The sequence below is a fragment of the Triticum urartu genome, chromosome 3 (genome assembly GCF_003073215.2).
Source record: "Triticum urartu cultivar G1812 chromosome 3, Tu2.1, whole genome shotgun sequence".
NCBI classification, from domain to species: domain Eukaryota; kingdom Viridiplantae; phylum Streptophyta; class Magnoliopsida; order Poales; family Poaceae; genus Triticum; species Triticum urartu.
Window position 1 is genome coordinate 334,707,053 of NC_053024.1, and position 144,179 is coordinate 334,851,231.

A 144,179-nucleotide genomic window follows, 5' to 3' on the forward strand; every position below is an offset into this window, starting at 1 on the left:
ACATACACAAGAGGGCGATGAAGATGTATGACATTCTAGGGGGTCAAGTGTATTAGATGAAGTTTGGTGTGGGGGGACGAGATTTTTAATGAGATCTCTTCTTTCACACACCCTGAAAGTTTATCTAGCAACAAGGACTAACACTTTATGGCGTGCAAGTTGGTAGCTAGGTTTATCCGAAAACCCTAGAAGCTTCGTAATTAAAATTTCCCAAACCGACTAGAGGACGTCTAACTTGGTTTTGCAGGGTTTGTATATGATGTGGTATAGCCTTCGTCATGATAATGAGTTTATGTATGAGATGGTTATATGTTGTAATGTTAAGTGGCATGCATGTCACGACATGATGGCTGGAGCCGCAAGATTGCCACCTTAATGTAAATATCATAGATATAGGTTACAGGTGACGGTGGCAAGACGTACACGGAGGACCCCGACAAGGAGAAGGTGTACTAGGCACGGGATGAGGAGCTATAATTTCGTGTCGCGGCGGAATTTCAGATGTTGGTGCTACGACAATGTTTTCTGAGATTACCTCCATGGCAACATTTTTGAAATGGTTGCCATGGCAACGAAATATTGGCTGTCACGTCGCTTCAACAAGAGATTGAAGACGATCATGGAGAACTCCTGACGCCTAGGGCTATACCATGTCATGCTATTACGAATTGCCTGAGATGTTTACCCCTTTGTTATTTGCACTCTTTTGATTGGGCAGTAGTCAATTATTAGGGTGATCTCTCATAGTAAGTATCAAGTTAAAAGGTGCTCTTCCCAGTGTAGAAACCGTCTATAACATGCAGCGTTCTGGAGCGCATCATGTCCACATGAGTTCAAAACAGGAAGTGAGGTGTAAGTCGGGGATGGTCAGACCATGTATGCAGATAGCACTCGGTTGCCTTGAAATTCTAGTAGAATCATTAAGAGCTTGGAGCACGAAGAATAGAAAGATGAACAAGAGTCATATGGTGATATGATCGGCAATAGGTTGCCCACCGGTCAAAATTCTCGCCATCAGTGATGTCCACACGAATGGCTGAGAATTAAATTTGGATCTTGAATCACTTAAAATCAATTATGAGAGACATTGATTTGAGTGGGAGTATATTTGTATATTAATTTAGTTTAATCACTAGTGAAAATTAATTATTAACAATTTCTATGTGTAGTTTGCGTTATAATTGTAGAATTATGGCTCACAGTTCCACCTTTGTTATCGAAATTGATTGACTATTATTTATCTGGTTGAATCTTTGTGATTGAGAGGATCATCCTCTAAGAGTGCTAAGAAGGATTTTTGTCCTATTGCATGCTTGCAATGATCTCTTACTAATGCTATGGATGATGAAACTCACATCCTTCGATCCAAACGTTAGAATTGTGTTGCAGAATTTCTGCGGCCACCTATGGGACCGGGCAGCCCCTTGTTGGTTTGGCAGGGGGACGACGCGTTGCACAAATAGAAGACCAACGTACGACCGCATGGTAGAGAGCACACAATCAATTTACCCAGGTTCGGGCCGCCGCGAGGCGTAAGACCCTCTCCTGCTTTAGTGGATTGATGGAAGAATGGGCGTGGTGGTGCATAGTACACTTTCCCGGCAAGGTTTGCCTGAGGCGACTACGTGTATGTGGTGGCTTGGGCTTGTCAACTTTCCAAGCTTATAACCCCTCCTACGAGTGCCATGGGCCTCCTTTTATAGATTAAGGGGTCATCATAGTGGAAAAGCAGTCATTATCCACTGATATGATAGCAAACAGTGCTATCATACCTAACTCTGCGGGCTGACAGGGTGCATTAAATGCACCTCTTAGTTCACATCACTTGGCGCCCGGCAAGGCCTGCCGGGCTATCTTGCCAACTCCGCATCTGTTCTCTTGACACGTCATAGGACGGGTGTCATCTGTAGGCTTGTTTGTAGGAAATGACTGCCATGTGTCGAATGGCTACCACTTAATCATCTTGCGGCTTGACACCGCACTGATTGACGACGTGAGTCATGCTTGAGTGGTTGGTGAGGCGGTTCTGCCCCCGTGAGCCCCGACAGGCTCTGTCGGGGAGCCTTAGTGATGGCCTCGCCCCCTATCGGGCTCGCCTGCCCGGCAAGGGAGGCCCTTCTCTTGCCGATATCCCGCTTCCTAGGCTCAATATTGGTTCATCTGAGCTACATGTTGGTTCTTCAAATCTCTTGGTCTTCCAATCTCTGTCTTAAGCTGGTGCTCTAATCTTAATCTTGTGCCTGTGCACGGTTGGTCAACATACCTAGGGGTTTGTTGCACCGACAGAAGCCCCCGGGCTTGCCCCGAACACGCTGCTGAGCGTCGTTAGGGTAGGGCCTAATAAGTGCACATGCAAGGTTGCTGAAGGGGTTGGCCCCTTATGTTTTTGATACTACTTCTTCAACCTTGATTTCGGGCCAGTTTTCGGTTTTCTCGCGTGCGACATAAAGCTAATAGTGGTGGGGTTGCTCCAGTAATGTCCCGTGAATGACTTTAACGCACAGGGTAGAAACTGCCAATTTACTCTTCCCACAGCGTGCCCTTATCCTTAGCCACGTATGCAACATGCATCGTGCGGGGTAGGTAGTGGAGGCGCATATCACGGGAGAGTATCTTGGGAAGGACCCGCCTGCCTTGGATTGGCGGTGATCTTCCATGGATGAAGCCGCTGCCCTCCCTGTCCGGCCTATAAGAGGGAGGAGCGGAGGAGGGCGGAGTCATCCATCTCCGTGGTCCTCCTTCCCTCATCTTCCGTTTCTACTGGTCATGCTTAAGAAGGAAGCTTGGGGCCAGCCCCTGGGCTCTTGTCTAGGGTCTCCCTTGGGCCTGAAAGGAAGGTTCGGGCAGCACGGCGCCGACACCGGGAGTGGCAACCCCGGCGCGCTTTTTGCCGGGTCGCCCATGGCCTTGTCTTTAGTGGGAGGGGATGTGATCAACACCACGTCGCGGCTTGAGGTGGGCACGGCGCGTGGTAGTCGACCGCTCCCCATTCTTATTCCATTCGCAGCGTCAGGAAGGAGTCGTAAAAGAGATTTGCCGCCAATGGGGGTGAATCCGGCTCCTCCTGGATGTGGTTTTTTTCATCGGCCAAGAAGGCTCCTTGCTTCCTCCCACGTCTTCGAGATGTGCGGTGACTTCTAACGTCAGGTCTCCCGAGGACGACCATGCTCTCTGTGGGAGGGTTTAGAGAGCATGGTTCCTGGCATGGCGGTCGCGCCGAGGTCTCCGGGTGGTAGTGATGCGGACGGCACCGGCAACCAACAACATGCCAAGAACGGGGACGACCGTTCCAATGAGTCGTGTTTGCTGGTGACTCCGTGCCACCCATCTAGTTCTCCGGCAGCGTCACCATCCACGCCTACCCTCCAGTTCTTCCTCCCTACCGGGGAGCAGTGCCGCCCTGATCATGGGGAGGCGCCGAATCCAAGCTGTGCGTGCCTCTGGCCCCTTCGACCTATCCCTGCAGGAGATGGACAGGGGCAAAGGTGTAACAGGGCACTTATCTTTTTTCAATCTTAAATCTATAGGCAATCGCCAAAATTTAATTCAAAAATGTAATCTCTCGAGTCCATCTTTGTGTTCTATAGTGCTTGTACTTGTATTTGCATGTCAATGAAATAGATAAACGTTGCCAAAAACTCATGCATGTATATGCCCATGCAGAGGTGGAGTGCCTCTTTATTGTAGTTAAACGAGTTTTCCTGGCAGGATATCCTGCCGGCACCCTTTTTGTCTGCCAGAGAACCATGTCTGCCGGGGAACAGACCGAGGCACCAGCCCCCCGCTCACTCCCTTTTCATCAAGGGCCACTGCGACCATCTAGGCCGAAGCAATGTTCGAGCCAAGGATGGGAGCACCCTAGTTTCAAGAGGGCAGCGAGGTTTCTCTATGCACAAGCTATAGCTTACAGAACACTAATGGACAAGAGGTAAACCTATTTGTTTGGCTTGCCGGGGACCACGGTGCCGTGCAATCTTCTCGTCCCTTATCGGAGTCGAGTTCGCGGCAGGAACCTGCAACTCCATGTAGATGAGAATGAATGCAGGATGCAGTCCTATCTATATGCATATGCAAATGCTCAGTAAATGCATATGCAATGATTTGGATGTGCTTGTGCATGCATGCGACCTTAGTTGGGGCCCCCCTACAACGCTTCTTTATTTTATCTCGCACGGGGTCATCACCCCGGCTTGTACAAAGGGTTACATGCAACTTCAGCAAGGCCATGTACAATGGGTGGCTACCGGGCAGGGCCCGGTAGCCTCTACGCCTTACAGGTAGAACTTATGGAGATGCTCAATATTCCATGAGTTTTGCAACTGTGTGCCATCTCCGGTCTCCAGACGGACAACGCCAGGTCTGGTGACTCGTACCACCAGGTAAGGGCCTTCCCTCTTCGGTGATAACTTGTTTGTACCCTTGGCGGACTGAACGCGCCTAAGGACAAGGTCACCTTCCTCAAAACACCGGGCATGAACCCTGCGGCTATGATAGCTACGCAAGGCTTGCTGGTAGTGTGCAGCACGCGTAGCAGCCCAGAGACAGTTCTCCTCAAGTAGCACAGCGTCGTCACGCCGGTGCTGACCTTGCGCTACTTCATCGTAGGCAAGCACTCGAGGGGACCCGTAAATGAGTACCGTGGGGATAACTACTTCTGCCCCATAGACCAGGGAGAAGGGAGTCTACCCGGTAGCTCGGTTAGGTGTCGTTCTGAGGGACCAGAGAACTACCGGCAGGTCCTCGATCCACCGCGTGATGTGCTTTTGTAGCGTATCAAAAGTTCTTGTCTTGAGTCCATGAAGCACTTCAGTGTTCACCCTCTCATCTTGTCCATTGCTCCGGGGGTGTGCCACAGAAGCGAATGAGATTTTGCATTTGAGGGTGCGAACATATTGCATGAAGGCGTGGCTCGTGAACTGTGTGCCGTTGTGTGTGATGATCCTCGCCGGAACTCCAAAACGACACACCAATTCTTTCAAGAACTTTATAGCTGACTGAGCAGTCACCTTTCTCACGGCAGTCACTTCTAACCCCTTTGTAAACTTGTCGCAACAAACAAGAATTCAAAGCCCCCAGTTGCTCGGGGGAAGGGGCCGAGGATATCGAGCCCCCAGACCGAAAATGGCCATGATAGAGGGATTGTCTGAAGGGCTTGGGCAGGAAGGTGTGTTCTCTTGGAATGGAACTCACAGGCTTCACATTTTTTGACGAGCTCAACTACATCTTGGAGGGTTGTGGGCCAATAGAATCCTTGCCGGAATGCTTTCCCAACTAATGCCCTTGATCCAATGTGTGAGCCACACATTCCTCTATGAATCTCAGCCAACAGTTCCTTTCCATCCTCCCGGCAAACACACTTCAATTTTACACTGTTGGGCCTCCTTTTGTACAGAGTGTCATCAACAAACTGATACATACTAGCCGTCTGGGCTACTCTTTCAGCTTCATCATGATTGCCAGGGAGTTCTCCGGTTTGGAGGAAGCAGACAATGTGCCTTGCCCAAGTGGGAGCCCGAGGCTCATCAATGAGGACTAGCGGCACCTCCTTGGCTGCGGGAGCACCAGCCTCGTTCGCGGGGTCCATAGGCCCGGCTAGAGCGGGTGGCCCGGCAGGCTATGAGGAGTTGTTTCCGGTAGGGTCTCTGCCGGGAGAGGCTTATCATAGTCCATCTTTCTCCTTTTCCGGGCCATTGTGGCTGGTGATACGGAGGGTTGAGAGAGATGGAGAACAAAAGTTCTTGGTTCCACCGGAAGCTTCTGTGCAACAAACTTTGACAGGTGATCAACTATGTTGTTTTCCACACGGCGGACGTGCTCTATTTTCAACCCGTCAAAGTGCTCCTCCAATCTCCTTACTTCCTCAATGTATGCTTCCATCAATGGGCTTTGATAATCCTTATTGACTTGTCTCACCACAAGCTATGAATCTCCTCGAATGATTAGCTTCTTAATTCACAATTCTATTGCAATCCTGAGCCTGACAAGGAGCCCTTCATGCGTTGTTGTATTGTTGGTGGCTTCTTCCTAGGCAAAGTGCATCTGGATGATGTACTTCAACTGCCCCCCCTAGAGGGGGCAACAAGAAGCACGCTAGCCCCTGCTCCTTGTAGGAAAAAAGCACCATCAAAATACATAATCCATTCTTGGGGGGATTCCTTGCCGGGGAGAGCTATCTCTGTCCTTTCCTCATCAGGTGTTGGCGTCCATTCTGCGATAAACTCTGCCAATGCCCTGCTCTGAATGGTTGAATTGCTCTGATACGTCTCCAACGTATCTATAATTTTTGATTGTTCCATGTTGTTTTATTATCAATCCTGGATGTTTTATAATCATTTTGTAGTCATTTTATATCATTTTTTGGTACTAACCTATTGACACAGTGCCAAGTGCCACTTGCTGTTTTTTCCATGTTTTTTACATCGCAGAAAATCAATATCAAATGGAGTCCAAATGCCATGAAACTTTACGGAGATTTTTTATGGAACAGAAGGAAGATGTTGGGCCCTAGTTGCACCTGGGACGAGTCCCGAGGAGGGGACAACCCACCAGGGCGCGCCAGCAGGCCCAGGCGTGCCCTGGTGGGTTGTGCCCACCTCGGGTGCCCCCGGACCGCCTCTTTTCTCTATAAATACCGCAAAAATCCCAGAACCCTAGGGGAGTCGACGAAATATTTATCCAGCCACCGCAGAGTCCAGAACCACCAGATCCAATCTAGACACCATAACGGAGGGGTTCACCACTTCCATTGGTGCCTCACCGATGATGCGCGAGTAGTTCTTTGTAGACCTTCGGGTCCGTAGTTAGTAGCTAGATGGCTTCATCTCTCTATCTTGATTCTCAATACAATGGTCTCTTGGAGATCCATATGATGTAACTCTTTTGTGGTGTGTTTGTTGGGATCGATGAACTTTGAGTTTATGATTAGATCTATCTTTTTATATCCATGAAAGTATTTGAGTTTCTTTGATCTCTTTTATGCATGATCTCTTATAGCCTCGTATTTATCCGATATTTGGGTTTTGTTTGGCCAACTTGATCTATTTATCTTGCAATGGGAAGAGTAGTGGGTTCGATCTTATGGTGCTTGATCCCAGTGACAGAAAGGGAACCGACATGTATGTATCATTGCTACTAAGGATAAAAAGATGGGATCTATATCTACCACCATAGATAAATGGATCTCGTCTACATCATGTCATCGTTCTTATGGCATTACTCCGTTTTTCCATGAACTCAATACACTAAATGCATGCTAGATAACGGTCAATGTGTGGAGTAATAGTAGTAGATGCAGGTAGGAGTCGGTCTACTAATCTTGGACGGGATGCCTATGTAATGATCATTGCCTGGATATCGTCATAATTATTTGAGGTTCTATCAATTGCCCAACAGTAATTTGTTTACCCACCGTTTGCTATTTTTCCCGAGAGAAGCCACTAGTGAAACCTACGGCCCCCGGGTCTTCTTTCTCATATATTTGCCTTCGCGATCTATTTTTCTCTTGCTATTATTTTCATATCTATTAAACCAAAAATACAAAAATACCTTGCTGCACTTTATTGTACTTGTGATCTATTATTTCAATCTATCACAACTTTCTCCCGTCCAAGCACCGTTTGAGGCGCCGTTACCCGAAAGGGATTGACAACCCCTTTAACACGTCGGGTTGCGAGTGGTTGTTATTTGTGTGCAGGGGATGTTTACGTTGTGTTGCTTGGTTCTCCTACTAGGTCGATAACCTTGGTTTCATATCCGAGGGAAATACCTACCGCTGCTGTGCTGCATCATCCCTTCCTCTTTGGGGAAATACCGACGTAGCTTCAAGCGACATCAAAAGGAATTTCTGGCGCTGTTCCCAGGGAGGATCTTCAACATACACTAGGTTCCTAATCACAAATCTCATCTCCTCGCAATTTATATTATTTGCCATTTTCCTCTCCCCCACTTCATAAAAAATTGCCATTTTATTCGCCCCTCTTTTCCGTTCGCCTTTTTCTCGTCAGATCTCATGTTTGCTTGTGTTGCCATTTGTCTTCTATTTTCTTGCATCTTCTCTTGCTAAAAATCAATTGATATGGATCCTCATCTACTTGCTAATATTTTCAAAAGATCCAATTATGATGAAACAATTGCTAGTGGATTGATAACCCACAAGTATAGGGGATCACAACAGTTTTCGAGGGTAGAGTATTCAACCCAAATTTATTGATTCGACACAAGGGGAGCCAAAGAATATTCTCAAGTATTAACAATTGAGTTGTCAATTCAACCGCACCAGAAAGATTTAATATCTGCAACAAAGTATTTAGTAGCAAAGTAATATGGAAGTAACGGTAACAGTGGCAAAAGTAAAAGTATTGGTTTTGTAGTGGTTGTAACAGTGGCAACGGAAAAGTAAATAAGCAAAGATCAATATGTGAAAAGCTCGTAGGCAATGGATCAATGATGGATAATTATGTCGTATGCGATTCCTCATGCAACAGTTATAACATAGGGTGACACAGAACTAGCTCCAGTTCATCAATGTAATGTAGGCATGTATTCCGAATATAGTCATACGTGTTTATGGAAAAGAACTTGCATAACATATTTTGTCCTACCCTCCCATGGCAGCGGGGTCCTACTGGAAACTAAGGGATATTAAGGCCTCCTTTTAATAGAGTACCGGAACAAAGCATTAGCACTTAGTGAATACATGAACTCCTCAAACTATAGTCATCACCGGTAATTGTCCCGATTATTGTCACTTCGGGGTTAACGGATCATAACACATAGTAGGTGACTATTGACTTGCAAAATAGGATCAAGAACTCACATATATTCATGGAAACATAATAGGTCCAGATCTGAAATCATGGCACTCGGGCCCTAGTGACAAGCATTAAGCATAGCAAAGTCATAGCATCATCAATCTCAGAACATAATTGATACTAGGGATCAAACCCTAACAAAACTAACTCGATTACATGATAAATCTCATCCAACCCATCACCATCAAGCCAGCCTATGATTGGAGTACTCACGCACAGCAGTGAGCATCATGAAATTGGTGATGGAGGAAGGTTGATGATGACGATGGCGATGGATTCCCCTCTCCGGATCCCCGAACGGACTCCAGATCAGCCCTCCCGAGAGAGATTAGGGCTTGGCGGCGGCCCCGTATCGTAAAACGCGATGAATCCTTCTCCCTGATTTTTTTCTCCCCGAACATGAATATATAGAGTTGGAGTTGAGGTCGGTGGAGCCTCAGGGGGCCCACGAGACAGGGGCGCGCCCCAAGGGGGTGGGCGCGCCCCCCACCCTCATGGACATGGTGTGGGCCCCCTGATGTCGATTCTTTTGCCAGTATTTTTGATAAATTCCAAAAATATTCTCCGTGAAGTTTCAGGTCATTCCGAGAACTTTTATTTCTGCACAAAAATAACACCATGGCAATTCTGCTATAAACGGCGTCAGTCCGGGTTAGTTCCATTCAAATCATGCAAGTTAGAGTCCAAAACAGGGTCAAAAGTGTTTGGAAAAGTAGATACGGTGGAGACGTATCATGGATTGAGTGCACTAGATTATCTTTGTGAACTTTTGCTTGAGATTCGTGAATCTAAATACTGTGATGAAGAAATTTATGAAGTGATTCATGATAGCTGCTTGAATGAAAAGCATGATTGCAATGATTTTACTATAAATTCTATTAATATCAATTGTTCTAATAATATGCAAAACCCCAAGCTTGTGGATGCTAATTTTGCTATGTCCATTACTTATTGCAATGATCATGATTGGAGTGATTCTTATGATCTTGAAAATTTATTTCAGCCTCATGCTAAATATGATATTGATAGTAATGTTTGCAATAACATTGAAAGTGGGTTTGGAAGAGCGTCAACTTTAGGTAAAAATAATCCCACATATTTGGAGAGTGTTCAATCTTATGAATTTTTTCGTGAAAGTGGGCTTGGAGAGGTCATGACTTTATTTGATGATAATTCCACTATTTTGCAAGAGTGTCAACTTTTCATGCATGTGGATCAGAAATAGAAAATTTTATATGATAGTTATGTTATTGAATTTGATCATGATCCTACGTATAATTATTATGAGAGAGTAAAATATGGTTGTAGAAATTTTCATGTTATTAAATTTCCTCTCCTTGTGTTGAGATTGTCAATGTTTTATTCCTCTCCTTTTCATATGCTAGATGTTTCTTGTTTTGATAATTTGTTTTCCTATAAAATTCCTATGCATAGGAAGTATGTTAGACTTAAATGTGTTTGTCACATGTTTCATGATGCTCTCTTTGTGTTTCGATTATTATCTATTGAGTGAGCATCGTTGAAATATTATGCCTAGCTAAGGGCGTAAAACTATAGCGCTTGTTGGGAGGCAACCCAATGAATAAAATTTATTTTTGCTTTTGTGTTTTAGCACAATTATGCAACTGTTATGATTGTCTTTTTTATGTTTTAATTAGTGTTTGTGCCAGGTAAAGCCTTCAGGATCTTCCCGGGCAATAGTTGTTTGATCTTGCTGAAAAACAGAAACTGTTATGCTCACAAAATTAATTGACGTGTTTTAATAGAGAGCGATAAAATATCCATTCCACTTGCAGTATATCAATATAAAAATTTCTCAGGTCGCCCTAATTTTTCATAATTTTTGGAGTTACAGAAGTATTCGTAATAGTTAGATTGCTACAGACTGTTCTGTTTTGACAGATTCTGTTTTCTTTGTGTTGTGTGCTTATTTTGATGGCTCTATGATTTTATTTGATGAGTTTTTGCCATAGAAAAGTTGGAATATAGTAGATATAATACAAAAACAAAATATGAATTGGTTTGATACAGCACTTAGAGTATTGATTTATTATTCTTATACTAACGGATCTTACGAAGGCTTTGTTGAGTTTTGTGTGATTGAAGTTTTCAAGTTTTGGGTTATCTTATGATGGATGAAGGAAGGATGTAAGAGCCTAAGCTTGAGGATTCCCCTGTCGGTGTCCTGGGAATGGGGGTCCCCAGACTTGCCTGCCTGCGGCCCATGGCGTGGCTCCGCCAGCGGCTCCATACGACCCATCTTCACCAGCAAACACTCAAGACCGTCGCGAGGGGCCGAGCCTCTGGAGGCGGACGACGCAAGACCTCCTCGAGGGCGGCCTCACCAGGCTAGCTCGCGAGGGGCGGAGAGATCAAGGAAAGGGGCACCTCGCGGGGTTCCTGTTACACAAGCCATGACGACCAAGGCCAGGCGGGCACCAGGCGGGCGCCAGCGCGCGCAGTGTCCTCGTTTCCTCTTTGGTGCTAAAGGGACAGGCGCAGGCGAGGAGTCCCGAGGCATCATGCAAAGGTTTCCATATTAGTGCAACAAGACCAAGACCAGTAGGACGGCAGGATGGAGGTCACCGTGGAGCCTAGGATGGCGTCACCACCAGAGCCTTTGGCAGGCAAAGACCACCTTTAGTCAAGATAACTTGTACTAGTTGTCTTCCTTCAAATTTGGCCGTTGTGGCACCCCTTCCCGCCAGCATTTGGGAAGAGGACCAGGGCCTCTATAAATAGGGCTAGCCACCACAACAGGACGGGAGGGAACCGAGGCTATTCAGATCATCCCCATCCACACAAACTCACCAAGCACAAGAGCACCTCTCCTCAGGAGGCTATTCTTCCCTCGTAACTGTTCATCCTCAGCCCAAGAGGCAATCCACCACACCACACTGGAGTAGGGTATTACACCACATCGGTGGCCCGAACCAGTATAAATCTTGTGTCCCTTTGTTCTGCGAGTTCGACGTACTTATCTCCGATATTGTGGTGAGGGCGTGAGCTAGGGGGGAGAGATCTTCGTGCGCAACCTAGAGTTCGAACCTCAAGGGTTTTGCCGGAACCCGAAATCTAACATTTTACGTGCCAGGTAGGGGTGTGCTTAAGCTTTCCTTCCGTTGATCCATGTTCCACCGCTCCACCACATCCATGTCAGATGCGCGTAGAGCCCGCGCCGAGCGCCGGGCCGCCTGTGTCACTCAGACAGCCCCTGTCGGCGGGCCTCCTCGTCGTTCTAAATCTCCTGTTGCCAACGCCGCTACCGTCCCGGCAGCAAACGAGCAGCAAGCATCATCCCTGCACCCCTTCGTGCGACGGGACAGCCGCACCGCCACCCCGTTGCTGACTCCGGCTGGCTCATCGTCTCACGATCGCCGCGCAGCCACGGACACGTAGGCTGCGCTGCTCATGGCATGCGAACTCCTGCGCTACCGCTCGGTTGACGATCTCTACGAGGACTGGTTAGAACGCATCGCCTAGCTTGTCAGCGCAGCTGGGGGCTCTCCTGTACCATCCCTCTCGCTGCCTCGCCCACCTCCTGTCACATCCCTAGCTTCTGGAAATACACTAGGCTAGCTTAATGTGTGCATCATGTTTAAATTTTCTGAAATTGGAAATGCGGATGACATAAACCCCTAGCACCTTGAAAAATCAACTAGGGTTTACTAAAAAAATCTTTTTCAATGAACCTGAAATGCCCTTCTAAAATGTTCATCATCATTCCCTTGGTCTAGAACCTCTAACAAAAATGGTGCACACTTTTCTAGGACATCATAAGGTCACTGGATCAAATCATATGTTATTTGCATTTGGACATTTAAATGCTATAAAATATTTTAAATGTCCAAATAATCATAAACGAAAATGTTTACTGTTGGAAATATTCCAAACAGTGGGCATGAGCAGTTTCATGATTTTTGAGAATGGATAGGTATTTTTGATAAAGCCACAAAGTTATAGAAGAAAAAGAAAAAGAAAACTGAAACAAAAGGAAAGAGAGCTTACCTGTAATTTACCTGGCGCTCCTGTAGCCTGGCCCAGCTAGACGGCCCAGCCCACCTACTAGCGCGTCATCTTCCCCATGCCTAATGGCACTGTGCGTGGCGCGCGCACAGCCGAGCTGGGGCCACCTCCTGCTAGCCACGCGGCTGCTCCCCCTCAACCCGGTCCGCTGCCATGGACCGCCTCGGACCCTTTGCACATCTCCCCTCTCTCTGTGGACCCCTACCCCTCCTCTGCTCTCTCCCCGCAACACCATCGAGCGCACCCGTCGCCGCCGCTCGTCGTTGCCGCAGCCACCGCTCGTCATTGCCGCAGCCACCGCTCGTCGTTGCCGCAGCCACCGCCTCCCCCTCGCTTATCTGACCGGCCCACGAGCTCCACCTAGACCCCGAGCACCTCTCCGCCGACCCACGCAAGGCTGGAGGACCCCAAGACGACGCCGCAACCTTTCTTCCCTGTCCACGGCCGCTGGATGCCGCCGTCCGATTCGCCGTCTCCGCCGCCTCCCTGAGGCCACTGAGCTGCTCTACTACCTCACTGTGAGCTCCTACGCCGCCCCTCTCTCTCGCCGTGCTCAATTTCGCCGCGTAGCCGTCACTTCTGTCGAACCGAGAACCCGTCGCCGCCGGCCGTGTCGCCGCCATGGCTAGAGCTCACGCACCTCGCGTCTGAGCATACCACCATGCTCAGTGCAATGCCAGAAGCCCAAAAACCCCACCCACTGCTCCTGCCGATCGCTGTAGTCTCGTTTTTGCCGACGCCCGATCTCCGGATGCCGTCATAGCTCGTCTCCGGCGAGTTTCCGGCCACCCCGCACCCTCCAGCTTATTCAGTTGGATGCGGTCGAGCACGGGCTCCCTCCTAGTGCCCTCACCGCAACCAGCCGCTGCCCCTAGCGCCACCCCGGTGAGTTGCCGCCGCACTGGATGGTCGCCGGTGGCCCAATCCCGATCGTGCCGACATGGGCATGAGCATTTTAGTTTATGATTATTTGTACTGGTTTCATGCATGTTTAAACAAGTTAACTTGCTGTTTAGTGCAAAACATGATAAGGCACTATTTAAGATCACAAATGAGTTTGAACTTTGAACCTTTGGTTCAAAATGGCTCAAACCCATCTGGTTGTAGTTGCATTAGCCCAACACAGTCATTTTCCGTGTAATGATCATGCATCATTTTGTGCAATGCATTGATTGTGTTCCTTCTCTATTGCCGGTGGTTGTCCCCTCTCGATAGACATGTTCCGACGATGAGATTGATGACACAGATGAAGAACTATACTATCTTCAGAAGTGCCAGGCAAGCAAAACCCCCTTGTTCATTCCGATACAATCCCACTCTCTCACTCCTCCTCCCTTTTACTACATTAGGACAACAACAATTCCATTGTTACATGCTGCGGTAGTTTAACCCCTTTCCTCTGCATGGCCTATCATTGCCACAGTAAATAGATGAAGCCCACTAGCATGAGTAGGAGTTGTTTGAGCCCTGATGTGCCTACTCATTCATGCTTGTTGCCATGACTGCTACTACTTAGAGTTGAGTCAGGTTTGATTCATCAGGGATGAATTGGAATGTGGTGAACATGTCCTACTATTGAGAGCTAAGTGTGTGAACACGATTTGGTAAAGGTAGCGGTGAGAGGCCATGTAGGAGTACATGGTGGGTTGTCTCATTATAGCCGTCCTCAGGAACCGAGTTCTGTGTTTGTGATCCATGAACAGCTATTACCACGCATTGGAATGCTTAAGTGCCCCTCTCGACTTATTAATCACCTTGATCTCTGTCCAGGAGTTGCAACTAGTTTCTGGTGTTTGTAGGATATGTGTTGGGGGCCGTGCATAGTGCTGACCCTAGGGGTGGGCTATGATGCGGTAAAGACACGAGGCACAGTGTACCGGGACGCCCGTTTGGTGCCTCGGGAACCTTGCTCTCATTGTTTGGGGCCGTGAGCGACACCCCGGCCGGATCTCCTTGTGGATGGAATCCGAATAGGCGATAAACCTGGACTAGAGACTTGTGTGGTTAGTTAGGTCATGGCCGACTCCCTCGCCAGGCTTCCGCTTGAAGGTTGTCGAGATACATGACATGTACATGGTGGTAAGTGGCGAGAGCGTGTGTGAAGAAGTACACCCTTGCGGGATTAACATCATCTATTCGAATAGCCGCGTCCACGGTAAAGGACCTCTGGGTTGCCTATACAGTTCATAGACAAGTGAAAGTGGATACTCTAAAATATGCAAGATAAGCGTGAGTGCTATGGATGGCCTTCTCGTGGGGAGATGGGAACGGATCCATAGTGGAGTATTGATATGGTGAATATGTGGATTCGTACGCGCCACCTCAAAAGAGTTACTTGCAGTCGTAGTTTAGGATAGCCACCGAGTCAAAGCTGTCTTGCTGCAGTTTAACTCCACCACCCCTTTGTTGATACTGATGCATGTGTAGCTAGTTCTGATGTAAGTCTTGCTGGGTACATTTGTACTCACGTTTTCTTAATTTATGTTTTTGCAGAGAGACTTCAGTCTAACTAGTAGTTCCGCGTGGACTTCCGCGTTTAGCTTGATACCTCAGCTACGATCTTGTACCCTTGGGAGGGTCTTGTAGATAGTTAGGCTTCTCAGCCTTTTTCATCTGCAGTTGTCTGTACTCAAACATGTTTATGCTTCCGCTTGATGCTTGTATGCTCTGTATGTTGGGTCATGAGACTCATGTTTGTAATACTTGGCTCCTCGGAGCCTAGTGAATAAATACTCTGAGTCATAGAGTCTTGTTGTGATGCCATGTTGTATTTGCACATATCGAGCATATTGTGTGTATGATTGAAATTCTTGGTATGTGTGGGATCCGACAATCTAGTTGTTTATCCTTGGTAGCCTCTCTTATGGGGAAATGTAGTCTGGTGCTCCACTGAGCCTTGGTAGTCCGCTACAGCCCGGTTTACTGGAGTCCTATTAGCCCAGCACTACCGCTCCGGAACACTTAGACTGGCCGGCATGTGATTCACTTCGTTCCTGTGTCTGTCCCTTCGGGGAAATGTCACGCGGAGACATCCAGAGTCCTGCTAGCCTGCTACAGCCCGGGTTCCCGGAGTCCTGTTATCCCAGTTGCTACAGCCCGGATTCATACACTGTTGACCGACATGCTCGATGTTGATTCATGTATGCCTGTCCCCGTAAGTTTGTGCCACTCTGGGTTCATGACTAGTCATGTCGGCCCGGGTTCTCTGTCATATGGATGCTAGCGACACTATCATATACGTGAGCCAAAAGGCGCAAATGGTCCGGGGCCATGGTAAGCCGACACCCATGGGGATACCATGCGTGAGGCCGCAAAGTGATATGAGGTGTTACATGCTAGATCTGTGTGACTTAGAATCGGGGTCCTGACAGCTTTGGTATCAGAGCCTGACTGCCTGTAGGATTACCAAGCCAAACTGGTCGAAGTTGAGTCTAGAAATTCTTTACTTATGTAAGGTAATTGATTGTGGAAGGGAACGTAAGGCTCTTTTTACTCCTTTACCTTATGCCCTTCTGATCTGAGTCATCCTCTTCTTTCATACATGGGTTAAGGACTAGGATCTCATCTCTCTATCAGGTTCATGTGTTACTAATCCGTAGAATCTTAGGGTTGGTTCTAGGCCTCAGTTTAATTTCTACTACTTTTAGTATGTTGTTAGTTGAACCAGAACCTTGATATGATGTTGTTAAGTGACTATGCAAATCCTTGTGAATGTCTCACATCTTTTTCTGAGCATTTACAGCCGTTATGCTGTCCAACTCATCCCAGGTTTCTAAACTGTCTGATGCATTTGCAAATCCCTTCTTTCCATTTCCGATGTCCTTTTGGGCCAGATTAAGCGCACTAAACGGTCTGTTGAGGTACTCCATTGCCTTGACATATATGTTGGAGCTAGTATTATGACCCTAGGCATCCTAGAGAACCACCCAGTAATCTAGCGATGCTTTATATTCCTAGTGTGATGATTTTGGCCGTCATTCTTGAAAGCATCCCGGGATGCCATTTAGTTAATTGGCATTCTATTCATGGGTTCTTGAAGCCGAGATTCACCCTACTTACTTCACGTTGATAGTGTTGCTTGTTCCTTTAGGATATTAGTAACCTTGCGACAATCCTCGAGGTCCGTGGTATTTCCTTCTTCCAAATACCATGAACCATTAAGGCAGAAGTTCTTTGAACCAAAAGATCACAATCAGAGTACTCCTGAGGAGTTCTCCATTCATAATTGTGATTCTGCCGGTTCTACCTTTATGCATGGGTTATCTGGAAGAAACCTGTTGAACTTGGTACGACATATTAATCTATGCATCCACAAGTCAGAAAGATATATGTCCCCTTGAGTTGTCCCTCTTCATTTGTATTCCGACCATCGTCTATCAATTGATAGTCAGGAGTAATTGTGCATCCGTGTTATCAATGCTTATTATTCCTGTGGTCCGTCAAGCCGTTCTATTTCGGAATGACTAGGAGAAACAAACTCCAGTACCTCATCCATATCTAGGATTGGGTCAAAGCAATTGTATTCCACAGATCAAATGCAATCAAGCTTTTGGTCTGTTCTACCCTGAAGTATTACCCACCTCATGTCAGGAATGTCATGAGAATTGCACCTTCTCTTATAAATTCTTGACGTAGTGATACTTCTCGCCATCATTATTCACTCCTTGATTTCGTGTTGTCGCAACCGGAATACTGACAAGTGAATCATGATGTGTGAAATCAATACTCCTAGCAACCATGTTGCTTGGTAGTTAATGGACATTAATACCATTCTTAGCGTGTTGGTAATCGAATCACTATTCTAGGATTGATCGTGCTACCTTATCCTTATTTCTGGTGCACTCTTTGATCTTTGAGTTAGGATTGAATCCCTTGCTCTTCTGATCATGTCATCTTGCCTTGAAAAGCAAGATTGTTCTCGAGCTTAATAACATATCGGTGGCTCGTGATTTTCCGAATATCTTCTCGGAAGTATTACCAAGTTGTCACCTGACCGCTATGTTGAGTTCGTGATCAAGTTGGTTTCTTGTACACCACCCCTTCTCCAAGAATCTGTGTTGAATACCCCTGAGCTAGTCGGTCAAGCTAAACAACAACTTGGAGAGTTGGAAGATAAAAGCTTGTCTAACTTAGTTCATTTCCAAAGGGATATCTTATGTTGTGTGTTTGTTGTAGAAAGATGATTTCTTCATCGATTGGTCCTCGTGATCAGTTGTTGAACCTATCGTCTTGCCAAAACCTTGATTTGAGTGTGGGTCATCGTCAAATCAAGTTAGAACCAACGATATCCGTAATGTTGTCTTACTCGTGGTTGATTCCTCGAGCATACATCATTACATCTTTTGGTCTGACCAATACAATCACATTGTTCACATAATGGTGGGAGTCTAGTGATATGGAAATTCCGATGAGTTGCTGTTTAGCCCATCATCAACATTTTGTCTCCTCCATGATTCGTGTTGAACATCCAGCTAGTGTTGGAAACTTGTGTAAGAATATTCTTCATGTCCCATTCATGAAGGATATGTTGGATGAAAGAAGTGACTTCCTCTAATTCATGTGCATTTGATGCAAGTTTCCACCATGAATTCGAGAAAGTTTGTTTTTCTTCCTATGGAATCATCCCAAGTCAGTCATGCACGTGCAAAGTATTCTATGGTTTGATAGACTGGTCATCTTCGTTCCATATGTACTTCCTAACACACCAAGCTACTGATTGATTTGTTCAAGGAGAAGAATTTCCTTCCTAAGAGCTAACCCAGGCTTATACAAGGACTTCGATATCCCAAATGATGGTTCCCCACCTGAACTCAGTAGTCTTTCGTTGTAAGACTACTGTGTGGTCATGCTTGTCTGGGACAGCGTGTTCACATGTGTGTAGCAAAACCAACTCATGTTTTGGAGCTTGCTATTGCAGTTCATTTCTCGAGAATCTCGCAACATCGTCTTGTCGATTTGTGTTGCAAACTTTCTTTTCCAGACATGATGTCTGAAATATCCTGTTACCAACCAGATCTGAATCTCAGGCAGATATGATGGTTGGAACATTCCCAACAATTGCATTTTGTTCCTAGCTTACACTGCCATTGTGCCAATTTCCCATGGGCTGCCCTTCTCAGTAGTTGCTGTCCAGGATCATCTTCAAAAGTGGTCCTACCATGGGTCCCATCCATTTCCGATGATAAGCAAAAGTCATCCATTGTGTTGTCTTCAATAAGGTAGTCCACATCATCCATTCTATTCTGAGTATGCCATTTCTTCAAGCTCCTTTACACGATCGTTTGTGATTGCCTTAGGCTGGTATGAAGAGTTTCAATGATCTTTGTATCAAAAGTAATTCTTTTTGCCACTTAAGGGAATAATTCTACAAGTCACCTCTTCTAAGGTGCCCCGTTATGGAACCATGGCAATTACTTCCTCGCTACTTTGAAACCTATGCAGCATCTTACTTAGGCGTGGGATTCTTTCCTACCAAATTGAACCTCCGTCATATGTTCCTTTCCATCCCTCTAATGTGTGTTTTGTGTCTCAGCTCGAGAGGTGTTATTACGTCTAACTCCATGAGTTGATCTTGAGTTGCTCGATCCTCAAGAAGATCGATTCTTCTAGAGTTTCCCTTTCTTCTCGTAGTCATGTTGGATGGAGTTCTCAGAGCAAGTCGTCGAGACAAAGATGATGATCGAATCAACATTCTTATGAGGTGCAACCTAGATTGTGCAGATTGTGTTAGCTTTGTGTCCCCTCTGTCTTCTTACCTCACGTCTTGAATCTCGGGACGAGATTCTTGTTTAGTGGGGGTGAGTTGTGACATCCCTAGCTTCTGGAAATGCACTAGGCTAGCTTCATGTGTGCATCATGTTTAACTATTCTGAAATTGGAAATGGGGATGACATAAACCCCTAGCAGCTTGAAAATTCAACTAGGGTTTACTAAAAAAATCTTTTTCAATGAACCTGAAATGCCCTTCTAAAATGTTCATCATCTTTGCCTTGGTCTAGAACCTTTGACAAAAATGGTGCACACTTTTCTAGGACATCATAAGGTCACTTGATTAAATCATATGTTATTTGCATTTGGACATTTAAATGCTATAAAATATTTTAAATGTCCAAATAATCATAAACTAAAATGTTTACTGTTGGAAATATTCCAAACAGTGGGCATGAGCAGTTTCATGATTTTTTAGAATGGATAGGTATTTTTAATAAAGCCACAAAGTTACAGAAGAAAAAGAAACCTGAAACAAAAGGAAAGAGAGCTTACGTGTAACTTACCTGGCGCTCCTATAGCTCGGCCTAGCTGGACGGCCCAACCCACCTATCTAGCGCATCGTCCTCCCCGCGCCTACTCGCACTGTGCGTGGAGCGCGCACAGCCGAGCCGCGACCACCTCCTGCTGGCCATGCAGCTGCTCCCCCTCAACCCGCTCTACCGCCCTGTACCGCCCCGGACCCTCTGCACCTCTCCCCTCTCTCTTGACCCCTACCCCTCCTCTACTCTCTCCCCGCAGCACCACCGAGCGCGCCCGTCGCTGCCGCTCGTCGTTGCTGCAGCCACCACCCCCTCGCTTCTCTGACGGCCTATGAGCTCCACCTAGACCCTGAGCACCTCTCCGCCGACCCATGCAAGGCTGGAGGACCCCAAGAAGACGCCGTGACCTTTCTACCCCATCCACGGCCGCCGGATGCTGCCATCCGATTCGCCGTCTCCGCCGCCTCCCTAAGGCCACTAAGCTGCCCTACTACCTCACTGTGAGCTCCTATGCCGCCCCTCTCTCTCGCCGTGCTCGATTTCGCCGCGTAGTTGTCACTTCTATCAAACCGAGAACTCGTCGCTGCCGGCCGTGTCGCCGCCGTGGCTAGAGTTCACGCACGTCACGTCTGAGCATACCACCATGCTCAGCGCAATGCCAGAAGCCCAAAACCCCCACCCACTGCTCCTGCTGTTCGCTGTAGCATCGTTTTCGCCGACGCCCGATCCCGACCGCCGCTATAGCTCGTCTCCGGCGAGTTTTAGGCCACCCCGCGCCCTGATGCGTTCGAGCACAGGCTCCCTCCTGGTGCCCTCAGCGCTACCAGCCGCTGCCCCTAGCGCCACCCCAGCGAGTCGCCGCCACACTGAATGGTCGTCGGTGGCCCAACCCCGGCCGTGCCGCCGTGGCACCATCATTAGCGGCTAATGACGCCACTAACTAACCCGCTAGCTCACTGACAGACGGGCCTGGCCCCTTAATTAACCACAGGGTTATTCCCTGTTTAAATTAAGCTAATGCCCGTGGCCCCACCGGTCAGTTTGACCTTGCCTCCTCAGCGTTGACCTAGCCCCACTAGTCAGCCTCTGCTGCTGACGTTGTTACACTGACCGCGGGACCCACAGGTCATGTTTGACCTGGACCGTGCCTATTGACTTGCTCACGTCACACCGACGTCATGCTGACGTAATAAGTCATTTCTGGATTTAGTTTAAATTAGAATAACCAGGAAATTCCAGAAAATGATTTAAACTTCTAAAATTCATAGAAATTCAACCATAGGTCAGAATGAAGTTTCATTTCTGGATTTAGTTTAAATTAGAATAACCAGGAAATTCCAAAAAATGATTTACACTTCTAAAATTCATAGAAATTCAACCGTAGGTCAGAATGAAATAAGTTATATATGAAAAATGATCAGAAAAATCCAATCTCTCAATCTGTACTGGTTTCATGCATGTTTAACAAGTTAACTTGCTGTTTAGTGCAAAACATGATAAGGCACTATTTAATATCACAAATGAGTTTGAACTTTGAACCTTTGGTTCAAAATGGCTCAAACCCATCTGGTTGTAGTTGCATTAGCCCAACACACTCATTTTGCCATGTCATGATCATGCATCATTTGTGCATTGCATTGATTGTGTTCCTTCTCTGTTGCTGATGGTTGTCTCCTCTCGATAGACGTGTTCTGATGATGAGATCGATGACACCGATGAAGAATTATACTATCTTTAGAAGTGCCAGGCAAGCAAAACCCCCTTGTTCATTCTGATACAATCCCACTCTCTCACTCCTGCTCTCTTTTACTACGTTAGGACAACAACGATTCAACTGTTACATGCTACGGTAGTTGAACCCCTTTCCTCTGCATGACCTGTCATTGCCATAGTAAATAGATGAAACCCACTAGCATGAGTAGGAGTTGTTTGAGCCCTGATGTGCCTACTCATTCATGCTTGTTGTCATGCTTGCTACTGCTTAGAGTTGAGTTAGGTCCGATTCGTCGGGGATGAATTAGAATGTGTTGAACATGTCCTACTGTTGAGAGCTAAGTGTGTGAACACGATTTGGTAAAGGTAGCAGTGAGAGGCCATGTAGGAGTACATGGTGGGTTGTCTCATTGCAGCCGTCCTCAGGAACTGAGTTCTGTGTTTGTGATCCATGAACAACTACTACCACGCATTCGAATTCTTAAGTGCCCCTCTCGACTTATTAATCGCCTTGATCCCTGTCCAGGAGTTGCAACTAGTTTGTGGTGTTTGTAGGATATGTGTTTGGGGCCGTGCATAGCGTTGACCCTAGGGGTGGGCTATGATGCGGTAGAGACATGAGGCACGATGTACCGAGACGCTCGTTTGGTGCCTTGGGAACCCTGCTCTCATCATTTGGGGCCATGAGCGACACCCCGACTGGATCTCCTTGCGGATGGAACCCGAATAGGCGATAAACCTGGACTAGAGACTTGTGTGGTTAGTCAGGTCGTGGCCGACTCCCTCGCCAGGCTTCCACATGAAGATTGCCGAGATACACGACGTGAACATGGTGATAAGTGGCAAGAGCGTGTGTGAAGAAGTACACCCCTGCAGGGTTAACATCATCTCTTCGAATAGCCGCGTCCGCGGTAAAGGACCTATGGGTTGCCTATACAATTCATAGACAAGTGAAAGTGGATACTCTAAAATACGCAAGATAAGCGTGAGTGCTATGGATGGCCTTCTCGTGGGGAGACGGGAGCGGATCCATAGTGGAGTATTGATATGGTGAATATGTGGACTCGTGTGCGCCACCTCAAAAGAGTTACTTGCAGTCGTAGTTTAGGATAGCCACCGAGTCAAAGCTGGCTTGCTGCAGTTTAACTTCACCACCTCTTTGTTGATACCGATGCATGTGTAGCTAGTTCTGATGTAAGTCTTGCTGGGTACATTTGTACTCACGTTTGCTTAATTTATGTTTTTGTAGAGAGACTTCAGTCTCATTAGTAGTTCCGCGTGGACTTCCACATTTAGCTTGATACCTCAGCTACGATCTTGTACACTTGGGAGGGTCTTGTAGATAGTTAAGCTTCTCAGCCTTTTTCATTTGTAGTTGTGTGTACTCAGACATGTTTATGCTTCCGCTTGATGCTTGTATGCTCTGTATATTGGGTCATGAGACCCATGTTTGTAATACTTGGCTCCTCAGAGCCTAATGAATAAATACTCTGAGTCATAGAGTCTTGTTGTGATGCCATGATGTATTTGCACATATCGAGCATATTGTGTGTATGATTGAAATGCTTGGTATGTGTGGGATCCGACAATCTAGTTGTTTATCCTTGGTAGCCTCTCTTATGGGCAAATGTAGTCTGGTGCTTCCACCGAGCCTTGGTAGTCCGCTACAGCCCGGTTTACCGGAGTCCTGTTAGCCCAGCACTACTGCTCCGGAACACTTAGACTGGCCGGCATGTGATTCACTTTGTTCCTGTGTCTGTCCCTTCAGGGAAATGTCACGTGGAGCCATCCGGAGTCCTGCTAGCCTGCTACAGCCCGGGTTCCCAGAGTCCCGTTAGCCTAGTTGCTACAGCCCGGATTCATACGCTGTTGACTGACATGCTCGATGTTGATTCATGTATGCATGTCCCCGTAAGTTAGTGCCACTTTGGGTTAACGACTAGTCATGTCGGCCCGGGTTCTCTGTAATATGGATGCTAGCGACACTATCATATACATGAGCCAAAAGGCGCAAACGGTCCCGGGCCATGGTAAGGCAACACCCGTGGGGATACCGTGCGTGAGGCCGCAAAGTGATATGAGGTGTTATAGGCTAGATCAGTGTGACTTAGAATCGGGGTCCTAACACCATCGGCCGCGGGAGACGTTGCTCATGGAGCACCTCCACCACCTCTGCATCGAGACGGCGCCCTTGCGCCAAGACACGCAGCTCACAAAGCGCCACCGCCCCCTCCATGTCAAGACGGTTTCCTCGCCCCATGACGCATGGTCCCATGGCGTGATCCACCACGCCTTGTGCCCGTGCACGAAGAAGGAAGCTGCCAAGAGGTTCCCCAGCCGCAAGAAAACGCTCCAGCGCTCCCGACACCACCACAACAAGACCGCGTGCCGCCTGCAGTGGCGGTGCGCGGACATCAAGGGCAGGCTCAACCCCTGCAGAGGGCCCCGATGGCCATTGCAGGCTGCCGCGCCTTCGGTGCCGAGCTGCACATCGTCGTTTGGCCAGGCAAGTTCAAGCCGGATCTGCCTCCGAGCTACGACGGCACCCCGGACCCCACAGAGTTCCTGGAGCTCTACGAGCTGAGCATCGAGTTGGCCTACGGCGATGAAAAGGTCATGGCGGAATTGTTTCCCATGGTTCTCAAGGATGGCACCCGCTCATGGCTCCTGAACCTGCCCGCGGGATCAATCTCCTCCTGGGGCGAGATGCACAACCGCATCATCGCCAACTTCCAGGGCACTCGCGACTGCCCTCCGGCCGCAGGTGACCTGCGCCACATCAAGAAACAGCCGGGAGAGACCCTGCAGAAGTACATCCATCGCTTCAAAAGCGTTGGTCTCAAGATCCCCAAGGTGACGGACGATGCCATCATCTCAGCGTTTTCCGATGGCGTCCGCGACATCAAGATGAAGGAGGAGCTTGCCATCCATGAGGAGCTATGCACGACTCTAGAGTTTTTCAACATAGCAACCAAGTGTGCAAGAGCTGAGGAGGGGCGTCTCTCTCTCCTCGAGCTCCCTGCTGCCGACCTAGAGGAGAAGAAAGCCAAGGCCAACAACGTGAAGTGCAAGGGAGTGGCCTTGCTTGCAGCGGAGCCGGACACGAAGCGCGGCCGTGACCACCCCGAGTCATCCAAGAGCGGCCGTCCATTCCGCACCTTCCACAATGTACACAGCCGCATCACCAATGACTGTCAAGAGCTCAGGGCCATTCAACATGGACGCTTTGGTCAATGCCCCGAGCGCAATGACCGGGGCTACGGCCGAGGAGGGGGACGAGGTGGAGGACGCTGGAACGACCGCGGCCCCCGCCCGGGGTGGCACGACCGGCCCCGTGAGGACCACTGATAGGAGCACCCTCGTGAGGGCGCCTGGCGCGACCAGCCTCGCGAGGACCATCCTCAGGACAATCCTGTCCTCCCTCCGCTGCCGCCACCACCAAGAAGGAACGACGACCACCATCAGGATGAGGGGGCTGGGGGCTTCTAGGAACCGCGTGCTATCGCCTGCATCTTGGGCGGAGCTCAAGGCCATGCGCCCGCTCAGGTGGTCCAAGTACACCATCACCTTTAGCTCAGCGGACCAGCTCAAGTGCGCAGCGACCGCCAGCGTCCTCCCGATGCTCTGTTCACCCATCATCAGCAATGTCCAAGTCACCAAGACCCTCATCGACGGCGGCGCAGGGCTTAACGTCCTGTCCGTCGAGACATTCGACAACCTCCAAGTGCCATATCATCAGCTTCAGCCTACCAAGCCCTTCTCAGGAGTGACTGACGGCTCCACCACCCCGATAGGGCAAGTTCGTCTCCCTATCACCTTCGTACAGCGCAACAACTACCGCACCAAGGTCATCGACTTCGACGTCGCCCACATCCGTCTGCCGTACAATGCCATCCTCGGGTACCCAGCATTAGCCAAATTCATGGCAGTGACCCACCATGGCTACAATGTCCTCAAGATGCCAGGAAGCGGTGGAATCATCACAATCCCCTGCGAAGAAAGAGATGCGGTGTGCTCCCTCGAGCGCGCCTTCCAAGCTGCAGCAATCGAAGACCCAGACAGTGAGGGCACGCAATACCCTCCTGAAGCCATCCCCAAGAAGAAGAAGCAGCTACTTCGCACAGGGCCTCAGGGGGGCGGCGCCTCTAGCGGTGCCACATCAGGATCGGCGCCCGCACCTAGGGCGCCTCCCTCCCTCGCATATGAAGGCGCGCCTGGCGCCCTCCTCCGGTGAGGTTTGGGGGCTCTCTTCTGGAGGGCCTCAGACCTGGCCAACATCATGAGGGAGGTGCTCAGGCACCACGTGGAGGCGTGCTTCGCGGCACGTTTCCCTTAGGAGGGCACCGGTCGAGGAGCGCCTGGCGCTCAGGAGTTCATCGTCAAGGCCACCCAGGGGCTTCAGGAAGCAAGGGCAATACGCAGCGATCGCCGCCCACCTGGTGCAGCTCCCCATCCAGGCGAGGGTGGCGAGCTGCGCGTCTGCGTCGACATCCCAGGGCTCAACAGGGCCGCATCTCAGGAGCGTTTCTGGCCTTCACGCGCTAGCCGGTGCGAGGGTCCACCTAACAGCTACGTTCGCATGTCGTTTGGCCTGCCGAGCATGGCAGCCGCCTTCCAGCGCGACCTACGAAGCATCCTGGCAACCCAGGAGGCCAGGCATCACGCAGTTCTGGCGGAGATGGAGATGGTCCTCATGGAGCCACCTGAGCCCCCAGAGCCTCCCGAGGCTCAGGGTCTTGGCGGCTCATGAGGAGCGACTTCTTCAGCGTGCGCCTTCAGCTACCCCAACGCTCCTTCGACAACAAAACCAGGTGACATTTTCCAAGTTCATTCAGCTGGAAGTGCCCCTTGGGTTGCATTATTCCCAGGTCACATGGGCCTGTCCCTGCGGCGTGTATCCTCTTGCATCTTTAGCGTACCTCACTAGGGGCGCCCCTCGGGCTGCATCATCCCCAGGCCGCTCGGGTCCGTCCCAGTGGCATGTATCATTCTTGCATCTATCTAAGCTAGCTGGTTCCCATGCATGATTTATTTATAGTCATCCCTGTCTTGATTATCACTCGCCGAGGCTGCCCGCGTCGCCGATCGGCCCCCCGCTAATCCCGTAACGGGGACTGCCCATGCTGGCACGATGCTTGTGCTCGGGTCCGTCCCTGCAACGCTGGAAAATCTGAGCGATCGAGCTCTGGCTCGCGGCACGCCCGCTCACGTCACCTCACCAGACCCTCAGTGCCTTCATCTTCTTGCGGAGCGGCCAGGGGCAGACCGGCAATCGTAGTGGCAATTTGTGTCCCTCCTCGCGCTAACCTGCAGGAACCTCCTGAGGGGAACAACAAGCGGTACCGCGAGCTCCCTCTTCTCCCATGAAATTCGCTTGCGCGTTAAAAGGGGGGCTCCTGAGCATCGCGACTCAGGAGCTCTTACTGGCTCTCCAGCCCTCACCGCTAGCCTTGACCATGGCACGGCGACCTGGCATACCATCGGCGGCTGAGCTCGCTCAAGGGCCTGGACCTGAGGACGTAGAGAACATAGAAGAGCGTGGAGAAGAGGGGGAGGCTCGCACGAGCCTGACCTAGCTACACTACGGCCGTTGACACACGAGTCTGGCGCAGCACAAGGAACCGACTCTGGACTGCCAAGATAAGTTTCGCGCCCGGGTCAACCAAGCGCTACAGCATAGGATTCTCACTTGTTGTAGCCTTGTCACATCAATGTCGCCTCCCTTTCCTACCTCTCGGTGTCTGCTTGCGTGCTAAAGGGGACCTATTGAGCATCGCGCCTCAGGAGCTCTTACTGGACCTCGGGCCGGTCACCTCCTGGCCTTGACCACAACATCGCGACCTGGCATACCAGCGACAGCTGCAGCCTACCTGGGGACCGGGACCTGTCGGCGTAGAGTACCAAGCTGCCGCGGGATTGGAAAGGGGAGACCGAGCCGAAACAGGACATGCGTTCACAAATTTTCATAATGAGGATAATATCAACAAAAGACATTACATACCCTTTACATGCCCCCGCGGGGTCCATCTCGATTCCTCATAGGGAACAAAAGAAGGGAGTTTCTAGGGGCCCTATCTACATGCGCCAGCACGGCCGACGCCATCATCAACAGTGGGCCACGGGAGACCGGCGCCAACCCCATCCAGATCAGCGACGGCGGCGGCCGGACGCTGCGGCCATGCTCCGGGCATGGCGAGAGCTCAGGGGCACGTAGCTGTCATCGCTCGTCTCCGGGGTCTAGTAGGGATCAGGAGAGTCACTGGACTTCCAAGCGCCGCCGCTACTGCTAGAGGAGCTGCTGGCGAAGCTAGCTGCAGGCTCGGTGTTGGCCACTGCACCGTCCTGACGACCCCCTTCAGGACAGCACTCCAAGCGGCAGCCTTCCTCGTCAAAGACCTTGAAGAACATCATGGAGGCGTCGTCGTACTCAAAGTGGATGGCTAGGGCGCCTTCCGCACGGTAGACTCCAGCAACCTCGCCCCATCCACAGGTCATGAAGATCTTGCCTGGGGAGACACCTTCAACCTCCGCTCCAGTCGCCGGGGCATCGCAGTCGGCGTGCTACAGCCAAAGCTCGAGGGGGCCCCTCGGCAGCATCTCAGCGGAGAAGAACTGCGGAAAGCGAATCCAAGTGCACGGAGGCATCGCCGCCAACATCCCGAGTTCGCGCGAGGAGTCCGCGGCGTGGGCTCCTAGGGCGATGGCGTGCGTCACCATGGCGCGGCGACCACAGCCACGACGTGGGTGGTGCCGCTCGCCGCCTCTCCCTCCGCAGCCCTCGGCTTGGGCGTACAGAGGCAGCAGATACCCGGGAGGTCGCCGCTCGCACCAAGGCCTCGACACCTCCAGCCTCACAACTACGTCACGGCGGTGGGCCAGCCTCTTCTTCGGCGGAAGTGGCCCAGGCTCATCGTGGGGGGTTTCCCCCTTCTCTGCAGCCGAGAACCTCCGTATCAGCGCCATGAGTATCGCTGCTAGCAATGAATCAAGGGAGAAGAAGTGAGCAGAGCAGGAAGGGATGAGCGACGGGGGCTCCGCCCCCCTCCTCATTTATAGCGGGAGAAGCCAACTGGCGATCCCCACGATCATAGGTAATGATGATTTTACTCTGCATGCAGCAGGGACTCGTCAAGTCGGGTAGTTGCCAAGGCAGCATGGGGAAGCGGAGATGCCCATGTACCATCAATCTCCACGCGCCAACCAAGGACGCAGGCTGCTGGGGCCCGCGGCGCTCCGCACTTGCCCCTTGGCTTCGCCTCGAAGCCAAGTCCGAGCGTGCCTTGGGCCTGGGGGCTACTGTCGGCATACTGGGAACGGGGGTCCCTAGACTTGCCTGCTTGCGGCCCACGGTGTGGCTCCGCCAGCGGCCCCGTATGGCCCATCTTCACCAGGAAACACTCAAGACCCTCGCGAGGGGCTGAGCCTCGCAATGGAGACGACGCAAGACCTCCTCGGGGGCGGCCTCACCAGGATGGCTAGCGAGGGGTGGAGAGATCAAGGAAACGGGCACCTCACGAGGTTCCTGTGACGCAAGCCATGACGACAAAGGCCAGGCGGGCGCGAGCGCGCGCATTTTCCTCGTTTCCTCTTCGGTGCTAAAGGGACAGGCACATGCGAGGAGTCCCGAGACATCAGGCAAAGGTTTCCATATCAGTGCAATGAGACCAAGACCAGCAGGACTGTAGGATGGAGGTCACCATGGAGCCCAGGACGGCGTCACCACCAGAGCCTTTGGCAGGCGAAGACCACCTTTAGTCAGGATAACTTGTACTAGTTGTCTCCCTTCAAATTTGGCCGTTGTGGCACCCCTTCCCGCTAGCATTTGGGAAGAGGACCAGGGCCTCTATAAATAGGGCTAGCCACCACAACGGGACGGGAGGGATCTGAGGCCATTCAGATCATCCCGGTCTACACAAACTCACCTAGCACAAGAGCACCTCTCCTCAGGAGGCTGTTCTTCCCTTGTAACTGATAATCCTCAGCCCAAGAGGCAATCCACCATAGCACACTGGAGTAGGGTATTACACCACATCGGTGGCCTGAACCAGTATAAATCTCGTGTCCCTTTGTTCTGCGAGTTCGACGTACTTAGCTCTGAGATTGTGGTGAGGGCATGAGCTAGGGGGGGAGAGATCTTCTTGCGCACCCCAGAGTGCAAACCCCAAGGGTTTTGCTGGAACCCGAAATCCGACAGCCCCGACATCCCAAGCTATTATCCAAGAATGAGCAACCAATTAAGCTTGGGGATGCCCCCGAGTGGCATCCCCACTTTCTTCCAACAACTATCGGTATTTTACTCGAGACTATATTTTTATTCGTCACATGATATGTGTTTTAAGTCATCAATCCTTGCTGGACACACCTATTTGAGAGAGCAAAATTATATCTTGACTTGTTAGAATTTCTCTCTATGCTTCACTTAATTTTTTTATGAGCAATGGACTTGCTCTAGTGCTTCACTTATATCTTTTTGAGCACGGCGTGCTTTGTTATTTTTTAAGAAATTATCTCTTGCTTCACTTAGATTTATTTGAGAGTTAGTAAAATTTTGAAGAAATTCTCTCTTGCTTTACTTAAATTATTTTGAGAGAAAGAAAATTTGTTATGCTCATGATCTTCACTTATATTTGTTTGAGTTTATGAAAAGCAATACATGAAAATTAGTCCCAAAGTGATAGATATCCAAGAAGGATAAAGAAAAGAAAAATTTCATGAAGATCATTGGATAAAATAAACTTGATTCTTAGTAATAGTTTTGAGATATGATGATGTGATATGTGAGTCATCTTGATGAGTAATTATGCTTTAGTAAGAATATTGGTGTTAAGGTTTGTGATTCCCTATGCATGCACGGAAGTCAATAATCATGCAATGAAACTATATCCTACTTGCGGTGCATTATTCAGTGTTAATTATGCTTAATGCTTGCTTATGAGATTATTCGTTTCTTGGTTGGTTGCTTCTCAAACTTTTTGCTAGCCTTCATTTTGCAATAAGTATGGCCTCTACTTGTGCATCCAAAATCCTTTAAACTAGTTTTGCCACATGAGTCCACTATATCTACCTATATGCGGTATTCTTTTGCCATTCTAAGAAAATTTGCATGTGCCATCTCTAATTTGCAAAATAAACTTCTCTTTTGTGTGTTTGTTTCGCTCGCGGAGGGGTGGCTAATATTTTCCATGCTAGATGTGTTATTCTCAAGATGAGTGTTTATTCACTTGTCATTGCATGAGAGTAAGGCAAAGGTATTAGGGATGCCCAGTCCCGAAATGCAAAAACAAATGAATTTACTTTATGTTGTCAAATAATAAATTCCATGGAAAGTGTTGGTATGGAGGGCAATTGTGGATACGGCTAGCCATGGAAAGTGAAAGTTATGGTGGAAAAAGGAATAAACTTTATTTTCTGTTCGGGAACCGCCTATGATATATCTATGCATGGAAAGTATTGGGAAGTCTAAGTCGTTTTCGTTGGCTGGATGGATACACCTCCCAAAATGTTTTCATCTCAAATTTTTCGCTTTGAGCTCTGTCACCTCTGCAAATCCCTACTCCCCTCTGTGAAGGGCCTATCTTTTACTTTACGCAATTTTTATTTTGAGTCTCCACCTTCTCTTATAAAAGCACCAACTAGGAGGCAATATGATCGTGCTTAAGTATTGGGTGTAGTTAATATTCGAGTGTGTTTCATGAATGGATCAATGTTTGAGCATGATGGGCTAGGGATAACTTATTTTAGCATTGATATTTTGAAAGACATGGTTGCTTGTTGATATGCTTGAGTATCTAAATTATTATGTCAAAACTGGACTATTTCTTTGAATCACATAAAAGTCCAAATGTCCATGCAATAAAGAAAAGAATTTGATATGACATGATGAACGTCAAAAATTCTGTTTTTATCACTTACCTACTCGAGGACAAGTAGGAGTTAAGCTTGGGGATGCTGATACGTCTCCGACGTGTCTATGATTTTTGATTGTTCCATGTTGTTTTATTATCAATCTTGGATGTTTCATAATAATTTTATATCATTTTTTGGTACTAACCTATTGACATAGTGCCAAGTGCCAGTTGCTATTTTTTTCCATGTTCTTTACATCGCAGAAAATAAATATCAAACGGAGTCCAAATGCCACGAAACTTTACGGAGATTTTTTATGGACCAAAAGGAAGATGTTGGGCCCTGGTTGCACCTGGGGGAGTCCCGAGGAGGGGACAACCCACCAGGGTGCGCCAGGAGGCCCAGTCACGCCCTGGTGGGTTGTGCCCACCTCGGGTGCCCCCTGGACCGCCTCTTTACTCTATAAATACCCCAAAAATCCCAGAACCCCAGGGGAGTCGACGAAATATTCATCCAGCGGCCACAGAGTCTAGAACCACCATATCCAATCTAGACACCATCATGGAGGGGTTCACCACTTCCATTGGTGCCTCTCCGATGATGCTTAAGTAGTTCTTTGTAGACCCTCGGGTCCGTAGTTAGTAGCTAGATAGCTTCATCTCTCTTTGTCTCTGTCTTGATTCTGAATACAATGGTCTCTTGGAGATCCATATGATGTAACTGTTTTGCGGTGTGTTTGTTGGGATCGATGAACTTTGAGTTTATGATTAGATCTATCTTTTTATATCCATGAAAGTATTTGAGTCTCTTTGGTCTCTTTTATGCATGATCTCTTATAGCCTCGTATTTTTCTCCGATATTTGGGTTTTGTTTGGCCAACTTGATCTATTTATATTGCAATGGGAAGAGGTGCCCGGTAGTAGGTTCAATCTTATGGTGCTTGATCCTAGTGACAGAAAGGGAACCGACACGTATGTATCATTGCCACTATGGATAAAAAGATGGGATCTATATCTACCACCATAGATAAACGGATCTCGTCTACATCATGTCATCGTTCTTATTGCATTACTCCGTTTTTCCATGGACTTAATACACTAGATGCATTCTGGATAGTGGTTGATGTGTGGAGTAATAGTAGTAGATGCAGGCAGGAGTCGATCTACTAATCTTGGACGTGATGCCTATGTAATGATCATTGCTTGGATATCATCATAATTATTCGAGGTTCTATCAATTACCCAACAGTAATTTGTTTACCCACCATTTGCTATTTTTCTGAAGAGAAGCCACTAGTGAAACCTACGGCCCCCAGGTCTTCTTTCTCATATATTTGCCTTTGCAATCTATTTTTCTCTTTGATTTTGTTTTTAGATCTATGAAACAAAAAATACAAAAAATACCTTGCTGCACTTTATTTTATTTGCGATCTATTATTTCAATCTATCACAACTTTCTCCCGTCCACGCACCGTTTGAGGCGCCGTTACCCGAAAGGGATTGACAACCCCTTTAACACGTCGGGTTGCGAGTGGTTGTTATTTGTGTGCATGGGCTGTTTACGTTGTGTTGCTTGGTTCTCCTACTGATTCAATAACCTTGGTTTCATATCTGAGGGAAATATCTACTACCGCTGTGCTAAACCATCCGTTCCTCTTTCGGGAAATACCGACATAGCTTCAAGCAACATCATGCTCTCAAACTTCAAACCAAAGCTAGATAACTCCAAAGCCCATTCCACTATTCTGCCAGTTGCCTCAGGGTTTCAGAGTATCCTTTGCAACGGGAAATGAGTGACAACCATGATCTCATGGGCTAGGAAGTAGTGGCGCAGTTTCCTTGAGGCCATAATGAGACCAAAGATCAACCTTTGCATGCCAGAGTACCTTGATCTAGCCCCCTATAACAAGGAGCTGATGAAGTACACTGCGCGCTGCACCACTTTCTTCCTTGCCGCGTCCTTGGGGTTGCTCTCACTGCCATGCTCACTGCTGTCCTCATCCTTTTCTGACTCTGCCGCAATCTGGCCACTTTCTGCTTCATCCACCTCTCGCTGCGCTACCAAAGCTGCACTGACCACTTGATTGGTCGCCGCCAAGTATAGCAACAAAGGTTCTTGGGGTTTGGGCGCAACCAAGGTAGGCATAGTCGATAAGTAGGCTTTCAACTCTTGTAGAGATGCATCTGCTTCCGGTGTCCACTTCATGGGTCCTGCCTTCTTCAAAACCTTGAAGAACGACAGGGCACGCTTGGCAGACTTGGAGATGAACCTGCTCAGTACAGCAACGCGCCCGTCAAGCGCCTCACATCCTTAACTGTCCTTGTCACCTGGATCTGCTCAATGGCCTTGATCTTGTCGGGGTTGGCTTCGATCCCCCGATGGGACACGAAGAACCCAAGTAGCTTGCCGGAGGTAACACCAAACACACATTTCTCCGGGTTAAGCTTCAGATTGATCTTGCGGAAATTGGCAAATGTCTCTTCCAAATCCTGGATAAGGGTGGCCTTATCCTTGGTTTTGACCAAAATATCATCCATATAGGCTTCTATATTTCTGTGTAATTGTGGCTCAAAACCAATCTGGACTGCCCTTCCAAAAGTGGACCCGACATTCTTTAATCCGAACGGCATGCAGACAAAGCAGTACGAACCCATGAATGATGTCTTCTTCTCATCTTCCTTGGACATGCAGATCCGATGATATCCTGAGTATGCATCCAGAAAGGAGAGGAAATCACATCCCGAAGTAGAATCCACGATCTGGTTGATGCGCGACAAGGGAAATGGGTCCTTCGGACAAGCCTTGTTGAGGTCTGTGAAGTCAACGCAGAGCCTCCACTTCCCATTAGCTTTCCGGACCACTACTGGATTTGCCAACCATGTAGGATGCAGTACTCCTCTGACCAAACCAGCTGCTTCCAACTTATTGATTTGTTCGGCAATAAACTGCTGCCTTTCCAAGGCCTGCTTCTGTACGTTCAGCTTGACGGGTCGGGCATGTGGGCACACAGCAAGTTGGTGCTCAATTACCTCCTTGGGAACACCGAGGATATCAGATGGTTGCCAAGCAAACACATTGATATTCGCCTGCAGGAAGGCAATGAGTGTGCTTTCCTATTTGTCATCGAGGGTGGCGCTGATAGTGAAACTACCATCACGCCAGCTAGCCCTGTCGGGACCTTCTTCACTTGGGGTGCAGCAACCTTGGATTTCTTGATGTTGGAACACTCCGACACATCGTCAACGGGTGCCGTGCACTCGGAGGGGGCATGCTTCCCGGACTCCTTGTCGGAGGTCCTACAATCCTTCTTCTTTCCTTTGTTTTCCATGGCGGGAACTGTTGCCGTCGCAGCCTCTGCCGCGATTGCATGCCCATACATCTTGTCCACATAGATAATTGCATCCTTCTCATCTGATGGGATAGTGAGGACTCCCAATGGCCTAGGCATTTTCAGGGTGTTGTAAGCATAGTGGGATGCTGTGATGAGGACATCAATACCATTGTTACACCCACAGCCCCTACTGTTACATATACTGGACCAATTACTAGAGCTCGCGCACGCCAATTAAATTACCAGGTACTTTCGTTTCTTGGTAATGATTCTAATGTTCATGAGATTATGATGCTGCCTAAATTGGATACATTTGTTTTGCTTACAAATGAAGGGCCTAGCTTGGAGAAGGATGAACATTGGAGCAAGAACATTCATGGAGTTGATGGCATGCGCAAGGGGATCAAGAACGGAGTTACAAGTGATGATTTCAGGACTTTGAAGCCGCCATAAGGAGTGCATGAAGCCTTGGACGAAATATACAAGATGCCACTTCATAATATTCGTCCATAGGCTATTCTAGGTGCTGCGTCACCTTATTAATGGGCCAGGCCCATGTAATTTCGAAATACTTAAGTATAGGCTATTTTTAGAGTCCGTATGTGTGGGGAAACAAGAGTTAGGGTTGGTTTCGGACCCCACCCTCAAGGGCCACGAAATTCCCCCCTCTTCCTCCATATATACAGCCCTTAGGGCGTCGTTTAGACTTTGGGTTTTGTTTAGATTAAAAGTTCGCCATAGCTGCAACTTCGCGTACTTCGTTTGTGTCCAATGACCAGACCAAGACGTCACAGAACCCCACCTTGATCAATAAAGCTTTCATCTTATATTCGCAATATCCAGATTGCAATCTCAGTTTCTTGCTTGTTCTTCGTTTGCTCGCAGGAAATAGACCCTCGTGGTCAGGTTGATCGTGCTCCGGCATGGTCAATAACCCTCGGAAGTTGGTTTAGCGATTGCTAAGGCGCGACGTCTCGCACGTTCGTAGTCAGATCGTCAAGGTCAACTCCCACAGAAAACGATAGCCACCATCTCATCGAAACATCGGGACACCTTAGCCTCTATCAAGTGGTATCAGATTTCTAGGTTGCTCGGTGAGATTTTACAGTTTTTCGTAGATTAGATCGAGTCTGTTCTTCATACCTACAGTCCACGAAAAAGCCACAAAAAAAATTAGGGTTAGTTCATCATATCCGAACCAATCTGAGCCTTTGCATAATCTTTTTAGGGTTTTTGCTTTGTTGAATTTGCGGTTGCATCGTCGTGTCAAGTTGCTGGTCTTAGAGTCTAGTCTTTTAGAGTTTCGAGTTCTGGTCATAAGTTGTCACGCCGCCGCCGCACCATCATCATCGCCCATCTACCACTTTTGCTTATCCGCCACCGCTCTGAATCCATATCCATATACCACTACCAATCCGTATCCATATACCACCATCAATCTCTATCCATATACCACCACCGCTACCATATACCACCACCGCTGCCATATACCACAACCATATATCCACCACCAATCCGAGTTCTTCTCATATTAGGTTTGTTCTTGAGATCAATCTAAATTCCGATTCGTGTTTCCTTGCCTGCGTAGGTCTCGAAAAAAAAAAGAGTCTGGAGACCCCCGGGCAGTTTTTAGGCCAAAATTTTCACGGGCAAATTTTTTTCCCTATCCTATTTTTAGACTTTTCTGAGTCTTTTGAGCCACGTGCCATCATAGTGATTTTTTGTCGCACTTTTTCATCGTCGCTCCCCTGATTTCCGAAAAAAGAAGTGAACAAAAAATTTTGTGCCCATCCTATCAGTTTGACGAGGGAAGAGTTTTGAGACACTCGCCATTATAGTGATTTTTCGCAAAAAAAAGAGGAGCCCAAAAAAAAAGAGGAGCGCAGAAAAAAAGGAGCGCAAAAAAAAGAGAGCGAAAAAAAAGAGAGAGTTCCAGAGTGTGCTTTTCCCTTATTTACGTGCAGCGCCGTGATTTTGTTAGTGTTCTAGGCTCGCGTCTCTAGCACGGTCTAGCCTAGGACCAGCACAGTACCGTCGTTGAGCGTTTATTCAACTTTGCATCTCTGAATTGATTATTGCTGGCCCTTTTTGCTACCATACTATAAGCCTTCCCAGCTCCACATACATCTACGTCGTGCGTTTGACTCTCCCTGGCAATCGCTCTATCCAAGCTTTTGAGAGTTTTTGACTACAACGGTTGCCGATCACCGCCTGCTGCTGGGTAAGAACTGGTAAGAATTTGAGATTTGCTTGACGGATTTGTGACACCCGCCACCACCACCACTTGTTAGTAGTCTGTAGGATCATATTCTTGTGTGTTTCTATTGCTGCTAACCATGCCAGGATCACAAGCCGACGAGACTGACTGGGAGAACTTGACGAACAAGGAGCTTCATGATACGTTTCAGCAAATGATGAATGGACAGGTCTTGATAGAGGCTAAGGTGTCCCGATGTTTCGATGAGATGGTGGCTATCGTTTTCTGTGGGAGTTGACCTTGACGATCCGACTACGAACGTGCGAGACGTCGCGCCTTAGCAATCGCTAAACCAACTTCCGAGGGTTATTGACCACGCCGGAGCACGATCAACCTGACCACGAGGGTCTGTTTCCTGCGAGCAAACGAAGAACAAGCAAGAAACTGAGATTGCAATCTGGATATTGCGAATATAAGATGAAAGCTTTATTGATCAAGGTGGGGTTCTGTGACGTCTTGGTCTGGTCATTGGACACAAACGAAGTACGCGAAGTTGCAGCTATGGCGAACTTTTAATCTAAACAAAACCCAAAGTCTAAACGACGCCCTAAGGGCTGTATATATGGAGGAAGAGGGGGGAATTTCGTGGCCCTTGAGGGTGGGGTCCGAAACCAACCCTAACTCTTGTTTCCCCACACATACGGACTCTAAAAATAGCCTATACTTAAGTATTTCGAAATTACATGGGCCTGGCCCATTAATAAGGTGACGCAGCACCTAGAATAGCCTATGGACGAATATTATGAAGTGGCATCTTGTATATTTCGTCCAAGGCTTCATGCACTCCTTATGGCGGCTTCAAAGTCCTGAAATCATCACTTGTAACTCCGTTCTTGATCCCCTTGCGCATGCCATCAACTCCATGCGTGTTCTTGCTCCAATGTTCATCCTTCTCCAAGCTAGGCCCTTCATTTGTAAGCAAAACAAATGTATCCAATTTAGGCAGCATCATAATCTCATGAACATTAGAATCATTACCAAGAAACGAAAGTACCTGGTAATTTAATTGGCGTGCGCGAGCTCTAGTAATTGGTCCAGTATATGTAACAGTAGGGGCTGTGGGTGTAACAATGGTATTGATGTCCTCATCATGCTGCCATGAACTTGGCCAGGGTTGGTCGTCCAAGAATCCCATTGTACGGCAGAGGGAGATCAACCACATCAAACACAATCTTCTTAGTCCGAAAGTTCAGCTCGCCCACAACGTCACCGGCAATGGGATCTTCCCCTTAGGATGACTCCTGCCGAGGTTAACTCCTTGAAACGTGCCGGTGGTCTCTAGCTCCTCTTCTCCTATCTGAAGCTTGCTGATAACTGCTGGGGAAATCAGATTCAACCCGGCCCCACCATCCACTAATATCTTTGTGACCTTGAGGTTGAGAATTGTTGGGGAGAGCAACAATGGCAAGCACCCCACCTCCGCGATGCGCCATGGGTGATCCTCCTCATCAAAGATGATGGGCGTGCAGGACCACTTGAGCGGCTTCTGGGCCTCTGGCACTGGTTCCATTGCATTGCCCTCCCATGCCCATCGCTTGAGCTGGCGATGAGAGGTGTGCAAAGATGCACCTCCATCAATGCATAGGGCATCAGTGGCCTTCTGAAATTCCTGCTCACTAGTTTCCTCTTCATCCCCTCCATCACTGACATCGTCACATGTTTCCTTCTCTTGGCCTCTAGCGGGCTTTCCTTGGTTCTGAAAGGGCTTGCCGGGGCGATTTGCTTCACCGCCTCGGCCCTTACCGGCAGCAGCATTCTGACCTTTCTCCTTGTCATGCTTATCATATTATGCCCTCTGTCTCTTGACGAGCTGCTCAACCTGATAACACTCCTAAAGGTCGTGGCCTTTGGTCCGATGGATCTTGCAGTATGGCCCATCACCTTTCCCAACTTTTTCCACGGCAGCGGCCTCCCGGCAGGCAGTGCATGCGACAACTTCCTTACGGGGGCCTCAGCCTTGGCCTTGTCAGTACTATGTGTGTCCAAACCTTCCACAGTCATCACTGCCTTGTCTCTTGGCTTCTTACTATGCTTCTTGCCCTTCCTCTGACTGGTTGATTCATCCTCATCCTCTGAATCAACATTAATGCAATCTTCCTGTCCGGGCAGCTTCATTCCTTCTTCCATCCCGGCACATTTATCCACTAATGTATATAGTTCTTTCACAGTCTTGGGAAACCAAACGTTCATTTTGGAATGAATGCGACGGTTGCGCACATTAGACTGGAAAGCTACTATAACAGCTGCCGGATGGATATTTGGAATATTTCTATGAACCTTACTGAATCTCTGTAAATACTTATGGAGGGTTTCTCCTTCCTTCTTCTGGAGAAGCTGCAGGTCGCTGGGCCTGTTGGGGCTCTTGGTGGCCACCGGTGAAGGCACCGATGAACTCGTGGCACAGGTCTTCCCATGATGAAATGTAGTTCTCCGGCAGGTGCATCAGTCAAGACCTCACATTGGACTTGAGGGCCAAAGGGAAGTAGTTGGCGAACACCTTCTCATCTCTTTCCCCGGCAGCCTGAACAGCGATGGTGTAGATGCTCAGGAACTCTGCCGGGTTCAACCTCCCGTCGTACTTCTCAGGTATCTTTGGCTTGAACGTGCGAACAGACGGCGAACGGACTTGCCACAGCTCCCGTGTAAAGGTAGGGCAACCAACCTCGAAGGGTAGGCACCCGCCAACACTGAGTGCAGGCTCGTCGACGTTGAGGCCGTCGCACCTGTCGGCCTGGCGGGGATCGTTATGGTGCTGCTCGGTGACGGCGCGCGCGTCTCCCCGTTGCCTGTCTTCTGGGGTTTGACGTTGGCCTGGACGTGCTCGAGGGTCAGAAGAGGCCATCGAGACGTCGTCGGGGTCCTGATCCTGCTGTGCCCTCGCCGGCTGCCGTGGCGGGGACTGAACCGGTGGGACGGCCCCCTTTGTACGGCTAGCACTGCGGGCGGTGGCTGTTGCTTGTGGAGGTTGCCGTAGGTAAACTTGTCGTGAGCCCCCAGCTTCGGCGAAACCGAGCAGGCTCTGGATAGTGGCACGCCGCTCATCCATCTGCTCGGCCGCTGGGGGGACCTCAGTAACAATTGAGCTTGCGTCATGGCCTCCGTGGCCGTGCTTGGCATGGATGTCGATGACGTCGACCGCACCATCGCCTGGCTCCGGACGGTGCCATCGGTGAAGGCGACGGCGTCGTGCCCATGCTGCGATGGGGCGACCACTGGGGCTGCGGGGTCACGCGGCCATGGTGCTCAAAGATTAGCGGCTCCGTTGAGTGCAGCGGCCTGGTTGGCTCGTCCGGGAGGAAGCGCGTGCGCCGCGGCCTCTCCCGCGATGGGGGCGACCAGAGGGCGATGGCTCGCCCCGAACTAAACACCGTTGCTGCGGCTAGGCTCGTCGTCGAGAGGAGGGGGTGCAGACGGAGTGACCCCCTTGCCCGCACCTTGCAGAGCTTGACCATCGAGACTGTCGGCGTTCTGGGAACGGGGGTCCCTAGACTTGCCTGCCTGCGGCCCACGGCATGGCTTTGCAAGCGGGCCTGTACGACCCATCTTCACCAACAAGCATTCAAGAACCTTGCGAGGCGGACGACACAAGACCTCCTCGGGAGCGGCCTCACCAGGATGGCTCGCGGGCTCGCGAGGGGCGGGGGGATCAAGGCAAGGAAAACCTCGCGAGGTTCCAATGACGTGAGCCATGACGATCGAGGCAGGCGGCGCAGCGCGCACTAGTGTCCTTGTTTCCTCTTTGGTGCTAAGGAGGCAAGCGCAGACGAAGAGTACCGAGGCGTCAAGCAAAGGTTTCCATATCGGTGAAACGAGACCAAGACCAGCAGGACGGAGACGGAGGTCACCATGGAGCCCAAGGCGGCGTCACCACCAGAGCCTTTGGCAGGCGAAGACTGCTTTTGTCAGGATAACTTGTACTAGCTGTCCCCTTTCAAATTGGCCGTTGTTGGCTCCCTTCCTCTCAATATTTGGGGAGAGGACCAGGGCCTCTATAAATAGGATTAGCCACCAGTAGGCAGTAGGAGGGCACAGACAAGCATGCAGAGCCTCAACCATCTCAACTTGGACTAGATCCAACCCATCCACACACCTACCAAGCACAAGAACACCTCACCTCGGGAGGCTGTTCTTCCCTTGTACTGTTCATCCTCAGCCCGAGAGGCAATTCACCACACCACACTGGAGTAGGGTATTACACCACAACGGTGGCCCGAACCAGTATAAATCTTGTGTCCCTTGTGTTGTGAGTTCGTCGAGCTTGACTTTGAGATCGTAGCGAGGTTGAGGGCGTGAGTTGGCAGGGGGAGATCTTTGTGCACACCCCAGTGTTCGAACCTTGAGGGTTTTGCTGGAACCCGAGATTCGACATTTGGCATGCTAGGTAGGCGTGCACCGAAGCTTTCTTTCCGTCCCTCCACGTCTTGTCGCTTCGTCACCTCCATGTCGGACGCTCGCCGAGCTCGTGCTAAGCACCGGGCCGCCCGTGTCGTTCAGACGGCTCCCGTCGGCGGGCCACCCCGTCGTTCTCCGTCGTCTCCCGCCAACGCCATCACCGGCCTGGCGGGGAACGAGCAAAAAGCCTCCTTGCTGCTCCCTTCGATGCGGCGGGACGGCCGCACCGCCACTCCATCGCTGACCCCGGCCGGCTCGTCGTCTCACGCCCGTCACGCTCCCAATGACGCACAGGTCGTGCTGTGCATGGCGCCCGAACTCCTGCGCTACCGCCCCATCGATGACCTCTACGAGGACTGGCTCGACCGCATCGCTGAGCTTGTCAGCGCCGCAGGGGGCTCCCCTATGCCGTCCCTCTCGCTACCTCGACCTCTTCCAGCTGCAAACGACGTTGCTCATGGAGCGCCTCCACCACCTCAGTCCCAAGACGGCGCCCTCGCGCCAAGGCATGCGCCCCCCCCCCCGGCGTGACCCATTGTGTCGGGCGCCCGTACGCGAAGAAGGAAGCTGCCAATCGTCCGCAAGAAAACGCTCCTGTGCTCCCGGCGCCGCTACGACAAGCCCGTGCGCCGCCTGTGATGGTGGTGCGAGTGCGTCAAGGCCAGGCTCCACATCAGCAAAGGGTCCCGGTGGCCACCGCGGGCTGCCGCGCTTTCACCCCCGAGCTGCGTAGTGTCGCATGGCCAAGCAAGTTCAAGCCAGACCTGCCTTTGCGCTACAACGACACCCCCGACCCCGCGGAGTTCCTGCAGCTCTACGAGCCGAGCATCGAGGTGGCCAATGGCGACAAGAAAGTCATGGCGAACTAGTTCCCCATGGCTCTCAAGGATGGCGCACGCTCGTGGCTCCTGAACCTGCCTCCAGGCTCCATCTCTTCTTGGAACGAGATGCGCGACCGTTTCTTCGCCAACTTCCAGGGCACTCACGACTGCCCTCCGGCCGCGGGTGACCTGCGCCACGTCAAGTAACAACCAGGGGAAACCCTCCAGAAGTACATCCGGCGCTTCAACAACGTTTGTCTCAAGATCCCCAAGGTGACGGATGAGGCCATCATCTCTGCGTTCTCCAATGGCGTCTGCGATGTCAAGATGAAGGAGGAGCTCGCCATCCACGAGGAGCTGTCACATCCCTGGAGCTGTTCAACCTGGCGACTAAGTGCGCGAGGGCTGAGGAAGGGTGCCTTTCCCATCTCGAGCTCCCGTCTGCTGACCTGGAAGAGAAGAAAACCAAGGCCAAGGGCGTGAAGCGCAAGGGAGCGGCCGTACTCACGGCAGAGGCAGACACGAAGCGCGACAGGGACTAGCCTGAGTCATCCAAGAGCAGCCGACCATTCTGCGCCTTCCACAACATGCACAGCCACAACACCAACGATTGTCAAGTGCTCAGGGCCATTCGCGACGGACGCTTCGGTCGACGCCCTGAGCGCAAAGACCGAGGCTACGGCCAAGGAGGAGGATGTGCCGGAGGACACTGGGACGACCGGGGCCTACGCCAGGAGTGACGCGACTAGCCTTGTGAGGACCGCTGACAGGATCAGCCTCGCGAGGGTGCCTGGAGGGATCAGCCTCGCGAGGACCATCCTCAAGGCAATGCTGCGCTTCCTCCACTACCGCCACCACCAAGAAGGAACGACGACCACCACCAAGACGAGGGGGCTAGGAGCTTCCAGGAGCCGCATGCTATCGCCTGCATCTTGGGCGGAGCTCAAGCCCCAGCCTCACATCGTATCTTCAAGTTGTTTGCTCGTGAGGTGAATGCAGCCCTTCCCAAGCTCGAGGCTACATGCCCACTCAGGTGGTCCAAGTGCGCTATTACCTCCAGCTCAGCAGACCATCTCAAGTGCACGGCCACCGCTGGCGCTCTCCCGATGCTCTGCTCACCCGTCATCAGCAACGTGCAAGTCACCAAGACTCTCATCGATAGCGGCGCAGGGCTTAATGTCCTGTCCATCGATATGTTCGACAACCTTCAAGTGCCCTACGATCAACTTCAGCCTACCAAGCCTTTCTCAGGAGTACCGACGGCTCCACCGCCCCGATAGGTCAAGTCCGCCTCCCAGTCACCATTGGACAGCGCAACAACTACCGCACCGAGCTCATCGACTTCGACGTCGCCCACATCTGTCTGCCGTACAATGCCATCCTTGGGTATCTAGCCCTGGCTAAGTTCATGGCGGTGACCCACCACGGCTACAACGTCCTCAAGATGCCAAGAAGCGGCGGAATCATTACAGTCCCCTGCGAAGAAGGAGACGTGGTGTGCTCCCTCGAGCGTGCCTTCCAAGTGGTAGCAATCGACGACCCCGACAGCAAGGGAGAGTACCCTCCTGAGGCCATTCCCAAGAAGAACAAGCAGTTACTCCATGCTGGGTCTCAGGAGAACGGCACCGCAAGTGGCGCCACGTCAGGATCAGTGCCCACACCTGGGGCGCCTCCCTCTGTCGCATAGGAAGGCGCGTCCGGCGCCCTCCTCGGGCGGGGCTCGGGGGCTCTCTTCTGGAGGGCCTCAGACCTTGCCAACATCATGAGGGAGGTGCTCGGGAACCATTTGGAGGCGTGCTATGTGGCACGTTTCCCTTAGGAGGACACAGGGCAAGCAGCGCCCAGCGCTTAGGAGTTTATTACCAAGACCACTCAGGAGCTTCAGGAAGCAAGAGCGATTCGCGGCGATCGCCGCCCACCTGGCATCGCTCCCCACCCAGGGGAGGGTAGTGAGCTGCGCATCTGCGTCGACATCCCAGGGCTCAACAGGGCCGTGTCTCAGGAGCTCTTCTAGCCTTCGTGCATGGGACGCTGCGAGGGCCCACCGCACAACTACGTTCGCATGCCATTCGGCCTGCCGAGCGTGGCTGCTGCCTTCCAGCGCAACCTGCGGAGTGTCATGACGGGTCAGGAGGACAGGCATCACGCAGTCCTAGCGGAGATGGCGACTGTCGGTGTCAAAACCGGCGGATCTCGGGTAGGGGGTCCCGAACTGTGCGTCTAGGCCGGATGGTAACAGGAGGCAGGGAACACGATGTTTTACCCAGGTTCGGGCCCTCTTGATGGAGGTAAAACCCTACGTCCTGCTTGATTAATATTGATGATATGGGTAGTACAAGAGTAGATCTACCACGAGATCAAGGAGGCTAAACCCTAGAAGCTAGCATATGGTATGATTGTTGTATATGGAGTTGATTGCCTATGGACTACAACCCTCCGGTTTATATAGATACCGGATAGGGTTAGGGTTACATAGAGTCGGTTACAATGGTAGGAGATCTTGAATATCCGCATCGCCAAGCTTGCCTTCCACGCCAAGGAAAGTCCCATCCGGACACGGGACGAAGTCTTCAATCTTGTATCTTCGCAGTCCTGGAGTCCGGTTGAAGGTATAGTCCGGCTATCCGAACATCCCCTAATCCAGGACTCCCTCAGCGACGGTCCTCAAGGAACCGCCTGGACCCCCAGAGCGTCCCGACGCCCAGGGCCTCGGTGGCTCATGAGGAGCAACCCCTTCGCCGCATACCTTCAGCTGCCTCAACACCCCTTCATCAACAGAATCAGGTGACATTTTCCAAGTTTATTTAGCTGGGAGCGCCCTCAGGGATGCATCATTCCTAGGCCACGTGGGTCCGTCCCTCTGGCATGTATGCCTTTTTGTTTATGTCTTTAGCTTACCTTGCTGGGGGTGCCCCTCGGGCTACATCATCCCCAAGACGCTCGGGCCTGACCCATTGGCATGTTTGCTTTCCATGCTTAATCAATCTATGACTATCACCCGCTTGATTGTCACATACCACGGGAGCCGCGCACCGACCGTCTTTCTTCAGGACCCTTCGCGTGAGAAGGTTAGGCACGACGTATGTGCTCGGGCCCGTCCCTGCAGCGTCGATAAATCCAAAGGCTGAGCTCTGTCTGGCGGGCCGGTCCCGTTCACGTCACCTCCTGCGGCCGTTGGTGCTTGGCCTTCTCACGCGATAACCTCAAGAGATTCGTCCGACCCAGGTTGTCTAACCACCTTGCAGTACCACCCCAGGGAATAAGAATCAAGACCAGGCGCAACCCGCCTTGAGGTAGGGCCTCGTGAGTCTCGCGCTGGCTCACGAGTGCCCAGACACACCTCGTCTAGCCCTGCCGTGCAAGCCACGTGTCAGGGCAGGGCTGTACATGCCCCGGGGGCTCTCCGCAGCAGGGAGTCCCCTCCCACGTACCAGAGGCGGGCCAGCAATCACCATGGCGATTTGTGCCCTTCCTCCCGCTAACTTGCAGGAACTTCCTGAGGACTACAGCGGGCGATACCGCGGACTCTATCTCTTCTCCCATGTGATTCTCTTGCGCATTAAAAGGGGGGCTCCTGAGCATCACGACTCAGGAGCTCTTACTGGCTCTCCAGCCCTCACACCCTGGCCTTCACCACGACATCACGACCTGGCATACCAGTGGTGGCTGAGCTCGCTCGAGGGCCGGGACCTGAGGACGCAGAGCACTCAGGAGAGTATGGAGAAGAGGGGGAGGCTCGCTCGGGCCTAACCTAGCTACCGAGCAGCGGCCGACGCCCAAGTCTGGCGCAACACGAGGATCCATCTCCGGAATGCCAAGATAAGTCTTGTACCTGGACCGACCCAGCGCCACGACATAAGATCCTCGCCTTTTCGTTGCCCTTCTGCGACAACGTCGCCTACCTTTCCCATCCTTAGGTAGTTTCTTGCACGCTAAAGGGGACATCTTGAGCGGCGCGCCTCAGGAGCTCTTACTGGACCTCGGGCCGCTCACCTCCTGGCCTTGACCACGGCATCGCGACCTGGCATACCAGCGACAACTGAAGCCTGCCTGGGGACCAGGACCTGTCGGCGTAGAGCACCAAGCTGCCGTGTGGTTGGAAAGGGGAGACCTAGCCTCAAGAGGACGAGCGTTCGCAAATTTTCATAATAAGGACGATATGAACAAAGGACATTACAAATGCTTTACACGCCCCCGCAGGGTCTGTTTCGATTCCTCGCAGGGAACAAATAGGAAGGAATCCCTAGGAGCTCTATCTACACGCGCCGTTCGTCGCTGACGTTATCATCAATAGTGGGCCACGAGAGGCTGGCGCCAACCCCATCCAGATCATTGACGATGGCGGCCGGACGCTGCAGCCCTGCTCCGAGCTCGGCCAGAGCTTGGGGGCACGTAGCTGTCGTCGCTCGTCTCCGGAGTCTCGTAAAGCTCGAGAGAATCACTGGACTCCCAGGCGTCACTACTACTTCTGGAGGAGCCGCTGGCGACGTGGACAGCAGGCCCTGCCCCTGCTGCGGTGTTGTCCTGACGATCCCCTTCAGGGCAGCACTCCAAGCGACGGCCTTCCTCGTCGAAGACCTTGAAGAACAGCATGGAGGCGCCGTCGTACTCAAAGTGGATGGCGAGGGCATCCTCCGCGCGGCACACTCGAGCGAGTCATGAAGATCTTACCCGAGGGGACGGCCTCAGCTTCCGCCCTAGTCGCCAGCGTGTTGCAGTCGGCGTGCTGCAGCCAAAGCTCGAGGGCCCCCCTCGGCGGCATCTTGGCAGAGAAGAAGGAAGGGAAGCGGATCCAAGTGCTCGGAGGCATCGCCGCCCACAGCACAAGTTCGCGTGAGGAGTCCGTGGCGTGGACTCCAGGGGCAGCGACACGTGCCACCACGGTACGGCAGTCATGTCTGCGGCGCGTGTGGCGACGCTCGACGCCTCTTATTCCTGAGCCCTCGCCTTGGGCGTACAGGGGCAACAGATACCCAGGAGGAGGCCGCTCGTACCAAGGCCTTGTCACCTCCTACATCACCACCACGTCACGACGGTGGACCGGCCTCTTCTTCGGCAGGAGCGGCCCTGGCTCGTCGCGGGGAGTCTTTCCTTTCTTTGTGGCAGAAAATCTTCAGATCGGCGCCATGGTGCCGCCACTAGCAATGGAGCAAAGAGGGAGAAGCGAGCGGAATGGGAAGAGATGGGCGACGGGAGCTCTGCCCCCTTCCCATTTATAGTAGGAGAAGGCCAACCAGCGCCCCCCACGATCACAGGTAATGATGGTTTTTCCTTGCATGCAGCAGGGACTCGTCAAGTCAGGCAGTTGCCGAGGCAACATGGGGAAGCGAAGACACCCACGTCCGATCAACCGCCATGCGTCGACCAAGGCCGCATGCTATTGGGGCCCGTGGCACTCCACACTTGCCATTTGGCTTCGCCTCAAAGCCAAGCCCAAGCGCGCCTTGGGCCCGGGGGCTACCGTCGGCGTTCTGGAAACGGGGGTCCCCAGACTTTCCTGCCTACGGCCCATGACATGGCTCTGCAAGTGGGCCCGTACGGCCCATCATCACCAACAGCATTCAAGACGCTCGCGAGGGGCCAACCCTTGCGAGGCGAATGACACAAGACCTCCTCGGGAGCGGCCTCACCAGGCTAGCTCGCGAGGGGCGGAGAGATCAAGGCAAGGAAAACCTCGCGAGGTTCCAATGACGTGAGCCATGACGATCGAGGCCAGGCGGGCGCCAGCGCCCACAGTGTCCTTGTGCTCCTCTTTGGTGCTAAGGAGGCAAGCACAGACGAAGAGTACCGAGGCGTCAAGCAAAGGTTTCCATATCGGCACAACGAGACCAAGACCAGCAGGACAGCGAGACGGAGGTCACCATGGAGCCCAAGGCGGCGTCACCACCAGAGCCTTTGGCAGTCGAAGACTGCTTTTGTCAGGATAACATGTACTAGCTGTCCCCTTTCAAATTGGCCGATGTTGGCTCCCTTCCCTCTCAATATTTGGGGAGAGGACCAGGGCCTCTATAAATAGGATTAGCCACCACAGTAGGGGGGCACAGACAAGCATGCAGAGCCTCAACCATCTCAACTTGGACTAGATCCTACCCATCCACACACCTACCAAGCACAAGAACACCTCACCTCGGGAGGCTGTTCTTCCCTTGTACTGTTCATCCTCAGCCCGAGAGGCAATTCACCACACCACACTGGAGTAGGGTATTACACCACAACGGTGGCCCGAACCAGTATAAATCTTGTGTCCCTTGTGTTGTGAGTTCGTCGAGCTTGACTTTGAGATCGTAGCGAGGTTGAGGGCGTGAGTTGGCAGGGGGAGATCTTTGTGCACACCCCAGTGTTCGAACCTTGAGGGTTTTGCTGGAACCCGAGATTCGACAGAGAAGCTGCTGATGTTGTTCTCCTTCGGTAGATCTAGCCCCCGTGTCGGTCGCGGGGGAGGCGGTAACGGTGCCACCCGCTACTACCGCACCCCCAGCGGTGTCCACGTCCCCTCGAGCTCCCGTGTCCCCCGCGGTGTTGGAGGTTGCGGGCAGAGGAGCTTTCGAGGTGGATGGATGGGCTAAGGTGCCAGATTTCTTCTCGGGCGCCATGGTCGATGGTGCCGTCAAGGATGAAAATGTCGATGAAGGTGATGCATGGTGTACACTTTCAAGTTCGCGCAAGCGCCCCCCCTAGCTGGCGCGCCAAAGATGTCATGGGATTTCTGCGGCCACCTATGGGACCGGGCGGCCCCTTGTTGGTTCGGCAGGGGGACGACGCATTGCACAAAGAGCAGACCAGTGTACGACTGTGCGGCAGAGAGCACACAATCAATTTACCCAGGTTCGGGCCACCGCGAGGTGTAAGACCCTACTCCTACTTTAGTGGATTGATGGAAGAATGGGTGTGGTGGTGCGTAGTACACTTGCCCGGCAAGGTTTGCCTGAGGCAACTACCTGTATGTGGTGGCTTAGGGTTGTCAACTTTCCAACCTTCTAACCCCTCCTACGAGTGCCATGGGCCTCCTTTTATAGATTAAGGGGTCACCATAGTGGCAAAGTGGTCATTATCTACTGATATGATAGCAACCAGTGCTATCATACCTAACTCTGCGGGCTGACAGTGTGCATTAAATGCACCGCTTAGTGTCAGATCACTGAGCACCCAGCAAGGCCTGCCAGGCTATCTTGCCAGCTTCGCATCTGTTCTCTTGACACATCACGGGACGGGTGTCATCTGTAGACTTCTCTGTAGGAAATGACTTCCATGTGGCGAATGGCTGCCAGTTAGTCATCTTGCGGCTTGACACCGCACTGATTGACGACGTGAGTCGTGCTTGAGTGGTTGGTGAGGCGGTTCTGCCTTCGCGAGCCCTGGCAGGCTCTGCCAGGGAACCTTGGTTGCTTTGCTTCTGGTGATAGCCTCGCCCCTGCCGGGCTCACCCACATGGCAAGGGAGGCCCTTCTCTTGCTGATATCCTGCTTCCTAGGCCCAGTCTTGTTTCATCTGAGCTGCATGTTGGTTCTTCAAATCTCTTGGTCTTCCAATCTCTGTCTTAAGCTGGTGCTCCAATCTTGATCTTCTGCGTGTGCACGGTTGGTCAACAAACCCATGGGGTTGTTGCATCGACAAATTGCATTACAGTTTGCTTACTTCTGAGAGACCCAAACTTCAAGAATTATTGGGATAGTTATGTGATACTCTTGGAACTGAAAATTGTTTTCAGAAACAAACAAAGATTAAAACATATGTGATATTTAAAGAAGTGTTTTGTTTGCAAGATCTTGTGAATTGTTCCACTATGTTTAAGACTGAAATATGTAAGATCCAGAAGAACGCCAATGATGAGTTGATCGCAAAAACTTAAAGAGAAAGAACAATACCTAATGATGTAATGAGACTTACATGCTTAGGGAAGTACAAGCCTCAAGCCACTCTTAAAAGTTAGACGATTCTTCTGACGAGTAGGAGAAATATTGGAAGTAAAACTATCAGTTTAGAGGTGGGAGTGAAAGAAGACGTGAATGTACAACTCATGTATGAATGTCATACAAGTTATATGATGTAGAGGAAGTCGGTCAAGTTAAGTGTGATTCTTGAGAATTGTGATTAAATTGTTAAACACTAAATTCTTCGGGAATTTTGGTTAAAAGTTGATCACAAGGATACCGAACCGATTGCATGTTGTTGCGAATCGATACAAGAATTAGAACGACCTAATAACCAACAAATTAAGGAAGTTAAAATATGTTTTGAAAATTTTGTAATAGTTATTATTCTTTTCATCGATATATTACCTCTGAATTTATTGTCATAATTCATTTTAGAGTTTTTACACTCTAGCCCATTGCATAGAAGTTGCAAGGAGCTTCTTCATAAGAGAGCAATAGTTGTTCGATGTAATGAACAAAAGGGCCATAGTCCTATTGTGAATAGGATGCCAGTTATGAATATTAATGATAGGATTGAACATCCATAACACTGATTCTAAATGTCACAAGATTAAAAATACCACATATGTGTGTGGCACTGCATTTAGTCACATTGGAGAAACCTCCATGGAGAAATTCCGTAGTGATGGATTTTGGAGTCATATGATTATGAATCATATGACACTTGCAACTTTCGTCCAAATAGTGAAGTAAACTAAAATACCATTCACAGGCCATAAAGAACGAGCAACAAAATATGCATATTGATGTATGTAGTCCAATAAGTATTGTTGCAAGCAGTGACTTTATCTATCTTCAAGGCTGACTCAAGTAGATATTTATATTTACTAATTGAGACATAAATATGGATCTTTTGAAATGTTTCAAAAAGGTTTTCAGAATGAAGTAGAAATTATTGTAACAAGAAAAATTCCGTTTCTACCTTTGGATTGCAAAAAAGAATATTTGACTTACAAATTTAGCAAATTTCTGTTGAGCTATAAAAATCTATAAAAGAATTTTATAGCTTGCACCTCCTAGAAACACCACTAAGAGTAGAGTGTTTTGAGTAGATGTAATCAAGCTATGTACTACATGGTGAGCTCAGAGATGGCATTGATTGTTCCGACAATATGCTTTTAATGTGATGCTTTAGAGACTATGGCTTTTACACTGGAAAGAGCACCATCAAATTTGTTGAAATAAGCGCTACTTTGAAGGTTATCCCAAATAGTTGGGTATTCCTCTATGACTACACTAAGGCAAAGTGTTTTGCTAGAGAGTGCGGAAATTTTAAAGAAAATGTTTTCTGCAAAAGAGTAGGTGGGAGGACAGTGCAATTCGACGAGATTACGGAATCTTCATGATCAAGTCAAAGAAAAGAAACACTAGAAGTGGTTCTAAGATTTCTTACCGCAACTGATACAGAGGCCTCTACATAGGATATAGAGACTTTAGTCGAACATGCAACTAAACTATATTGGTTGGAAAATTTGTATAGAACTTTAGGGTATGAAGACGAAATATTGTTGAAACAAACAATGAACCAATAATACACAGAGAAGCGTTGGGCCCTGACTCCGGAATTGGCTATATGCCAAAATATTCCGAGATAGTATCCATACACATAATTCAAGTTTAGAACTTGATAGACCTTCTGAAAGACTTAAAGTCTAAAGTGTAGTGATGGATCTATAAATTTGCAAAGATAAAAAAGTTTTATAATGCTTGACTTGTTGCAAATAGTTTATGACAATATCAAGGAGTTGATTGTGACAAGATTTTCTGGAGATTTTGGTGTCGCACATCCTATACACCTTCACATGACCAAATTGTCTCGTGATGGTACCACCTCGTGAATGTCCAAAATGAAAAAAACTTGACAAACACTCGGAAAAACAAATGAGGTTAGTGGAAATGCAAAACCTATCATTCGTGTGTGAGATACCCAACAAGTTTCATCATCATTCTTATCATAAGAATGGACAAGGGTGTATGGCATGGTATGTAGGCATAAGATGCTAGCACAATCAAAGACATTACGCTCAATTAAACAAGAATGCATCACAAGTAAGATGTCCAAGTCTCCAAGATCAATAAGCATAGAATGGTTGCACTCACTACAAGTGAATGTGATAGAGGCAACTAATGGAGACAAGGTACAATGACCTCGACAAATCATGTGAGAGACATGAACATATATGCCATCAACCCAATGAAACGAGCAAGAATGGATCATTGGTGATGCAACAAAACAAGGAATCGTAGTGATCAAGTTATGTAAGCTAGCAGTGCAAAGATTCAACATACTAGAAGTAATCATGGCAATTAATAGTCGGCATACATAATGCACATGACATATCACAAGCATGAAAACAAGATAGGATCAAAGTAGGACCATTGTATTGGAAATAAGTCCTATGTAAATAGAAATGGAATGTGGCCTCGGGGAGAGCAACTATGCGTGTGCAAGTGTGCCTAATGTCTACTACGCAACTTTATTGTTGTAGAAACGTGTTGGGCCTCCAAGCGCAGAGTATTGTAGGACAGTAGACATTTTACCTCAAGTGGATGACCTAACTCTTATCAATCCGTGGGAGGCGTAGGATGAAGATGGTCTCTCTCAAACACCCCTGCAATCAAATACAAGAAATCTCTTGTGTCCCCAACACACCCAATACAATGGAAAATTGTATAGGTGCACTTGTTCGGTGAAGAGATGGTGATAAAAGTGTAATATGGATGGTAGAAACATATTTTTATAATCTTAATAAATAAAAACAGAAAGGTAGCAAATAGTAAACGGGCACAAAAACGGTATTGCAATGCTTAAAAATGAGGCCTAGGGTCTGTACTTTCACTAGTGCAATATATCAACGGTGCTAATATAATTGGATCATATAACCATCCCTCAACGTGCAACGAAGAAGCAACCCAAAGTTCATATCTAGTGGAGAACATAAGAAGAAATCGTTTGTACCGTATGAAACCACCTCGAAGCTATTCTTTTTGATCGATCTATCCAAGAGTATGTACTAAAATAACACCAAATAATTTCAGATTCATAATACTCAATCCAACACAAAGAACCTCAAAGAGTGCCCCAAGATTTCTACCGGAGAAACAAAAGACGAGAACGTGCATCAACCCCTATGCATAGATTACCCCAATGTCACCGCGAGAATCCGCGAGTTGAATGCCAAAACACATATCATGTGAATCAATATGATACCCCATTGTCAGCACGAGTATTCATATGAAAGACATATATCAAGTGCTCTCAATTCCATAAAATTATTCAGTCCGATAACAACGAAATTTCAAAGGGAAAAACTCAATTCGTCACAACAAGATAGAGAGGGGAAACACATATGATCCAACTATATTAAGAAGGCCCGTGATACATCAAGATCGTGCCATCTCAAGAACACGAGAGAGAGAGAGATTAAACACATAGCTACTGGTACAAACCCTTAGCCCCGACGGTGAACTACTCCCTCCTCATCGTGGTGGCAGCCGGGATGATGAAGATGGCCACCGGAGATGATTCCCCACTCCGGCAGGGTGCCGGAACAGGGTCTAGATTGGTTTTCGGTGGCTACAAAGCCTTGCGGCGGTGGAATTTCTGATATAGGTTAACCCCGAGTGTTTTTGGAATATTTGGGATTTTATAGGGCAAAGAGGGGGTGCGGGAGGCCACCGAGGTGGGCACAACCCACCTGGGTGCGCCTTGGTGGGTTGTGCCCCCCTCTGGGCACCCCCCAGGTGTTGCTCTGGCCCATCGGGAGTCTTCTGGTCAATAAAAAATCCACAAAAAGTTTCGCAGTGTTTGGACTCCGTTTGATATTGATTTCCTACGATGTAAAAAACAAGCAAAAAATAGCAACTAGCACTGGGCACTGGGTCAATAGGTTAGTCCCAAAAGATGATATAAAGTTGCTATAAAATTATTGTAGAACATCCAAGAATGATAATATAATAGCATGAATACTTCATAAATTATAGATACATTGAAGACGTATCAGCATCTCCAAGCTCAATTCCTACTCGTCCTCAAGTAGGTAAATGATAAAAGAAATAATTTATGAAGTGTGAATGCTAGCAAAGTGAACAAGTTTGATCAATGACAATTTCAATCACTTTTCCTAGCATCATAACATCAATTCTTTCTTATAATACTTCTCATGTTAAAGTAGCAACCAATTCACATGTTAAGGTTGAAACAATGAATTCTCTTGAAACTCAACAACCTATGTTCCTAGTCTCCAAGCAATTTGCAATTCAACTTATTCAATAGAGTCTAAGTATGAGCTCCACGTACTCAACCATCATATAGTCTTCGATGATTGCTAACACTCACCGCATACACATGAGCAAAATGTTTCAACCGGACACCAACGTATTCACCTCAAGGGTGATCTCAACCATAATAACTCATGCTACCCATATCCAACTGGATATATGTGCCTAGATCTTTTCTCACCACATGATGCGTGCCAAAAGAGAAAAATAAAAAGGAATAGAGAGAAAAACTTTGACTCCTGCATGAAAGTAAATACATAAAAGTAAAAGATAGGCCCTTCGCAGAGGAAAGCAGAGGTTGCCATGCCCTTATTTGTTTGTATGCTCAACCCCTTAGTGCAAAAGAACGTCACGTTATATTGCCCCTTATGACAGCAACCTTTATTATACAGTATGTCACTTTTATTCTTTGCCATCACAAGTTCGTACAACGCTCAATTTTCTCTTACACTAATTGATCTAACACTTTTAGAAGCAATTTCATCGCCTTATTGCACCAATGACAACTTACTTGAAGGATCTTGCTCAATCCTTAGGTAGGTATGGTGGAATCTTGAAAATAAGATTTGGGTTTAAGGATTTTTTGGATGCACAAGTAGTATCTCTACTTAGTGTGGAATTTTTGGCTAGCAAAGATGGGGGCAAGAACCACATGTTGAAGGATCTATGACAATATAACTTCTATGTGAATATGAACAAACATGAACCATTACGTTGTCTTCCTTGTCCAACGTCAATTTTTTTGGGATATAATATTTTTATGGGGGCTCACAATCACAAAAGATTTCCAAGATAGTGTATTTGCATGTAAAAGTTCTCTTCCTTATACTAATTATTCATGAATTGCTTGTATGACCAATATTGTGATTGTCAAGCCTCAAAAGATTTCACTTTCTAAACCCAATGTGAAGCTACCACTAGGCATGATTTGATTTTAACTTCATGACATTCAATTTATTCAAAAATTTACTCATAGGATATAAGTGAAGCACAAGAGTAAATGACAAGCTACTCCAAAAAGATATAAGTGAAGATCAAGCGAGTAGTTATGTGAATGGGTAGCTATTTGAGGACTTTTTCTTATTTAAAAGTTTCAGATATAAGTATTTCTCTAAAACAACAAGCAAAACAAAACAAATCGACATTCCAAGCAAAGCACAACTCATCTGAAGAAGCAAAAAGTTAGGCTCAACCGATACTATCCAATAATTGTTGAAGAAGAAAGGTGGGATGCCTACCGGGGCATCCCCAAGCTTAGATGCTTGAGACTTATTGAAATATTATCTTGGGGTGCCTTGGGCGTCCCCAAGCTCGAGATTTTGTGTCTCCTTAATTCATGTCATATCACGGTTTTGCTAAATCTCAAAAACTTCATCCACACAAAACTCAACAAGAACTCGTGAGATAAGTTAGTATAAATTAATGCAAAACTTATGATTATCTACTGTAGCAAATCACTAAAATTATTATTCAACATTGTATACTAATTCCTCTGCATCTTTAATACTCATATCCTCAAATAGAATCATCAAACAAGCAAACATATGCAAACAATGCAAACATAACAACAATCTGCCAAAACAGTACAGTCTGTAAAGAATGCAAGAGTATCAATACTTACCTAACTCCAAAAGTTATGAAAATTTTACACACTGTAGAAAATTTATCAGAGCTCATTTTTCAAAAAGTTTCAACATTTTATCACATTCTGACTTTTCTAGGGAATTTTTGCAATAATGGTAAACTTTCTGTTTTCAAACAGCAACATGTATACTTGCAAAATAAGCATGGCAAAGGCCATCATTGCCACTTTCATTGAAATAAAAGATGCAAAACGTTTTTCTAAATAACAACAAACAAATCCTAACAAAAATAAAATGACGCTCCAAGTAAAACTCATATCATGTGACGAATGAAGACATAGCTCCAAGTGAGGTTACCGATAATGTTGAAGACGAAAGAGGGGATGCCTTCCGGGGCATCCCCAAGCTTAGTTGCTTAGATCTTCATTGAATATTACCTTGGGGTGCCTTGAGAATCCCCAATCTTAGGGTGTTGTCACTCTTTATTTTTCTCATATCGACTTCTCACCCAAAACTTGAAAATTTCAATCACACAAAACTGAACGGAACTTTGTGAGAAAGGTTAGTCTGATAAAGAGCAAACCATTTCACATTTGGTACTATCAAAGACAAGATTCATAATTGTTATCACACAATGTGTCAGCGTTCTAGGAACGGGGGTCCCTAGACTTGCCTGCCTGCGGCCCACAGCGTGGCTCTGCAAGCAGGCCCGTATGGCCCATCTTCACCAACAAGCATTCAAGACCCTCACGAGGGGCCAAGCCTCGCGAGGAGGACGACACAAGACCTCCTTGGGAGCGGCCTCACCAAGCCTTGAACCTTGAGGGTTTTGCCGGAACCCGAGATCCGACATTTGGCGCGCCAGGAAGGGGTGCGCCAAAGCTTTCCTTCCATCGCTTCGTGTCCCGACGCTTCGTCACCTCCATGTCGGACGCTCGCCGAGCTCGCGCTGAGCGCCGGGCCGCCCTCGCCGCCCGCGTCGTTCAAACGGCTCCCGTCGGCGGGCCACCCCGTCATTCACCATCGCCTGCCGCCAACACCGTCACCGGCCCGGCGGAGAACGAGTAGCAAGCCTCCTCGCTGCACCCTTCGGTGCGGTGGGACGGCCGCACCGCCACTCCATCGCTGACCCCGGCCGGCTCGTCGTCTCACGCCCGCCGCGCTCCCACGGACGCGCAGGCCGCGCTGTGCATGGCACTCGAACTGCTGCACTACTGCCCAATCGACGACCTCTATGAGGACTGACTCGACCGCATCACCGAGCTTGTCAGTGCCGCAGCGGGCTCCCCTGTGCCGTCCCTCTCTCTGCCTTGCCCTCCACCAGCTGCAGGCGACGTGGTTCATGGAGCGCCTCCACCACCTTAGCCCCAAGACGGCGCCCTGGCGCCAAGGCATGCGGCCGGCCCCCCAGCGTGCCCCCCGCGTCGGGCGCCCGTACGCGAAGAAGGAAGCTGCCAAGAAGTCCCTCGTCCGCAAGAAAACGCTCCTGTGTTCCCGACGCCGCTACGACAAGACCATGCGCCGCCTGTGATGGCGGTGCGAGGGCATCAAGGCCAGGCTCCACAACGGCAAAGGATCCTAGTGGCCACCACGGTCTGCCGCGCATTAACCCTCGAGCTGCGTAGCATCGCATGGCCAGGCAAGTTCAAGCCAGACCTGCCTTCGCGCTACGACGGCACCCCCGACCCTGCGGAGATCCTGCAGGTCTACGAGCTGATCATCGAGGCGGCCAACGGTGATGAGAAAGTCATGGCAAACTGGTTCCCCATGGCTCTCAAGGATGGCGCACACTCGTGGATCCTGAACCTGCCTCCAGGCTCCATCTCTTCCTAGAACGAGATGCGCGACCGTTTCGTCACCAACTTCCAGGGCACTCGCTGTCGGTGTAAAAACTGGCGGATCTCGGGTAGGGGGTCCCGAACTGTGCGTCTAAGGTCGATGGTAACAAGAGACAGGGGACACAATGTTTACCCAGGTTCGGTCCCTCTCTATGGAGGTAATACCCTACGTCCTACTTGATTGATCTTGATGAATATTAGTATTACAAGAGTTCATCTACCACGAGAACGTAATGGCCTAACCCTAGAGGTCTAGCTTGTATGGCTATGATAATGAGTATGTCCTCCGGACTAAGTCCTCCGGTTTATATAAACACTGGGAGGATCTAGGGTTACACAAGGTCGGTTACAAAGAAGGGAATCCATATATTCCATCGCCAAGGAGAGCCCTATCTGGACACGGGTGCAGTCTTCGGTCTTCGTATCTTCACAGCCCATCAGTCCGTCCCATGGCTAACAGGCTGGACGTCCGAGGACCCCTTAGTCCAGGACTCCCTCAGTAGCCCCTAAACCTAGCTTCAATGACAACATATCCGACACATAGATCTGTCTTCGGCATTGTAAGGCAGGTTCCTCCTTCCGAACTCCAGGATAGTCTTCGAACGTACTGAACATGTCCGGACCTACAACACACACACCACACACAACCGCAGAGAGAATATAATATTCCAGGAGTCCAATCTGCTGACAACTTTTTACAATGTGACATCACGCTCGCCCAGTTTTTTGAACTGTTTCCTGTCCCGCTGTTCCATGTTTCGAGGCGCGGCTGCTATTGGCACGTTTTGTCGAAGCAGAGATCGTGTCCCCTTATTGCGGGATTCTCATTAATACGAGCGCGGGTAACCCAACCATTTCGTTGGAAAGATTCCTTAGGAATAGGCAGGCTTTCAGGATCAGGAGGAGGCGTTTAATCCCCGCTGCCTTTATAAAGGAACCAAGGGCCGTCCTTTTTGACGCCAAACTTCTCCTCAGCCTCTCCAACCTCGAGTTCTAGCACCCAAGGTTTCGACTTCATTGCTCCGAGCTCCCCCATTATGTCTGGACCCAGCCCTCAAGGCCGATGGGTGGCTTCCTCCATTACAGAGGAGGATATTGTGAAGCTTCGAGCGACCAGATACATGACCGCGAAAATCCACCACAAGCTTCCTGCTCAAGGGCAGGTTATCCTGACCCCCAAATCTAGCGAGAGGGTCGTGTTCATCTCACACTTCCTTCGAGGGCTAGGGCTCGCTCTTCACCCCTTCGTCCGGGGGCTAATGTTCTATTATGGACTAGGTTTTCACGATCTAGCCCCAAAGTCTTTCCTCCATGTCTCGGCATTCATCATTACGTGTGAGGCCTTCCTCCGAATCCCCCCACACTTTGGCTTATGGCTCAAGACCTTCAGTGTGAAACCAAAGGTAGTCGACGGGGAACAGGTGGAGTGCGGCGGTGCTGTAGTCAGCCAGCTCACCAACACTCCTTGGCTAAAAGGCTCTTTTGCCAAAACTTCCAATCATTGGCAGCGAGAGTGGTTTTACGTTACGGAGCCCCGCAGCACCAAGTGGGTAGCTGCACCCATGTTTCGCCCTGGCCCACCATTACAGCTTGCATCTTGGGCCAACAAGGGGCTGGATTGGGGATCAGTTGATGAAGTGCGGACTCTACAAAGCCGCATCCGATCCCTCCTTGAGAGGGACATCGATCTTGTTAGCGTGATTCAAGTAATGTTGATTCACCGAATCCTTCCATGCCAGCGTAGGCCACTCCGTATGTGGGAGTTCAATCCAGAAGGACCACGAACCCTCCAACACTTCTTCGGCATTACGCACAAAGGGATGTGGCAGTTGTTTTTCGGAAAACAAAAACATTGGGCGGACACTATTGAGGACATAGGCCTCGACTCTAACCGTCCGGATACCCCGGTAAGCACTTGACTTCCGAACACCCCCTTTTTTTAAATATGCCGTAATACCTTACTGAGCAAACTATCTCCTTCCAGGGCTAGATAAAGAAAGCGGAGCTGATTAGGTGTCCAGCCCCTCTACCCGAGGGTTCAGCGGATCTGGTATTAACAAGGATGCTAGCCCCGGCACTGTACCAGATGCCTGTGAAGGAGAGCAAGGCAAAGAGGACCAAAGATGGCCCCCATCCCGAAGGTGCGCCAAACATTGTGTCCGGAGGAATCAAGATTCCATCGTCCGAAGACAGAAATGAAGGGGAAGTCAACTCTTCCCCCCATGGGAAGAAAAGGGCCGCCTCTGAAAATTGGGAGGAAATGGCTCCTAAGCAAGGCAAGGTGCCTTCGTTGGGTGGCTCGGGCTTGGAGGACAACGTCATCGCGTAGTCCCATGACGAGGACAAGCCTCAGGCCAAATCGTAAGTGAACAAGGGTGTTTTCAACACATCCCACCCCTTTCTTGTAATGTCTAGAATATATGTTTTTTTGCAGTTCGGCAACCAATCTTCTTCAACAATCCTCTTCCTCGGGGGATCTTCTCCCAGAGATGATGGAAAGCGAGATGCCTCCACCAATCTCCTCGCCCAACAGGGCAGACGACTTCAAGGTGTCATTGCGGAGGGTCTCTCCCGATCAAGCGGCGAGGGATGATGAGGACACAACCCGAAGGTGATACTTCGATGGCCCAGGGTCCGGGGACCAACAATAAAGACCCTGAACATTCCGGTCTACAGCCGGATACGAATAAACGGATCCCTTCAAAGGGAGGCTATACTCCTACGGCAGCCTCCAGAGACCCAGAGGCGCCGGATATATTGACAAACATGCTGCGACAGGCATCCGTCTCAGAGGAACACCGTACCTTGATGGGCACGATGGTCGAAAAGGTCCTGGCCGTGAAAAGCAGATTGAATGAGGCTTTCGTGGGCCTGCTAAGAGGCTTCGAGGTTTGTACCGTAATATGTTCGATTGTGTTTTATTCAAGAATACACCTGTGTATAGATAGTAGCCCCTGAGACTCTGATTGGCTTCCTGAGGGAGGCGATCAGAGGATCAAAAGATATGCCCAGGAAGTAATATGATTAATTGGAACACAAGCTGTGACCTCCCCGGAAACTGTCCGGACTATAGAGATTGCGAATTTGCAACACAATATTGATGAGGCAGATACTGATATCGCGCTTATCAAAAGGCGTCTTGACGAGTCGCAAGGTATGTATTCGGAGCAATCCTTACATATACGTGTTTTTAATATAAGCGTGACGCTGAAAGTTGCATACTGGAATATGCATGGTTGCAGATGGTGCCGCCGCCGTTGAGATTCTTCGGGCGGAGCTGGCCCAGGCCAAGGAGCAGTCCCGGTTTAGTAATGCAGCTGCCGAAAAGGCATCGGCCGAGTTAAAGGCCGAACAAGCTGCTCGGCACCAAGATGAGGAGAAAATATCATCGATGGCGCTCGAACTGAAAAATGCTACGAGCCGCTATGAAATCCTAGAGGAGGAGAATAAAGCCAAAGTGGATGAGCTTGGCAAGGCTTTGCGAGAGGCAAAAGAAGCGCGGTCCGAATCTAGAGCGGCCCGTGAGGAGATCCGGCAAGCTGGGGAGATTGCGGCTGGTAAGCCATTTTTATTACAGACGAAGTTCGGCGATCCGAATTATGCTCAGCTTAACCAAGTGTGGAGTTCTCCAGATGTGTTTTTGGACCTGCCGAAGAGTTCATCCGATGCGGCGCAGTTTTACCAAGCGCAAGAGGGATATGCAACAAAGAAGATTTTCTGGTCACAGCTCGGTGCATCAAAACGCCCTCTGCTGCTGACTGAAAAGATGGGCCGAGCTTCACAGGATGTCCGGCGCTACCATGAAGAACGTCATACTTCATCTGTGGCTGACTGAGCCAATTCCGAATAGCTATTTCGGCTTGGTGCAGCGGCTTGCTGATGCGGTGCCATGTATCGACTCCGTGAAGCAGCCGGCGTGCATTAAAGGTGCATGGATGGCCTTTGCCCGAGTCAAGACATAATGGGGGAAGATGAAGGCCGTCGATGTTGTAGTGCAGGGTCCACCCAAGGGCAAGGACCATCACGCACCAGAGCATTACTTTGAGGACGTCTTAGAGGCTGCCCGCTTGATAGAGGGTCAATGTTCGAAAGGCATAATATTCGAGTGAACTTTTTACGAGTTGTAAAAGACAATTGTTATAATCAGTCTATATTTCGATTTTGCCTGAAGGCTTTTGTTCCTCCTATGCGGCCGTTTGTATATGAATTGAAAGTTTTCCAGTCGTCGGCTTTAGCCCCCTCGTAGGAAGTACGGGGGTGTTCTAAAAAGCATCTAATCACTCTTGACCCAATGTCTTGGTCCGTGAAGGAGGTGTCAATGCGGCGAACCAGGCAACCAGACTATAGGGCGTTAACACTTTCACTTAGCCATAGGAGTTTTATGGTGGGTCTACGAGATAGCCCCTGGTATGTATGCGGCTTATTCATGCGATGCGTTTACATATTTGACCAGAAAGAGGTCCTTCGTGTGACACGGAGGGAATCGCGAAAGATTCCGATAAGTCATTGAGTGGTTGACCAGCTCTCACCGCATCATGACAGTCAGTTTTCGGCTTTCTCTACTGAGGTGCTTAACGAGGTGAACCGGAAGCACAGTCGCAGTAGTTCTACCTTTACTACCCTAGCCAATAGAGCGGAACATAGGATAGCAAGCACAGGAGCCGGACAACCCAACTATTGACCCAAGACATGATTCGGAGCTGATGCATATAAGGCCAAACTCGCGACGCCGAAGTACGCTATAGAGCTGTTCGGACTTGTCAGCAACTCCTTTGTTGCTATACCGAGCCCCTGGCAAGTTATGCCAAGGTGTATGTTTGAGACAACTATAGGGGCAAAACTTGGTCCTTTTAGAAAAGAATAGATTATTTTGCTGGGATATGAGTGATGTGCCAATCGTGTATATAGATAACAAAGCTGCAACCCCGGCTATTTGATATGCCAGGGGTCGAAGGCGGAGGAAAAAGGCACTTTACAGGCTTGAAATAGAGAGTGTGGTCTACAAAAAGTTATTTTGGACCTCTTGTCGCACGTCTGCACCGCCTGTCCTTGGTGAAGGGACTCCTTGACGGAAATAGCCCTTAAGTGAGTGTACGAACCCGAACTCCGATAGAGTCCGAGGCCAGCCATTGAGCCACCTGTGGAGGGAAACAAGAAAAAAGAGAAAATAATTAAAAAAAGGGGTTTATGGGAGTACTTTCAGGTCCGTTTGTGTTGTGCTTCAGCCGGTGCCCAGGGTATTTTACGTGTGTAGTTTTGTATGCGCGGTACAGATTTTCCAGGTATATGAGGCAGACGGTGGAAGCCGAACTGCTAGTCTTGTATGGGATTTGAACGGTCATGTTGAATGGAGACCGGTGGCTTAATGGCCGATGAGGTATGTGGTGTAATGCCCCCGCTGTGTAGTTCGGCTGAGATAGCCGTAGTGTGATCCTCTGCACGGAGAGAACGCTCCATGCGTTCCCCTGCTGGAGACGGTGCCATGTGTACCATGTTCACTGTCTTTACTTCAGGGGGAAACTGCTTCTGATCCCCGGTGTTTAGTTGGCGAGTTTCGTCATCGTCGCCGTCGTCGGGCGGCTTCTTCCCCTTGTATTCAGCATTTAACTTGTCGGCCTGTTTGAAGACCCAACAGCTTCTATTGGTGTGGTTAGCTGGTTTATTGGGGTGGCCATGAATCTGGCAGGGCCTATCCAATATCTTATCCAAATTGGATAGTCCGTCTCTGTTTAGCTTGAATGGATTCTTGCGTTGACCGGGTTTGGGGCCGCTGAATCTGGCGTTGACCGCTGTGACGTGTGCTCCCTCATTACTATTGCCACATTTGTGCTTATTGCGTGGTGGTTTCCCATTGCCGTCTTGAACTTCGAAAGTGCCTGGGTCGCTGGCACTGTTGCTTCTACGAGTGAGCTAGCTGTCTTCTCCCGCGCAAAAGCGGGTCATCAGAGCGGTAAGGGCTGACATGGATTTTGGTTTTTCCTGACCGAGGTGGCGGGCGAGCCACTCGTCCCGGACACTATCTTTAAAGGCCGCTAGGGCTTCCGTGTCCGGACAGTCTACGATTTGGTTCTTTTTAAGTAAGAACCTAGTCCAAAGCTTTCTGGCTGACTCTCCGGGCTGTTGGATGATGTGACTTAGGTCATTGGCGTCTGGTGGCCGAACATATGTACCTTGGAAGTTGTCATGGAAAGCGTCGTCCAGATCCTCCCAGCTGCCGATAGAGTTTTCAGGCAGAATGTTTAACCAGTACCTTGCTGGTCCTCTGAGTTTTAGTGGGAGGTATTTGATGGCATGAAGGTCGTCTCCGCGAGCCATGTGAATATGGAGAAGAAAATCCTCGATCCATACCGCGGGATCGGTTGTTCCATCATACTATTCGATATTCACGGGTCTAAACCCCTCTGGGAATTCATGCTTCATTACTTCGTCAGTCAAGCAGAGTGGGTGTGCGGCGCCTCTATATTGGGCCACGTCGCGACGTAGCTCAGATGGAGTCCGTCTGCAGTTTTCGGCCTGGGCATAACTAGACTTGTCCCGTCTGAATAGGTAGCCGACGTCGCGTGTCGAGGCACGTCCTCGTGATTCGTAGATCAACCTGTTGTGTCGTGCTCTACCGTCCAGGTTCTGCCGTGGGTCGTATGTATGACCCCGAGCTGTTTTGTCTCTATTTTTTCTTTGGGGTGAGGCGGGCTGCTATTCGGCTTGAGCTGCCGCTTTATCCCTACTGCGTAGTGGTCGGTTAGCCGCATTGTCTCGACCGCGTGGTACAAGTGCCGGCACCTCCTCATCGAACTAAGGTAGCAATCTATGCTTAGGGTAACCCTTGGTTGTGTGCTTGGGGCCGTATTCTTCGGCCACTAGGATGTCTATCCATCTATCCTTGAGCAGGTCTTGGTCAGCTTGAAGCTGCTGTTGTTTCTTTTTTAGGCTCCTTGTCGTGGCTAATAGCGGGCGTTTAAAGCGCTCCTACTCGAGAGGTTCCTCAGGCACGATGAAATCCTCGTCGCCGAGGCTCTGCTCGTCCTCGGAGAGCGGAAGATAGTTACTGTCCTCCGAGTCTTCGTGTATGGCCTGTTCATGCGGGCTATCGTGCCCGTCCTCCGGTTCATCTTGTTTGGATGTTGCCCCAACAGGGGCTTCATTGTCTTCGGCATCATCCGGGGTGTTGTTTTCTCCGGTGCCGGTAATACTGTCTTTTGCATGACGTGACTTAGAGTGGTCCTGCTGATGCTGGCGTCTGGGCTGTGTCTCAGGAGGTTTATCCTCAATTGGATCTTCTTTGTCATCGTCATTAGTTTCTTTAGGTGTATCCTCCATATATACGTCGTATGAAGAAGTGACCGTCCCGCGTTCAGTGAGTGGCGGGGTTCAGACCTGCTCTTCTTCTGCATCGTCTTCTATACCGTCAAAGTCTTCGGAGCCGTAATCAAGCATGTCGATTGAGTCCTCGACAGTCGCTATGGAGTGGGTGGCGGGTCGGAAGCAAGATTCTCCATCATCAGCCCCTAGTTCCAACCGAACATAGTTCGGCTGTGAGTCCCCCGCCAAGGACATGTTTTTCAATGAGTTTAGCATGTCGCTCAAAGGTGAGTGCTGGAAGATGTCCGCGGTGCTGAATTCGAAGATCGATAAATGATCAAGTTCGGCGTCTACGTGCTCACATGGTTCGGAACTTACGGCCGGAGACGAGTCCGGAGTTCCGGTGGTACAAGTATTGTGTGAGATCAAGTCTATGTGCGGCTCCAACATCGGGGAATCTGTGGTCTCCGTGGCGGGGTTGAGATTCCCGTCCTTGGATGGCGCAGTCTGCTCCGGATCTAAGGCCAGAGTGGTTATGGTAGCTGTCTCCTGGATGCGGTCCGATGACAGATTTAGGTCATGTTCATCGGGGTGGCCAGGAGTGGTAGCCGCGGTCTCAAATCCAGCAAAGATCAAGTCCCCACGGATGTCCGCAATGTAGTTCAAACTCCCAAATATGACCTGATGGCCAGAGGCGTAGCTTTCGATCTGCTCCCGATGGCCAAGCGAGTTGGCCCGTAGAGCGAAACCGCCGAACACGAAGATCTGTCCGGGGAGGAAAACTCCCCCTTGGGTAGCATCGTTGTAGATAGTTAAAGGAGCCATCAAACCTCTTGATGACAGCATAGTGGAACTCTCAATGAAAGCACCAATGTCGGTGTCCAAACCGGCGGATCTCGGGTAGGGGGTTCTGAACTGTGCGTTTAAGGTTGGTGGTAACAGGAGACATGAGACACAATGTTTTACCCAGGTTCGGACCCTCTCTATGGAGGTAATACCCTACGTCTTGCTTGATTGATCTTGATGAATATGATTATTACAAGAGTTGATCTACCACGATATCATAATGGCTAAACCCTAGAGGTCTAGCTTGTATGGCTATGATAATGAGTATGTCCTCTGGACTAAGTCCTCCGGTTTATACAAGCGCCGGGAGGATCTAGGGTTACACAAGGTCAGTTACAAAGAAGGGAATCCACATATTCTATCGCCAAGCTTGCCTTCCACGCCAAGGAGAGCCCTATCTGGACACGGGTGCAGTCTTCGGTCTTCGTATCTTCACAACCCATTAGTCCGGCCCATGGCTAACAGGCCGAACGCCCGAGGACGCCTTAGTACAGGACTCCCTCAATCGCGACCGCCCTTCGGCCGCGGGTGACCTGCGCTGCGTCAAGCAACAACCAGGGGAAACCCTCTATAAGTACATGCAATGCTTCAACAACATTCGTCTCAAGATCCCCAAGGTCATGAACAAGGCCATCATCTCTGTGTTCATCGATGGCGTCCATGATGTGAAGATGAAGGAGGAGCTCGCCATCCACGAGGAGTTGTGCACATCCCTGGAGCTATTCAACCTGGCGACCAAGTGTGCAAGGGCTCAGGATGGGCGCCTTTCCCTTCTCGAGCTCCCGGCTGCCGACCTGGAAGAGAAGAAAAACAAGGCCAAGGACGTGAAGTGCAAGGGAGCGGCCGTACTCACGGCAGAGCGAGACACGAAGCGCGGCAGGGACCGGCCTGAGTCATTCAAGAGCAGCCAACCGTTCTGCGCCTTCCACAACGTGCACAGCCACAACACCAACGATTGTCAAGAGCTCAGGGCCATTCGCGACGGACGCTTAGGTCAACGCCCCAAGCACAATGACCGAGGCTACGGCCCAGGAGGAGGACGTGGCGGAGGACACTGGGACGACCGGGGCCCATGCCAGGAGTAGCGCGAGCAGCCTCATAAGGACTGCTGGCAGGATCAGCCTTGCGAGGGTGCCTGGAGGGATCAGCCTCGTGAGGATTGTCATCAGGGCAATGATGGGCTTCCTCCACTACTGCCACCACCAAGAAGGAACTACGACCACCACGAAGATGAGGGGGCTGGGGGCTTCCAGGAGCCGCGTGCTATCGCCTGCATCTTGGGCGGAGCTCAAGCCCCAGCCTCACAACGTATCTTCAAGAAGTTTGCTCGCGAGGTGAACGCAGCCCTTCCCAAGCTCGAGGGTACACGCCCGCTCAGGTGGACCAAGTGCGCTATTACCTTCAGCTCGGCAGACCAACGCAAGTGCGCGGCCACCGCTGGTGTTCTCCCGATGCTCTGTTCACCCATCATCAGCAACATGCAAGTCACCAAGACTCTCATCGACGGTGGTGCAGGGCTTAACACCCTGTCCGTCGAGATGTTCAACAACCTCCAAGTGCCCTACGATCAGCTTCAGCCTACCAGGCCTTTCTCAAGAGTGACCGACGGCTCCACCACCCCGATAGGTCAGGTTCGCCTCCCAATCTCCTTCGGACAGCGCAACAACTAATGTACCGAGCTCATCGACTTCGACATCGCCCACATCCGTCTGCCGTACAATGCCATCCTCGGGTATCCAGCCCTGGCTAAGTTCATGGCAGTGACCCACCATGGCTACAACGTCCTCAAGATGCTAGGAAGCGGCGGAATCATTACAGCCCCCTGCGAAGAAATAGACGTGGTGTGCTCCCTCGAGCATGCCTTCCAAGCGGCAGCAATCGACGACCCCGACAGCAAAGGCGAGTAACCTCCTGAGGCCATCCCCAAGAAGAAGAAGCAGTTACTCCGTGCTGGGCCTCAAGAGAACAGCGCCGCCAGTGGCGCCACGTCAGGATCAGCGCCCGCACCTGGGGTGCCTCCCTCTGTCACATAGGTAGGCGCGCCCGGCGCCCTCCTGGGGCAGTGCTCGGGGTCTCTCTTCTAGAGGGCCTCGGACCTTGCCAACATTACAAGGGAGGCGCTCGGGCACCATTTGGAGGCGTGCTACGTGGCATGTTTCCCTCAGGAGGACACAGGGCAAGGAGCGCCCATCGCTCAGGAGTTCATTACCAAGACCACTCAGGAGCTTCAGGAAGCAAGAGCGGTTCACAGCGACTGCCGCCCACCTGGCGTTGCTCCCCACCCAGGTGAGGGTTGTGAGCTGCGCGTCAGCATCAACATCCCAGGGCTCAACAGGGCCACGTCTCAGGAGCTCTTCTGGCCTTCGCGCGTGGGACGCTGCGAGGGCCCACCTTAAAGCTACGTTCGCATGCCATTCGGCCTGCCGAGCATGGCGTCCACCTACTAATGCAACTTGCGGCGTGTCTTGGCGGCTCAGGAGGCCAGGCATCACGCAGTCCTGGCAGAGTTGGAGATGGTCCTCAAGGAACCGCCTGTGCCCACAGAGCTTCCCGAGGCTCAGGGCCCCGGTGGCTCGTGAGGAGCAACCCCTTCGCCACGTACCTGCAGCTGCCCCAACATTGCTTCATCAACAGAATCATGTGACATTTTCGAAGTTTATTTAGCTGGGAGCACCCTCAGGGCTGCATTATTCCTAGGCCGTGTGGGTCCATCCCTGTGGCATGTATCGCTTCTTGTTTATGCCTTTAGCTTACCTTGCTGGGGGCGCCCCTTGGGCTGCATCATCCCCAAGCCGCTCGGGCCTGACCCAGTGGCATGTTTGCTTTCCATGCTTAATCTATCTATGACTATCACTTGCTTGATTTTCACCTACCACGGGAGCCACGCGCCGACCGTGTTTCTTCAGGACCCTTCACGCGAGAAGGTTAGGCATGACGTCTGTGCTCGGGCCTGTCCCTGCAGCGTCGATAAATCCAACGAATGAGCTCTGTCTGGCGGGCCGATCCGTTCACATGACCTCCTGGGGCCGTTGGTGCTTGGCCTTATCACGCGATAACCTCAGGAGATTCGTCTAGCGCAGGTTGTCTAACCACATCGCAGGACCACCACAGCAAACAAGAATCAAGACCAGGCGCAACCCGACTTGAGGTAGGGCCTCTTGAGTCCCGCGCTGGCTCACGAGTGCCCAGACACACCTCGTCTAGCGCTACCGTGCAAGCCACGTGTCAGGGCGGGGCTGTACACGCCCCGGGGGCTCTCCGCAGTAGGGAGTCCCCTTCCACGTACCAGTGGAAGCACCATGCTCCGCGTTGGCAGTCGACACTACCGAGGAGCGGATATGCCCGTGCAAGTGCGGAAGCACCATGGTCCGTCCTGGTGATAAACAACTGAGGGAGGCCTCACGGCCGTATCAACCTCAGGGAGCCTCCGGGCTCGGTGTCCGGCCTCATCGCAACGCCTCCCCTCGGGAGAGCCGCGTGAGGGGGCTGGGCACGGGGGCTGCGCTCGGGTCACGCCCAAGTGTACGCCACCCTGCCAGGTCCCATTGACCTGGTCGTCGCCTGCCCTCCCAAGCGGAGCCAAGGTATGAAGGTCGTTTGAACATCAAGGGGGACTCCTGAGCATCGCGACTCAGGAGCCTAACTGACCACGTAGCCCCTCACTCCTTGGCCCGTCCTGGTGATCCGGTCGGACCAATCGCGGCTGAGGTATGCGCGGGGTTAGGCCCTGCCGACGTAGAACACTAGGCCTACCATTTCATCTCATTTCCACAAGTTGTTTGCGCGTCAAGGGGGACTCCAGAGCATCGCGACTCAGGAGCCTAACTGACCACGTCGCCCCTCACTCCTTGGTCTGTCCTGGTGATCCGGTCGGCCCAACGGCAGCTGAGGTATGCGCGGGGTCGGGCTCTGCTAACGTAGAACGTAAAGCAAATGGGAAGGAAATCACAAAATCTCAAAGCAAATATTACAAGGCATATTGTTCTCCGAATATCAAACACAAGTTTAAACACCTCCACGAGGCACGCTACATGCTGCAGGAGTTTCAACAGGAAAGGAGCCGCAAGAGAGTCATCCCTGGATACCGCCGGCACCTGCAAGAGGCGCCCCCTCCTGGGTGGCGTCGCCTTCACCTGCACCACTAGTCGAAGGCGCGGGGGCGAAGGTGTCGAAGTTCTTCAGCAGGGCTTCCACCTGACCTTTCATGGCTGCGGCGGCGGCTGCGCAGTGTTCGTCAGCCACAGGCTCCAGCAGCTCGTCAAGGCAGGTGATGACCCACAAGTATAGGGGATCTATCGTAGTCCTTTCGATAAGTAAGAGTGTCGAACCCAATGAGGAGCAGAAGGAAATGATAAGCGGTTTTCAGCAAGGTATTCTCTGCAAGCACTGAAATTATAGGTAACAGATAGTTTTGTCATAAGATAATTGGTAACGAGCAACAAGTAACAAAAGTAAATAAAGTGCAGCCAGGTGGCCCAATCCTTTTTGTTGCAAAGGACAAGCCTGGACAAACTCTTATATGATGTAAAGCGCTCCCGGGGACACATGGGAATATCGTCAAGCTAGGTTTCATCACGATCATATGATTCACGTTCGGTACTTTGATAATTTGGTATGTGGGTGCACCGGTGCTTGGGTACTGCCCTTACTTGGACAAGCATCCCACTTATGATTAACCACTATTGCAAGCATCCGCAACTACAACAAAAGTATTAAGGTAAACCTAACCATAGCATGAAACATATGGATCCAAATCAGCCCCTTACGAAGCAACGCATAAACTAGGGTTTAAGCTTCTGTCACTCTAGCAACCCATCCTCTACTTATTACTTCCCAATGCCTTCCTCTAGGCCCAAATAATGGTGAAGTGTCATGTAGTCGACGTTCACATAACACCACTAGAGGAGAGATAACATACATCTCATCAAAATATCGAACGAATACCAAATTCACATGACTACTAATAGCAAGACTTCTCCCATGTCCTCGGGAACAAACTTAACTACTCACAAAGCATATTCATGTTCATAATCAGAGGGGTATTAATATGCATATAGGATCTGAACATATGATCTTCCACCAAATAAACCAACTAGCATAAACTACAAGGAGTAATTAACACTACTAGCAACCCACAGGTACCAATCCCGGACTTGGAGACAAGAATTGGATACAAGAGATGAACTAGGGTTTTGAGAGGAGATGGTGCTGGTGAAGATGTTGATGGAGATTGCCCTCTCCTGATGAGAGGAGCATTGGTGATGACGATGGCGATGATTTCCCCCTCCCGGAGGGAAGTTTCCCCGACAGAACCGCTCCGCCAGAGCCCTATATTGGTTCCGCCAAGGTTCCGCCTCATGGCGGTGGAGTCTCATCCGAAAAGATGGCTTATGATTTTTTCCTCATCGAAAGACTTCATATAGCAGAAGATGGACATCGGAGGGCCAGACCCGCGAGGTAGGGGGGTGCGCCCAGGGGGGTAGGGCGCGCCCCCCACCCTCGTGGGCAGGGTGTGGCCCCCCCGATGAACATCTTGAGCTCAGTATTTTTTATATGTTCTCAAAATGACTTCCGTGAAGTTTCAGGACTTTTGGAGCTGTGCAGAATGGGTCTCTAATATTTGCGCCTTTTCCAGCCCAGAATCCTAGCTATCAGCATTCTCCCTCTTTATGTAAACCTTGTAAAATAAGAGAGAATAGGCATAAGTATTGTGACATAATGGGTAATAACATCCCATAATGCAATAAATATCGATATAAAAGCATGATGCAAAATGGACGTATCAGCAGGCGGCAGGATCGTGAAGATGGAGGTGGCTGAAGACGCGCGTCAGCGCGGCTGAAGAAAGGATGCGAGCCTTTTCCTCTGCCATGGTGCCGATGCCACGCACGACTTCCTCAAGCGCCTCGACCAAGTAGGGAAGCAACAGGGCAGGGCTGTCCTCATCGATGGCCAGCGGCTTCTCCAAGCCCTTCTCATAGATTGTCTTTAGAGCCTCGCGAGACCTCTTCTCGAGAAGCACGAAGGCCACGCGGTCCTCAGCCAGAACCTTCATCTTGGCGTCAAGTTCGGCTTTCTCTGCCTGCACCTTTCGCTCCAGCTCCTCTAGCCGGCCGCGCTCAGCGGCCTGCGCCTGCGCTAGCTGCCCCAGCTCGGTGTCGCGACCCTTGACGGCATCCTCCCGGGCCTTCATCCTCTCTTCCTCCGCCTTACGGCCACGGGCATCTTCGATGCGCTCTTCATGTAGGCTCTTCAGCTCGGCCTCCAGCACCAGGAAGCGACCTTGGGTGGCCTCGGTGTCTAGCGCTGCCTCACGAGCAACTGCTGCCTGAGTCGCAGCTCGCTTCTCCCCCTCAGAGGTCGCCGCGACCTGGCTCAGTTCCGCCCGAACAGACACGTCAGAATGAAGCCAAGTAGAAACCAGTTCCAGGCGCCCAGCCGCCAGGAGGGGTTCGGCACTATGGAGATCTTCTCGCAACCGAGCCATCTCAGAAAGGGCCCGCTCCAGCACGTCAGGAGAAGCAGAGGAACCTGGGGCCAGCAACATGGCAGAAGGAGGAGGAAGACGCTTCGTCGTCACCATGGCCTAGGAGGCTGGAGGCTCCTGAGCCTCTTGGACCTCAGCACTTGAGCCAGACTCTGGCACCTCCCGAGTCAGCATGGCCTCAGGGGCTGACTTCTCCCGAGGATGATCCACCCAGCCTCGCGAGGATGATCGGGCTGGAGAAGGACGAGCACCGTCCCCACCTTTGCTCATGGAGAGGGGCGCAGCCGCAGGAGGCGACTTGGGCTGAAACAGCACCACCTCGCCCTCCCTTCTCCTCTTCGCCGCCGGCGTCGGCCTAGTTACACAACAAGGAAGAAAAGTCAGAAACAAGCATCAGCAGCAAGAACAAGGCAGGACGAGAACACTTACTGATCCGCCATGGCGTAGTCCCTCCGCTTAGGGAGCTTAAGGCCAGAGAGCTTCGCAACCCGAGGCGCGGGCGCGCCAGCTCCGGAAGCATAAGCAGGAGCAGTAGCTGGGCCGGAAGCGGCTCCAGGCGGCGCCAGAGCAGAAGCAGCATCCCGGGAGATCAGCGCCGATCAGTCCCTCATCGGGATTACGGGCGGCTCTTCCTTCTCCTGGCGAGCGTCAGCCTCGTCGTCGTCAGGAAGGGTGCGGAGGATGTCAGCTTTGCTCAAAGGGGAGGTCTCCCCCGTCCCTTCAGGGGTCACCTCCGAGTCTTCCTCCTCCTCCTCTTCCTCCCCATGGGACTCACCAGAAGACAGCTCCACCGGCGTCGGCGCTGCAGGGGCCCCGGCGGGCGCCGGGGCACTAGCCCGCGCCCGCCAAAGGTCGGCCTGGCAGCCACGACCTGCACCCCGTACTTGCGGCAGAACAAGGGAGTGAAGACACTCGGCGGGTACTCCTAGTCGTCCCCGACCAGGAGGCGGAGAGCCGCAACCAGCTCACCATCGGACAAGGCTTCCGGGCTCAGGAGAACCTTGTCCTCTTCGCCCCCAAGCTCCCACAAGGGGCGTGTACGGGCCTGAAGCAGGGCTACGCGCAGCATCACACTACAAAAAAAATACATTTCCGTGATGATACGTGTTTGTCATAGTAGGTCGCGTTTTTTGTCATGCATGTACACCCATGACAAATTTATGACAGAATCAAGATAGTCATACCTGTGCTGTCGTAGAAGTGTTCCATGACATTACCAAAATTATCATCACGGAAGTGTCCACTTCCATGACGATAAATCGCGCGTCATCGAAGTGCTTTCGTCAAGGGTGACCGACACGTGGCATCCACCGTAACGGAACGCCGTTAAACTATCGGGTCGGGTTTTGGATCCGATAACCCGTTAACAACCCCGACCAATGGGGATTTTCCACGTGTAAAATCATCATTGGCTAGAGGAAACACGTGTCGGCTCATCGTCGGGACAGATGTCCTCCACTCACTGGACAGAAGGCGCCTATGATACGTCGACACGTGGCACAACCCAACAAGTTTAAATGGGCCGGCCCAACTAAAGGCCCACAAGATTTTGCGGACCATAATGGGCTGGCCCAGCTAAAGGCCCATGAGATTTTGCGGACCATAATGGGCTGGCCCAGCTAAAGGCCCACAAGATTTTGCGGGCCACAATGGGCCAGCCCAGGTAAAGGCCCACAAGATTTTTGTGTTCCGTAATGGGCCGGCCCAGGTAAAGGCCCACAAGATTCTTGCAGATCATAATGGGCTGGCCCAGCTAAAGGCCCGCGAGATTTCACCAACATTAATGGGCCGGCCCAGCTGTAGGCCCACAAGATTTTGAGGACCCTAGTAGGCCGGCCCATTAAGTGCTTGCCATGTTTTGGGCCAAATGTCGGCCCATATTTGATCCGGTCCATTAATGGCCTGCCACACTCCGGACCTAATAGTGGCCCATATGAGATCCGACTCGTTAAAGGACTACCACGTTCTGGGCCAAATTACGGCCCAGATCAGGTCCGGCCCTTTAAGAGGCTTTGGGCACAATTATGGCCCATATCAGATTCGGCCTGTCAACTGGACACTATGCTTTTGGGCCCACTTGCTAAAGGCCCACTTAGTAATTCTGCCTGATATTAGTTTTGCCCTGTTAAGGGCCTGTTTAACATTTCGGCCCTATATTAATTTCAGCCTGTTAAAAGCCCGTCATATAGTTGGGCCTAACTACGGCCCGGTTTGCATCCTGCCTGCTCGCAGCCGATATCTGATTAGGCCAAACAAGGACCGAGACAATTTTTTAGTCAGTTAAAAGCCCGTGATTTGATTCGCACAATCATGGGCTGTGGTTCATTTCGGGCTGCTGCCGGCCCATGAGCTGTTCGGCACGTTTCAGGCCCAACCTACATCGTGATTGCATGATGACACGATTATGTACCGTAATTTTATGGTTTGGCCGGTTTACTGCGAAGACATGATATATATATACAGTAAAATAACTGCAGCATCGTGAATAAGAAAAAACCTAGACTATACAATAATGAAATTACGGCATATTACATCCACTGGGCATCAAAGTTCGCCACTATGATAATAAAGCACAAGCAAACAGCAGATTACATACACTGGGCATCAAAGATTGCCACCAGTGCAAATAAACACGCCGACAAAATAATATACAAAACCGACAGCACTTCAATAGAGTTCAAGAAAGGTTAGGCCTGCTGGGGAGCTGCAGCGCAAGAAGCTGAGCAAGATGATGAGACTACGCTTGTTCAACACTTATATCTTCCTCACTCTGAAAGATAAACAAGCAGACAGATGATAGGTTTTGTAGATAAAAGTATCAGTGCTGACAATTCATCACATTTCTTACTGACGAATAAAGTGACACACTTTAAATTTGCATTAACACAATATGGTATTTTTCAGGTCAAGACATGGCAGGAAATGACATTGTGAAGGAGTTGGCAGCTTCACGACTCCACTGGATTACAGATCAAGAACTCATAAGTATCAATGGTTAGTCTGCTGTCAATTTATACCATTTCAGATTGGCAAATAAAGAGACGGTTTAAATAATAGTAGAATGATATGACATTGTTCATAGTTAAGACATTGCAGAATATGACATTGTGTTGTAGTGGGTAGGATCACCACACCACTGGATTACGGATGAAGAACAGAAGCATACATGCAGTGCAAAAGAAGACACTTGCTCCGTATAGTTTAATTTACATGGTATGAAGAAGGAACTTGGTTGTACAACTGAAAACTAAAATTGAGAAAGGACAAACTTTTGTTTATGAACTACATATAATAAACTTTAAACAAGAAATTTGATGCAAACACCAAAAATAAACAGCTGTTGCAGTCATGCCTAACCAAATATATACAACAAAGTTTGAAGGCTTGAGATGGACAAACTTACATTATTGGTGAAGACAGGATCTATAAAGGCCTTGTCCATGCTGATGGGGGGTGCAATTCAAGAAGTTTACCACAGAATCTTCTTCAAAAGCATTGCCTTTATTCTACGATTTGTTAAGAGTAAATATAGATGTGATAATATACAAAAAAATGGAGAATATTTAAGATAAGATGAAGAGTGATGCTACATAACCAAGTAGCTATAAATGTAATTGCAGCGATACAGGCAAAAGGTATAGCCAAGAGCAATGCACAGCTAAACTTCTTCAGTACCAACCTTATGGTAAGAGTAAATATAGATCTGATGTGTAGAAAATGGAGGGCAAAGGAAAATAAGCTGTAGAGTGATGGTACATGTGAAAGTGTGTTATATCGACTAGAGGAGGGGGGTGAATAGGAGATTTTTGTGAAAGTCTTAAAAACGTGGAAGTTATGAAGACAAACAGTAGAGATGTGCCTATTACTATGCAGCGGAAGGTAGACTACACTAGGCAAGCCATGGTCAAATATTCAATAGAGTGAAAGTACAATGACAAATAGCTGCAGTGTAATAAGGATCAGGTAGGAAGATATTATGAAGCCAAACAGATCATACAGTCACTTTGTGAATACAAAAGATAGAGCAAGCATGCAAAGACTTCACAATGAGTAACAGTAAGTAAAAGGAAGTAAAGATGAAACCAGTGACTTGTTGAAGACAATGATTTGTTGGACCAGTTCCAGTTGCTGTGACAACTGTATGTCTGGATGGAGCGGCTAGGTATTTAAACCTTAGGACACACAGTCCCGGACACCCAGTCCTGAACACGCAGCTCAGGACGCCCAGTCCTCACCGTATTCTCCTTGAGCTAAGGTCACACAGACCTCGCCCAATCACTCTGGTAAGTCTTCAAGGTAGACTCCCAAACCTTCACAGACTTCGTTCACCAGCAATCCACAATGACTCTTGGATGCTCAGAACGCGACGCCTAACCGGCTGGAGGATGCACAGTCCTCAAGTGTAATAAGTCTTCAGATCACTCAGACAAGAAGACTTAAGTGATGCCCAATTCTCTCTGGCACTGGGTGGTTAGGGCTTTCTCCTCGCTAGGAATTCTCTCTCTCAAAGGCTTCGAGGTGGGTTGCTCTCAAACGACAAAAGCCATGCACTGAAATCTGAGCAGCCAACCGTTTATGGTTGTAGGGGGTGGGCTATTTATAGCCACTGGGCAACCCGACCTGATTTGTCCGAAATGACCCTGGGTCACTAAGGAACTGACATGTGTTCCAACGGTCAGATTTCAAACTCACACGGCAACTTTACTTGGGCTACAAGCAAAGCTGACTTGTCCGACTCTGGAAAAGATTTGTTCTCATAGTCTTCACTCGAAGACATAGGTTTTGAATTAGGCATCATTTCAGTCGTTCTGACTGGTTCTCTTGGACCCCACTTAACAGTACGATGGTTCCTATGACTCAACACAAATGAAAGAGAACTACGAAAGATCTAAGTCTTTGAGTTCCATAGGCTTCACGTGGTGTCTTCTCTTGTCATAGTCTTCAGTGTGAATATCTTCATATACAACCATTGACTTCAATGTCTTCGTACATTTTTAGGGGTCATCTCTGGTAGTAAAACAGAATCAATGAGGGACTTCTACCTGTGTTATCCTGCAATTCTCACAAACACATTAGTCCCTCAACTAGGTTTGTCGTCAATACTCCAAAACCAACTAGGGGTGGCACTAGATGCGCTTACAATCTCCCCCTTTTTGGTGATTGATGACAAACTAGTTGAAGTTTTCAACGGGAATATAATTGTGAAATTGTAAAGGAATTGTCTTCATAAGTTGCAAGGGCTCCCCCTAAAGATGTGCATATAAGTAATTAGCTTTTGGAATGCAAATGCACATGGCAGGTTGTACTTGTGGAGATCCACTTCAACTTATGATGATAATCCACTATGCATGTAAAAGTATGTGAAGATAATGACATGCATAATGAAAAATGGACGTCTGCAGAATGATCTAAGTGCGGAATTTATCGTCGCACATGCGGAATTTATCTTCGCAAGGAAAGGTGGCAAACAAGTAGCAGACGACCATCGAGTTTAAGTGTTACAACTCAAAGAACCGAATGTAGCAAAACGAGAGTTGTAAGCACGAAGCAAAATATAAAGCACCCGCCCATATGGACCCGCTTGAAGACTATCAACCCATATGTTTCTCCCCCTTTTGTCAGTAAGGACCAAAAAGGTTTGAAGACATAGAGTGTCTACTCATTCCCATGAGAAGCAGGGTCGTTGGTGATGTTTGGCGGTGCTGAAGAGCTTGGTGGTGCTGAAGAAGGTGGTGGTGAAGTAGCATCGTCTTCTTCTTCGATGATTCTGGCAGTTACTGTGGCAGCAGATGAAGAGAACTCGGAGTCTTCAAGGGATGGAGTTCCTCGCAGCACATCCCTTCGAGGAGGGGTGGAGTCAAACCTGAACCGCTCTGTGAAGCCATCCTCTTGAAGATCAGCTTCAGAACACATCATCGTGAGTCCTTTCCATGTGCGGCGACAGGTTTCATGTGCAACGAAGGCATTCTTGGTGGCAAGATTTCGTATGCGATTTACATCCACCAAGAGGCTTTTCATCTGTCGCTTCAGCCAGTCATGATGCCTATCCTGTTTTTGATGAAGGGCCACAAGAAGTTCTCGGTCATTGAGAACACGAGTGCGCTTCTTGGGTCTTGGAGTAGTTGTACTGTCAGTGGCTTCAGTGGAAGCTGGGCGTGGTGCACGTGTAGTGCCAGCCAATGGATACACCCGAGAGACTGCTTCAATTCCTTCAATGTGTTCAGTGAAGCTTTGATGTTCTGCATTCTGAAGACTTAGAGGTTGCTTGTCAGGCTCAGGATAGATGGCTTCAGCAGAGGTATCCACATCAGGCTAGAAGATCCGATGGTTGCGGGCTGAGGGCTTATACAAGATAGCAGAGTGAAGGTTGATCAGCCTCATTACCCAAGGGGCATAGAACTTCAAGCCAAACAGATCAGAGCCTGATGCAGCAAGTTGGCGTATGAAGAAGTCCTGTGCATTGAAGCATTTGCCATGAAGGATACAGAATATCAGAGTCTTCATTGCACCCTCGATCTTGGCTTTTGGAGAGTGCCCTTTGATAGGCCAGAGAGTCCGCCGGATGATGTGATAGATGGTTCTGGGTAGGTACTCAAGGTCTTCAACGAAGAACTCTGTGGGATACGGAGCATCTTGAGGAATGGCTTCATCATGCTGAGCATTTGACTCATATCAGGCTCTGGCCGCTGAAAGATGCTTTCAATAGCTTCAGTGTGTAGCTAACAGCCTTGCTCGAAGAATTCGCCTGGAGTGGGCAGGCCAGTGAGCTCAATGATATCAAATGCATTGGCTTCGTGATGAACATTGCCGGTCATCCACTCCAGGACCCAAGTCTTCAGATCTCTGTTGTATCCTTTGATGTGAAGTGTGGCATAGAATTGTAGCATCAGCTCTTCATTCCAATGCTCTTCATCAGTAACAAACTGCAGCAGACCCACTTGCTTGAAGCAATCCAACGCTTCTTCTAGACAGGGCAGACCAGCAATAGCTTCAACATCAAGGCGCTTGTGCGGGAAGATGCGACCTTGGTTGTACAGGATGCATGAGTAGTAGCTTTGCTGAGGATAGCTCCAGAACCGATCTCATGAAATCCTTTCCCTTGAGTAGGGGTTCTTGGAGCTATTGAAGAAGGTAGTGTCTGCCTTGAAGCCATTGATGTTGAAGGAGCCAGGTGCTGATGCAGGACCTGGGAACCTTGGCATTCTTGGGATCGGCTTCTGGACTTGAGGCCTGTGCTCAACATGGTAGTCAAATTGGGGACCGACAGTAGACTCAGGAACAGAAGTGTCAGGATCAGTGGCTTCACTGTCTTCTGATGCTTTTGGTGGGGAGGGCTCCACATTAGCTTCAATGTTAGGTGTGGCAGCCTCAATATTTTCATCCTCCACTTGACTAGATGGAGGGTCGGACACTAGCACGTTCTCCTGGAGAACTGCTTCTTGGTGGGACTGGGAAGTGGCAACTTGTGGTACTTCTTCTTCCGCGGCTGATGCAGCCGGAATGTCTTCAGTAGAGACTTGAGGCCTTGGACCTTTGCGAAGCCTGCGGAATGCAGATGACGCCTGTGGAGTTGGAGTGGGCTGGGCCTCATTGTCTTCTTCCTCTTGTGGGCGATCCGCCCATGAGGCATCCTGGGCAATTGGCGTCAATGGACGACCAATGCTGATGAGTTCGCTGTTGTCTTGTTGAGGAAGGACTGTATCATCTTCTACATTGTCATGATGACCAATGTCTTCAGCAACGATGGGGTCGGCTGCTAGAATGTCTTCAGCGTCAGGAGCCTCTATGGAAGCAGGCTCATGAATTGTCAGTTGACGTTCTGCGTCAGGATGAATCATAGAGATGGGTTCAACTATCAAGGGCTCTGTGGGAGCAGCCCGAGCTTTCTTGGTCTTCCTCTTTTTCTGAGTGGGAGCAGAAGGAGAGGCTTCAGAGTGTTTCCTTTTCCTGGCTTCAGCCTCTGCAGTTCTTGTCTTCTTGAGCTCTGAAGCGGTTGACCGACTCTTTGGCTTCGAGCCAGTCATTGCAGTTGGGAAGACAATTGGAACTGCTTCCTGCCTTGGTGCATCTGGTTCAGCTGTAGCAGGCTTCTTCTTCTTCTTCGCGGACATCCTGGGGTCGATGCCAGGACGCCCAAGTGCCTTGCGCTTCTTAGCCTCATTATATGCTTCTTGAACTGAGCCTTTTCATGGTCAATCTTATGCTTCAATTCAACAACGCGCTGGGCAATAGCAAGTTCTGAAGCAATGGCACCTTGGAAGGCGACACTGAGGCCAACGGGTAGCTGCAGATCATTGAAGCTGATGTTGGGTGAGTCAAACCACTCATCAATGAAGGTGTGGATGATGGTGACATCAAAGAGAGGCAGATTGTTGAAGATTTCTGCTTCTTCTTTGCTCTTGATGAGTTGCTCAAGAGCGTCATCTGCAAGATCTTCATCACTTGACAGATCAATGGTGTCGTTGCGCAGAATGGCAGCAGCTGTTAGCTCTTGGCCGATGTGTGGCTGAGGCATCTTGCTCTTATGGGGCTTGGAGATGCGGGATACGTCTTCAGACTGCACACTGTCTTCAGGAGGTGTAGTTGCCAATGGCTTCGCCCTTGAGATTTTTGGTGAAGGGGCCGGCTTTGAAGCTTTTGGCTTCTTCAACTGCTTTGGCTTCGGCACAGCAGGCGCTTCTTCTGATTCAGAGTCAGCTGGAGGCTCATTCACTGCAGTCCCTTGAACTACGATGCGGGTGATGAGGCCTTCAAGGTTGGCATAAGGACCGATGACATTGGGTTCTGCCTCGCGTGTGCCATCTGCCCTTGGTTCTGAGGGACCAGGATTGAAGTCTAACCCCAACTTCTTCTTGTTCTGCTTCACTGAGTTCTGGGCAAACTGGAAGTTGCGTTTGAACAGATTGTCGTCACGACACCAGAGTAGTGACGACGGATGTGCATTAGCAGGCTGTGGTCCACGGACCATGCATGGATAGAAGCCTTGAGCAATGGCTTCTTCTCTGGACCTGGGTAGAAGATTCTTGTATAGGATGTCTCCCCACGGTCTTTTGATGGCATTTTTCTCAGCATACATCTGGGTTACGAAGCGGTATTGGAACCATTGTTCTGCCCAATATCTTCGAATCCATTGGATTCGGGTCTTGCGCTGACCGTAATTCTCTTCAGGATCTGTTTTATACATTTCTGCGAGTTCATCAGGCAGATCTCTGGATGTTCCGCCACGACGCTGTCTGCCCCCTTCCTTGCTACTGTCTCTGAAGCCATAAGCTTTAACTTGAAAGGCTTCAAGACGTTCAAAGGCTTCAAAGGCTTTCTCTTGCTGGACCAACAGGAACTGGCTTCAGGAGAGTTTATGTGATGCCGTAAGAACTCTGCAAATGAATGCAGACTATGAGAACCAAAGGATTCTCCCACGGACATGTACCTGTGACAGCATTAAGGTGCGAGGGAAGGGGAAGAGGTCATATGCATTCTCAGAAGATTTTGAAGATAAATCAGTTTAGAAGACATTGACCTCATCGTGCGAAGACATTCACTCATAGATAAGAAGTTGGTTCCAGATTTGTATGAACCCACAGATCAGTACAAGTGAGGAATCTAACTACTTTGTGAAGCACAAGTGAATACACTAGGCATGTTATGAGATGCAGATTGAGAGAGATCTAACTTGTGTGAATAGAAACTTCTTATGGTAGAAAGTGACAGAGCCAAAGGACCAAAAGGGGATGTAAAAAGAAGTTTTATTTACCACACTTGGAACTACTAGACGGAGTGGGAGATGATGCCGAGCAGTTCAATCCTCCGTGCCCTAGCTTGGCGACGGAAGACACCTACGGCAACGGCGGAGAGGACGATGTCCGCGATTGGCGTGAAGACGGCGTCGGAGAGGTTGCGGCAGCGAAGCGCTTCGTCGCCGGCGTCGTCGAGGGCTAGCGGTGGCGCTAGGGTTCGTGCGAGGGTGGAAGAAGGAGATAATGACCGTTGTGAGTGTGTATTTATAGTTTACAGGGGCGGCACTGCGCTATTACACAGGTGCCCCTAGCGATTCGCATCTGAGTAACACGTGGCCATCATGCGGAATTTTGGGGGCAGTTCCACGTCCCACACACGCCTGGATTGTCGGGTGGTCATTCCTACTTCTCCGGATTTCATGTGGAGGAATGAGCATTGAAAACGGATTTAATGGTTGTCTCTATATCTTCTGCTGACAAGGACGCAGAGAAGACATTCGACAGTTTCAATAGAACGCATATGACTTGGAGAGATAGAATTTGAGATAGAAAGCATAGAGAGGTTAGGGTCCGATCACATTCACTTAGTTCAAAAGATTCAAACAAGAAGACATAGCTATAAGTGAATGCTGTAGAGGACAGAACACTAGTATATATATATCTATATAATCAACATAGTGAAGATAATCATGAAGACATGTTAAGATTGAAGCCAAACCAAATGTGAAGACATTGCAAGGTAACGCCATGAGTGAAACACTTCAAAATAGAACGTTTGGTGGTGGCGTTACCCACCGTATAGGAAGTATTAGACCCAGACACGGCGCACAATTATCGTGGCACTCCGAAATCAAATTCCACATTAATGTATTCACACTTAGAATGTATGTCTTCATTGATTGAAGATATACGTTACTTCGTGTGTTGCACATCTAAGTCATCAATATGCATAAGTGTCAGGATGTGTGCCTGATCACAGGACATTTGAGGATTCTAGGATATTTAGCTCACACCGTAACTTGCAAAATCTCTTCTCATCCAAGGGCTTGGTGAAGATATCTGCCAATTGCTCTTCAGTGTTGACGTGTATGATATCAATATCTTCTTTCACAACATGATCTCTGAGAAAGTGATGACGAATTTCTATGTGCTTTGTCTTCGAGTGCTGAACTGGGTTGTTGGCAATCTTGATGGCGCTTTCGTTGTCGTAGTAAAGTGGCACTTGCTTCAGATGAATCCCATAGTCCTTGAGAGTTTGCTTCATCCACAGAAGCTGAGCGCAGCAAGATCCAGCAGCAATGTATTCAGATTCAGCAGTGGAGAGGGATACACAGTTCTGCTTCTTTGAAGACCAACATACAAGTGATCGTCCCAGAAAGTGACATGTGCCTGATGTAGACTTCCTATCAACTTTGTCACCAGCATAATCAGCATCCGAGAATCCAACCAGATCAAACTCTGAGCCCTTTGGATACCATAATCCTAGAGTTGGGGTGTGAGCCAAATATCGAAGAATTCGCTTCACAGCTAAGTGATGCGACTCCTTTGGTGCCACTTGAAATCGAGCACACGTGCAAACACTAAGCATGATATCTGGCCTAGATGCACATAAATAAAGCAAGGAACCAATCATGGAGCGGTATACCTTTTGATCAAACTCTTTACCATTGTCGTCGGGACCCAGATGATGTTTGGCTGGCATTCGAGTTGTGAAGCCTTTGTAGTCTTGCATACCAAACTTCTGCAGGCACTCTTTGAGATACTTCTCTTGAGATATGAAAATGTCGTTGCGTTGTTGTCGTATTTGAAGACCAAGGAAGAACTTCAGCTCCCCCATCATAGACATCTGATATTGCTCTTGCATCATATAACCAAACTCTTCACTGTACTTCTGATTGGTGCAGCCGAAGATAATGTCATCCACATATGTTTGGCACACAAACAGTTCACCATCATATGTCTTCGTGAAGAGAGTGGGATCTAGGGAACCAGGTATGAAGCCTTTGCTCTTCAGAAAGTATTTGAGTGTGTCATACCAGGCCCTGGGGGCTTGTTTGAGGCCATACAGTGCCTTGTTGAGCTTGTATACCATGTCAGGATGTTTTGGATCTTCAAACCCAGGTGGTTGTGCAACATACACTTCTTCTTCAATCTTGCCATTGAGAAAGGCACTCTTCACATCCATTTGATATAGAAGTATGTTATGTTTATTTGCATAGGCCAGCAGTATACGTATGGCTTCAAGTCTAGCCACAGGAGCAAATGTTTCATCGAAGTCAATGCCTTCCACTTGAGTATATCCTTGAGCAACGAGGCGAGCTTTGTTTCTGACAATTTGACCATGCTCATCTTGCTTGTTGCGGTATATCCATTTGGTTCCTATTATATTGTGCTTCCGTGGATCAGGACGCTTAACCAGTTCCCATACATTGTTCAACTCAAACTGTTGAAGCTCTTCTTGCATAGCTTGAATCCATTCAGGTTCCATGAAGGCTTCTTCAACTTTCTTGGGTTCTGAAATTGAGACGAATGCGAAGTGCCCACAGAAATTTGCCAGCTGAGTTGCCCTTGAACGAGTGAGTGGACCAGGTGCATTGATGCTGTCAATTATTTTGTCAATCTGCACTTCATTGGCAACACGAGGATGTACAGGGCGAAGACTTTGCTCTTGCTGATCTGTGTTGTTGTTGGGAGGAGTGTCTTCAGGCTGAGCATTGTCTTCATGTGGATCAGGTGCCGAGATGATAAGTTCTTCTTCAGGATGAGCTTCAGAAGGTACAATCTCTCCAGTTCCCATTAGCTTGATTGATTCACTAGCTGGAACTTCATCTAGCACATTTGGCAGTTGCTCTCTTTGTGAACCATTGGTTTCATCGAACCGCACATCCACTGTTTCAACCACTTTGTAATGAAAGAGATTGAAGACTCTGTAGGAATGCGAATCCTTTCCATATCCAAGCATAAAACCCTCATTTGCTTTTGGTGCAAACTTTGTGGTGTGATGTGGGTCCTTGATCCAGCACCTCGCTCCAAATACTCTGAAGTAACTGACATTTGGCTTCTTGCCAGTTAGGAGTTCATAAGATGTCTTGTTCAGAAGCTTGTGAAGATAAACACGATTGATTGTATGGCATACAGTGTCAATGGCTTCAGGCCAGAATTTTCTTGGAGTCTTGTATTCATCTAGCATCGTTCTGGCCATCTCAATGAGTGTTTTGTTCTTGCGTTTGACGACGCCATTTTGCTGTGGCGTGTACGGGGCTGAGAATTCATGTGTGATGCCCAAGATATCAAGATATGTATCAAGGCCAGTGTTCTTGAATTCAGTGCCATTGTCACTTCTGATGTGCTTTATCTTGGCGCCGTAATTGTTCATAGCTCGATTGGCGAAGCGTCTGAAGACATCCTGCACTTCAGTCTTGTAAAGGATTATATGCACCCAAGTATATCTAGAGTAATCATCAACAATGACAAATCCATAGAGGCAAGCAGTAGTGGTAAAAGTTGAGTAGTGAGTGGGACCAAAAAGATCCATGTGAAGCAGTTCGAAGGGTCGAGTAGTGGTCATGATTGTCTTCGAGGGATGTTTGGCCCTCATCATCTTCCCTGCTTCACAGGCGCCACATAAGTGATCTTTCTTGAACTTGACGCCTTCGATGCCTATGACATGCTTCTTCTTCGCAAGGGTGTGGAGGTTCCTCATGCCAGCATGCCCAAGCCTCCGATGCCAAAGCCAGCATTCTGAAGCTTTTGCTAGAAGACATACTTCAAGCTGTGGCCCTACTGAGAAATCTACCACATACAAATCATCTTTCCGATACCCTTCAAACACTAGGGACTTGTCATATTCCATTAGTACCAGGCAACGATATTTTCCAAATATTACGATCATGTTCAAATCGCAAAGCATTGAGACAGACATTAAGTTGAAGCCAAGGGATTCAACAAGCATGACTTTATCCATGTGTTGATCCCTTGAGATTGCAACTCTACCTAGACCCAATACCTTACTTTTACCAGTGTCAGCAAATGTGATGTGGCTCTTGTCGGATGGACGTAAGGTTGAGTCCATAAGAAGGCTTCTTTTGCCAGTCATGTGATTTGTACACCCACTGTCAATAATCCATTCTGAAGACATTGGTGTCGTACCCTACAGTACAGTTAGGGGGATAGGCTTCACGAAGAGTATTGTGAAGCAGAAACATTTGACGAACTAATGGGTTATTAAAACTTAGATCCAAATTATGACTAATAGGGAGAGTAGCATGCGATTCAGGAACGAAGTACATAGTGATGCCATTCGGGCATTTGATCTTGCGCCCTACAAGATTTTTAAGGTCCCCAGCAATAGCGTCAGAAGATTTTGGTTTTCTGCTGGAGACCTTTCCCTGCAAAAGAGAGTTAAGCTTTCTTAGCCACCCACATCTTCAAGGGTGGCTTAGAAGCAATAAGTCTAAGTGCAGTATCTAAGAATTTTGGCTTTGGAGCCCTAGCAAACAGTCTAGCAGGCGGACAATAATACTCATAAGAATATGCAGAATAATTCTTGGTCATATGATTATGGCGGTTTGATGAACCGTTCTCATATTCATATGACTGATAGTGGTTTCCCTGTAAAACATTTGTGTTAGTGTGACTCAGGTGAGTCCTCTGTCTGTATGAAGCCTTTGGACCGTATGAAGCCTTTGGTCTGAGGTTTGTCTTCTTCATGTGAGGTGTCATGAAGACATTCACAGGAAGATTTTCTAGACACTTTTTCGGAACCCAGATCTTCTTCATAGGCGGTCCATTCCTGCAGTTAGTACCAATGTACCTGGCAAACACTTCACCATTCTGATTCCTAAACAGTACATAGTTTGCATCAAAGGATTCATCAATGATAATGGGGTTAGCACAGGTGAAGCCAGATAAATTGGATGGATCTGCTGAAGGTTCCTTTGCAGCAACCCACTTGATTTTGGGGTACTGCTCAGGTTTCCAGTAAGAGCCATCTGCACTTATTTTCCTTACGAACCCAACACCCTCTTTCCTAGGGTTTCGGTTCAGAATCTGCTTCTTGAGGACATCACATAATGTCTGATGCCCTTTAAGACTTTTGTAAATCCCTGTTTCAAGCAATGTCTTCAACCTAGCATTCTCATCGACAATAGCGGTGGTATCCTCAGCAGAGGGGTTAGTTACCACATCAACAGTTGAAGATATTGCAATAGTAGCAGCAGTGGAACATTCAGCAACAGAAGTAGCATTATCACGCTCAATGCATTTAAGACATGGTGGTTCAAATCCTTCCTGAGCGGAATTGATCTGTTTGGCGCGAAGTGACTCGTTTTCCTTTTGAAGATCTTCATGAGCCGCTCTCAATTTCTCAAGATCTTGCTTCCTTTGAAGATAATCATAGGAAAGCTTTTCATGAGTTGTTGAGAGAGTATCATGACGATCTTCAAGTTCCTAATACTTAACGTGAAGATTTTTTATGTCTTCAATTAAGGATTCAGACCGAGTCATTTCAGCACCCAACAGATCATCGCTTCTGTCTAACAGTTTTTGAATATGTTCCATAGTTTTCTGTTGTTCAGTTGCAATTTTAGCAAGTGTTTTGTAGCTGGGTTTTGAACCACAATCAGAGTCATCGTCACTAGATGTTTGATAGTGAGTAGTGTGTGTGTTTACCTTGGCACCGCGTGCCATGAAGCAGTAGGTAGGAGCGGAGTAATCCTTGTCATTTGCATCGGTGTCGGTGATGAAGTCATTGTCTTCAGTGTTGAAGATGGACTTGGCGACGTATGCTGTAGCCAGGCTTGCAATGCTAGAATCAGACTCCTCCTCAGACTCCACCTCTGCCTCCTCAGAAGCGGACTCCTCCTCTGAATCCATTTCCTTGCCGACAAACGCACGTGCCTTGCTAGATGAGCTCTTCTTGTGTGATGAAGACTTTGAGGAAGACTTGGAAGAAGACTTTGAGTATTTCTTCTTCTTCTTGTTGTCAGAGTCATATTCCTTGCTCTTCTTCTTCTTTCTGTTCTCATTGTCCCACTGTGGACACTCAGAGATGAAGTGTCCAGTTTTATTGCACTTGTGGCATGTTTTCTTCTTGCAGTCATGAGCAGAAGCTTCATCATTCCTTGAGCTTGATCGTGAAGACTTTCTGAAGCCTTTCTTCTTGGTGAATTTTTGGAACTTCTTCACTAGCATTGCAAGTTCCCTTCCAATTTCTTCAGGATCATCAGAACTACTGTCAGATTCTTCTTCAGATGAGGAAACAGCTTTTGCCTTCAAGGCACGAGTTCGCCCATAGTTTGGACTGTAGATATCTCTTCTCTCAGAAAGCTGAAACTCATGTGTGTTGAGCCTCTCAAGTATGTCAGACGGATCGAGTGTCTTGAAATCAGGACGTTCTTGAATCATCAGGGCTAGGATATCAAATGAACTATCAAGTGATCTTAGCAGCGTCTTGACGACTTCATGTTTGGTGATCTCAGTGGTGCCAAGGGCTTGAAGCTCATTTGTGATGTCAGTGAGTTGGTCAAATGTGTGCTGGATATTCTCATTGTCATTTCGCTTGAAGCGGTTGAAGAGGTTGCGAAGAACACTGATTCTCTGATCTCTCTGGGTTGAGATGCCTTCATTGACCTTGGAGAGCCAGTCCCAGACTAGCTTGGATGTCTTCAAAGCACTCACACGGCCTTACTGTCCTTTGGTCAGATGACCACAGATGATATTCTTGGCAGTAGAGTCAAGTTGAGTGAATTTCTTGACATCAGAAGCAGTGACACCTTCTCCAGCCTTGGGAACGCCGTTCTCGATGACATACCATAGGTCGACGTCAATGGCTTCAAGATGCATGCGCATCTTATTCTTCCATTAGGGATATTCAGTTCCATCGAAGACGGGGCACGCAGCGGAGACTTTAATTATTCCTGTAGTCGACATAGCTAAAACTCCAGGCGGTTAAACCGAATCACACAGAACAAGGGAGCACCTTGCTCTGATACCAATTGAAAGTGCGTTATATCGACTAGAGGGGGGGTGAATAGGCGATTTTTGTGAAAGTCTTCAAAACGTGGAAGTTATGAAGACAAACAGTAGAGATGTGCCTATTACTATGCAACGGAAGGTAGACTACACTAGGCAAGCCATGGTCAAATATTCAATAGAGTGAAAGTACAATGACAAATAGCTGCAGTGTAATAAGGATCAGGTAGGAAGATATTATGAAGCCAAACAGATCATACAGTCACGTTGTGAAGACAAAAGATAGAGCAAGCATGCAAAGACTTCACAATGAGTAACAGTAAGTAAAAGGAAGTAAAGATGAAACCAGTGACTCGTTGAAGACAATGATTTGTTGGACCAGTTCCAGTTGCCGTGACAACTGTACGTCTGGTTGGAGCGGCTAGGTATTTAAACCGTAGGACACACAGTCCCGGACACCCAGTCCTGAACACGCAGCTCAGGACACCCAGTCCTCACCGTATTCTCCTTGAGCTAAGGTCACACAGACCTTGCCCAATCACTCTGGTAAGTCTTCAAGGTAGACTCCCAAACCTTCACAGACTTTGTTCACCGGCAATCCACAATGACTCTTCGATGCTCAGAACGCGACGCCTAACCAGCTGGAGGATGCACAATCCTCAAGTGTAATAAGTCTTCAGATCACTTAGACAAGAAGACTTAAGTGATGCCCAATTCTCTCTGGCACTGGGTGGTTAGGGCTTTCTCCTCGCTAGGAATTCTCTCTCTCAAAGGCTTCGAGGTGGGTTGCTCTCAAACGACAAAAGCCGTGCACTGAAATCTGAGCAGCCAACCATTTATGGTTGTAGGGGGTGGGCTATTTATAGCCACTGGGCAACCCGACCTGATTTGTCCGAAATGACCCTGGGTCACTAAGGAACTGACACGTGTTCCAACGGTCAGATTTCAAACTCACACGGCAACTTTACTTGGGCTACAAGCAAAGCTGACTTGTCCAACCCTGGACAAGATTTGTTCTCATAGTCTTCACTCGAAGACATAGGTTTTGAATTAGGCATCACTTCAGTCGTTCTGACTGGTTCTCTTGGACCCCACTTAACAGTACGGTGGTTCCTATGACTCAACACAAATGAAAGAGAACTACGAAAGATCTAAGTCTTCGAGTTCCATAGGCTTCACGTGGTGTCTTCTCTTGTCATAGTCTTCAGTGTGAATATCTTCATATACCACCATTGACTTCAATGTCTTCGTACATTTTTAGGGGTCATCTCTGGTAGTAAAACTGAATCAATGAGGGACTTCTACCTATGTTATCCTGCAATTCTCACAAACACATTAGTCCCTCAACTAGGTTTGTCGTCAATACTCCAAAACCAACTAGGGGTGGCACTTACACATAAGTTGGACAGGAAGATGTGAAAATGGTGTTTGTCTTCACAATAATCTTCCCATGATGGGAATATATGCAGGTAGTCCCTAACAACATTGAAAGCATTGTCTTTTAAAATGGGAATAAATGGAATGGGGTTCTGAAAGCACAAGTGCTCCCTAGGTGGTTTTGATAATTGATGACAACATATCTCTTGTTGGACTAACATTTCTATCTAGTATGTTTCAGATAAGTTCAACAATGGAGTGGCATGGACTAAAGGTTGTGGGAAGTTCTCCAAGATGCTAAGGACAAAGGATTGGCTAAAGCTTAAAGCTCAAGACTCTTCGTTTTACATTTCAGTGATCCAAGATCACATTGAGTCCATAGGAAAAGCCAATACTATCAAGGAGGGATGAGGTGTTGCTTAATGAGTCTCTTGCTTCATGTGCTTAATGATATGCTCCAAAATCCTCAGCTACTTTCCCACTTCCACATATGACCTAAACCCAAAGCCAAACTCGGACCTACCGATTATTCCTATCCGGCGCCACCGAGTTTCACTTGTCATAGCCACTGCCAGAAACCCTAATCAGTTCGGTCTCACCGATGGGATCTCGGTCTCACCGAGATGGGCTTGCAAACTTTCTGTTACCTGTTGCAATATTCTCGGTCCCACCGAGACATGCAATCAGCCCCACCGAGTTTGCTTGGCCAACTCTCTATTTCGCTTATTACCCAAATCGGTCCCACCGAGTTTGAGTAAACGGTCAAACTGAGTTTTGGATTTACCCTAACCCTAGAACATCGGTCCCACCGAGTTGATCCAGTCGGTCCCACCGAAAATCTCTAACGGTCACTAGGTTTCCTATTTCGGTCTGACTGAGTTTGTTGATTCGGTCCCACCAAGATTGGTAAATCGTGTGTAACGGTTGGATTTTGTGTGGAGGCTATATATACCCCTCCACCTCCTCTTCATTCGAGGAGAGAGCCATCAGACTAAGCCTACACTTCCAGCATCCTATTTATGAGAGAGAACTACCTACTCGTGTGTTGAGGCCAAGATATTCCATTCCTACCATATGAATCTTGATCTCTAGCCTTCCCCAAGTTGCTTTCCACTCAAACCTTCTTTCCACCAGATCCAAATCCTATGAGAGAGAGTTGAGTGTTGGGGAGACTATCATTTGAAGCACAAGAGCAAGGAGTTCATCATCAACACACCATTTGTTACTTCTTGGAGAGTGGTGTCTCCTAGATTGGCTAGGTGTCACTTGGGAGCCTCCGACAAGATTGTGGAGTTGAACCAAGGAGTTTGTAAGGGCAAGGAGATCGCCTACTTCGTGAAGATCTACCACTAGTGAGGCAAGTCCTTCGTGGGCGATGGCCATGGTGGGATAGACAAGGTTGCTTCCTCGTGGACCCTTCATGGGTGGAGCCCTCCGTGGACTCGCGCAACCGTTACCCTTCGTGGGTTGAAGTCTCCATCAACGTGGATGTAGGATAGCACCACCTATCCGAGCCACGGGAAAAACATCCGTGTCTCCAATTGCGTTTGAATTCTCCAAACCCTTCCCTTTACATTCTTGCAAGTTGCATGCTTTACTTTCCGCTGCCTATACACTCTTTGCATACTTGCTTGATATGTATTGTGAATATTGAAATCATGCCTAAACTTCACTCAAACCGAAAAAGCTTAAAAATTGCAACTTTAGCATTGAGTGTCTAATCACCCCCCTCTAGACACATCTACTTCAAGGTCCTACAAGTGGTATCAGAGCTTTGGTCTCCATTGCCTTGGTTTAATCACCATTGGAGGAAGATGGATGTGTCTACTTTAGGGAGTCTTAGACATAGAGTGCCTATTCTTGATGGAGAGTATTTTCATGAGTGGAAAAATGAGATGCTTGTAATTTTCAATCAATATCATTTAAACAAGTATATTGCTAGCCCTTGTGCACCTCACATTGATCCCTTGCATCCTACCCAAGATGAAGATATTGACATGATTCGCAATCTTAGAACTATTGAGCTCATCATTAGAGGATTGCCCAAAAATTTGATTGCTAGTTTGCCTACTCTTAATTGTGCCTATACTATATGGAAATTTCTTGAGGAACGATTTCTCGATCATTCCTTGAAAAATATGGATGAAATTCTCCATAAATCTATTGCCTTGAGTAAGATGAACTCTAGTGATCCTAAGTTTGGTGATTGTCTATTTGAGCTTACCAATCTCAAGCATGCTAAAGGAGATGTTGGAATCATTAGTGATATTATATTCGAAGCTATAAGAATTCATAAAAGTGACCACTTTGATGATAATTTATCTAATGAATTACCCTCTCTAGGAAATGATGAGTCACAAGATCATGATGAACATGGATACTATGATGATGATGATGATGATGATGATAGTGACTTCGATCTTGACGATGCAATGAGACATTTTGGTCTTACGGCAAATCTTCGGGGATATGCGTCAGGAGGAAAGGAATGGGTTCTTGATAGTGGATGTACTGATCATATGACTGGAGATGAAGAGATGTTCCGTGAGCTTGCTGAAAATGACAGCCCTCGGAAATATGTCACCTTTTGTGATAATTCAAAGGGTAAAGTGGTTGGCCTTGGTAAGGTGGCCATCTCACATGATAGTTCCATTCAAAATGTCATGCTCATTGAATCTCTTGGCTACAACTTACTTTCAGTATCTAGACTTGCTGATTTCGGTTTGAATGTCCTATTTACTGAGGTAGATTGCCAAGTATTTCGTCCAGACAATCATAAAATGGTCTTTACTGGTATGCGTAGAGGTGATCTTTACATTGTCGATTTCTCTAAAAACGCACAACCTAAAACTTGCTTTATTGCTAAATCCTCAAAAGGTTGGTTGTGGCATAGACGACTAGGTCACGTTGGCATGAGAAACCTTGACAAGCTTACTAAAGGAAATCATATCCTTGGAGTTAACGATGTCATATTTGATAAGGATAGACTTTGCAGTGCATGTCAAGCAGGTAAACAAGTTGGAGGAAGGCATCCCGTGAAGAACATCATGACCACAAGGAGGCCACTCGAGCTACTTCATATGGACCTTTTTGGTCCCAACGCCTACAAGAGTCTCAGTGGAAATTCTTTTGGTCTAGTTATAGTTGATGATTTTTCAAGATTTACGTGGGTGTTCTTTCTTAATGACAAGTCGCAGGTCCAGAAGATCTTCAAAAACTTCGCTAGGAAGGACCAAAATCAGTTTGACGTGAAGATCAAGAAGGTTCGGAGTGACAACGGAACGGAGTTCAAGAACGCAAATGTGGATACCTTTCTTGACGAAGAAGGGATTTCACATGAGTTCTCGGCTACGTACACACCTCAACAAAATGGAGTTGTTGAGAGGAAGAACCGGACGCTCATCGAAATGGCAAGAACGATGCTTGATGAATACAAGACGCCGAAGCACTTTTGGGCAGAAGCGGTTGAGACAGCTTGTCACGCAACAAATCGCATGTATCTTCACAAGCTACTCGGCAAGATGGCATACGAGCTCCTCACCGGTAACAAACCTCAAGTTGGATACTTTCAAGTATTCGGCTCAAAGTGCTACATTCTTGATAAGCATCGTCGTTCAAAGTTTGCTCCTAAATCTCATGAAGGTTTCCTACTTGGTTATGGCTCAGACTCTCACACTTACCGTGTCTACAACAATTTCACCCGAAAGGTTGAAGAGACGGTAGATGTGAAGTTTGATGAATCTAATGGCTCGCAAATAGAGCAATTGCCAATTGATGTAGGAGACAAAGACCCTTCAGAAGCAATCCAAGACTTATCCATAGGCAAAGTTCGTCCAACGGAGGTGAAGGAGAGTACTTCATCCGTCCAAGTGGAAGCTTCTACTTCACGACAAGGTGAACCAAGAATTGATACGGAAGCATCCACAAGCGGGACACACCAAGATGAAGAAGACAAGGAAATGCATCAAGACGAACATCAACAACCTCCTTCTCCACCACGACAAGAGAATGACAACGTCAACAATGAAGAAGGCCAAGAAGAAGAACAAGATGAAGAAGATGTTCAACGAAGACCCAAGCAAAAGCTCTCATGAGTTCGAGCAAGAATTGCCAAAGATCATCCCGTCGAGCAAATCTTCAATGATATACAAATCGGGAGAATCACTCGCTCAAAGACTCGTTTAGCTAACTTTTGTGAAAACTATTCATTCATATCTAGCATTGAACCTATGAAGATTGAAGAAGCATTGGAAGATCCGGATTGGATAAACGCTATGCATGAAGAGTTACACAACTTTGAGAGAAACCAAGTTTGGACATTGGTTGAGAAGCCCGACAACAACCACAACATCATTGGTACCAAATGGGTGTTTCGCAACAAGCAAGATGAAGATGGACAAGTGGTTCGCAATAAAGCACGTCTCGTCGCCCAAGGGTACACACAAGTTGAAGGTATGGACTATGGTGAGACATATGCTCCCGTTGCTAGACTTGAGTCCATTCGCATATTACTTGCCTATGCTAATCACCATAATATCACCTTGTACCAAATGGACATTAAAAGTGCTTTTCTAAATGGTGAAATAGAGGACGAAGTTTATGTCAAACAACCTCCCGGCTTTGTCAATCCTAAGAAACCTAATCATGTTTACAAACTTCGCAAAGCTCTTTATGGTCTTAAACAAGCTCCTAGAGCATGGTATAAATGCTTGACCAAGTTCCTTATTGCAAGTGGTTTTGAAATTGGTAAAATTGATTCTACTCTTTTTACTAAAAGAGTTAATGCAGAACTATTTGTATGCCAAATTTATGTTGATGATATCATATTTGGTTCAACTAACCCTCTCTTTAGTGAAAAGTTTGGAAATCTAATGTCAGAGAAGTTTGAGATGTCTATGATGAGTGAACTCAAATTCTTTCTGTCGGGGAAACTGATCCACGAACACCTATGGGACACGGCGGACCGAGTCCCTTTCGGTTCGGCGGGGGCGGAGATCGCACGAAGAGCAGATCGAGGCGAAGCACACGAGTAGTTTACCCAGGTTCGGGCCGCACGGATGCGTAAAACCCTACTCCTGCTTTGTGGTTTGTATTGTGTTCTTGCTCGGGAGCGCGGAGTGCTACAGTACACACCAGCAGCTAACGGGACCGAGCGTGAGAGTTCCCCAAATCTCTCTCTCTCTCTCCCCCCCTCTACGTTGCGCATGGGCCTCCTTTTATATGCTCAAGGGGTCACCGACAGGTGGCAACGTAGATTAGGGTAAAAATGGAAAGGTGCTATGGTAGGTACAGCTACCTGCTACAGTGTATCATACCTAACCCTGACGGCAGGGGACAAGGGCATTAAATGCCCGTCTGCATCGCCCAAATAGTGCAAAAAGTGACCGCCAGGGACGCCACCGCCCTCCACGATGGCAATCTTGCCAGCACCGCTTACCACCCCGCACCGCTGGCTGCACAGCCTCCCGCCATGTACGCCTGGAAGGGCCCCAGAGCGACACGTTGGTGGATGTGCTGGAGTGCAGGTGCAGAGTGGTGGCTTGCCGCGGCAAGCGCCTTGCCGCGGTCGTTGTCTTGTCGCGTCCGGGAGCTTGTCGCTCACCGGGCCTAGCCGGGACGCGTGGCGCGTCGCGGCAAGTTCCTTGAGATGCCTTGGTTGGCCTTCCCGGCAAGCTCCTCTTGCCGGGGTCTTGTCTCCTTGGCTTGGATACTTTGTTCTTGAATGGCTCCAAAGGAACCACAGAGGGCTTTGGCGGTCACCCGGCAAACCTTGCCGCGGGATGCTGCGACTACCCGTGCACAAGTTCGGGATACTAGGGTACCCCTACTCTAGTACACCGACAGGAGCCCCCGGGCCTGGGCCATACATGGTGCCGAGCGCTGTTGGGCCAGGCCCAAAATAGGGCACGGGCACGCGCGGCCTAGGTTACGCCGTATCTCTCTCCGTATCCACCGCGCCCTCCCCGAACGGCACGCATTGAATGCGGCGTCGTGGGAGAGATCGTGGGTGGTTTCTTTATTCGGAAATGCGGAACGTCCGCCCCCTCCCTCTTTATAAGCAGAGGAAGCAGGGGTAGTTCGCCCATTCGCCGGTTGCTACTCCAATCTCAGAAATCTCCGCCGCTCCCTCGCCTTCCCAAAGTCGAAAGAGAGCAGCGCCCCGCCCCCCATCGCCATCAGCACCACCAACGCCGTCGACCCCCTCCACCACTTCCGCCATGGCTCCGAAAGCCGACAAGGGGAAGGCTGTGAAGACGACCGAGGCGCAGCGGCTTGCGGCGCTGCGAAAGGAGCGGGCAATCTTCCCCCGCAAGCTCGCCGCGAAGGAGCTGAGGGAGAACTTCTACCTCTTCTGGTCGACGGAGACGTGAGCGCATCCGCGCACGAAGGTACTCCCGGCCGCCGCTTGGAAAACGGCTCCAAACGGATACCCATTCTTCGCCTTATTCTTCTACTGCGGGCTCTGCCCGCCTTTCTCTGAATTCTTCTGCGATATCATGAACACCTACGGGTTCCACCTCCTTGACTTCACCCCCAATGCCGTCCTGACCATGGCAGTTTTTGCGCATCTTTGCGAAAACTTTGTCGGAGTCCATCCAAATGTAGCCCTTTTTCGCCACTTCTTTATGCCCCGAGTGGAGAGAGGAGAGCCTTTATCCGGCGGAATCGCCTAGATCTCGAGGGCCGGCAAGAAGGACACTTATCTGGAGGGAGAGTTCCACGGCAAGTGGGAGGAGTGGAGAGCAGACTGGTGCTGGATTGTTGAGGAGAACCCGCAGCCGTTTACCGCTCGGCGCCAAACCCCAGCAGCATGCGGCAACTGTTGGAGTGACGTGGTCCCGGAAGACGCTAGGCTGAAGATTGCCGTCACCAGGATCCAACGCCTCAGGCTTGCCGGGCTCACTATAGGCGCTGTTGGTGCAGATTTTCTTCGCCGCCACATCGCCCCCCTGTAGGAACGGGGGAGGCCCGCCTGGGAATTCAAAAATGCGGCGGATATCATGAGGCTGCGTCCGGGCCTCAACTTCAACTTCACTATTCTGGAGCTTAATGCGATGCTCCAGGAGCTGTTCAAGTATGACCCTGAACATCCCGAAGTGTTTCGGTTGCCGCACAGTGTCGTTCCGTTGTGCAACAACTCCTCGCTCGACCACATCCGTGCAATGATGCGCTGTGCGACTCGCATGGAATTGTTGCAACTTGGCAAGAGCCTGAAGATGCCGTCGTGCAGGAGTTCTTTGACGGCTTGGTAGAAGTGCCGATCCATTCCAACGAAAAGGATAGACTCACCCGCGACACCACCGAAGCGGAGCTGCAACGCATCGCCACCAGGCTGGAAGAGGCGGCGGCAGCCGCAGCCGCGGGCGAGTTTGGATTCACCGTGGAGGAGGCAGATGCGGCAGAGGAGGCAAGCCGTACCGAGCAAGAGGGGCTTGCCGGTGGGGAGAAGCTTGCCGGGCACGACGCCGAGTCGAACGAGCCCGCCGAGGATACGAGCGGCTCGTTGGAGATCAACTCCTCTTCTTCCTCATCTTCGGGCAGCTCGCCGCAAGCAGAGCCTCCAACCCCGCCAAGAAGGCGTCTTCGCAAGGCCGGGGACATAGCGGAGCGGCAGACGAACGAACAGCCGCCGCGCTGCGCGACACGCTCCGCTGCGGCAAGCACTGTTGCCGCGGGAGCGCCTCACGTTGCTGCGGCAACTGGAGCGGGGTCTTCCCAGACCACCGCTTCTGCTCCTGCTGCTTCTCACGCCGCGGCGACAGCCAGAGCGGGGTCGTCTCAGGCCACCGCCATTGTTCCCGCCAAGCGGCCAAGGGAATCTACTCCTCTGCCTTCTCGCGCCGGACGGGCCGGACTTCGACTTCTCCGTGTTCAGCTCTGACGAGGAAGAAGAAGAAGAGTAAGATTCACTTGTTGTACTTGTAGTTCTTCAATTCTTGTTGTTTTGTCTTGTGTCTCATTTGCTTTACTCCGAGCTTATTCCTTTTCAGGACGCTAGCCCAGAGAGCAGCGAAGAGAGCCAAGATCCCGGTGATTAACATCGATGACGAACCCACCGCGTCAGGAGAGGGCGCGCCCGAGACCACCTTGCCGGACCCGGCAACTGTTCTCCAGAGCAGCCCCCAGCGTAAGCCTATGGTTTGCTTTCCGCCATTAGGCGCACATGGAAGCTCTTTCCTTGGTGAGATCTGATTGTTGATTTGTGTAGGAGCAGAGCAGCCTCACCAGGAGCGCCCGGAGACCGCCCCCGGCATGCCATCTGCTTCGACTACGCCGCCAAGGGAGAGTTCTCCGGCAAGGGGCTCTCCGGCAAGATATTCTCCGGCAAGGGGGAGCTCTCCGGCAAGGGACAGCACCAGCATCCCCCCGGCAGCGGAGACTACGACTGCCGAGCCCAGTGCAGGTAATCTTCTCGCTTCAAAACTTCCCTTGGGTTCTTCTTCTTTTGATCTTCTTTTGGATATTTGCTTGACTCTTCTCCCTTTTCTGGCGGTCAGGCCCATCTGCTGCGGAGCCGATGGAGACCGAGGTTGCCGCCGACGACGCTGCTGCCACCGAAGAAGCAGCCGGCGCTGACGATCCCGCCGGCGACGAGGCCACCAAGGCTGCTGCCGCAGCAGTAGGCGGGGAGTCTGGCGATCGTACTGACGGCCCTGGGGCCGCAGGAGCGCCAAGCGCTACGCCGACCGCCGACCCCTCCGCCACTGCCGCATTGCCAGGCTCCGAAGAGCCCCAGCCAGGCGTCTACTTGAAGGCTGGCGATGGCGTCTTCATCAACCTCCCCTAGGCGTCGAGCTCCAGGGCGCCGGTCGAAGGAGAAAGCTTTGACGGAGAAGTGCTCGCCTCCGCTGGGCTGTCGCTAGTTGATGCGCCGAGCAGCAGCAGCGGCGAGCCTGAGGAGGAGCGGCTGCTGCGGAAGCTGTTGTCGCTCTACCGCGCGCGACAAGCCAAGCTGGAATCCTGCGAGGCGCTTGTCGCGAAGGCGGGAGTGGACATCGAGAAGCGCGCGGAGGAGCTCGGGGGTTTTCACAAGGAAGCCCTCCGGTCTCTGGCAGAGGAGCGGGAGCGACTCGCCGAAGAGCAGAAGGCCTTCTTCCTCGAGAAGGCCGAAGTTGAAGAGCAACAGCGGTTTGCCGCTGAGAAGCTGTCTGCGCAGGAGGGCGAGTTGGCGCAGCGGAAAGTTAACCTCGACAGTCACAAGGAGGAGCTTGCCGCGCATGAGCAAACATTTGGCGGAGCCCTCAAGCAAGCGGAAGATGCTGCCGCAGCTGCCGAGGCCGCCAAGAGGGAGCTGGAGACGAAGGTGGCGCAGCTGGAGGCCGATCTCAAGGCGAGTGGCGAGGAGCTTGCCGTGCTCAGGAGTGAGCGGGAGAAGGACGCCCAGAGCCAGTCAGAGCTGCAGGCCAGCCTCGCCGAGAAGGGAAAGGAGCTTAGCGCCGCTAAGGACTCCAACGCAGATCTTGAGTCGAAGCTGACTGCTTTGACCAAGACGCTGGACGGCGCCAAGGAGCAGGAGGCGGCCTTGAAGAAGGAGATCAAGGCCGACAAGGCACTGCTGGAGAGTGCTGCCGCCACCCAGAATGCTTTTAGGGAGACGGTGGAGCACTGGACGGAGAATCTTGTGAACGTTGCCGCAGACATCGACAGGGAGCTGGCACAGCTGGGGATGGAGGATCCCGGGTATCCCTCCGACGAGAACCTCCAACCCAGCGCCAAGCTCACCTTATTCTTCAAAGGTGTGGCGACGGCCCTTCAGCGACTTCGGGAGAGGATCCCAAAGCAGCTGGCCGACGAGCCGCGCAAGATCTGCGCGGGAGCTCTTCAAAAGGTGCTGATGAAGGTGGCCTTCCGCAACCCAGGCCTCAACTTCTCCAACGTCCTCAAGACCTTGCCGCCGGATGCTGATCTGGAGGCGCTCAAGGCCCTTGTCGCACCCATTGTGGACAAGGTGAGCGGGATCAAGAGGATTGAAGGCGGGCGCGTAGACTAGGCCACCTGTTTGCTTCTTTTCTTGTCGCTGCTGGTCATGTCATGAAAACCATCTATTAGAGCCGCGACAAGCTATTTTGTGATATAACTCTATTTCGGGGTAATGACTACAATGTTATCTCCTTTACTTGATTCCTTGCTTTGTATGTTTTTGCCCTATGCTTTTAGGGAACTTGCCGGCGCAGGCACCTTGGCCGCGAGTGCTGAGTGCGGGACGTCAGCAGCCTGCTGGCGGTGCCGCTGCCGACAAGAAACCTTGTCACAACTAGTCGCAGCTCACTTAAGTTGTTGAGCGTACTCGAAACAAAGTAAGGGCGCGACTAGTGACAAGAAACCTTGGCTTTCTTGTCACAACTAGTCGCAGCTCTCTTAAGTTGTTGAGCGGGCTCGACACAAAGTAAGGGCGCCACTAGCTACGAGTTGGTTCCTCCGCGCACAGGTTTTCCATACAAAACACGGTCGTTCAAGGAGGATGACTTAAAAATTAAAAAAAAACTGATTGCTCAAACTTTGGCAACTTATCTTTTCTGTCGTTTGCTTCCCGGCAAGGTGAAACTTTCTTGAACGATGCCTGGTCCATACCATCATCTTCTCCTTTCCCCCCGGCAAACTTGGGGGCGAGGGAACCTTCCTTTCCTTGAGAAAAAAGAAAGAGGAGAAAATAAAGATATGGAGCCTTATGGCTCGTTGTTGCTTACCGGGGGTAGGTGTTGCACAAAATGCCAGATAACACATGCAAAAAATAGAAAGCATGAAATTGGCAAGATGTGCGGAGCACATGAGCTTTACTTATGCATGGGCTCTGCGCCCGGCTTTGTACAAAGGATTACATGCAATAGCGGCAAGACTTGTACAAAAGTTGGTTGCCGGAACGGGTTCCGGCAACCGCGCCTTACGGGTAAAACTTACGAAGATGCTCAATGTTCCAGGAGTTGCTCACCGGAATGCCATCTTCGGTCTCAAGGCGGACAGCGCCAGGCCTAGTGACTCGTTTCACCCGGTAAGGGCCTTCCCACTTCGGCGTCAACTTGTTGGAATTCTTGGCGGACTGAACGCGCCGAAGAACATGGTCGCCTTCCTCGAGACTTCTGGCGTTAACTTTGCGGCTATGGTAGCGGCGCAAAGCTTGCTGGTAGCGAGCAGCTCGCACAGCAGCCTGAAGACGGTCCTCCTCAAGGAGCAGCGCGTCATCTTGTCGCAGCTGCTCTTGCTCAAGCTCATCATAAGCGAGCACTCGAGGTGACCCGTATATGAGTTCCGTGGGGAGAACTGCCTCTGCTCCATAGACTAGAGCGAAAGGTGTCTGGCCAGTGGCTCGATTTGGCGTCGTCCTGATCGACCAAAGAACCATCGGCAGCTCCTCAATCCAGTTTCTTCCACACTTGTGCAGCCTGTCGAAAGTTCTGGTCTTGAGCGCACGCAGCACTTCAGCATTTGCCCTCTCCGCTTGACCGTTGCTTCTCGGGTGAGCAACAGAAGCGAAGCAGACCTTGGCGCCAAGATCTTGGATGTACTGCATGAAGGTGCGGCTCGTGAATTGCGTACCGTTGTCGGTGATCAACCTGTTAGGGATCCCGAAGCGGCAAACAATCGACATGAAGAACTTGACTGCTGACTGTGCTGTCACCTTCCTCACTGGTTCCACTTCCGGCCACTTTGTGAACTTGTCGATTGCAACGTACAAGTACTCAAACCCCCGACTCCTCGGGGAAAGGGGCCGAGGATGTCGAGCCCCCAGACCGAAAATGGCCAGGATAAAGGGATCGTCTGGAGAGCTTGAGATGGCTGGTGTATCTGCTTGGAATGGAACTGGCACGCTTCACACTTGGTTACTTGTGCAGTTGCATCCTGGAGGGCTGTCGGCCAAAAGAAACCTTGCCAGAATGCTTTGCCGGCAAGTGCTCTTGCGCCAATGTGGTGATCACATATGCCTCCATGTATCTCTGCCAATAGATTCTGTCCATCTTCCCGGGGAATACACTTCAATTTCACGCCGTTGAGTCTTCTTCTGTACAGTGTGTTGTCAACAAACTGGTACATACTTGACTGCCGGGCTACTCTTTCCGCTTCTTCTTGCTCTTCGGGAAGTTCTCCTGTCTGAAGGAATCGGACAATCTGCTGTGCCCATGCTGGAGCTTGTGGCTCGACAACAAGGACTAAAGGCAAATCTGCTGCTGCGGGAACATCCGCTTCTACGGCGAGAACCTGCGGCTCAGCCGGAGCTTGACGTTCCCCGGCAAGCTTGCCGGAGTGAAACTTGTCGGGAGCCTCTGCTTCAACGGAACAAACCCTAGGGCTTGCCGAAGCAGACTGCTCCTCAGCATTCTTGGTGTTGATCTTGGGGACCTTCTTGGCGGCGGCTTCGGGAAGCTCTGCCGGAAAATAGTCACCAGAAATCAACTTCCTCTTCTTGCTCTGTCCAGTTGATGGCGTTACGGACGGTTGAGTCGGCTTTAGCACAAAGATCCCTGGTTCCATAGGTAACTTAAGTGCGGCGCACTTTGACAGGCCATCGGCAATGTCATTCTGAGCTCTTGGGACATGCTCCATTTGCAGGCCGTCAAAGTGCTCTTCTAGCTTTCTTGTTCACTTGGCGGACGACAAGCTGCGAGTCACCCCTGACAATGAGCTTCTTGATCCCAAGGTCTGCCGCGATCCTGAGACCGGCAAGCAAGCCATCATACTCTGCAGTATTGTTTGTCGCTTGCTCCTTGGGAAAGTGCATCTGGACTACGTACTTGAGGTGCTCTCCGGTGGGTGCGACAAGCAGCACGCCAGCACCGGCGCCTTGCAGCGAAAAGGCACCATCAAAGTACATCAGCCACTCTTTGCTTGCTTCCTTGACGGGGATGCTCGTTTCTGGAATTTCTCCATCTGGTGTTGGCGTCCACTCTGCTATGAATTCTGCCAATGCTCTGCTTTGGATAGTCGAAGTACTCTCAAACTTGAGGCCAAAGCTTAACAGTTCCAGTGCCCACTCGACAATCCTTCCTATCGCTTCTGGATTCTGTAGTATCCTCTTCAGCGGAAAGCGAGTGACAACTGTGATCTCATGTGCTTGGAAGTAATGGCGCAGCTTTCTCGAGGCCATGAGAAGGCCGAAAAGCAATTTTTGTACGCCAGAGTACCTTGACCTAGCCCCTTGTAGAAAGGAACTGACAAAGTAAACTGGGCGCTGCACCATTCTCTTCTGTATCTCCTCGCTCGTCTGCGCAGATCCATCCTTGTCGGGACCAGAGCTTGTCGGGGAAGCCCCCTGCTTGTCGCTGGATGCGCCTGCCGTGGCTACTGGCTCGTCATCTGCCTCCCTCTCTGCAACTAACGCAGCACTAACCACTTGATTGGTTGCCGCTATATACAGCAGCAACTTCTCTTGTGGCTTAGGTGCGACAAGTGTTGGAGTGGAGGACAGGTATCTCTTCAAGTCCTGCAGCGCAGCCTCCGCTTCCGGAGTCCATTTCATTGGACCTGCCTTTTTCAATATTTTGAAAAACGGCAGGGTGCGCTCAGCAGACCTAGAGATAAACCTGCTGAGAGCAGCCACGCAACCAGCAAGTCTCCATACATCTTTGACGCGCTTTGGTGCTTCAATCTGCTCAATGGCCTTGACCTTGTCGGGATTGGCTTCAATTCCCCGCTGCGACACGAAGAACCCGAGAAGCTTGCCGGAGGGGACTCCAAACACACACTTCTTGGGGTTGAGTTTGAGGCTGATCTTGCGCAGATTTGCAAAGGTCTCGTCTAAATCTTGAATCAGAGTTGCCTTCTCCTTGCTCTTGACCACTATGTCATCCATATAGGCTTCCACATTTCGGTGTATTTGTGGCTCAAGAGCGACATGGACTGCCCTTGCAAATGTTGAACCAGCATTTTTTAAACCAAAAGGCATCTGTATGAAATAGTACGTGCCACATGGAGTAATAAATGCGGTCTTCTCATCATCCTCTTCTGCCATGAAGATTTGATGGTATCCTGAGTATGCGTCAAGAAATGAAAGCAAGTCACATCCGGCCGTGGAGTCAACAATCTGGTCAATGCGTGGCAAGGGAAATGGGTCTTTGGGGCAAGCTTTATTAATATCGGTAAAGTCGATACAAAGCCTCCATTTCCCGTTTGCCTTGCGCACGACTACAGGATTGGCCAACCACGTAGGATGGAGCACTCCTCTGACAAGGCCTGCTGCTTCCAATTTCTTGATTTCTTCCGCGATGAATTCTTGGCGCTCCACCGCTTGCTTCCTGACCTTCTGCTTGACGGGCCGCGCATGAGGACAAACGGCAAGATGGTGCTCAATTACTTTCCTGGGAACACCGGGGATGTCAGACGGTTGCCACGCAAACACGTCGACGTTCGCCTGCAGGAAAGCAATGAGCGCGCTTTCCTATTTAGGGTCAAGAGTGGCACTGATGGTGAAGGTACCACCAGTGCCGTCCTCCTTGGCGGACACCTTCTTGGTCTCTGCGGAGCTGCCATTGTTCTCTTACACTTGCCGGTGGAGCTCGATGGTGCATCCTCGACGGCAACGCAGCACTCCGAAGAGGTGCGCTTGCCGGAGTGGGCATCAGAGCTCTTGCCGGACTTGGTCTTCTTCTTCCCCCCGGGAGCCTCAGCGGCAAGTGACTGGCGATCTGCTGCGGCTGCCGCTTCCTGGTAGATCTTGTCGGCGCAGTTAAGAGCATCCTTCTTGTCGCCAGGGACAGAGATGACGCTTATCGGGCCTGGCATCTTCAGCATATTATGTGCATAGTGAGAGGCTGCCATGAACTTGGTGAGTGCTGGACGGCCAAGTATCCCATTGTAAGGCAATGGAAAGTCGGCAACGTCAAAAGTGACCCTCTCAGTCCTGAAGTTCAAATCGCTGCCAAATGTCACTAGCAACGTGACCTTCCCCTTCGGCTTGCTCCATCCTGGGTTGATTCCTTGGAATGTGCCGGTCTCTTCGAGCTCGCTGTCAGGGATCTGGAGTTTCTGGAGTACAGCGGAGGAGATCAGGTTCAAGCCAGCCCCGCCGTCAACTAGCATCTTAGTGACCTTGAGGTTGCGGATAGTTGGTGAAACCAACATCGGCAAGCACCCGACCGCAGTTGTGCGATCAGGGTGGTCCTCAATATCAAAGATGATAGGCGTGCTGGACCATTTCAGAAGCTTGCGTGATTCGACAGGTGGTTCCGCCGCATTGACTTCCCGCACCCCCTGCTTGAGTTGGCGGTGCGAAGTATGCAAAGAAGCACCACCGTCAACGCACAAGACCTCTGTGGCTTTCTGGAATTCCTGCTCACTGGTCTCGACATCATCCATGTCTTCGTCGTCGTCGTCATCTTCATCCTTGTCACGGCCGCGGGGAGGTCTGTCTCCTTGCCGCTGCTTGGCCTTGCCGCGGCGTCCTCCCCGGCCGGCGCGCTTCTTGCCGGATTCTCCATCGCCTCCTTGGGCCCTCTCCTTGTCGCGTCGCTCGTATTCAGCCTTTTGCTGCTAGACAAGCTGCTCGACCTTCTTGCAGCTCTAGAGGTCATGGCCCTTGGTGCGGTGGATCTTCCAGTACTGCTTGTCGGTGCCGTCCTGCTTGTCGGCGACCGCCACAGCCAGGCAGTTGGCGCATGCGGCAATCTCCTTGCCGGAGCTACCAACTTTGGCTTTCTTGGCGCCACCTCCGTTGCCGGACTGCTCAACGACTAGCACATCTTTGCCTTTCTTCTTCCTGTTGTTCCGCCGCCGGTTTTTCTTGGCCGGGGCAGCATCCTCGCTGTCAGATCCTCCTGCTCCTGTATTCTCTCCGGGGAGTTTCCTCCCTTCCTCAGCACGTGCACACTTGTCGTCCAGGGCATACAGCTCACTGACGTCTCTGATCTTGCACATCGACATCTCCTCCCTCATCCTGCGGTTATGCACGTTCTGATGGAACGCGCTGATGACCGTGGCAGGGTGGATATTTGGGATGTTGTGTTGTACACGGCTGAATCTCTGAATGTACTTGCGCAGGGGCTCTCCTTCCTTCTGGGTGAGCAGATGAAGGTCACTCTCTTGGCCATGAGGTTTGTGGCCGCCTATAAAGGCGCCGACAAACTGATGGCATAGGTCTGCCCAGGAGGATATGGAGTTTTCCGGCAAGTGCATGAGCCAGGACCTGACGTTGGGCTTGAGCACCAGCAGGAAGTAGTTGGCAAGGATCTTGTCGTCCCGTCCCCCGGCAGCCTGCACCGCAATGGTGTAGACGCTGAGGAACTCCGACGGATGCGACTTGCCGTCGTACTTCTCTGGTACGTCTGGCTTGAAATTCTTCGTACTGGGCCACTGGACTTGCCGCAGCTCACGAGTAAACGCAGGGCAACCTACCGCGTACGGCAAGTCGCCTGGTTCCCCTGGCGCATGCATGTCGACAGAGGGCCCAGCGCGCTGGTCTGATTGACGCCGCACTTCTCTTCAGCGCTCGATGTGAGTACGAGCGTCTTCTTGCTGTCGTTCGTGAAGAACTTGGCGCTGGTCGCGACGAGCTCGTGGATCTGATGACGCGGTGGAGTCGCTGTCGAGGTGGATCCGGTGAGTCCGCGATCTTGGCCTTCGGGGCGGAGAGTGCATAGTAGTTGCACCCCCACCGGTCTTGTCGCCACCAGCTCGTGCCTGGCTGGCCTGCCGCGGCTGCGACGTACTCGGCTGTCGTGGAGCTCCGCCGTTGGCGAAGCCGATGGGACTTTGAATGGTGGCCCTCCAGTCGTCGATCTTGTCCGCCGCTGGAGGGTAGTCTAGGAGCAGTTGAGCTCGCGCCAAAGCTTTTGCTGAAGTGGCGGGTGGCGGTGGCGAATGGTGCGTGGAGCGGGATATGCTCGGACTTCTAACTATGTTAGAAGGAGCAGTATCCCGTCCAGGCGACCGTGCCTCGCTCGTGCCAACATGTTGGCGGGCATGCTGGTCTTGAGCACTCCGAGATCCACCAGCCTGATCTTGGTCCATCAAATGCATGGTACCGTGAGTACCATGACGCTGCCAGTCCTGTGCCTCCTGAGTTGGGCGCGGTGCATGTACGGACGCCGAGGTCTTGGAGTGCGCCCGGTCGTTGTGGGAGCCGGCTACGCCGCCGATGGGCAGCGCAGCCTTGTCCTTGGACCTGGCAGCACCGTGGGCTCCCTCGTCGACGCCCGTTCTTCCGCCGGCGTCTACCCCACCAGCCGTTTGCTCCAGCGGTGGTGGGTTCGGCGCGGATGGAGCAGCCGCCTCCGAAGCCTTCTTCTTCGGCGGCATGTCGATGAAGATAATGAAGATCTAGCTCGTGTGAACGCCGGATTAGGTTCACACAACCTCGACGCCCCCTACCTGGCGCGCCAAAGATGTCGGGGAAACTGATCCATTAACACCTATGGGACACGGCGGACCGAGTCCCTTTCGGTTCGGCGGGGGCGGAGATCGCACGAAGAGCAGATTGAGGCGAAGCACACGAGCAGTTTACCCAGGTTCGGGCCGCACGGATGCGTAAAACCCTACTCCTGCTTTGTGGTTTGTATTGTGTTCTTTCTCGGGAGTGCGGAGTGCTATAGTACACACCAGCAGCTAACGGGACCGAGCATGAGAGTTCCCCAAATCTCTCTCTCTCTCTCTCTCTCCCCCTCTACGTTGCGCATGGGCCTCCTTTTATATGCTCAAGGGGTCACCGACAGGTGGCAACGTAGATAAGGGTAAAAATGGAAAGGTGCTGTGGTAGGTACAGCTACCTGCTACAGTGTATCATACCTAACCCTGACGGCAGGGGACAAGGGCATTAAATTCCCGTCTGCATCGCCCAAATAGTGCAAAAAGTGACCGCCAGGGACGCCACCGCTCGCCACGATGGCAATCTTGCCAGCGCCGCTTACCACCCCGCACCGCTGGCTTCACAGCCTCCCGCCACGTACGCCTGGAAGGGCCCCAGAGCGACACGTTGGTGGATGTGCTGGAGCGCAGGTGCAGAGTGGTGGCTTGCCGCGGTCGTTGTCTTGTCGCGTCCGGGAGCTTGTCGCTCACCAGGCCTAGCCGGGACGCGTGGCGCGTCGCGGCAAGTTCCTTGAGATGCTTTGGTTGGCCTTCCCGGCAAGCTCCTCTTGCCGGGGTCTTGTCTCCTTGGCTTGGATACTTTGTTCTTGAATGGCTCCAAAGGAACCACGGAGGGCTTTGGCGGTCACCCGGCAAGCCTTGCCGCGGGATGCTGCGACTGCCCATGCACAAGTTCGGGATACTAGGGTACCCCTACTCTAGTACACCGACACTTTCTCAGTTTGCAAATCAAGCAAACTAAGGAAGGTACATTTGTCTCTCAAACGAAGTACACCAAGGACTTATTCAAGAAGTTCAATATGCAAGAATGCAAAGGTATGTCTACACCCATGCCTACTAGTGGACATAATGATTTGACCAAAGATGGTGAACCGGTTGATCAAAAGGTTTATCGCTCTATGATTGGTTCATTGTTATACCTATGTGCTTCATGTCCCGATATTATGCTAAGTGTGTGCATGTGTGCACGATATCAAGCTGCTCCTAAAGAATGTCATCTTAAGGCTGTGAAAGTATAGTTAGATACTTAATTCATACACCAAATTTTGGCATTTGGTATCCTAAGAGGTCTTCTTTTGATCTTGTTGGCTATTCCGACTCGGATTATGCCGGAGACAAGGTTGATAGAAAGTCAACTTTGGGTACTTGTCAATTTCTTGGTAGATCTCTTGTGTCTTGGTCTTCCAAGAAACAAAACTCCGTATCCTTATCCACCGCCGAAGCGGAATACATTGCCGCTGGTTCATGTTGTGCTCAATTACTTTGGATGACCCAAACTCTTAAAGATTATGGAATCTATGTGAAACATGTTCCACTGCTTTGTGACAATGAAAGTGCTACCAAAATTGGTCATAATCATGTACAACATTCTCGAACTAAGCATATTGAAGTTCGTCATCATTTCATTCGAGATCATGTTGCTAAGGGAGACATTAATCTTAAGCATGTTCGTACCGATAAGCAATTAGCGGATATATTTACTAAACCACTTGATGAGAAAGTGTTTTGCAGGTTGAGAGGAGAATTGAACATCATTGATGCTTCAAACCTGGAGTAAGAACTCCATTGGATACATGCAAGACATGAGCTTATGACTAATCCATGATATATCTCTTACGATGACTATCTTATGTCTTGGATATATTTGTACCTTGCATGTTGTCTAACCCATGTAGGTGCTTGGTTGAATCTAATTCCATGATATTGCGACTCACTCACATCTTGAGCAATCCCTACATCACCAAGTCTCTACACAATGGTGGTTGAAGACAAGGAAGCACAAAATCATTCAAACATATCCTTTGACAAATTCTATGTTGAGCTCCATGATTGTCATTTTTGGATACACAAGTGCTCTTCCTTGCAAGAACTAACCCATGTAGGAAGATGAACTCAAACTCCAAGTGGTGCTCCCAACTCTTGATGAGCTACATCAACCTTGAGCACCCACACAAGTTCAACTACATGAGCAAGAACCACACCACCACCCAAGGTATGTTATTCCATCTTAGAGAAGCTTTACTCCAAGACATGAGTCAAAGCAACTCAACAAGATGTGAATACATCAAGATGCTTAAACGAAAAATGGTAACCCCATTTTGAGCTTAAACGATGAGTATGACCTATGATCAAGTGTTCTCACTTGACTCCTAAGTCAATATACTCTAACATAGGTGACTATGTCACCGCCCAACTCTAGATGAAGTTCTCTTGAGTTCTTTCTTTGTGTTATTGCATTTGTCTCATGCATGCTTATTTTCTTTCTCTTTTTCAAAAACAAAAAAAAAACTTCATCTAGATCTTTCAGTGTCTTCTTTTTTTCTTTTTGTCTTTGTTCTGCATTTTCTGCATTCAATTCATTGCAAATCTTTGTGAGATCCTACATGTCTAGTGAGCTGAGGTGACAAGTGTTTTTCTCTGTGTGAACTCGGTATCACCGACTTGTAATTTTCGGTCCAACCGAATCTTTTCGGTACCACCGAAATATGCCACTCGGTGCCACCGACTTTGCAACAGGAAAAACAGTTTGCCACTTGTTCTATATTTCTTCTAATCTAGCTCTACTCAATGAATCTTGTCCTCTACAAGCATCACAGTTTTATCCATTGCTTTGTGCTGAGTCTCAAGGACCAAACCTATACGACGGATTCCAGAAAACCCTTCTTGGAAATTGATGTCAAAGGGGGAGAGAGAGATCACATCTAAGCTTGTGGGAGAGAGAGAACACATCAAAGCTAAAGGGGGAGAGAAAGTCTCAAGGATCCCAGATGTCCCAGATAAAGTATTAAGGGGGAGAAAGAGATTTCCAGGGGGAGAGAGAATACTGAAGGATCCCAGATGCTTGATGTTCAAGAGGAGAGATGTCACATGTCTTTTTTTGGGGGAAAGACATGTTCATTAGTTCTATTCATTTGTATCCTTCAGCTCTGATTTGCTGTTCCCTATCTTCTCCTAATATCCCATGTAAGATTCAGGGGGAGCAAGACCTAAGGGAAAGAAATCAATCAAATTCATTGCATATCTTTACTCTTGGGGACATGTTGAATTCAATGTAGTACCTAGTACTTACTCTCTACATGTCATCCCAGTCTTGGTATTCTTGTGGTTTCTTTTGTTTGCTCTGGCTAGTGGATGTACCTGTGTTATCTAACTTTGTTTGTGCAGGCTCATTCATCCTAAGCCAACCAAAGACTACAAGGTAAGTGTATGCATCAAAATCATGAGTATGAGGAATTCTTGCTTATGTACATACTGTTTGCAAGAAGGACTCATGAGCATGAAGGTATTTTCCTTGATAATCTTCTACTCTGATGCATATGGCCAAGACACATGTAACACATTGCCTACTCTGTCATGGTTATGCTCTCACATGCCTCTATATTTCACATTTACATGAGTGCATACATGTAGGGGGGCCTATGTTTGTTACATGTCCTTCCAAAGCTTTACTTGCTGTTTTTTATATCTTTATCTAAAGCTTTGATGTATGTTGCCATCAATTACCAAAAAGGGGGAGATTGAAAGCACAAGTGCTCCCTAGGTGGTTTTGATAATTGATGACAACATATCTCTTGTTGGACTAACATTTCTATCTAGTATGTTTCAGATAAGTTCAACAATGGAGTGGCATGGACTAAAGGTTGTGGGAAGTTCTCCAAGATGCTAAGGACAAAGGATTGGCTAAAGCTTAAAGCTCAAGACTCTTCATTTTACATTTCAGTGATCCAAGATCACATTGAGTCCATAGGAAAAGCCAATACTATCAAGGAGGGATAAGGTGTTGCTTAATGAGTCTCTCGCTTCATGTGCTTAATGATATGCTCCAAAATCCTCAGCTACTTTCCCACTTCCACATATGACCTAAAACCAAAGCCAAACTCGGACCTACCGATTATTCCTATCCGGCGCCACCGAGTTTCACTTGTCATAGCCACTGCCAGAAACCCTAATCAGTTCGGTCTCACCGATGGGATCTCGGTCTCACCGAGATGGGCTTGCAAACTCTCTGTTACCTGTTGCAATATTCTCGGTTCCACCGAGACATGCAATCGGCCCCACCGAGTTTGCTTGGCCAACTCTCTGTTTCGCTTATTACCCAAATCGGTCCCACCGAGTTTGAGTAATCGGTCAAACCGAGTTTTGGATTTACCCTAACCCTAGCACATCGGTCCCACCGAGTTGATCCAGTCGGTCCCACCGAAAATCTCTAACGGTCACTAGGTTTCCTATTTCGGTCTGACCGAGTTTGTTGATTCGGTCCCACCAAGATTGGTAAATCGTGTGTAACGGTTGGATTTTGTGTGGAGGCTATATATACCCCTCCACCTCCTCTTCATTCGAGGAGAGAGCCATCAGACTAAGCCTACACTTCCAGCATCCTATTTCTGAGAGAGAACTACCTACTCGTGTGTTGAGGCCAAGATATTCCATTCCTACCATATGAATCTTGATCTCTAGCCTTCCCCAAGTTGCTTTCCACTCAAACCTTCTTTCCACCAGATCCAAATCCTATGAGAGAGAGTTGAGTGTTGGGGAGACTATCATTTGAAGCACAAGAGCAAGGAGTTCATCATCAACACACCATTTGTTACTTCTTGGAGAGTGGTGTCTCCTAGATTGGCTAGGTGTCACTTGGGAGCCTCCGACAAGATTGTGGAGTTGAACCAAGGAGTTTGTAAGGGCAAGGAGATCGCCTACTTCGTGAAGATCTACCACTAGTGAGGCAAGTCCTTCGTGGGCGATGGCCATGGTGGGATAGTCAAGGTTGCTTCTTCGTGGACCCTTCGTGGGTGGAGCCCTCCGTGGACTCGCGCAACCGTTACCCTTCGTGGGTTGAAGTCTCCATCAACGTGGATGTAGGATAGCACCACCTATCCGAGCCACGGGAAAAACATCCGTGTCTCCAATTGCGTTTGAATTCTCCAAACCCTTCCCTTTACATTCTTGCAAGTTGCATGCTTTACTTTCCGCTGCCTATACACTCTTTGCATACTTGCTTGATATGTATTGTGAATGTTGAAATCATGCCTAAACTTCACTCAAACCGAAAAAGCTTAAAAATTGCAACTTTAGCATTGAGTGTCTAATCACCCCCCTCTAGACACATCTACTTCAAGGTCCTACAGGTTCCAATCTGTAGGAATTGGCCGTCTCTACAGTTGGGATAGGTCTTCGGCCGGTGGACTTGCTGTACTTTTTGCTGGAGTGGGATTTTTCTGTGGTACAACTGGTGCTATGGCAAATGAAATCGGTATACCTTTTTTGGAGTGCAGGTCCTATGTGGTGGGGCTAGTGGTGTGGCTAGTGAAGTATGGGTACAGTCTGCTGGAGTCGGTCCTACGTTTCGTGTCACTGGTTGTACAACCAATATAAGTGGGTGTTGTCTGATTTCTCCGGCACCACCACATTTTTCAAGGACTTTGCTGGTGCTCCTTCATGTTCGGCAATCACCCTCTTCCTTTTTGATGTCTGATGCACAAGAACAACATTTGAGTGAAAAAACATGGTATGACGACAGATGGAATATGTATTGATAATGGATGGGCATGGCATCTCGACATATATGATGAGTAAACTAAGCAGATGGCGGTGCAACAAAGTAGAAGAAATGCAAGACAACATATGCAAGATACGCGCAATCAATAAAACCTTGCCAAATTAGAACAGGCACCTTGATGGGTGAACAGGACATGCCATCTGCCTTTGACTCCTCGAGGTTAGAATAGTCATTATGATGATATGCTGAACAAGAATCAACAGGTGGGGAGCATACGAGTTTCATTGCTTCTAGAATGGCACTCAATGCCTTGCTGCCAATTTTGTAAGTCATTGTAGTGTTCCCCAATATTCTTCTGATGCGCGGATTCTGATATTCACTATAATTGCGTATAATATCTGAGAACCATGAAAACATAAATAGTTGTGAGATTATCTTTGTAATGCAGATGATATTCTAATATAGGGGCGCCCTGTAAACACTTGTGTGCTATCACTGGATTCTGATGAGAGAGCTCATGTGTGCTGTAATATGGTGCGAGCATTTATATAATCTGGCACAAGTACACAAAAAATAGGCTCCAGAAGTAAGGATAGCTGGCAGATGATAGGTTCATAATATACTGTATAGAGAGTTTATTGCCAAACCATGATAACAAGAGCACACTGCAACTAGGCAGATCATAGTGTACATAACAGGGGAACACCATAACCAGGATATATAAATTGGGAAAGTGGAACTGGCTGGAAATTACGGTGTTGTATTGCCGCTAGTAATTGAAAGCCTATCGATCATGTACAGGCCAGCTCTATTAGCTGTTGACTGCAGATGTCCCTGCTCCCCTTCCTGACAAGGAACATACTGTGCTTCCCATACATAACACCGCATGGGCCGCCGGCTGAACCACCGGCCCCACCGCCTGTGTTCCTCCGCCACCCCCACCCCCGCCCCCACTGGCGTCGAGTTTTCTTTGTTTGACGAGGCCCCACCACCGCCCCCACAACCACCGACCACACCCGAGCCCCTTCGATCGCACCGGCGAACTCCGGCGAGCTCTGAAAAAATCGACTGACCCAATTTTGAAATTTAGTCTACTGTGATTTAACTAGTGTGGAATGTAAAAGGGGAAAACCATAAGCATTGCGAGTATGGTGTTGAGCATGCCATGGCAGATCTGAAGGTGCAAACCGGACAAAGGCAACTTCGCAACCAAGACAAGAAATCAGAGTAAAGCAGTAGCGATCTATTTTCATGCTGCGATAAATAAGTTGAGCAGATACGAAAGATTACCGCCTCTGGTGCGGCGCCGTGTACGCATCTGCTGAGAATTTGACGGTGCTATGGTAGCGATGGCTGTCGGTGGCGTGGAAGCAGATCTAGGAGGGTAGACGGTGGCGGCGGGGCGCGGTGGACGAGACGGTCGTAGGAGCAGCACCGGCAAGGTGGACGACGGCAGGGATGAAGCGAGAGGACGGGATGCAAGGTTCCGGGTCCGAAGCCGTGGATGAGAGAGGTCGATCTCTTGTAATGGACGGCGGCGTCGGGGTATCAGCTCTGGCATGGTGGAGGAGGACGGCAGTGGATGGGGTGGCGGACGGCGGCAGACGGAGGAGGGTGGGGTGGAGAGGGTGTTTTGGCGCCCACGGAGTACGAATGGGGAAAAGGGAGGTAGAGAGGAAGGGGGAACCATGTATTCAGGGCGCGCTTGTCTCAAATGCGAGGAAATTTACAAACTTAGCCCCCGTTTGAAATGTCTGCTACATCACAACAACACTAGTCGGTTGGGGATAGGATGGTAATCTCGCATACACCGATTATTTGCCGACGAGAGTTTGTTTTTGGCGCCCACCGTGTCTGAATATGAATCGGGGAGGGAGTCGATTTCGGCCAAGGACACACTGTGTTTTGGCGCCCACCGTGTATGAATCCGGGTGAGAGGCGGTTACGTCACGTTTGGGTGAAATTACAAACCTACCCCTATCAAAACCTATAGAAATCTAGCATATAGTCTTTGCGTGGCAGGGATAGGCAGTAGTGATTTCCATCTCGCAGATTTTGGTTTCGGGCGGTTACTGCAACTTTCCCCGCTTCGTTCAAATTTTGCAGAGTGCATGTTTACCGTGCCAACTCAATTCAAATCCTGTTTGTATTCTATTTTTTCGGGTGGGATCCATTTTCAATTGGAATTACATTCTATATACATCATTTTTTAATATATACTTTCAAAAGCACAACACCATTTATACATAAATATGGTTTACAAATGGCATGATCTCAGATTCATAAGGTTGTATCCATCAATTTGGATATTCAAATATTTGAAACCACTTTATGTTGAAATCCAGTGTATGCATTCCTCGCTAACTGTCTCCAATTAATGTGTGTTTCATGCGGGTTTTTTTACTTCTCAAACATGAATAATGTGTTTCACACATGCAACATATAGTGTAATCCTCTTTAGACATTAATTGCATATAAACCATGCATTGTTTGTAATTGAAGAATCTATGGATCACCAATATTGATAAACTATATAACATTACACGTGTGCCCAAATTCAAATGAATATGCATGTTTGATACACCAATTTGCTTTATCTGCTCGGCGAGTTCTGAGTTGACATGAAGATTGCTTTCGATGACCCGAGAAGTCATCGTTGGCGCAACGGCCGAACAGGCGGTCATAAGAAAACCACCTGGCCGGAGAGTTTGGCCAATAGCCAAAGCTCCCTTAGCAACAGTGCCGTCTTTAAAGACGGGATGAGGCATCCTTCCTGATGGCGACGACACAGCGGAACTCTCAATGAAAGCACCAATGTCGGTTTCAAAACCGGCAGATCTCGGGTAGGGGGTCCTGAACTGTGCGTCTAGGCCGGATGGTAACAGGAGGCAGGGGACACAATGTTTTACCCAGGTTCGGGCCCTCTTGATGGAGGTAAAACACTATGTCCTGCTTGATTAATATTGATGATATGGGTAGTACAAGAGTAGATCTACCACGAGATCAGAGAGGCTAAACCCTAGAAGCTAGCCTATGGTATGATTGTATGTTGTCCTACGGACTAAAACCCTCCGGTTTATATAGACACCGGGAGGGGCTAGGGCTACACAAGGTCGGTTACAAAGGAGGAGATATGTATATCCCTATCGCCTAGCTTTCCTTCCATGCCAAGTAGAGTCCCACCCGGACACGAGACGAAGTCTTCAATCTTGTATCTTCATAGTCCAACAGTCCGGCCAAAGAATATAATCCGGCTGTCCGGAGACCCCTAATCCAGGACTCCCTCAGTAGCCCCCGAACCAGGCTTCAATGACGACGAGTCCGACGCGCAGATTGTCTTCGGCATTGCAAGGCGGGTTCCTCTCCAAATTCCGTGTACCTGTTGAAATAGTGTCTGGCCTCTTGTGAATGTTGCACTCCTTGGCTTCCATGCCCAATAATGGCCACTTTCCACGTGTCGAGCGAATGTGAAGAGCCAGGGTGTTTTTACATTTACCCCCCTAGCTGTGTGAATGAGATGCCTATTAAAAAGACGAGGATTCAGATACAAATCACACCATCCTCCCATGGCGAGCCTTCATCGGAACGCATTCGACAGAGATCCATTCCATCATGGCCGGTCGACGCAGCTCCTCCTCTCGCTCCCCTAGCCCCAAGCCTGGAGATTGGGAGATATGTTCCGTCCCGCACAGCAAATTAGTGATGCTTCAGACCAAGGGATTTCTTCCCCCAGCGTACATGGTCCCGGTTCAAGCCGGGCTCGCCACCTGTAATGGCGGAGAGCAAGCGGAGAGCCTTCCCAATCCCTCCAAGGGAGAGCGGGTATGCCTCGTCCCTTATTTGGTAAGGGGGCTCGGATTTCCAATTCATCCGTTTCTCCGGGGGCTCCTGGAGTTCTATGGCCTCCAGTTGCACAACCTTACGCCTGCCACCTTGCTGCATATCGCAGGATTCGTAGCCCTTTGCGAGTTGTTTTTGGGCTGTGAGGCTCATTTCGCTCTGTGGAAGAAGTTGTTCTGCCTTGTGCCCCATTCTCAGAAGGGGTCAATATATCAAGTGGGCGGAGCCGAAGTGTGGCGTATTGCCAGGACCAGATATCTCTCCGGAACCCCAAAGAAGACGTCCAAAGACTGGCCTTTAGAATGGTTTTATATAGAAGACGTCCCCCTCCCAGATCCTATTCGAATCGGCCTTCCTGAGTTTGACAATGCTCCTTTGAAGAAGCACTGGAGCTGGCGTCCATGGAGCTCCTTGGAGGAAGATGACAGGGACGTTCTTTACCTGATGAGCCGGATAAGTTTGTTAGCTCGAGCCGGATTGACCATGATCGAGGTCATGGCCACATGTATTATGCGGGGGGTGCAGCCGCTTCAGTATAGAGGCCACCCCATGTGGGATTTCAACGCGGAGGATGACGCCACCCACTACGGCCAGAAAGGGCCGGGATCGGTTGCTGATCTAATAAAGATCTTATCCACTTTGTACAAGGGAGAAGAGGAGGAATTCCTCCATGTCAACCCGCAGGGCGGATTTTCTATGTACAACCCTCCGAGCTGGGTAAGCGGAGACTTTTTTTCTCGCCCATCCGTTTCATTTTCCCACAGTTAAGTATTCAGTCTAGCGATTTCAATGCAGGAGCTGTGCGAGGTTGTAAGGGAGATAAACGACCCCCCTCTACAACCCGAGGACCTTGGACGGTCCCTTGACCCGGCCTCCCAAGAGGATCCGGACATATCTGTGGAGCTGATCGATGGGGTATTTTACCAATTGAGCAATGACAACGCCTTGGTGGCCATTACAGACGATTACCCTGGGCTACTTCCAGCCTCACAGGTAACTGAGACCCAAGTCCCAGTACTTTGAAAAGGGATCCGTCCTTGCGTGTTTGATCACCGTATAACAACCGTGTTTCGCAGGGGAGGTCCTCGAGGCGGAAGGACGAGCCTGCGGTGACTAGCCAACAAGGGGCCGCGAGGCCAGGCAGGCTGAAAAGACACGCAGTCCAGATTGAGACTCCGGCACAGTGGTACGGTGCGCCGTCTTTATTCCAAGACATTATTCTGAGAGGCATACTTACGCCCATGTCTTCTTTTTAGGAAAAAGAGCGCTCGCCGGACTATATCCGAAGAGGCTACTAATCGCGCCTCCACCAGCCAAGCTCCAAGGCTGGATTCGGAGGTGGGAATGAATACAAGGCGTGCACCGGGCGCTCCTCCGATAGAGGATGCAGATAGACTGTCCGCCACCAATTCCGAGGTGGAAAGCGCCATGAACCACAGGCGTCGCCGGACTGTTCTTCGTGACGCTTGTTTCTCCCAAGAGGCATTGGATGCCTTCAACTCGGGAGATGCGTACCTCTGTGCCGCTCAAAATGGTCTAGCCAGATCCACGAAGCAGTATGTAAACGACATACGGGTGAGAAATTTTGGTGATTATATATATCTGTAGCCCCTGAGACTTGAAACAGTTAGAATAACTGATTTAAGGATCATTTGTTATGCAGGTTCTTACAGAAAAGAATACCCAACTGTCCCAGGAGCTGGAAGAGTGCAAAGCCCAACTTCAGGCCGCACTAGCCGCAACGGGGGAGCCCAAAGAGACCCCCTCTGGTAATATATCCTTCAGTATTATATAAAGTGCGGCGTACATGCGGATCTGATGATAAAATTGCAGATGACGCTGGAGTAAATCCGGATAAGCAACAGCTCCAACGTCAGCTGAAGGCCGGTGAGAGCGTGCTTACGAGGGTGAGGCAGGAGAAAAATGATCTCCTAGATGCCAACACCAAGCTGGGCATGGAACTAAAGGATGTTCGTGCCCAACTGTCGGACTCCGTGAAGGAGAATCGGCGGCTTCGATGTGGCATATTTAGTAAGTGCTTGAAGGAACTTTGAAAAAGAGTTCGGCGAGGAAGTCGATTAACAACGTTATGTCTATAGGTATGCTGACGGGTCGTCCCGCGGAAGAAATGCCCGGGTCTGCGGGTGATCTTCTGTCCGATCTGTCACATCTGCATGAACAAGTTCGGCAGGTGATGCAAGGTGTTGCCCAGGCTTTGTGGCCATGTGTCTCCTTGCTAGAGGGCGTTGCAGAGCTTACGGAGGAGCTCAAGGGAGCACGGCGGCGCCTCCGATTATGGAAGATATCGGTCTGCCGACAGGGTGCCAGAGAGGCCTGGGCCATGGTGAAGACTCGGTATACCAAGGCAGACCCAAATCACATGGCCGAGGTCGGACCTGTGGGGCCCAACAGAAAAGAGATCCCCGTTAGCTTAGTTTATGGGCAAGTAGAATTAGCTGCAAAGTATTCCCAGTAGGATTGTAAGCTAGACCGCCTGTTGGATGGTATAGAAGAGGAGTTTAGTCAGTCTGCATGACTATGTAATTAAAGTGACATGTATAATGCCTTCTAGCCGGATTGTACATCATTTGTCGTTGCGGACCTTTTCGCTTCAACCTCCGGGCCCGATAGTCCAGAGTGAATCCGAATACCCGCTTAGTTATATAAGAACCGGGGTATGCGTGGAGACCAGGCGTAGGGATCATTAGTGCTTTATCATACAAGTGCCCAACTAGTTATGTTATATTACATGGGTAGTAAGAAACATCTTCCAGGGAGAATAGTTTCATTATGTTATGTTATGCAACCTGTCTAACGCATGGCAGCGAGCGCCTGCCTCGGGCTTCCGCCCAAAAAATGAGCAGCGCGTGGATGTTTCTAATCCTATGGAATTAGTACTACTAGACCAGCTTTCCTATGAAACACTATTCACCTTTCCCGTCTTCCGAACGGTTGGAAGGGAAAGAATACCGTAGGAATTGTGTTCCTACGAAAATCCTGCACCAAACCTGTGAACTGAACGCATCCTTAGCTGTTCTTAATCTAATGTCCCTGGTAAAAATGAAGCCATGCCACTGTTACAAGCCATGACAAGTTTAGCCAAATGTTTTTGCCTGTAATTGTTTGAGACTCTGACTGTTTCCTCTATGCCTTTTTGTGCAACCAGGGATATCCAATTCACCTGGTTGCTGTTGTGACCTTTTGGTGCACTACACAAAACTCTTCTTAAAAGAAGTGACTTTTGTGCTGTTTAACTGGAATGTCACAATGGAAAAGTTGGTTCATTTTGGTGGAACTGCACAGAGGGAGATCTGTGTTCCAATCCTCATCATCCATATTGGCGCCATAACCTTCCTTTAGGTAAGAATGATATTTACTGCATGGGTTCATCTCTATTTTCAGACTGCCATGAGAAAATAATGCTGTTTTTCACTAGTACACTTGTACTCCCTCACTGACAAAACCAATTCTTAATTAGAAGGCCAATCATGTACTTGGTTTCACCAACTGGTGAGGAGAAAGAGAAATAGAGCATGAAGAGGAAGAAGAAGAAGAATAAACAGTGCCAAGGCGATCTTGCTGAAGCCAGAGGCCTCAGTCGAGGCCATTAAAGGGCTCCAGCAACGACTACCTTACATGTGAGACGATCCTCCAGGGAGCCCTTCCACTTCTGCTGTCTCACTTAATTAATTAGGAGTACTTAAGTACCACTAATTTATTACTGCCTAATTTTCCTGTTGGAGTTAAACAAATCTCTAGTAGGACCCTATGCTGAATCATGTACGTGTGTATGTTTGTCTATGGAGGTGAATCATGTGGTGGAGCAGGGAGGGAATATTATTAGTGTCATGACATAATAGTGCTATTGTTTTGCATGTCAATTTATTGCCATTGGTTCAATGAGGCAATGTTTTGCGTATTGTCCATCATGAATTTGATGCTACCGGTTGAGTAATATGCTAATGTCTTCCTATCCTTTCTCACTAAGCTAATGAAGGTTTCACCTTGTTCCTACTTGTGCAAACAGGGATCATGTTGTGCCAATCATACATTAAATGGAACTACACAAGAAAATACAATGAACTGTATCCCAGCCAATGCTTTAACTTTGCTGGAAGTTCTTGATAATCTTTCGATATAATCTCAGCACTGGAAAACAAGAGTGATTTCAACCATACATTTGAAGTGCACAAAAATATATACTATTGTGTGATTCCAGTGAGTGCTTTATCATCTCTTATGGGACTACATGAATAGGCCTTCATCCATATTAGTTTTCTGTCATCTCTATTTGTATCGTGCTACTGTCATGAGAAACTCCTTTATCTTTGCACGTTAAAGTTTTGCAACCTATGATTAATGGCAATGCTTTGAGTGTTGAGTTGAGCTAATTGGCACTGATTAAATAAACTAATACCTCTCTTTAAGCAAGACTACTATGTTGCTAACTTTACCCATTAAGATAATGAGGGTGCTTCTATTTGTTAGTGTATGTTTCATAAACTAGTCCCACTATTACAGTAATCTCACTCTCTCAATATATGTGCCAACAGGGTTGCTCGATTTTGGTGGAACTGCACAAAAACTTTGGGTGCTTCATTACCTCGACAGCTTCCGTCCTTTCCTGTCAGTCGCTAAACTCTGCATGCTTTCTTCCTTTGCTGTCAGTCGCTTGGCTTATCTCGGCTTCTAGTCAAAGGAAATAGTAATTGATATGCTACCTCACACAGGTTGGTACTGGTCTTTATCCTGATTATTGTGCCTGTCATATGTATTGGTAACTTGGTATTGTGCTACTGTTTGCCGATTTCATAAAGGAGTAATTTGGAGCCTGAACTTGCAGGCAAATCATTACATTGGGTGATTTCAGTAGAACTGCACAAAATGATCAGATGGACAGGTACTTATGCTGCTGCTATGTACTCCAAAGTTCACTCAGACAAGCATCGATGTTGACAAGAAGTGCCTATATTCATTCGAGTATCAACCGGCGTCAACCAATTGTCAAACTCCAAGTGTTAGGAGAGTGAACGCCAAAAATATTGCTTGGTGCATAGCCCAGAAAAACGCAGTCCAGTCTTTGGTCCCAACTTGTGCCTTTTGGTTATCGGCACATATGGTAGCGAACTATATGGCATGGAGTCTAAAGATTCCAGACAAGTTGGTTGACGCGCATATTCATCTGGCACTTAATCAGTCTACACGCCAAGGATGCTCCATTTCAGTTGAACTGCAGAAAAAATTTGGGTGGTTCATTTTCTCAACCGCCTCCTTTCTCGTCTTCAATGTAGAATTTTGGCGAGATACAGGACCAAGATGACCCAGTAAACTGGTTGGATGAAAGTAGTGTCCATGTTGCTCAAACCTCCCTCGGCACGAGGCCACTATTTGAGGATAAACCTACAAGCAAAGTTCAGATTGCCTGTGCTGCCTCTTATGTACTCGAAAGTTTACTCATACAAGAACTAATTTTAGCAAGAAGTACCTCCGATTGAACACCATTGACCAGTCTGTATCCTAGGTAATTAAAGTTCGTCCATGGATCATATTGTCTGTGATCTCAATCATTTGGATGCATAGACATACTGAACATGTGTATATCTGAATCTTTTTGTAAATTATGTATGAATATTGTCATGTGATCTATCAATCATTTGGATGCATAGATATGCTGAGCTTGAGTATATATGAATCTTTTGAGTTGTTGATTGTGAATGTTGGCTATGGATATGAATGTGTCCTATGAACCTGAGTTTGATATGAATGTTTACCTTTTCTGTTGTATTTGTGTGTGAACTTGTTAGTATGCCTACTGTGGGGTATAAAACGCAGGTCTCTTATAAAAGTAATGTTGTGTCCAATTTATGTTTTCCCTTCTAACCACATTATATATATTTATATTATTACTATTATCGTATATTTTATAGAGACTTATATATACATTATAAAAACATCCCAACTTATAAAAGTAAATGTTTAACGGAAGTTGGCAAGGAAAATCCTGGTTGTTTTTGACTCACAGGCAAGGAAAATCCTGGTGATTGTGTACAAAAGCTTGCGAAGATTTTAAGGACCAATTAGTAATAACGCGCTCATTTTTATTTTGAGAAATAACTCGCTAATTTCTTAATTATATATATATATATATAATGTGCCTCTCCGGTTTATTCTTTGATATTAATTGGTCGTTCTAACATAACATTATACTCCCTCCGTCCGAAAATACTTGTCATCAAAATGGACAAAAAGGGATGTATCTAAAACTAAAATACATCTAGATACATCCCTTTTATCCATTTTGATGACAAGTATTTCCGGACGGAGGGAGTATATATATCGAGCCCACCTAATACGTGTATTTCAAGGAAGTGCAAATGGGCTGGGATATCTTAAAAAATATAAATGGGCCTGAATGACGCAAAATTATTTGTTCACCCAGCCTAGCAAATGGACTGTACATTCTAGAAAACATGGGTTAAATATATGCCACATTTTTGCAGGATGACATGTGGGCCAATAGGTCGAAGCCTACGCAGGGAGTTGTCAACTTGGTCAACAAATGATTGTGTCATCCACAGCCATTGGATTTATATCCAACGGCCGGTATGCACCTTCAATCTCTCATCTTCTTCCTCCAGCGTCGCCTGGACCGCCTGGTCCGGCCTCCGGCGGCTAGTGGCTCTGCTTAGCACGCATTGCTGCGAAGCGCTACCCCGCCACCGGCCAGGCTATCCCTCCACCGCTCGGCACCTCCTGTTATTCTCCACAGACTACAGCCCCATGCTGCAACAGAATCAGTTATAACCCTTCTCCTCCTCTCAATCTGCGACTCCACTGCCGCGTTTTCCCATCTCCGAGTCGTTCCCGTCCGGGGCCTCGCCATCGTCCACTGCCTCGCTGCGTTCGGTGCGGCGTGGTCAACAAACGAGAGTCATCGGAAGAGGACTTTACGTGGAGAGCCTGACAACTGGGACCCACGAGGTCCATGGTCGCACGCAAGGAAAGTTCCTCCTTATTAAGCAAAAAAATGTTTCCTCCACCTGACAGCTGGGACCCACTGGCTGTATCTTCGCACGGAAGGAAGTGCCTCCATGTTTTGCGAAAAAAATTATTCATCCCGTTGACAGGTGGGACCCATCAGATTTGGTGACTGACTTGTGGGCCTACTAAGCGGACGTGTACGCACGGCTTTGTCAACTTAATCAACAAATGATTCTAGCAGCTAGACCGTTGGATGTTAATCCAACAGTCGTGCTGCTTCTTCAACCTCTGTTCTTGCTCCTGTCTCCCGTGGGCGGCACCGCGGTTGTGCTGCCGCGCACCCGAACCAGTGAAGTTTCCCACTCCTCTCCATCTGCGACTCCACTGCAGCTTAATAAATAGTAACGTCTTCGGTTTTAGCCCGGTTTTCCATAGATTAACCGGGCAATTCTCTTCTTCTTAATTAATCGACGAGACAATTATTTTGCCTCCGTTTCAAAAAATAAATAAATAGTAACGTCTAACTGAGCCAGTTAGTTAGATGCGTACACTTGGTGTAGTAGGATCTTTATTTAGTTTGGTGCATACACTTGTTCTTTTTTGGTAGCTCTTCTGTAATGATGGCTGATGTTTGGTTTGGAAGAGAGAGCTGCATCTTCACTCTTTTGGCCTGCTTACTGCTTCTGTTGCACCCCCAGCCCTGGTTGCTGCTCCTGCTGTTTTCAATGTACAATCAGTAGTATATTTCGTTTGTTGGTTGAATAAATGTGTTGTTAGAATGACAAACACAATGTTTTGGAAGTCGTTGCCTGGTTCGATCCTTTAGTGCCCCATACTGTACGTAGCGCATACTATTTATCATACGGAACACATTTTTTTTGAAACTCAGAACACATTTTCCACTTGTTGATAACATGCAGCCCACTGATGAAGGCCCAATAGAGAAACCCATAATTAACTGGAAGGGAGGCTCTCACCTGAATCCGGCCCAGGTACATGCTAATGGTCCCCTAAACATAAATAAGTAAATAAATAAAGCTAAATGCTCATGCACCAGTTCTTTGGGAAAATAGGTAGCCCAGTATTTCTTTTTGAAGAATACCCAAGCTAGGCCTATTTGTTTTCTCCGAATTACTGGGCTGCAAATCTTTCAAGACGAGGAGAGATGCATTCCGGCCTGGCTTAAGAATATGGTCAATGTCTGTTAAAAGTAATATCAAAAGGGGTTGAAAATTCCAAAAAATTTATAGCAAATGGGATATAAGTTTCTTTTTTTTGTTTTTGTTCTTCATTGATATCTTATACGTATTTCATTGGATTTAACATGACATAGTACTAATTTATTTTTAAATTTGTTTTAGTATGGCTATTAATTTTTGGATTAAGAATATGTCGTTCCCCAGCAAAAATTTGCGAATTTTCAAAATTTCCCACATATTTAGTTAATTTTTTGACCCTGGTACTGACCAGAAAATGGCCAGCAATTCTAAAAATCGAAAACGGGCTGCAATAAATTCCATATGAATTAGAAAATGAGTAAAAATTATAAAAATAATAGCAAATGGGCTGTACACGCCACAGATTTCGAGGCTGACTTGTTTACGCAAGGCTTTGTCAGTGAATACACGATTCTAGGAGCATTTAGTGTTGGATGTCCATCCAACGGCCGACGTGCTTCCTCAATCTCTGATCTTCCTGTTCCAGTCGCCTAAACTAGCACCGGCGGGACTGCCTGCTCCCTCCTCTTGTGGCCCGCTGTGATGTCGCGCAGGCTTCCCCGGCCCACCCTACTCCCTCCGCTGGCCTGGCCGCACACAATCAACTGCCTCCTTATTACGTGAAAAAATGATTCCCCCCACTGACATCTGGGGCGCACTAGTTGGGAGGCTGACCTGTGGGCCTACTAAGTTGACGTGTACGCAGGGCTTGTCAACTTAGTCAACAAACGATTCTAGCAGCAGTAACCGTTGGATTTGAATCGAACGGTCCTGCTGCTTCTTCAATCGCTGCTCTTCTTGCACTAGCCGCCCAAACCAGCACCGGGAAGACCGCCTGCTCCTGCCTTCAGTGGCCGGCTGTGCTGCCGATGAGGCCTCATCACCCCCTACTACTCCCACCACTAGCCAGGCCCTGCGGCGACGACAGCCTCACATCGCAGCCGAACCAGTGAACCCTCATACACCTCTCCGCGTGGGCATCCACTGCCGCGTCTGCCCCGGCTCCGCGTCTTCCCTTCCTAGGCCTCGCCGTCGTCTACCGCCTTGGTGCTCTCGGCGCAGCGTGGTCAATGTGGTCAACGACATTCCATCGGAAGAGTACTGTACGTGGAGAGGCTGACAGCTGGGTCCATGGCCACAGCCTAGTTTTTTTGTGATTTGCCAAGTAAGTCGCTTTGTCAGGCCTGTTGGGCTGCAAATCTTTCAAGACGAGGAGAGCTTTCATTCGGCTGACCGAGAAAATGGCCCATCAGTAATGAGAAATGGGATGTACATTTTTAAAACACATCAAACCGGCAATTAGTTTCAAATATCTTCTTTTTAATTCGAGATTTGAAATTACATTAATTTTTATGCGAGGAGAATTTGTTGGATTTTATATTGATATACATTTATTTTTAAAATCAGTTTGAATGTGAGTCGAAATTTCGGGATTGAAAACAGTTCGGACCGCACCGAAAGATGCAAAATTTCGTATAATTTTTTAACTGTGGCCACAATATGGGTTGTAATGCTAACAAAAAGAATATGGGCTCCAAAAAAACCTTAATAATTAGCAAATGGGCTGTAAATTATTAGAAATAATGGCAGATGGGCTGTATGTTGTTTTCCATAGATTTGAGGCTTTCCTAAAAAAAGGTTGATGCACAAGCAGTGACTCTTGGATGGCCATCCAACAGCTGTCGTGCTTCTTCAATCTCTGCTCTTCCAACTCCAGCCGCTCAAACAGGCGCCGGTGGCACTGCCTGCTCCCTCCTCCCCGCGGCCGGCTCTGCTGCCGCGCAGGCCTCACCGCCCCATCGTACTCCCATCGCTGGCCTAGCCATCCCTCTACTCACCCACACCTGCTGTTATTCTCCGGCGACGACAAACGAACCAGTAAACCCTCGTACAGTCGTACTCCCCTCCGCGTGGAAAACAACTGTCGAGTCTTCTCTGCCTCCGTGTCGTTCCCTTCCTAGGCCTCGTTGTCGTCCACCGCCCTGGTGCTCTCGGCGCGGCCTGGTCAACATGGTCAATGACCGACATGCATCTGAAGTGGACTTTACGTGGAGAGGCCGACAGCTGGGTCCATGGCCGCATGCAAGGAAATGCCTCCTTATTACACGCAAAATAATGATTCCTTCACCTGACATCAGGGACCCACCGAAAGGGCCTCTGTATTTCATGAAAAAAATGTTACCGCCGCTGACAGCTCAGACCCACCAGCTATATCTTCGCACGCAACAAAGTGCCTCCTTATTACGCACAAAAAAATGAATACTCCCCCTGTTAGCTGGGACCCAGTATAGTGGCAGGCTGACTTGTGGGCCTACTAAGTTGACGGGGACGGAGGGCTTTGTCAACTTAGTCAATATGCACGATTCTAGCTCCAGTGACCGTACGATGTCCATCCAACGGTCGTAGTCCTTCTTCAACCTCTGGTCTTCTTGCTCCAGCCGCCCAAACCAGCATCGGTCGTGCCTCATGCTCCTACCTCCCGTGGCCGGCTGCGATGCGGCGGAGACCTCACCGCCCCCTACTACTCCCACCGTTGGCCACGCCATCCCTCTACTCACCCACACCCCTGTTATTCTGCAGCGACGGCAGCCTCACACCGCAGCAAACCAGTGAACCCTCATACTCCTCTACGCGTGGGCATCCACTACCGCGTCTTCCCCGGCTCCGCGTCGTCCTTTTCCTAGGCCTCGCCATCGTCCACCGCCCTGGTGCTCTCGGCGCGGCGTGGTCAACGTGGTCAAGGAACGGCTTCCATCGGACGTGGACTTTACGTGGAGAGGCTGACAGCTGGGTCCACGGCCGCAGCAAGGAAGTGCCTCCTTATTATGTGCAAAATAATTATTCCTCCACCTGACAGTGGGGACCCACCGGACGGGCCACCGTATTTCGCCCCCTAACTGCTGGGACCCACCAGCTACATCTTCGCAGGCAAGGAAGTGCCTGACAGTTGGGACCCACCTGGTCGAAGCATACGTAGCGTTGTCATTCTGGTCGCGAACGTGTACGTACATACTGGTCGATGTAGAGGCGCGCACGTGTCATAGTAGAGGTGCGCACGTGTCGTAGTAGATGTGCACACGTAGCATGTACACGTACGTACAGCAGCCAGGGTGCAAGAAAGAAAATACGGTCACGTATGTGTACATGCGGGCGGGGTCTCGAACGCCTACTCGCGCATAAGTACGGCTAGGGCTCGTGTACATGGCTGGGTCGGAACGGAGAAACAGCGTCGTCGTCGTGTTCATGGGGAGGCAACGGAATGCGTCGTGTTCATGGGGAGGCAACGGAATGCGTCGTGTTCATCGGGAGGGCTTGGACGGAACAGGTGATGGAACCGAGGCCTGGCGTACCGCGGAACGGAGGAAACGGCCTTGTGTTCGACCGGCCACGTTCAAAACGGGATCTTGTTCATCGGGAGGAGTCTGGCATACCGCAAAACGGAGGAAACGGACCTCCTACGGTCGAAATGGGGGTCCTGTTGATCGGGAGGGGTGTGGCGTTCCGCAAAACGGAGGAAACGGACTTGTGTTGGAGCGCTACAGTCGAAACAGGGGTCCTGTTCATCAGGAGGGGTGTGGCGTACCGCAAAACGGGACTCCACGGGATACTGTTCATCTCCATCGTCGACCTCCTCCAGCCTCCACGGGCTCCTGTTCATCCAGCCTCCACCGCGCGCTACTCCACCGGCTACTGTTCAACCACCCCTCCGCCGTCTACTGTTCATCCAGCCCTCCACACCACGGGGTCCTGTTCAACCACCCCTCCATGGGCACCCCTCCACCGTCTACTGTTCATCCAGCCCTCCACACCATGGGGTCCTGTTCAACCACCCCTCCACCGTCTACTGTTCATCCAGCCCTCCACACCAGGGGGTCCTATTCATCCACCCCTCCACGGGTACCCCTCCACCGTCTAATGTTCATCCAGCCCTCCACCACACCACGGGGTCCTGTTCATCCAGAGGCAATGCCACCGCTCACTATTCATCCAACCCCCCCCCCCCGCAACGCTCACTATTCATCCCATCGATCGGCTTCAGTTAGCAGCAATAGCGATGGAATCGCTCGATCGGGTTCAGTTAACAGCCATCGATCGATCGCTCGGGTTCAGTAATGCGTAGCCTGCAGTGCAATCGCTCGGGTTCAGTTAGAGCCCAATGCCTCGTTTGGGTTCAGTTAGAGCCAACGCCTCGCACACATGCGCGTACGTGTACGAGAGAAACGCGCATCGCTCGGCCCCTGACCTCCCACCGTAACCAGGAACTCCCCGAAATTTTCCTTGCCCTCGCTTCTACCACGGTTTTTTCCGTCATGGACGGCCCAAAGAATGTCATGCAGCTGCGTCTCCGGCCCGCCCAGGACAAAAAGCCCATTTTCTGTCATAGAAGTAGGAGCCCACCACATCTATGATGATACCTGGTTTTGTCACAATTATCATCATAGAAGTGTCATATGTATGACAGAAATTTTTTTCGTTCGGCCCAAAATGTCACGGATGTGTCTTTTTTTTGTAGTGTCAGGAATTCCCTCAGGAGCATGGCCCCTGTCACCTTTGCTGCCTTCGCATTGCCCGGGTTTAGGTCGGCGTTCATCTGCTCCAGCACCAACGTCTCCCGCTGATCAGTGAGCTTCGCGCAAGACCACCCCTTCTTGGACTGGGGCATCTCCCTTGGCCGCATCAAGCGTGGGTGGACGCACTTGGCGTCCATCATGGCCCACTTTCTCCTGAAGCCATCGGCCTTCTTCCTAGTCTTCGAGATTGAGTTGGCCTTGCCAGCCGCAATGAAATTGGCACACCCGGAGCTATGACCCTCGTTGATGCGGAGGAAGAAGAAGTGGCGCAGTAGAGCCACGGATGGCATCACACCGAGGTACGCCTCGCAGTAGTAGGCGAAGATCGAAAAGAGAAGGATAGAGTTGGGATGAAGATGCAGCGCCTACATCTCGTAGTGGCCAAGGACCTCGTAGAAGAAGTCAGAGAAGGGGTGAACCAGCCCTGCGACGATGCTGCTCGTGAAGAGGGGGAAGAAGGTGCTTCCCTCGAACTCCGCCATGTCGGCGCCGGCCCGGAGCTCAGTCTTCCCCCTCTCGTTGCTTTCCCCCTCCGTCAGCAAGCGCGTGGCGGTGAGGTTCTTCTCTGAGACGTTGGGCGCGTCGAGAGCTGGATCATACCAAGCCGGCGACGAGGCAGGCTTGACCCTCCGGGGCGCCATTGGACGCTAATGCGGACGGGGATGGGAGTAGATCTGGAGATTTCGGAAGCAGGGAGCAAGGAAGGGGATCTGGAACAAGGAGAAAGAAGCAGTGAAGGAAAGCACTGTCTACACCAGCCTTTTGACAGTCGGGCAGTTGCCGAGACAACATGGGGAAGTGGAGACTCCCACGTCCAATCAACCGCCACGCTTCGACCAAGGCCGCAGGCTGTTGGGGCCCGTGGCGCACCGCACTTTCCCTTTGGCTTCGCCTCGAAGCCAAGCCCAAGCGAGCCCTAGGCCTGGGGGCTACTGTCAGTGTTCTGGGAACGGGTGTCCCCAGACTTGCTTGCCTGCGGCCCACGGCGTGGCTCTACAAGCGGGCCTGTAAGGCCCATCTTCACCAACAAGCATTCAAGACCCTCGCGAGGGGCCAAGCCTCGCGAGGCGGATGACACAAGACCTCCTCGGGAGTGGCCTCACCAGGATGGCTCGCGAGGAGTGGAGAGATCAAGGCCAGGCAAACCTCGCAAGGTTCCAATGACGTGAGCCATGACGATCGAGACTAGGCGGGCGCCAGTGCGCACAGTGTCCTTGTTCCCTTTTTGGTGCTAAGGAGGCAAGCGCAGGCAAAGAGTACCGAGGCGTCAAGCAAAGGTTTCCATATCGGTGCAATGAGACCAAGACCAGCAGGATGGCAAGACGGAGGTCACCATGGATCCCAAGGTGGCATCACCACCAGAGCCTTTGGCAGGCGAAGACTGCTTTTTTTAGGATAACTTGTACTAGCTATCCCCTTTCAAATTGGCCATTGTTGGCTCCCTTCCCGCTCAATATTTTGGGAGAGGACCAGGGCCACTATAAATTGGATTAGCCACCACAGTAGGAGGGCACAGACAAGCAGGCAGAGCCTCAGCCATCTCAACTTGGACTAGATCCAACCCATCCACACACCCACCAAGCACAAGAACACCTCACCTCAGGAGTCTGTTCTTCCCTTGGACTGTTCATCCTCAGCCCGAGAGGCAATCAACCACACCACACTGGATTAGGATATTACACCACAATGGTGGCCCGAACTAGTATAAATCTTGTGTCCCTTGTGTTGCGAGTTCGTCGAGCTTGCCTTTGAGATCGTGGCGAGGTTGAGGGCGTGAGTTGGCAGGGGGAGATCTTCGTGCGCACCCCAGTGTTCGAACCTTGAGGGTTTTGCCGGAAACCAAGATCCGACACAATGCCTACTGTATCAATATCATTTCCACAATTTATATTGAGCAATATAAGCCATGGAAATAAGAAAAGAAGCAAACTATGCATTGAAAACAGAATCTGTTAAAACGGAACAGTCTGTAGTAATCTGTACTCCAACCATACTTCTGCTACTCCAAAAATTTTAAAAAATAGGAAATCCTAGGTAATTTGTCTATTAATCTTCTGCAAAAATAATCAGCATTTTATCACGCTTCTGTTAAAAATGAGAATTGTTTTCCTGAGCGCAAAAGTTTCAATTTTTCAGCAAGATCAATTCAACTATCACCATAGACTATTCCAAAGGTCTTACTTGGCACTTTATTGAAACGAAAGCTATAAAACATGATTATTACAATAGCCTAATCATGTGAACACATAAAAACAGTAGGAGTAAATGCTTGGTTGTTTCCCAACAAGCGCTTTTCTTTAGTGCCTTTTAGCTAGGCTTGATGATTTCAATGATGCTCGCATAAAAGTAAAGAATTGAAACATAACAAGAGCATCATGAATCACATGGCAAGCACATTTAAGTCTAAACCACTTCCTATGCATAGGGATTTTTTGAGCAAACAACTTATGGGAGCAAGAATCAACTAGCATAGGAAGGCAAAACAAGTGCAACTTCAAAACTTTCAACACATAGAGAGGAAACTTGATATTATTGCAATACCTAATAGCATATGTTCCTCTCTCATAATAATTTCCAGTAGCATCATGAATGAATTCAACAATATAACTATCACATAAAGAATTGTTTTCATGATCCACAAGCATAGAAATTTTGTTACTCTCCACATAAGCAAATTTATTCTCATGAATAGTAGTGGGAGCAAACTCAACAAAATAACTATCATGTGATTGAAAATTAAAATCATGATGACACATTTCATGGTTATCATTATTCAATATAGCATACATGTTATCACCATAATCAGCATAGATAACAACTTTGTTATCATAGTCAATTGAAACCTCTTCCAAAATAGTGGATTCATGATTAAATAAAGTCATCTCCTCTCCAAATCCACTTTCATCAATATAATCATCATAAATAGGAGGAATGCAATCATTATAACAAATTTGCACATGAAATCTTGGGGGACTAAAAATATCATCTTTATCAAATATAGCATCCGCAAGATCATGGCTTTGCATATCATTAGCATCACGGATATTCAAAGAATTCAGACTAAAACATTGCAATCATGATCATCATTCAAATATTTTGTGCCGAACATTTTATAGAATTCTTCTTCTATCAATTTAGCACAATTTTCCTTCCCATCATTTTCACGAAAGACATTATAAAGAGGAATAATATGATGCAACTTCAATTCCATTTTTTTGTAGTTTTCTCTTTATAAACCAAACTAGTGATAAAACAAGAAACTAAAAGATTCAATTGCAAGATCTAAAGATATACCTTCAAGCACTCACCTCCCCTGCAACGGCGCCAGAAAAGAGCTTCATGGACAGGGTGTGAGTGACGCTTACCTAACCTTCCCGGCAACGGCGCTAGAAAATAGCTTGATGTCTAGTACTCAACTTTATTCTTGTAGACACGTGTTGGGCCTCCAAGCGCAGAGTTTTGTAGGATAGTAGCAATTTTCCCTCAAGTGGATGACCTAAGGTTTATCAATCTGTGGGAGGCGTAGGATGAAGATGGTCCCTCTCAAACAAACCTGCAATCAAATACAAGAAATCTCTTGTATCCCCAACACACCCAATACAATGGCAAATTGTATAGGTGCACTAGTTCGGCGAAGTGATGGTGATAAAAGTGTAATATGGATGGTAGAAATATACTTTTATAATCTGAATAAATAAAACAGCAAGGTAGCAAATAGTAAACGGGCACAAAAACGGTATTGCAATGCTTAAAATGAGGCCTAGGGTCTGTACTTTCGCTAGTGCAATCTATCAACAGTGCTAATATAATTGGATCATATAACCATCCCTCAATGTGCAATGAAGAATCACTCCAAAGTTCCTATCTAGCGGAGAACATAAGAAGAAATTGTTTGTAGGGTATGAAACCACCTCGAAGCTATTCTTTCCGATCGATCTACCCAAGAGTTCATACTAAAATAACACCAAATAATTTCAGATTCATAATACTTAATCCAACACAAAGAACCTCAAAGAGATCCCCAAGATTTCTACCGGAGAAACAAAAGACGAGAACGTGCATCAACCCCTATGCATAGATTACCCCAATGTCACTGTGGGAATCCGCGATTTGAATGACAAAACAAATATCATGTGAATAGATATGATACCCCATTGTTACCACGAGTATTCATATGCAATACATATATCAAGCGCTCTCAAATCCATAAAAGTATCGAATCCGATAACAACGAAATCTTAAAGGGAAAAACTCAATTCATCACAACAAGATAGAGAGGGAAAAACACCATATGATCCAGCTATATTAACAAGGCCTGCGATACATCAAGATCGTGCCATCTCAGGAACATGAGAGAAAGAGAGAGAGAGAGAGAGAGAGAGAGAGAGAGAGAGAGAGAGATTAAACACATAGCTACTGGTACTAACACTCAGCCCCGAGGGTGGACTACTCCCTCCTCATCGTGGTGGTGATCAGGATGATGAAGATGGCCACCGGAGATGGTTCCCCCTCCAGCAGGGTGCCCGAGTGGGGTCTAGATTGGTTTTCAGTGGCTACAGAGCCTTGCAGCGGCGGAACTTCTGATCTAGGTTAACCCCGAGGGTTTTTGGAATATTTGGGATTTTATAGGGCAAAGAGGGGGTGCGGGAGGCCATCGAGGTGGGCACAACCCACATGGTCATGCCTAGGGGCCCAGTCGCGCCCTGGTGGGTTGTGCCCCCCTCGGGGCACCCCCTAGGTGCTGCTCTGGCCCATTGGGAGTCTTTTGGTCCATAAAAAATCCACACAAAGTTTTGCGGTGTTTGACTCCGTTTGATATTGATTTCCTGCGATGTAAAAATCAAGCAAAAAACAACAACTATCACTGGGCACTGGGTCAATAGGTTAGTCCCAAAAAATGATATAAAGTTGCTATAAAATGATTGTAAAACATCCAAGAATGATAATATGACAGCATGAATACTTCATAAATTATAGATACATTGGAGACGTATCGTTGCCAAGGTATGGATCTTTTGCTAGGTTGCCTTGGACCTCCTTTCATAGCTTAAGGGGTGACCACAGTGGAAATACAGTCTTTATCTGATGATTAGATAGCTAACAGTGCTATCATACCTAACTCTGACAGTTAGGATAAAGTGCATTAAATGCACTGCTAGGTGTCATGCTAAAGAAGCAGCCCGGCAAGCCTGTCGTGCCGCTTAATCATCTTCTGCTTATCTGCTTGACACGCCTCTAGACGGGTTTCATACGAGGGTAATCTGTCTACCAAATGGCTGCCACGTGCTTAGTGGAAGCCACTTAATCACTTGGGGGCTCTACACCGCATTGATAACTGATTTGCGCTGCAGTGCAGTGGAGCGGTGGCGCCTTGGCGGGGAAATTTGCCCTTGTCGGACCCGACAAGCCTGCCGGGGTCTTGGACTTGTCCTTGGGGCGGCCTTGACCCAGCTAGGCTCTACTGCCCGGAAGGGGAGGCCTTCTCAAGGTGATGCTCTGCTGTTTTGTTTTGTCTTGTTCTTCTTGATCTGCTCTTCGATCTCACATAGAGCTGCTTCTCTGGCTTGGCCTTGCTTTGGATGTTGGTGTAGTTATTCCTTTGCTGACACGCTGTGTATAAGTTTGGGCAACAAATGTAAATGTTTGTTGTACCAACAGGATCCCCCAGGCCTGGCCCATATGTGCTGCCAGGCAATGTTGAGGTAGGCCCCAACAAGTACACACACAAATCTTTAGGCCGAACCGTGGTGGGATTCTCCTCTTCCTTTATATCTTCCCCGCTTCTTCATTAACCTGTGAATGAATCAATTTCCGGTTTTTCCGTGTGTCATGGAGGACGACGTGGGGTTACCCACGCAATAGCCCATGGGTTTGCCCATGTTCAAGGGGAGGTAACTGCCATTCTATTCATCCCACTACCCATGCCGTTTCCGCCACGTACGCTGCATGCATTGCTCAGGGTTGGTGGCAGGTGCGTAGGGTGCGGGGATGAGTGCCATGGCAGAAAACCCAGCACCATGTGTCGGTGTCAAAACCGACGGATTTCGGGTAGGGGGTGCCGAACTGTGCGTCTAAGGCAGATGGTAACAGGAGGCGGGGGACACAATGTTTACCCAGGTTCGGGCCCTCTCGATGGAGGTAATACCCGACTTCCTGCTTGATTGATCTTGATGATATAAGTATTACAAGAGTTGATCTACCACGAGATCGTAGAGGCTAAACCCTAGAAGCTAGCCTATGATTATGATTGTTGTTGTCCTACAGACTAAACCCTCTGGTTTATATAGACATCGGAGGGGGCTAGGGTTACACAGAGTCGGTTACAAGGGAGGAGATCTACATATCCGAATTGCCAAGCTTGCCTTCCACGCCAAGGAGAGTCCCACCTGGACACGGGACGAAGTCTTCAATCTTGTATCTTCATAGTCCAACAGTCCGGCCAAAGGATATAGTCCGGCTGTCTGGGGACCTCCTAATCCAGGACTCCCTCAGTAGCCCCTGAACCAGGCTTTAATGACGATGAGTCTGGCGTGCAGATTTTCTTTGGCATTGCAAGGAAGGTTCTTCTCCAAATTCCGAATATCTGTCGAGTAGTGTTCGTCTTCCCATGAATGTTGCACTCCTTGGCTTTCGCGCCTAATAATGGCTATCCTCCACGTGTTGAGCGAATGCAAGAAGTCGGGGCATTTTTACACTTGCCACCCTAACCTTGTGAGTAAATCGTCTATTTAAAGAGACAGGGATCCTCAGATCCATATCACACCATCCTCTCACAGCGAGTATCCATCGGAGTGCGCCCGGAAAAGGTCCATCCCATCATGGCCGGCCCTCGCAGCTCCTCCTCTCGCTCCCGTAGCCCTAAGCCAAGCGATTGGAAGAAGTGTTCCGTCCCCCACAGCCAATTAGTAGAGTTACAGACCGAGGGGTTTCTCCCTCCAGTGTATATGGTCCCCGTTCGAGCCGGACTTGCCACTTACAACAGCGAGGAGCAAGCAGAGAGCTTTCCCAACCCATCCATGGGGGAGCGGGTATGCCTTGTCCCTTACTTATTAAGGGGGCTTGGATTTCCAATCCATCTGTTCCTCCGCGGGCTCCTGAGGTTCTACGGCCTCCAGCTGCATAACTTTACTCCCGCCTCCATATTACACATTCCTGGCTACGTCGCCTTTTGCGAGCTGTTTTTGGGCTGCGAAGCTCATTTCGAGCTATGGAAGAGGCTATTCTGCCTCGTACCCCGTACACAGGAGGGGTCAATATATCAAGTGGGCGGAGCCGACATATGGTGCATCGCCGGGACCGGATACCTGTCCGTTACTCCGAAGAAGACATCCGAAGACTGGCCTTCGGAGTGGTTTTATATGGAGGACGTCCCCCTTCCGGACCCTATTCGGATGGGCCTTCCTGAGTTCAATAATTCCCCTTTGAAAAAACGCCGCAGCTGGCACCCTCGGAGCCCCCATGAGGAAGATAAAAGAGAGCTCCTTTACCTGATGGGCCGGATAAAAACGCTAGCCAAATCAGGATTGACAATAATCGAGGTTATGTCAATATGTATAAGGCGGGGGGTGCAGCCACTTCAATATCGGGGACAACCCATGTGGCACTTTAATGGAGAAGACGATGCCACCCGCTGCGGTCGTAAGGGACCGGACTCCATCGCTTCTCTTGCGAAAATACTGTCCGATTTATATAAAGGAGATGGAGAGGAGTTCATCCGCATTAAGCCACGGGATGGATTCTCCATGTACAACCCCCAAAATGGGTGAGCTGCTACTTTCTACTCCAGACCTTCCCGCATTCTTCGTCATAAGTATTTACCTTGCTATTTCATAGCAGAAGTGCGAAAAGCTGTGAGGGAGGTCCACATCCCGTCTCCACAACCAGAGGACCCTGACCGGGCCCTCGACCCCGGACTCGAAGAAGATCTGGACACATTTGTGGAGCTCGTCGACAGGACGTTCTATCAGTTAAGTTGCAACGGTGCCTTGGTGGCCATCATAGCCGATTATCATGGACTGCTCCCCACATCGCATGTAAGTAAAACCGGAGTCCCAACTTCCAAGAAGGATCCCTTTTTTTTGCACTTCACCTACCGCACACATATGGTGTCTTACAGGGAAGGCCCTCGGGACGCCATGCCGAACCCGCAGTGACTCACCAACAAGGGGCACAGAAGCCGGGTAGGCTTAAAAGGAAGGCGGTCAGGACTGAGACGCCGTCGCAGAGGTATGAAAAAGAACTCCGCTCCATGGTTGTCGTCTTTCAAAATATAATAACGTCCATGGTTCCTGGCAGGAAAAATGCTTGCCGGACCATATCCGAGGAGCCTGCTGGCCAAGCCTCCACCAGCCGGGCTCCAAAGCCGGACTTAGAGGCAGATGCTAACGTGGGGCCAACACCGGATGTTCCTCCTACAGAGGATGCGGATAGGCTGTCCGCTACGAATTCCGAAGTGGAGAGTGCCATGAATCACAGGCGTCGCCGGGCCGTACTCCGCGACGCTTGTTCTCTCAAGAGGCATTCGATGCCTTCAACTCAGGAGCTTCGTAGATCCGAGCTGCTCAAAGTGGTCTTGCCCGAGCCACGGGCCAGTATGTAAAGGATATACGGGTAAGAAAATCTAATAATTATGTATATCAGTAGCCCCTGAGACTTGAAACAGTTGGCACAACTGATTTAAGGATCATTGTTTGCATAGGTTCTTACGCAGAAGAATACCCAGTTGTCTCAAGAGCTGGAGGAGTGCAAAGCCCAGCTACGGGCCGCAGTTGCCGCAATGAAGGAGTCCGAGAAGGCCCCATCTAGTAACACTTGTTTCTATCTAAAAGAATGACATGTACCAGTTAGTATTCGGCATGCATGCAAATCTGACAATAGATTCTGCAGATGATCCCGGAGTGAATCCGGAGGTCGTGCGAGGGTATGAGCAACATGCTCAACGACAGCTAAAGGCTAGCGAGCGCGTGCTTACGAGGTTAGCCGGGAGAAAAACGATCTCCAAGATGCCAATACCCGGCTGGGCGTTGAACTGAAAGATGTTCGGGCCCAGCTTGCTGACTCCGTAAAGGAGAATAAGAGGCTTCGACGCGGCATGTTTAGTAAGTGCTTGAACAAACTTTTATAGAGCTCGGCGAAGAAACCGGCTAACAAAGTTATATCTGTAGGTATGCTGACGGGTCGTTTCGTGGAGGAGATGCCCGGGTCTGCGGGTGATCTTCTGCCAGAGCTCTCACAACTACACGAACAAGTTCGGCAGGTGATGCAGGGCATTGCCCAAGCCTTTTGGCCATCCGCCTCCGTGCCAGGAGGCATGGGGGAGCTTGTACAGATGCACAAGGGAGCGCGACGGTGCTTCCGATTATGGAAGGTATCAGCCTGCCGACAAGGTGCAAGGGAAGCCTGGGCCATGGTGAGGACGCGATATACCAAGGCTGACCTGAACCACATGGCCGAGGTCGGACCTGTGGGGTCTGATGGGAAAGAGATCCCCGTCAGTTTGGTGTATGACCAGGTGAAATTAGCCGCAAAGTATTACCAATAGGATTGTAGGCTAGACAACCTGTTGGATGGTATAGAAGAAGAATTTAGTCAGTCTGAGTGACTGTGTACTTCAAGTGACGTATATTGTCCCTAGCCGGATTGTAAATCATTTGTCATGGCGGACCTTTTCGCTTCGACCTCCGGACCCGACAGTCCGGAGTGTATCCGAATACCTACTCAGTTAAAACTGGGGTACGTGTGGAAACCAGACGTAGGGGTCATAAGTGCTTGAACAGACAAGTACCCAACTAGCTATGTTATATTACATGGATAGTAAGAAATATCTTCCAAGGAGAATAGTTCCGTTAAGGGTTCCTTTCCCTGGGTATGCATGCATTAATGTACATGTCCAAACTGCGAAAAGAGACGCAGGATATAAACATCTGGGGGCATGTATTACAATAAATAAAACTCATCTTTTGTTCACCGACTGAATATTCCCTTAAGAACGCTAGCTTTCGGTTTCACCCAGTCTGAGGTACACATCCGGCTAACCCGGCAGTAACAATCGCAGAGGTGCTCCCCTTATGCCCTAGCCGAATTAACGGGAACGTAGGGCATAAACACAAGAGCCAGGCAACCCAGCTTGGCCAAAACTTAAGTCATATCGATGCATATAATGGCGAAGAAAAGGTACATGTGGAAAAGTAACACATGTGTGGGGGGCATAGAGCCTGGAACATAGTTATATTAAGCTTCTGTATAAGAAGCCCCCAGGTATAATGAGCACGCCTAGCGTGTCAAGATTGTGTAGTCAAGACACATTTTAACCTTTTAAAGCCATGAAGAAAAAGGGGAGAAAGAAAGAAAAGATAGATGCCGGATATATAAAAAATTGACGGAGGTAAGGAGACGAACACAGAGTCTGGCACTAGGCGTAGAACCTTCGGAGTCTGGTTGCGTTCCATGGGTTTGGCTTGAGTCAATTATCCGATGCATCCCGCAGACGGTACGCTCCACCGGTCAGAACTTTGTCAATAACGAAGGGACCTTCCCATTTGGGCTTGAGCTTGTTCTTTTTCTTCTCTGGTAGGCGTAGAACGAGTTCGCCAACGTTATAAGTTTTGGCCCGTACTTCTCTGCTTTGATATCGTCGCACCTGTTGCTGATAGAATGTGGAGCGGGCTTTTGCCACGTCACGCTCCTCCTCCAGGGCGTCCAAACTGTCCTGCCGATCAAGCTCGGCTTGTTTCTCTTCGTACATGCTCACTCGAGGTGAGTCATGAATGATGTTGCAGGGCAGTACCGCCTCTGCATCGTACACCATAAAGAACGGTCTGTATCCGGTAGTGCCATTCGGCATGGTCCGCAGCCCCCATAGTACGGAGTCAAGCTCCTCCACCCAGTGCGTATCTGATTCCTTCAACGATCGCACTAATATGGGTTTAATGCCGCTCATGATAAGACCATTTGCTTGCTCGACTTGTCCATTAGTTTGCGGGTGATAGACAGGCATAATCGAGCTTAATGCCCATGTTGCTACACCAAGTTTTTACATTGTCGACTGTAAAGTTTAGCCATTATCGGTGATGATGCTGTGGGGGACGCCGTAACGGTGTACAACCCCGGATATGAAGTCTATCACTAGTCTGGACTCGGCCGCTTTGGCTTCCCCCTTTAAGGGATCCGACCATATCAAGCCCCCAGACCGCAAAGGGCCAAGTAATGGGGATTGTTTGGAGAGCGGTAGGTGGCATATGGCTTTGGTTTGCAAAAAGCTGGCAACCGACGCAATGTTGTGCGTCTTCTCGGGCCGTCGGCCAGTAAAAGCCTATACGGAAGGCCTTGCTTACAAGGGCCTGAGCTGTGGCGTGGTGGTCGCCAAGTCCAGCATGAATTTCTGCCAAAAGTTGTCGTCCTTCCTCTTTGGAGATGCACCTTTGAAGTACTCCGGTAGTGCTTTTCTTATAAAGCTCTCCCTCGTGGACCTTGTAGGCTTTAGACCGCAGCACAATGCAACGTGCCTCGTTTGGGTCATCAGGGAGTTCTTGCCTAGTTAGGTAAGCCAAGAAGGGTTCTGTCCACGGGGCGATGAAAACCATAATCACGTGGGCCGAAGGTGTTATTTTGGTGGCAAAGCCTCCGATTACGTCAGAGTGTTCGGGGTTTGGTGTTGTGGCCAGATCCAGACTGTTTTTGCCGGTCTCCCCTTCCCACACCACGGATGGCTTAAACAGCCTTTCCAAGAAGATATTAGGTGGGACAGGGTCGCGCTTAGCGCTGATGCGGGCGAGGATATCCGCCGCTTGATTGTTTTCTCGGACCACATGGTGGAATTTGAGGCCCTCGAACCGAGCTGACATTTTGAGGATAGTGTTCTGGTAAGCCGCCATTTTTGGGTCCTTGGCGTCAAAGTCCCCATTTATTTGAGATATTGCGAGGTTCGAATCCCCCCGCACCTCTAGGCGTTGAATGTCCATGGAGACTGCCATCCGGAGACCATGCAACATGGCCTCATATTCTATTGCATTGTTGGAGTTTGTGTATAATATTTGGAGTACGTATTGGACTGTATCTCCGGTGGGGGATGTCAGGACGACGCCTGCCCCCAGACCAGCCAGCATCTTAGAGCCGTCAAAGTGCATGATCCAATTGGAGTACGCGTCGTACTCTTTAGGGAGTTCGGCTTCCGTCCATTCGGTGACGAAATTAGCCAATACTTGCGACTTGATGGCTCACCATGATTTATATGTTATGTCGAATGGGAGGAGCTCGATAGTCCATTTAGCAATCCAGCCCGTGGCATCACGGTTATTTATTATGTCGTTGAGTGGTACTTCAGAGGCCACCGTAATTGAAAACTCTTAAAAGTAGTGTCGTAGTTTCCGGGATGCCATGAAGACCGTGTTTGCTATCTTTTGATCATGTGGGTACCGTGATTTGCATGGAGTGAGGATGGTGGATACGTAGTATACCGGCTTTTGAAGCGGGAACTTATGTCCGCCCGTCTCTCGTTCGACGACGAGCACTGCGCTTACAACTTGGTGTGTTGCCGCTATATATAACAACATAGGTTCGCCGACATTTGGCGCGGCCAAGATTGGGTTGGTGGCCAATACGGCTTTTATTTCTTCCAATCCGGCCGTGGCCGCATCCGTCCACTCAAAGTGTTCGGTGCGTCAAAGAAGGCGATAAAGAGGTAGTGCCTTTTCTCCTAATCGGGAGATAAAGCGGCTTAAGGCAGCCACGCATCCGGTTAACGTCTGGATTTTCTTGAGGTCTGTTGGGATAGCCAACTGTGACAAAGCTCGGATTTTAGCCAGATTCGCTTCAATTCCTCTATTGGAGACGATGAAGCCCAAGAGCTTTCCAGCGGGCATGCCGAAAATGCATTTTTCCGGATTGAGCTTGATGTCATATGTTCGGAGATTGTCGAACGTGAGCCTCAAGTCGTCTATTAAGGATTCGACGTGTCTTGTTTTAATCACCACATCGTCTATGTATGCCTCCACTCTTTTTTCCAATTTGTGTTTCCAGGCATGTCTGAATCATGCGTTGATAGGTTGCACCAGCGTTTTTGAGCCTGAAAGGCATGGTGTTACAACAGAAGGGGCCGTATGGAGTGATGAATGCGGTTCCGGCTTGATCGGGCTCCGCCATCTTAATTTGATGGTATCCAAAGTATGCGTCGAGGAAGCACAATGAGTCGTGTCCTGCGGTAGCGTCGATAATTTGATCGATGCCGGGGAGAGGGAAGGGATCATTGGGGCAAGCCTTGTTAAGGTCCTTGATATCGACACATAGGCACCAGGATTTGTCCTTCTTTGGTACCATCACCAGGTTTGCTAGCCAGTCCGGATGTTTTATTTCTCTAATGAATCCAGCCTCAAGTAACTTGGCTAGCTCTTCTCCCATGGCTTGTCGCTTAGGCTCAGAGAAACGCTGAAGAGTCTGCTTGACCGGCTTGAACCCCTTTAGAATGTTAAGGCTATGCTCGGCCAGCCTGCGTGGGATTCCTGGCATGTCTGAAGGATGCCAGGCGAAGATGTCCCAATTCCTGCGCAAGAACTCCCGCAGTGCGGCATCTGTTGTGGGGTTCAGCTGTGCCCCGATGGATGCTGTTTTTGTAGGGTCCATTGGGTGGACCTGGAATTTGACTATTTTGTCTGCTGGTTTAGAAGAGGTGGACTTGGGTCTTTTGTCGAGTATCATGTCGTCCCTGTCCACCATGGAGCGCAGCGCAGTTAGTTCTTCGGCCGCAAGGGCTTCGGATAACGCCTCAAGG